At 48.0% G+C, this 143778-nt stretch overlaps 4 protein-coding genes and 1 long non-coding RNA gene across 5 annotated transcripts; 3 read left to right on the top strand and 2 right to left on the bottom strand.

Moving 5' to 3' along the window:
- Nucleotides 1–48745: 48745 nt before the first annotated feature.
- Nucleotides 48746–49369, top strand: LOC147647198 (uncharacterized). The gene is made up of 2 exons (XR_015281659.1): nucleotides 48746–48869; nucleotides 49156–49369. It is a non-coding gene; the product is annotated as an uncharacterized LOC147647198 (long non-coding RNA).
- A 2247-nt stretch (nucleotides 49370–51616) lies between these two features.
- LOC147647197 (serine/threonine-protein kinase pim-1-like) lies at nucleotides 51617–52873 on the bottom strand. The gene is made up of 3 exons (XM_086872433.1): nucleotides 52781–52873; nucleotides 52018–52384; nucleotides 51617–51681 (listed from the first exon to the last, which is right to left on the bottom strand). The coding sequence occupies exons 1-3, from the start codon at nucleotides 52871–52873 to the stop codon at nucleotides 51617–51619; spliced, it is 525 nt and encodes a 174-aa protein (XP_086728559.1).
- Nucleotides 52874–59831: 6958 nt separating this feature from the next.
- On the bottom strand, nucleotides 59832–143256 carry LOC147647194 (uncharacterized). The gene is made up of 5 exons (XM_086872432.1): nucleotides 143227–143256; nucleotides 141023–141786; nucleotides 112539–112545; nucleotides 75260–75670; nucleotides 59832–60722 (listed from the first exon to the last, which is right to left on the bottom strand). Exons 1-5 carry the CDS (start codon nucleotides 143254–143256, stop codon nucleotides 59877–59879), a joined length of 2058 nt encoding a protein of 685 aa, XP_086728558.1. The 3' UTR covers nucleotides 59832–59876.
- LOC147647196 (uncharacterized) lies at nucleotides 70259–72386 on the top strand. The gene is made up of 3 exons (XM_086872389.1): nucleotides 70259–70394; nucleotides 71418–71583; nucleotides 72114–72386. The coding sequence occupies exons 1-3, from the start codon at nucleotides 70259–70261 to the stop codon at nucleotides 72232–72234; spliced, it is 423 nt and encodes a 140-aa protein (XP_086728515.1). The 3' UTR covers nucleotides 72235–72386.
- On the top strand, nucleotides 89721–90653 carry LOC147647195 (olfactory receptor 14J1-like). The gene has a single exon (XM_086872602.1). The coding sequence runs from the start codon at nucleotides 89721–89723 to the stop codon at nucleotides 90651–90653; it is 933 nt and encodes a 310-aa protein (XP_086728728.1).
- Nucleotides 143257–143778: the final 522 nt, after the last annotated feature.

Below are 143778 nucleotides of genomic sequence, written 5' to 3'. Positions count from 1 at the left end.
TTCAGGCCAGGCTGGGGGATGCTGGGTCCCTTTGGGTGATTTGAGGCAAAACCAGCGACTTTCAGGGTGGATCTTGCACCCATTTGGGAGATCCAAGGGTGATTTTAGGCCATTTGGAGTGGGTTTTACACCAGTTTGGGCATTTTTATGCCCTTCTGGTTGCATTTGGACCCCTTGGGATGATTTTAACCCCATTTGGCTGATGTTAGGCCAAACCATGCGCATTTAGCGCGGAATTCAGGTCCCTTTGGATGGTTTTGTTTTTCACATTTGTTTACCGAAATTTCAGCAGTTTCACCCTTTTTTTTCTATTTGATTCATCAAAATCATCATACAAATTGCCCCAAATGTTCTCAAAATCTTACAAAATTCCAGAAAAAATCCACAATATTCAAAAAAAATCTCAAAGAATTCCCTAAATCTTCACAAAACCCTATCAAATTCCAGAAACATCCCACAAAATACCCACAAATTTCAACAAAATCTAAGACAAATCCCACAAAATCCTTCAAGTCTTCACAAAACCCCACAAAATTCAAGAAAAATTCCAGAAAATTCCAAAGCAATCCCATAAATTCAAGAAAAAACCCAGAAAATTATTTAAATTTTCTCAAAATCCCATAAAATTCTAGAAAAATCCCCACAAAATTGTAGAAAAATCCCAAAAAATTCCCTAAATCATCTCAAAACTTTACCAAATTCCAGAAACATCCCACAAAATCCCCACTAATTTCCACAAAATTTCAGAAAAATCCCACAAAATTCTTCAAGTCTCCTCAAAATCCCTCAAGATTCCAGAAAAAAATCTCACAAAATTCCCTAAATCTTCCCAAAACCCTACCAAATTCCAGAAACATCCCACCAAATCTCCACAAAATTCCAAAGAAGCTAAGAAAAATCCCTCATAATTCTTCAAATCTCCACAAAATGCCACCAACTTCAAGAAAAATTCCACAAAATTGCAGAAATCTTCCCAAAAGACCACCAAATTCCAGAAACATCCCACAAAATCTAAACAAATTTCCACAAAATCTAAGAAAATAACTCAAACTCCTTCATGTCTCCTCAAAATCCCACAAAATTCCACAAAAATCTCCCACAAAATCTCCTCAATAGCCTGCAAAATTCAAGAAAAATCCCACAAAATTGCAGAAAAATCCCACAGAATTCTTTCAATTTTCTCAAAATTACAGAAAATTCCAGGGAAATCGTACAAAATCTCCAAAGAATTCCACAAATTCTTAGAAAAATCCCTCACCAAATTCTTCTAGTCTCATCAAAATCCCTGAAAATTCCAGAAACATTTTAGAAATCTTCTCAATATCCCACAAAAACCAAGAAAGATCCCACAAAATTCCAGAAAAATTTCCCAAAATTGCCTAAATCTTCTAAAAACCCAAACTAATGCCAGAAACGTCTCTCCTAATCTCCATAAATTCCCACAAAATCTAAGAAAAATCTCAGAAAATCTAAGAAAAATCCCACAAAATTCCCGAAATCTTCTCAAAACACCACTAAATTCTAGAAACATCCCACCAAATCTCCTCAGATTTCCACTAAATTCCACAAAAATTGGATACAATTAAAGAAAATACCACCAAAGTCCAAAAAAATCTTACAAAGTTATTGAAATTTTTGAAAAATCCCACAAAATTCCAGCAACATCCCACAAAATTGCAGAAATGTTCTCAAAACCCTGCCAAATTCCACTCCCATCTCACCAAATCGCCATAAATTTCCACAAAATCGAAGAAAAATCCCACAAAATTCTACAAGTCTCCTCAAAATCCCACAAAATCCCAGAAAATTTCACAACATTCAGGAAAAATACCACAAAAATCTTGAAAAATACCACAAAATTATTTAAATTTTCACAAAGTACCACAAAATTGCAGAAAAAACCCACACAATTCCCTAAATGTTTTGAAATCACTACCAAATTTCAGAAACATCCCACAAAATCGTCACAAATTTCCACAAAATCTAAGAAAAATCCCACAAAATTCTTCATGTCTCCTCAAAACACTACAAAATACCAAAACATTGGGAAAAAATCACACAAAATTGCAGAAACAACCCACCAAATCGCCACACATTTCCACAAAATCTAAGAAAAATCCCACCATATTCTTCAAGTCTCCTCAAAATCCCACAATATTCCAGAAAAAAATACCACAACATTGCAGAAATCTTCTCAAAACTGTACCACATTCCTGAAACTTCTCAAAAAATCACCTGAATATCCCCAAAAAATCAAAGAAAAATCCCACACAATTCCACAAAATGCCACAAAATTGCAAAAATCTTCTCAAAACCCCAACAAATTCCAGAAACATCCCAACAAATCACCACAAATTTCTACAAAATCTAAGAAAATACCACAAAATTCTTCAACTCTCTTAAAAATCCCTCTAAATTCCACAAAACTACCAGAAAATCTTTTCAATATCCTACAAAATTCAGGAAAAAACCCACCAAACTCCAGAAATTTCCTAAATTTCCTCAAAACTTCACCAAATTCTAGAAACATCCCACCAAATCGCCACAAAATTCCACAAAATCTATGAAAAGTCCCACAAATTCTTCAAGTCTCCTCAAAATCCCACAAAATACCAGAACACTGAAAAAATATCCCACAAAGTTCCTGTCACATCCCACCAAATCCCCAAAATTTCCACCATCTAAAAAAAAATCCCACCAAATTCTTCAAGTCTCCACAAAATCCCACAAAATACCACAACATTGCAAAAAAATCCCACAAAATTGCAGAAAAACCCCACAAAATCACCACAAACTTCCACAAAGTCTCCTCAAAATCCCACAAAATTCTTCAAGTCTTCTCAAAATCCCACAACATTCCAGAAAAAAATACCACCAAATTTCAGAAATCTTCTCAAAATCCTATCAAATTCCAGTCACATTCCAGAAAAAAGTACCACACAATTAGCTAAATTTTCTGAAAACCCTGCCAAATTCCAGAAACATCTCAAAAAATTCCCTGAATATCCCACCATAATCTAAGAAAAATCCCACCAAATTCCACAGAATTGCAGAAATCTTCTCAAAACCCCACCAAATTCCAGTCACATCCCACCAAATACCCACACATTTCCACAAAATCGAAGAAAATACCTCAAAATTCTTCATGTCTCCTCAAAATCCCTCCAAATCCTGCAAAACTCCCACAAAATCTTTTCAATATCCTATGAAATTCAAGAAAAACCCCACCAAACTGCAGACAAATCCCACACAATTTCATAAATTTCCTCAAAACCCCACCAAATTCCAGAAACATCCCAACAAATCGCCACAAATTTCCACAAAATCTAAGAAAATCCAACCAAATTCTTCAAGTCTCCTCAAACTCCCACAACATTCCAGAAAATAATACCACAACATTGCAGAAATCTTCTCAAAACACTACCAAATTCCAGATACATGTCAAAAAATCCAATGAATATCCCACAATAATCTAAGAAAAATCCCACACAATACCACAAAATTGCAGAAATCTTCTCAAAACCACACCCAATTCCCGTCACATCCCACCAAATCCCCACACATTTCCACAAAATCTAAGAAAATACCTCAAAATTCTTCAAGTCTCCTCAAAATCCCACAACATTCCAGAAAAAAGTACCACACAATTAGCTAAATTTCCTGAAAACCCTGCCAAATTCCAGAAACATCTCAAAAACTCCCCTGAATATCCCACAAAATGTATGAAAAATCCCACACAATTGCACAAAATGCCACAAAATTGCAGAAATCTTCTCAAAACCCTGCCAAATTCCAGTCACATATCCACCAAATCCCCACACATATCCACAAAATCTAAGAAAATAACTCAAAATTCTTCATGTCTCCTCAAAATCCCTCAAAATTCCACAAAACTCCCACAAAATCTTTTCAATATCCTAAGAAATTCAAGAAAAAACCAACTAAACTGCAGAAATTTCCTAAATTTCCTCGAAACTCCACCAAATCCCAGAAACATCCCATCAATTAACCACAAATTTCCACAAAATCTAAGAAAAATCCCACAAATTCTTCAAGTCTCCTCAAAAGCCCACAAAATACAAGAACACTGAAAAAATATCCCACAAAGTTCCTGTCACATCCCACCAAATCGCCACAAATTTCCACAACATCTATGAAAAATCCCACAAAATTCTTCAAGTCTCCTCAAAATCCCAAAAAATTCCAGAAAACTGAAAAAATATCCTACAAAGTTCCTGTCACATCCCACCAAATCGCCACAAATTTCCACAACATGTATGAAAAATCCCACAAAATTCTTCAAGTCCCCACAAAATCCCACAAAATTGCAGAATTCTTCTCAAAACCCCACCAAATTCCAATCACATCCCACCAAATCCCCATGCATTTCCACAAAATCTGAGAAAATACCTCAAAATTCTTCATGTCTCCTCAAAATCCAACAACATTCCAGAAAAAAATACCACACAATTACATAAATTTTCTGAAAACCCTGCCAAATTCCAGAATCATCTCAAAAAATCCCCTGAATATCCCACAATAATCTAAGAAAAATCCCAAATCATTCCACAAAATCACACAAAATTGCAAAAATCTTCTCAAAACCCCAACAAATTCCAATCACATCCCACCAAATCCCTACACATTTCCACAAAATCAAAGAAAATACCTCAAAATTCTTCATGTCGCCTAAAAATCCCTCAAAATTCTCCAAAACTCCTACCAAAATCTTCTCAATATCCTATGAAATTCAAGAAAAACCCCACCAAAATGCAGAAAAATCCCACATAATTTCCTAAATTTCCTCAAAACCACACCAAATTCCAGAAACATCCCAACAAATCGCCACACATTTCCACAAAATCTAAGAAAAATCCCACAGAATTCTTCAAGACTCCACAATATCCCACAACATTCCAGAAAAAAGTACCACACAATTACCTAAATTTTCTCAAAACCCTGCCAAATTCCAGAAACATCTCAAAAAATCCCCGAAATATCCCACAAAATCTAAGAAAAATTCCACAAAATTCTTCATGTCTCCTCAAAATCCCACAACATTCCAGAAAAAAATCACACAATATTGCAGAAATCTTCTCAAAACCCTACCAAATTCCAGAAACTTCTCAAAAAATCCCCTGAATATCCCACAATAATCTAAGAAAAATCCCAACAAATTCCACAAAATTGCAGAAATCTTCTCAAAACCCCAACAAATTCCAGTCACATCCCACCAAATACCCACACATTTCCACAAAATCGAAGAAAATAACTCAAAATTCTTCATGTCTCCTCAAAATCCCTCCAAATCCTGCAAAACTCCCACAAAATCTTTTCAATATCCTATGAAATTCAAGAAAAACCCCACCAAACTGCAGACAAATCCCACACAATTTCATAAATTTCCTCAAAACCCCACCAAATTCCAGAAACATCCCAACAAATCGCCACAAATTTCCACAAAATCTAAGAAAATCCAACCAAATTCTTCAAGTCTCCTCAAACTCCCACAACATTCCAGAAAATAATACCACAACATTGCAGAAATCTTCTCAAAACACTACCAAATTCCAGATACATGTCAAAAAATCCAATGAATATCCCACAATAATCTAAGAAAAATCCCACACAATTCCACAAAATTGCAGAAATCTTCTCAAAACCCCACCCAATTCCCGTCACATCCCACCAAATCCCCACACATTTCCACAAAATCTAAGAAAATACCTCAAAATTCTTCATGTCTCCTCAAAATCCCAAAAAAATTCCACAAAACTCCCAGAAAATCTTCTCAATATCCTATGAAATTCCGGAAAAATCCCACCAAATTGCAGAAAAATCCCACACAAATCTGAAATATTCCCAAAACCCCACCAAATTCCAGAAACATCCTACCAAATCGCCACAAATTTCCGCAACATCTAGAGAAAAATCCCACAAAATTCTTCAAGTCTCCTCAAAATCCCACAACATTTCCGACAAAAATCCCACAACATTGCAGAAACCTTCTCAAAATCCCACCCAATTCCCGACACATCCCACTAAATCCCCAAACATTTCCACGAAATCTAAGAAAATACCTCAAAATTCTTCATGTCTCCTCAAAATCCTTCAAAATTCTACAAAACTCCCAGAAAATCTTTTCAATATCCTATGAAATTCAAGAAAAATCCCACCAAACTGCAGACAAATCCCACACAATTTCATAAATTTCCTCAAAACCCCACCAAATCCCAGAAACATCCCAACAAATCACCACAAATTTCCACCAACTAAAAAAAAATCCCACCAAATTCTTCAAGTCTCCACAAAATCCCACAAAATACCACAACATTGCAAAAAAATCCCACAAAATTGCAGAAAAACCCCACCAAATCACCACAAACTTCCACAAAGTCTCCTCAAAATCCCACAAAATTCTTCAAGTCTCCTCAAAATCCCACAACATTCCAGAAAAAAATACCACCAAATTGCAGAAATTTTCTCAAAACCCCAACAAATTCCAGTCACATTCCTCCAAATCCCCACACATTTCCACAAAATCTAAGAAAATTCCACAAAATACTTCAAGTCTCCTCAAAATCCCACAACATTCCAGAAAAAAGTACCACACAATTAGCTAAATTTCCTGAAAACCCTGCCAAATTCCAGAAACATCTCAAAAACTCCCTTGAATATCCCACAAAATGTATGAAAAATCCCACACAATTGCACAAAATGCCACAAAATTGCAGAAATCTTCTCAAAACCCCAACAAATTCCAGTCACATATCCACCAAATCCCCACACATATCCACAAAATCTAAGAAAATAACTCAAAATTCTTCATGTCTCCTCAAAATCCCACAAAATTCCACAAAAATCTCCCACAAAATCTCCTCAATAGCCTGCAAAATTCAAGAAAAATCCCACAAAATTGCAGAAAAATCCCACAGAATTCTTTCAATTTTCTCAAAATTACAGAAAATTCCAGGGAAATCGTACAAAATCTCCAAAGAATTCCACAAATTCTTAGAAAAATCCCTCACCAAATTCTTCTAGTCTCATCAAAATCCCTGAAAATTCCAGAAACATTTTAGAAATCTTCTCAATATCCCACAAAAACCAAGAAAGATCCCACAAAATTCCAGAAAAATTTCCCAAAATTGCCTAAATCTTCTAAAAACCCAAACTAATGCCAGAAACGTCTCTCCTAATCTCCATAAATTCCCACAAAATCTAAGAAAAATCTCAGAAAATCTAAGAAAAATCCCACAAAATTCCCGAAATCTTCTCAAAACACCACTAAATTCTAGAAACATCCCACCAAATCTCCTCAGATTTCCACTAAATTCCACAAAAATTGGATACAATTAAAGAAAATACCACCAAAGTCCAAAAAAATCTTACAAAGTTATTGAAATTTTCGAAAAATCCCACAAAATTCCAGCAACATCCCACAAAATTGCAGAAATGTTCTCAAAACCCTGCCAAATTCCACTCCCATCTCACCAAATCGCCATAAATTTCCACAAAATCGAAGAAAAATCCCACAAAATTCTACAAGTCTCCTCAAAATCCCACAAAATCCCAGAAAATTTCACAACATTCAGGAAAAATACCACAAAAATCTTGAAAAATACCACAAAATTATTTAAATTTTCACAAAGTACCACAAAATTGCAGAAAAAACCCACACAATTCCCTAAATGTTTTGAAATCACTACCAAATTCAGAAACATCCCACAAAATCGTCACAAATTTCCACAAAATCTAAGAAAAATCCCACAAAATTCTTCATGTCTCCTCAAAACACTACAAAATACCAAAACATTGGGAAAAAATCACACAAAATTGCAGAAACAACCCACCAAATCGCCACACATTTCCACAAAATCTAAGAAAAATCCCACCATATTCTTCAAGTCTCCTCAAAATCCCACAATATTCCAGAAAAAAATACCACAACATTGCAGAAATCTTCTCAAAACTGTACCACATTCCTGAAACTTCTCAAAAAAATCACCTGAATATCCCCAAAAAATCAAAGAAAAATCCCACACAATTCCACAAAATGCCACAAAATTGCAAAAATCTTCTCAAAACCCCAACAAATTCCAGAAACATCCCAACAAATCACCACAAATTTCTACAAAATCTAAGAAAATACCACAAAATTCTTCAACTCTCTTAAAAATCCCTCTAAATTCCACAAAACTACCAGAAAATCTTTTCAATATCCTACAAAATTCAGGAAAAAACCCACCAAACTCCAGAAATTTCCTAAATTTCCTCAAAACTTCACCAAATTCTAGAAACATCCCACCAAATCGCCACAAAATTCCACAAAATCTATGAAAAGTCCCACAAATTCTTCAAGTCTCCTCAAAATCCCACAAAATACCAGAACACTGAAAAAATATCCCACAAAGTTCCTGTCACATCCCACCAAATCCCCAAAATTTCCACCATCTAAAAAAAAATCCCACCAAATTCTTCAAGTCTCCACAAAATCCCACAAAATACCACAACATTGCAAAAAAATCCCACAAAATTGCAGAAAAACCCCACAAAATCACCACAAACTTCCACAAAGTCTCCTCAAAATCCCACAAAATTCTTCAAGTCTTCTCAAAATCCCACAACATTCCAGAAAAAAATACCACCAAATTTCAGAAATCTTCTCAAAATCCTATCAAATTCCAGTCACATTCCAGAAAAAAGTACCACACAATTAGCTAAATTTTCTGAAAACCCTGCCAAATTCCAGAAACATCTCAAAAAATTCCCTGAATATCCCACCATAATCTAAGAAAAATCCCACCAAATTCCACAGAATTGCAGAAATCTTCTCAAAACCCCACCAAATTCCAGTCACATCCCACCAAATACCCACACATTTCCACAAAATCGAAGAAAATACCTCAAAATTCTTCATGTCTCCTCAAAATCCCTCCAAATCCTGCAAAACTCCCACAAAATCTTTTCAATATCCTATGAAATTCAAGAAAAACCCCACCAAACTGCAGACAAATCCCACACAATTTCATAAATTTCCTCAAAACCCCACCAAATTCCAGAAACATCCCAACAAATCGCCACAAATTTCCACAAAATCTAAGAAAATCCAACCAAATTCTTCAAGTCTCCTCAAACTCCCACAACATTCCAGAAAATAATACCACAACATTGCAGAAATCTTCTCAAAACACTACCAAATTCCAGATACATGTCAAAAAATCCAATGAATATCCCACAATAATCTAAGAAAAATCCCACACAATACCACAAAATTGCAGAAATCTTCTCAAAACCACACCCAATTCCCGTCACATCCCACCAAATCCCCACACATTTCCACAAAATCTAAGAAAATACCTCAAAATTCTTCAAGTCTCCTCAAAATCCCACAACATTCCAGAAAAAAGTACCACACAATTAGCTAAATTTCCTGAAAACCCTGCCAAATTCCAGAAACATCTCAAAAACTCCCCTGAATATCCCACAAAATGTATGAAAAATCCCACACAATTGCACAAAATGCCACAAAATTGCAGAAATCTTCTCAAAACCCTGCCAAATTCCAGTCACATATCCACCAAATCCCCACACATATCCACAAAATCTAAGAAAATAACTCAAAATTCTTCATGTCTCCTCAAAATCCCTCAAAATTCCACAAAACTCCCACAAAATCTTTTCAATATCCTAAGAAATTCAAGAAAAAACCAACTAAACTGCAGAAATTTCCTAAATTTCCTCGAAACTCCACCAAATCCCAGAAACATCCCATCAATTAACCACAAATTTCCACAAAATCTAAGAAAAATCCCACAAATTCTTCAAGTCTCCTCAAAAGCCCACAAAATACAAGAACACTGAAAAAATATCCCACAAAGTTCCTGTCACATCCCACCAAATCCCCACAAATTTCCACAACATGTATGAAAAATCCCACAAAATTCTTCAAGTCCCCACAAAATCCCACAAAATTGCAGAATTCTTCTCAAAACCCCACCAAATTCCAATCACATCCCACCAAATCCCCATGCATTTCCACAAAATCTGAGAAAATACCTCAAAATTCTTCATGTCTCCTCAAAATCCAACAACATTCCAGAAAAAAATACCACACAATTACATAAATTTTCTGAAAACCCTGCCAAATTCCAGAATCATCTCAAAAAATCCCCTGAATATCCCACAATAATCTAAGAAAAATCCCAAATCATTCCACAAAATCACACAAAATTGCAAAAATCTTCTCAAAACCCCAACAAATTCCAATCACATCCCACCAAATCCCTACACATTTCCACAAAATCAAAGAAAATACCTCAAAATTCTTCATGTCGCCTAAAAATCCCTCAAAATTCTCCAAAACTCCTACCAAAATCTTCTCAATATCCTATGAAATTCAAGAAAAACCCCACCAAAATGCAGAAAAATCCCACATAATTTCCTAAATTTCCTCAAAACCACACCAAATTCCAGAAACATCCCAACAAATCGCCACACATTTCCACAAAATCTAAGAAAAATCCCACAGAATTCTTCAAGACTCCACAATATCCCACAACATTCCAGAAAAAAGTACCACACAATTACCTAAATTTTCTCAAAACCCTGCCAAATTCCAGAAACATCTCAAAAAATCCCCGAAATATCCCACAAAATCTAAGAAAAATTCCACAAAATTCTTCATGTCTCCTCAAAATCCCACAACATTCCAGAAAAAAATCACACAATATTGCAGAAATCTTCTCAAAACCCTACCAAATTCCAGAAACTTCTCAAAAAATCCCCTGAATATCCCACAATAATCTAAGAAAAATCCCAACAAATTCCACAAAATTGCAGAAATCTTCTCAAAACCCCAACAAATTCCAGTCACATCCCACCAAATACCCACACATTTCCACAAAATCGAAGAAAATAACTCAAAATTCTTCATGTCTCCTCAAAATCCCTCCAAATCCTGCAAAACTCCCACAAAATCTTTTCAATATCCTATGAAATTCAAGAAAAACCCCACCAAACTGCAGACAAATCCCACACAATTTCATAAATTTCCTCAAAACCCCACCAAATTCCAGAAACATCCCAACAAATCGCCACAAATTTCCACAAAATCTAAGAAAATCCAACCAAATTCTTCAAGTCTCCTCAAACTCCCACAACATTCCAGAAAATAATACCACAACATTGCAGAAATCTTCTCAAAACACTACCAAATTCCAGATACATGTCAAAAAATCCAATGAATATCCCACAATAATCTAAGAAAAATCCCACACAATTCCACAAAATTGCAGAAATCTTCTCAAAACCCCACCCAATTCCCGTCACATCCCACCAAATCCCCACACATTTCCACAAAATCTAAGAAAATACCTCAAAATTCTTCATGTCTCCTCAAAATCCCAAAAAAATTCCACAAAACTCCCAGAAAATCTTCTCAATATCCTATGAAATTCCGGAAAAATCCCACCAAATTGCAGAAAAATCCCACACAAATCTGAAATATTCCCAAAACCCCACCAAATTCCAGAAACATCCTACCAAATCGCCACAAATTTCCGCAACATCTAGAGAAAAATCCCACAAAATTCTTCAAGTCTCCTCAAAATCCCACAACATTTCCGACAAAAATCCCACAACATTGCAGAAACCTTCTCAAAATCCCACCCAATTCCCGACACATCCCACTAAATCCCCAAACATTTCCACAAAATCTAAGAAAATACCTCAAAATTCTTCATGTCTCCTCAAAATCCTTCAAAATTCTACAAAACTCCCAGAAAATCTTTTCAATATCCTATGAAATTCAAGAAAAATCCCACCAAACTGCAGACAAATCCCACACAATTTCATAAATTTCCTCAAAACCCCACCAAATCCCAGAAACATCCCAACAAATCACCACAAATTTCCACCAACTAAAAAAAAATCCCACCAAATTCTTCAAGTCTCCACAAAATCCCACAAAATACCACAACATTGCAAAAAAATCCCACAAAATTGCAGAAAAACCCCACCAAATCACCACAAACTTCCACAAAGTCTCCTCAAAATCCCACAAAATTCTTCAAGTCTCCTCAAAATCCCACAACATTCCAGAAAAAAATACCACCAAATTGCAGAAATTTTCTCAAAACCCCAACAAATTCCAGTCACATTCCTCCAAATCCCCACACATTTCCACAAAATCTAAGAAAATTCCACAAAATACTTCAAGTCTCCTCAAAATCCCACAACATTCCAGAAAAAAGTACCACACAATTAGCTAAATTTCCTGAAAACCCTGCCAAATTCCAGAAACATCTCAAAAACTCCCTTGAATATCCCACAAAATGTATGAAAAATCCCACACAATTGCACAAAATGCCACAAAATTGCAGAAATCTTCTCAAAACCCCAACAAATTCCAGTCACATATCCACCAAATCCCCACACATATCCACAAAATCTAAGAAAATAACTCAAAATTCTTCATGTCTCCTCAAAATCCCACAAAATTCCACAAAAATCTCCCACAAAATCTCCTCAATAGCCTGCAAAATTCAAGAAAAATCCCACAAAATTGCAGAAAAATCCCACAGAATTCTTTCAATTTTCTCAAAATTACAGAAAATTCCAGGGAAATCGTACAAAATCTCCAAAGAATTCCACAAATTCTTAGAAAAATCCCTCACCAAATTCTTCTAGTCTCATCAAAATCCCTGAAAATTCCAGAAACATTTTAGAAATCTTCTCAATATCCCACAAAAACCAAGAAAGATCCCACAAAATTCCAGAAAAATTTCCCAAAATTGCCTAAATCTTCTAAAAACCCAAACTAATGCCAGAAACGTCTCTCCTAATCTCCATAAATTCCCACAAAATCTAAGAAAAATCTCAGAAAATCTAAGAAAAATCCCACAAAATTCCCGAAATCTTCTCAAAACACCACTAAATTCTAGAAACATCCCACCAAATCTCCTCAGATTTCCACTAAATTCCACAAAAATTGGATACAATTAAAGAAAATACCACCAAAGTCCAAAAAAATCTTACAAAGTTATTGAAATTTTCGAAAAATCCCACAAAATTCCAGCAACATCCCACAAAATTGCAGAAATGTTCTCAAAACCCTGCCAAATTCCACTCCCATCTCACCAAATCGCCATAAATTTCCACAAAATCGAAGAAAAATCCCACAAAATTCTACAAGTCTCCTCAAAATCCCACAAAATCCCAGAAAATTTCACAACATTCAGGAAAAATACCACAAAAATCTTGAAAAATACCACAAAATTATTTAAATTTTCACAAAGTACCACAAAATTGCAGAAAAAACCCACACAATTCCCTAAATGTTTTGAAATCACTACCAAATTTCAGAAACATCCCACAAAATCGTCACAAATTTCCACAAAATCTAAGAAAAATCCCACAAAATTCTTCATGTCTCCTCAAAACACTACAAAATACCAAAACATTGGGAAAAAATCACACAAAATTGCAGAAACAACCCACCAAATCGCCACACATTTCCACAAAATCTAAGAAAAATCCCACCATATTCTTCAAGTCTCCTCAAAATCCCACAATATTCCAGAAAAAAATACCACAACATTGCAGAAATCTTCTCAAAACTGTACCACATTCCTGAAACTTCTCAAAAAATCACCTGAATATCCCCAAAAAATCAAAGAAAAATCCCACACAATTCCACAAAATGCCACAAAATTGCAAAAATCTTCTCAAAACCCCAACAAATTCCAGAAACATCCCAACAAATCACCACAAATTTCTACAAAATCTAAGAAAATACCACAAAATTCTTCAACTCTCTTAAAAATCCCTCTAAATTCCACAAAACTACCAGAAAATCTTTTCAATATCCTACAAAATTCAGGAAAAAACCCACCAAACTCCAGAAATTTCCTAAATTTCCTCAAAACTTCACCAAATTCTAGAAACATCCCACCAAATCGCCACAAAATTCCACAAAATCTATGAAAAGTCCCACAAATTCTTCAAGTCTCCCCAAAATCCCACAAAATACCAGAACACTGAAAAAATATCCCACAAAGTTCCTGTCACATCCCACCAAATCCCCAAAATTTCCACCATCTAAAAAAAAATCCCACCAAATTCTTCAAGTCTCCACAAAATCCCACAAAATACCACAACATTGCAAAAAAATCCCACAAAATTGCAGAAAAACCCCACAAAATCACCACAAACTTCCACAAAGTCTCCTCAAAATCCCACAAAATTCTTCAAGTCTTCTCAAAATCCCACAACATTCCAGAAAAAAATACCACCAAATTTCAGAAATCTTCTCAAAATCCTATCAAATTCCAGTCACATTCCAGAAAAAAGTACCACACAATTAGCTAAATTTTCTGAAAACCCTGCCAAATTCCAGAAACATCTCAAAAAATTCCCTGAATATCCCACCATAATCTAAGAAAAATCCCACCAAATTCCACAGAATTGCAGAAATCTTCTCAAAACCCCACCAAATTCCAGTCACATCCCACCAAATACCCACACATTTCCACAAAATCGAAGAAAATACCTCAAAATTCTTCATGTCTCCTCAAAATCCCTCCAAATCCTGCAAAACTCCCACAAAATCTTTTCAATATCCTATGAAATTCAAGAAAAACCCCACCAAACTGCAGACAAATCCCACACAATTTCATAAATTTCCTCAAAACCCCACCAAATTCCAGAAACATCCCAACAAATCGCCACAAATTTCCACAAAATCTAAGAAAATCCAACCAAATTCTTCAAGTCTCCTCAAACTCCCACAACATTCCAGAAAATAATACCACAACATTGCAGAAATCTTCTCAAAACACTACCAAATTCCAGATACATGTCAAAAAATCCAATGAATATCCCACAATAATCTAAGAAAAATCCCACACAATTCCACAAAATTGCAGAAATCTTCTCAAAACCCCACCCAATTCCCGTCACATCCCACCAAATCCCCACACATTTCCACAAAATCTAAGAAAATACCTCAAAATTCTTCAAGTCTCCTCAAAATCCCACAACATTCCAGAAAAAAGTACCACACAATTAGCTAAATTTCCTGAAAACCCTGCCAAATTCCAGAAACATCTCAAAAACTCCCCTGAATATCCCACAAAATGTATGAAAAATCCCACACAATTGCACAAAATGCCACAAAATTGCAGAAATCTTCTCAAAACCCTGCCAAATTCCAGTCACATATCCACCAAATACCCACACATATCCACAAAATCTAAGAAAATACCACAAAATTCTTCATGACTCCTCAGAATCCCAAAAAAATTCCACAAAACTCCCACAAAATCTTTTCAATATCCTAAGAAATTCAAGAAAAAACCCACTAAACTGCAGAAATTTCCTAAATTTCCTCGAAACTCCACCAAATCCCAGAAACATCCCACCAAATCACCACAAATTTCCACAAAATCTAAGAAAAATCCCACAAATTCTTCAAGTCTCCTCAAAATCCCACAATATTCCAGAACACTGAAAAAATATCCCACAAAGTTCCTGTCACATCCCACCAAATCGCCACAAATTTCCACAACATGTATGAAAAATCCCACTAAATTCTTCAAGTCCCCACAAAATCCCACAAAATTGCAGAATTCTTCTCAAAACCCCAACAAATTCCAGAAACATCCTACCAAATCCCCATGCATTTCCACAAAATCTGAGAAAATACCTCAAAATTCTTCATGTCTCCTCAAAATCCAACAACATTCCAGAAAAAAATACCACACAATTACATAAATTTTCTGAAAACCCTGCCAAATTCCAGAATCATCTCAAAAAATCCCCTGAATATCCCACAATAATCTAAGAAAAATCCCACACCATTCCACAAAATCACACAAAATTGCAAAAATCTTCTCACAACCCCAACAAATTCCAATCACATCCCACCAAATCCCTACACATTTCCACAAAATCAAAGAAAATAACTCAAAATTCTTCATGTCGCCTAAAAATCCTTCAAAATTCTACAAAACTCCTACCAAAATCTTCTCAATATCCTATGAAATTCAAGAAAAACCCCACCAAACTGCAGACAAATCCCACATAATTTCCTAAATTTCCTCAAAACCACACCAAATTCCAGAAACATCCCATCAAATCGCCACACATTTCCACAAAATCTAAGAAAAATCCCACAGAATTCTTCAAGACTCCAAAATATCCCACAACATTCCAGAAAAAAGTACCACACAATTACCTAAATTTTCTCAAAACCCTGCCAAATTCCAGAAATATCTCAAAAAATACCCGAAATATCCCACAAAATCTAAGAAAAATTACACAAAATTCTTCAAGTCTCCTCAAAATCCCACAACATTCCAGAAAAAAATCACACAATATTGCAGAAATCTTCTCAAAACCCTACCAAATTCCAGAAACTTCTCAAAAAATCCCCTGAATATCCCACAATAATCTAAGAAAAATCCCACACAATTCCACAAAATTGCAGAAATCTTCTCAAATCCCCACAAAATTCCAGTCACATCCCACCAAATACCCACACATTTCCACAAAATCTAAGAAAATACCTCAAAATTTTTCATGTCTCCACAAAATCCCAAAAAAATTCCACAAAACTCCCAGAAAATCTTCTCAATATCCTATGAAATTCAAGAAAAATCCCACCAAACTGCAGACAAATCCCACACAATTTCATAAATTTCCTCAAAACCCCACCAAATTCCAGAAACATCCCACCAAATCGCCACAAATTTCCACCAACTAAAAAAAAATCCCACCAAATTCTTCAAGTCTCCACAAAATCCCACAAAATACCACAACATTGCAAAAAAATCCCAAAAAATTGCAGAAAAAACCCACCAAATCACCACAAACTTCCACAAAGTCTCCTCAAAATCCCACAAAATTCTTCAAGTCTCCTCAAAATCCCACAACATTCCAGAAAAAAATACCACCAAATTGCAGAAATTTTCTCAAAACCCCAACAAATTCCAGTCACATTCCTCCAAATCCCCACACATTTCCACAAAATCTAAGAAAATTCCACAAAATACTTCAAGTCTCCTCAAAATCCCACAACATTCCAGAAAAAAGTACCACACAATTAGCTAAATTTCCTGAAAACCCTGCCAAATTCCAGAAACATCTCAAAAACTCCCTTGAATATCCCACAAAATGTATGAAAAATCCCACACCATTGCACAAAATGCCACAAAATTGCAGAAATCTTCTCAAAACCCCAACAAATTCCAGTCACATATCCACCAAATCCCCACACATATCCACAAAATCTAAGAAAATAACTCAAAATTCTTCATGTCTCCTCAAAATCCCTCAAAATTCCACAAAACTCCCACAAAATCTTTTCAATATCCTAAGAAATTCAAGAAAAAACCCACTAAACTGCAGAAATTTCCTAAATTTCCTCTAAACTCCACCAAATCCCAGAAACATCCCATCAATTAACCACAAATTTCCACAACATGTATGAAAAATCCCACAAAATTCTTCAAGTCCCCACAAAATCCCACAAAATTCCAGAACACTGAAAAAATATCCCACAAAGTTCCTGTCACATCCCACCAAATCGCCACAAATTTCCACAACATCTATGAAAAATCCCACAAAATTCTTCAAGTCCCCACAAAATCCCACAAAATTGCAGAATTCTTCTCAAAACCCCACCGAATTACAGAAACATCCCACCAAATCCCCATGCATTTCCACAAAATCTGAGAAAATACCTCAAAATTCTTCATGTCTCCTCAAAATCCAACAACATTCCAGAAAAAAATACCACACAATTACATAAATTTTCTGAAAACCCTGCCAAATTCCAGAATCATCTCAAAAAATCCCCTGAATATCCCACAATAATCTAAGAAAAATCCCAAATCATTCCACAAAATCACATAAAATTGCAAAAATCTTCTCAAAACCCCAACAAATTCCAATCACATCCCACCAAATCCCTACACACTTCCACAAAATCTAAGAAAATAACTCAAAATTCTTCATGTCGCCTAAAAATCCCTCAAAATTCCACAAAACTCCTAGAAAATCTTCTCAATATCCGACAAAATTCAAGAAAAATCCCACCAAACTGCAGACAAATCCCACACAATTTCATAAATTTCCTCAAAACCTCACTAAATTCCCGAAACATCCCACCAAATCCCCACACATTTCCACAAAATCTAAGAAAATCCAACCAAATTCTTCAAGTCTCCTCAAAATCCCACAACATTCCAGAAAATAATACCACAACATTGAAGAAATCTTCTCAAAACACTACCAAATTCCAGATACATGTCAAAAAATCCAATGAATATCCCACAATAATCTAAGAAAAATCCCACACAATTCCACAAAATTGCAGAAATCTTCTCAAAACCCCACAAAATTCCAGTCACATCCCACCAAATCCCCACACATTTCCACAAAATCTAAGAAAACACCTCAATATTCCTCATGTCTCTTTAAAATCTCTCAAAATTCCACAAAACACCCAGAAAATCTTCACAATATCCTATGAAATTCAGGAAAAATCCCACCAAATTGCAGAAAAATCCCACACAATTCTGAAATATTACCACAACCCCACCAAATTCCAGAAACATCCCACCAAATCGCCGCAAATTTCCACAAAATCTAAGAAAAATTACACAAAATTTTTCAAGTCTCTTCAAAGACCAAAAAATACTAAACTCAAAAAAATCTATTCATTATCCTATGAAATTAAAGAAAAATTAAAAAAAATGCAGAAAATTCCCACATAATATCCTACAGATTTTCTGAAAACCGCACTAAATTCCAGAAACATCCCACCAAATCGCCACACATTTCCACAAAATCTAAGAAAATCCCACAAAAGTCTTCATTTCTCCTGAAAACCCCACAAAATTCCAGAAAACTCCCAAAAAATCTTTTCAATATCCTACCAAATTCAAGAAAAATCCCACACAATTTCATAAATTTCCTCAAAACCCCACCAAATTCCACAATCATCCCACCAAATCCCCACAAATTTCCACAAAATCTAAGAAAAATTCCACAAAATTCTTCAAGTCACCTCAAAATCCCACAAAATACCAGAACATAGAAAAAATATCCCACAAAGTTCCTGTCACATCCCACCAAATCCCCACAAATTTCTACCATGTAAAAAAAAATCCCACCAAATTCTTCAAGTCTCCACAAAATCCCACAAAATACCACAACATTGCAAAAAAATCCCACAAAATTGCAGAAAAACCCCACCAAATCACCACAAACTTCCACAAAGTCTCCTCAAAATCCCACAAAATTCTTCAAGTCTCCTCAAAATCCCACAACATTCCAGAAAAAAATACCACCAAATTGCAGAAATCTTCTCAAAACCCCAACAAATTCCAGTCACATTCCTCCAAATCACCACACATTTCCACAAAATCTAAGAAAATTCCACAAAATACTTCAAGTCTCCTCAAAATCCCACAACATTCCAGAAAAAAATCCCACACAATTACCTAAATTTCCTGAAAACCCTGCCAAATTCCAGAAACATCTCAAAAACTCCCCTGAATATCCCACAATAATCTAAGAAAAATCCCACACCATTCCACAAAATGCCACAAAATTGCAGAAATTCTTCTCAAAACCCCACCAAATTCCAGTCACATCCCACCAAATGCCCACACATATCCACAAAATCTAAGAAAATAACTCAAAATTTTTCATGTCTCCTCAAAATCCCAAAAAAATTCCACAAAACTCCCACAAAATCTTCTCAATATCCTATGAAATTCAAGAAAAATCCCACCAAACTGCAGACAAATCCCACACAATTTCATAAATTTCCTCAAAACCCCACCAAATTCCAGAAACATCCCAACAAATCGCCACAAATTTCCACAACATCTAAGAAAATCCAACCAAATTCTTCAAGTCTCCTCAAACTCCCACAACATTCCAGAAAATAATACCACAACATTGCAGAAATCTTCTCAAAACACTACCAAATTCCAGTCACATCCCACCAAATACCCACACATATCCACAAAATCTAAGAAAATAACTCAAAATTCTTCATGTCTCCTCAAAATCCCTCAAAATACAACAAAACTCCCACAAAATCTTTTCAATATCCTAAGAAATTCAAGAAAAAACCCACTAAACTGCAGAAATTTCCTAAATTTCCTCGAAACTCCACCAAATCCCAGAAACATCCCACCAAATCACCACAAATTTCCACAAAATCTAAGAAAAATCCCACAAATTCTTCAAGTCTCCTCAAAAGCCCACAAAATACCAGAACACTGAAAAAATATCCCACAAAGTTCCTGTCACATTCCACCAAATCGCCACAAATTTCCACAACATCTATGAAAAATCCCACAAAATTCTTCAAGTCCCCACAAAATCCCACAAAATTGCAGAATTCTTCTCAAAACCCCACCAAATTCCAGAAACATCCTACCAAATCCCCATGCATTTCCACAAAATCTGAGAAAATACCTCAAAATTCTTCATGTCTCCTCAAAATCCAACAACATTCCAGAAAAAAGTACCACACAATTACATAAATTTTCTGAAAACCCTGCCAAATTCCAGAATCATCTCAAAAAATCCCCTGAATATCCCACAATAATCTAAGAAAAATCCCACACCATTCCAGAAAATCACACAAAATTGCAAAAATCTTCTCAAAACCCCAACAAATTCCAATCACATCCCACCAAATCCCTACACACTTCCACAAAATCTAAGAAAATAACTCAAAATTCTTCATGTCGCCTAAAAATCCCTCAAAATTCCACAAAACTCCTAGAAAATCTTCTCAATATCCGACAAAATTCAAGAAAAATCCCACCAAACTGCAGACAAATCCCACACAATTTCATAAATTTCCTCAAAACCTCACTAAATTCCAGAAACATCCCACCAAATCCCCACACATTTCCACAAAATCTAAGAAAATCCAACCAAATTCTTCAAGTCTCCTCAAAATCCCACAACATTCCAGAAAATAATACCACAACGTTGCAGAAATCTTCTCAAAACACTACCAAATTCCAGATACATGTCAAAAAATCCAATGAATATCCCACAATAATCTAAGAAAAATCCCACACAATTCCACAAAATTGCAGAAATCTTCTCAAAACCCCACAAAATTCCAGTCACATCCCACCAAATCCCCACACATTTCCACAAAATCTAAGAAAACACCTCAATATTCCTCATGTCTCTTTAAAATCTCTCAAAATTCCACAAAACACCCAGAAAATCTTCACAATATCCTATGAAATTCAGGAAAAATCCCACCAAATTGCAGAAAAATCCCACACAATTCTGAAATATTACCACAACCCCACCAAATTCCAGAAACATCCCACCAAATCGCCGCAAATTTCCACAAAATCTAAGAAAAATTACACAAAATTTTTCAAGTCTCTTCAAAGACCAAAAAATACTAAACTCAAAAAAATCTATTCATTATCCTATGAAATTAAAGAAAAATTCAAAAAAATGCAGAAAATTCCCACATAATATCCTACAGATTTTCTGAAAACCGCACTAAATTCCAGAAACATCCCACCAAATCGCCACACATTTCCACAAAATCTAAGAAAATCCCACAAAAGTCTTCATTTCTCCTGAAAACCCCACAAAATTCCAGAAAACTCCCAAAAAATCTTTTCAATATCCTACCAAATTCAAGAAAAATCCCACACAATTTCATAAATTTCCTCAAAACCCCACCAAATTCCACAATCATCCCACCAAATCCCCACAAATTTCCACAAAATCTAAGAAAAATTCCACAAAATTCTTCAAGTCACCTCAAAATCCCACAAAATACCAGAACATAGAAAAAATATCCCACAAAGTTCCTGTCACATCCCACCAAATCCCCACAAATTTCTACCATGTAAAAAAAAATCCCACCAAATTCTTCAAGTCTCCACAAAATCCCACAAAATACCACAACATTGCAAAAAAATCCCACAAAATTGCAGAAAAACCCCACCAAATCACCACAAACTTCCACAAAGTCTCCTCAAAATCCCACAAAATTCTTCAAGTCTCCTCAAAATCCCACAACATTCCAGAAAAAAATACCACCAAATTGCAGAAATCTTCTCAAAACCCCAACAAATTCCAGTCACATTCCTCCAAATCACCACACATTTCCACAAAATCTAAGAAAATTCCACAAAATACTTCAAGTCTCCTCAAAATCCCACAACATTCCAGAAAAAAATCCCACACAATTACCTAAATTTCCTGAAAACCCTGCCAAATTCCAGAAACATCTCAAAAACTCCCCTGAATATCCCACAATAATCTAAGAAAAATCCCACACCATTCCACAAAATGCCACAAAATTGCAGAAATTCTTCTCAAAACCCCACCAAATTCCAGTCACATCCCACCAAATACCCACACATATCCACAAAATCTAAGAAAATAACTCAAAATTTTTCATGTCTCCTCAAAATCCCAAAAAAATTCCACAAAACTCCCACAAAATCTTCTCAATATCCTATGAAATTCAAGAAAAATCCCACCAAACTGCAGACAAATCCCACACAATTTCATAAATTTCCTCAAAACCCCACCAAATTCCAGAAACATCCCAACAAATCGCCACAAATTTCCACAACATCTAAGAAAATCCAACCAAATTCTTCAAGTCTCCTCAAACTCCCACAACATTCCAGAAAATAATACCACAACATTGCAGAAATCTTCTCAAAACACTACCAAATTCCAGTCACATCCCACCAAATACCCACACATATCCACAAAATCTAAGAAAATAACTCAAAATTCTTCATGTCTCCTCAAAATCCCTCAAAATACAACAAAACTCCCACAAAATCTTTTCAATATCCTAAGAAATTCAAGAAAAAACCCACTAAACTGCAGAAATTTCCTAAATTTCCTCGAAACTCCACCAAATCCCAGAAACATCCCACCAAATCACCACAAATTTCCACAAAATCTAAGAAAAATCCCACAAATTCTTCAAGTCTCCTCAAAAGCCCACAAAATACCAGAACACTGAAAAAATATCCCACAAAGTTCCTGTCACATTCCACCAAATCGCCACAAATTTCCACAACATCTATGAAAAATCCCACAAAATTCTTCAAGTCCCCACAAAATCCCACAAAATGGCAGAATTCTTCTCAAAACCCCACCAAATTCCAGAAACATCCTACCAAATCCCCATGCATTTCCACAAAATCTGAGAAAATACCTCAAAATTCTTCATGTCTCCTCAAAATCCAACAACATTCCAGAAAAAAGTACCACACAATTACATAAATTTTCTGAAAACCCTGCCAAATTCCAGAATCATCTCAAAAAATCCCCTGAATATCCCACAATAATCTAAGAAAAATCCCACACCATTCCACAAAATCACACAAAATTGCAAAAATCTTCTCAAAACCCCAACAAATTCCAATCACATCCCACCAAATCCCTACACACTTCCACAAAATCTAAGAAAATAACTCAAAATTCTTCATGTCGCCTAAAAATCCCTCAAAATTCCACAAAACTCCTAGAAAATCTTCTCAATATCCGACAAAATTCAAGAAAAATCCCACCAAACTGCAGACAAATCCCACACAATTTCATAAATTTCCTCAAAACCTCACTAAATTCCCGAAACATCCCACCAAATCCCCACACATTTGCACAAAATCTAAGAAAATCCAACCAAATTCTTCAAGTCTCCTCAAAATCCCACAACATTCCAGAAAATAATACCACAACGTTGCAGAAATCTTCTCAAAACACTACCAAATTCCAGATACATGTCAAAAAATCCAATGAATATCCCACAATAATCTAAGAAAAATCCCACACAATTCCACAAAATTGCAGAAATCTTCTCAAAACCCCACAAAATTCCAGTCACATCCCACCAAATCCCCACACATTTCCACAAAATCTAAGAAAACACCTCAATATTCCTCATGTCTCTTTAAAATCTCTCAAAATTCCACAAAACACCCAGAAAATCTTCACAATATCCTATGAAATTCAGGAAAAATCCCACCAAATTGCAGAAAAATCCCACACAATTCTGAAATATTACCACAACCCCACCAAATTCCAGAAACATCCCACCAAATCGCCGCAAATTTCCACAAAATCTAAGAAAAATTACACAAAATTTTTCAAGTCTCTTCAAAGACCAAAAAATACTAAACTCAAAAAAATCTATTCATTATCCTATGAAATTAAAGAAAAATTCAAAAAAATGCAGAAAATTCCCACATAATATCCTACAGATTTTCTGAAAACCGCACTAAATTCCAGAAACATCCCACCAAATCGCCACACATTTCCACAAAATCTAAGAAAATCCCACAAAAGTCTTCATTTCTCCTGAAAACCCCACAAAATTCCAGAAAACTCCCAAAAAATCTTTTCAATATCCTACCAAATTCAAGAAAAATCCCACACAATTTCATAAATTTCCTCAAAACCCCACCAAATTCCACAATCATCCCACCAAATCCCCACAAATTTCCACAAAATCTAAGAAAAATTCCACAAAATTCTTCAAGTCACCTCAAAATCCCACAAAATACCAGAACATAGAAAAAATATCCCACAAAGTTCCTGTCACATCCCACCAAATCCCCACAAATTTCTACCATGTAAAAAAAAATCCCACCAAATTCTTCAAGTCTCCACAAAATCCCACAAAATACCACAACATTGCAAAAAAATCCCACAAAATTGCAGAAAAACCCCACCAAATCACCACAAACTTCCACAAAGTCTCCTCAAAATCCCACAAAATTCTTCAAGTCTCCTCAAAATCCCACAACATTCCAGAAAAAAATACCACCAAATTGCAGAAATCTTCTCAAAACCCCAACAAATTCCAGTCACATTCCTCCAAATCACCACACATTTCCACAAAATCTAAGAAAATTCCACAAAATACTTCAAGTCTCCTCAAAATCCCACAACATTCCAGAAAAAAATCCCACACAATTACCTAAATTTCCTGAAAACCCTGCCAAATTCCAGAAACATCTCAAAAACTCCCCTGAATATCCCACAATAATCTAAGAAAAATCCCACACCATTCCACAAAATGCCACAAAATTGCAGAAATTCTTCTCAAAACACTACCAAATTCCAGTCACATCCCACCAAATACCCACACATATCCACAAAATCTAAGAAAATAACTCAAAATTCTTCATGTCTCCTCAAAATCCCTCAAAATACAACAAAACTCCCACAAAATCTTTTCAATATCCTAAGAAATTCAAGAAAAAACCCACTAAACTGCAGAAATTTCCTAAATTTCCTCGAAACTCCACCAAATCCCAGAAACATCCCACCAAATCACCACAAATTTCCACAAAATCTAAGAAAAATCCCACAAATTCTTCAAGTCTCCTCAAAAGCCCACAAAATACCAGAACACTGAAAAAATATCCCACAAAGTTCCTGTCACATTCCACCAAATCGCCACAAATTTCCACAACATCTATGAAAAATCCCACAAAATTCTTCAAGTCCCCACAAAATCCCACAAAATTGCAGAATTCTTCTCAAAACCCCACCAAATTCCAGAAACATCCTACCAAATCCCCATGCATTTCCACAAAATCTGAGAAAATACCTCAAAATTCTTCATGTCTCCTCAAAATCCAACAACATTCCAGAAAAAAGTACCACACAATTACATAAATTTTCTGAAAACCCTGCCAAATTCCAGAATCATCTCAAAAAATCCCCTGAATATCCCACAATAATCTAAGAAAAATCCCACACCATTCCAGAAAATCACACAAAATTGCAAAAATCTTCTCAAAACCCCAACAAATTCCAATCACATCCCACCAAATCCCTACACACTTCCACAAAATCTAAGAAAATAACTCAAAATTCTTCATGTCGCCTAAAAATCCCTCAAAATTCCACAAAACTCCTAGAAAATCTTCTCAATATCCGACAAAATTCAAGAAAAATCCCACCAAACTGCAGACAAATCCCACACAATTTCATAAATTTCCTCAAAACCTCACTAAATTCCCGAAACATCCCACCAAATCCCCACACATTTCCACAAAATCTAAGAAAATCCAACCAAATTCTTCAAGTCTCCTCAAAATCCCACAACATTCCAGAAAATAATACCACAACATTGCAGAAATCTTCTCAAAACACTACCAAATTCCAGATACATGTCAAAAAATCCAATGAATATCCCACAATAATCTAAGAAAAATCCCACACAATTCCACAAAATTGCAGAAATCTTCTCAAAACCCCACAAAATTCCAGTCACATCCCACCAAATCCCCACACATTTCCACAAAATCTAAGAAAACACCTCAATATTCCTCATGTCTCTTTAAAATCTCTCAAAATTCCACAAAACACCCAGAAAATCTTCACAATATCCTATGAAATTCAGGAAAAATCCCACCAAATTGCAGAAAAATCCCACACAATTCTGAAATATTACCACAACCCCACCAAATTCCAGAAACATCCCACCAAATCGCCGCAAATTTCCACAAAATCTAAGAAAAATTACACAAAATTTTTCAAGTCTCTTCAAAGACCAAAAAATACTAAACTCAAAAAAATCTATTCATTATCCTATGAAATTAAAGAAAAATTCAAAAAAATGCAGAAAATTCCCACATAATATCCTACAGATTTTCTGAAAACCGCACTAAATTCCAGAAACATCCCACCAAATCGCCACACATTTCCACAAAATCTAAGAAAATCCCACAAAAGTCTTCATTTCTCCTGAAAACCCCACAAAATTCCAGAAAACTCCCAAAAAATCTTTTCAATATCCTACCAAATTCAAGAAAAATCCCACACAATTTCATAAATTTCCTCAAAACCCCACCAAATTCCACAATCATCCCACCAAATCCCCACAAATTTCCACAAAATCTAAGAAAAATTCCACAAAATTCTTCAAGTCACCTCAAAATCCCACAAAATACCAGAACATAGAAAAAATATCCCACAAAGTTCCTGTCACATCCCACCAAATCCCCACAAATTTCTACCATGTAAAAAAAAATCCCACCAAATTCTTCAAGTCTCCACAAAATCCCACAAAATACCACAACATTGCAAAAAAATCCCACAAAATTGCAGAAAAACCCCACCAAATCACCACAAACTTCCACAAAGTCTCCTCAAAATCCCACAAAATTCTTCAAGTCTCCTCAAAATCCCACAACATTCCAGAAAAAAATACCACCAAATTGCAGAAATCTTCTCAAAACCCCAACAAATTCCAGTCACATTCCTCCAAATCACCACACATTTCCACAAAATCTAAGAAAATTCCACAAAATACTTCAAGTCTCCTCAAAATCCCACAACATTCCAGAAAAAAATCCCACACAATTACCTAAATTTCCTGAAAACCCTGCCAAATTCCAGAAACATCTCAAAAACTCCCCTGAATATCCCACAATAATCTAAGAAAAATCCCACACCATTCCACAAAATGCCACAAAATTGCAGAAATTCTTCTCAAAACCCCACCAAATTCCAGTCACATCCCACCAAATACCCACACATATCCACAAAATCTAAGAAAATAACTCAAAATTTTTCATGTCTCCTCAAAATCCCAAAAAAATTCCACAAAACTCCCACAAAATCTTCTCAATATCCTATGAAATTCAAGAAAAATCCCACCAAACTGCAGACAAATCCCACACAATTTCATAAATTTCCTCAAAACCCCACCAAATTCCAGAAACATCCCAACAAATCGCCACAAATTTCCACAACATCTAAGAAAATCCAACCAAATTCTTCAAGTCTCCTCAAACTCCCACAACATTCCAGAAAATAATACCACAACATTGCAGAAATCTTCTCAAAACACTACCAAATTCCAGTCACATCCCACCAAATACCCACACATATCCACAAAATCTAAGAAAATAACTCAAAATTCTTCATGTCTCCTCAAAATCCCTCAAAATACAACAAAACTCCCACAAAATCTTTTCAATATCCTAAGAAATTCAAGAAAAAACCCACTAAACTGCAGAAATTTCCTAAATTTCCTCGAAACTCCACCAAATCCCAGAAACATCCCACCAAATCACCACAAATTTCCACAAAATCTAAGAAAAATCCCACAAATTCTTCAAGTCTCCTCAAAAGCCCACAAAATACCAGAACACTGAAAAAATATCCCACAAAGTTCCTGTCACATTCCACCAAATCGCCACAAATTTCCACAACATCTATGAAAAATCCCACAAAATTCTTCAAGTCCCCACAAAATCCCACAAAATGGCAGAATTCTTCTCAAAACCCCACCAAATTCCAGAAACATCCTACCAAATCCCCATGCATTTCCACAAAATCTGAGAAAATACCTCAAAATTCTTCATGTCTCCTCAAAATCCAACAACATTCCAGAAAAAAGTACCACACAATTACATAAATTTTCTGAAAACCCTGCCAAATTCCAGAATCATCTCAAAAAATCCCCTGAATATCCCACAATAATCTAAGAAAAATCCCACACCATTCCACAAAATCACACAAAATTGCAAAAATCTTCTCAAAACCCCAACAAATTCCAATCACATCCCACCAAATCCCTACACACTTCCACAAAATCTAAGAAAATAACTCAAAATTCTTCATGTCGCCTAAAAATCCCTCAAAATTCCACAAAACTCCTAGAAAATCTTCTCAATATCCGACAAAATTCAAGAAAAATCCCACCAAACTGCAGACAAATCCCACACAATTTCATAAATTTCCTCAAAACCTCACTAAATTCCCGAAACATCCCACCAAATCCCCACACATTTCCACAAAATCTAAGAAAATCCAACCAAATTCTTCAAGTCTCCTCAAAATCCCACAACATTCCAGAAAATAATACCACAACGTTGCAGAAATCTTCTCAAAACACTACCAAATTCCAGATACATGTCAAAAAATCCAATGAATATCCCACAATAATCTAAGAAAAATCCCACACAATTCCACAAAATTGCAGAAATCTTCTCAAAACCCCACAAAATTCCAGTCACATCCCACCAAATCCCCACACATTTCCACAAAATCTAAGAAAACACCTCAATATTCCTCATGTCTCTTTAAAATCTCTCAAAATTCCACAAAACACCCAGAAAATCTTCACAATATCCTATGAAATTCAGGAAAAATCCCACCAAATTGCAGAAAAATCCCACACAATTCTGAAATATTACCACAACCCCACCAAATTCCAGAAACATCCCACCAAATCGCCGCAAATTTCCACAAAATCTAAGAAAAATTACACAAAATTTTTCAAGTCTCTTCAAAGACCAAAAAATACTAAACTCAAAAAAATCTATTCATTATCCTATGAAATTAAAGAAAAATTCAAAAAAATGCAGAAAATTCCCACATAATATCCTACAGATTTTCTGAAAACCGCACTAAATTCCAGAAACATCCCACCAAATCGCCACACATTTCCACAAAATCTAAGAAAATCCCACAAAAGTCTTCATTTCTCCTGAAAACCCCACAAAATTCCAGAAAACTCCCAAAAAATCTTTTCAATATCCTACCAAATTCAAGAAAAATCCCACACAATTTCATAAATTTCCTCAAAACCCCACCAAATTCCACAATCATCCCACCAAATCCCCACAAATTTCCACAAAATCTAAGAAAAATTCCACAAAATTCTTCAAGTCACCTCAAAATCCCACAAAATACCAGAACATAGAAAAAATATCCCACAAAGTTCCTGTCACATCCCACCAAATCCCCACAAATTTCTACCATGTAAAAAAAAATCCCACCAAATTCTTCAAGTCTCCACAAAATCCCACAAAATACCACAACATTGCAAAAAAATCCCACAAAATTGCAGAAAAACCCCACCAAATCACCACAAACTTCCACAAAGTCTCCTCAAAATCCCACAAAATTCTTCAAGTCTCCTCAAAATCCCACAACATTCCAGAAAAAAATACCACCAAATTGCAGAAATCTTCTCAAAACCCCAACAAATTCCAGTCACATTCCTCCAAATCACCACACATTTCCACAAAATCTAAGAAAATTCCACAAAATACTTCAAGTCTCCTCAAAATCCCACAACATTCCAGAAAAAAATCCCACACAATTACCTAAATTTCCTGAAAACCCTGCCAAATTCCAGAAACATCTCAAAAACTCCCCTGAATATCCCACAATAATCTAAGAAAAATCCCACACCATTCCACAAAATGCCACAAAATTGCAGAAATTCTTCTCAAAACCCCACCAAATTCCAGTCACATCCCACCAAATACCCACACATATCCACAAAATCTAAGAAAATAACTCAAAATTTTTCATGTCTCCTCAAAATCCCAAAAAAATTCCACAAAACTCCCACAAAATCTTCTCAATATCCTATGAAATTCAAGAAAAATCCCACCAAACTGCAGACAAATCCCACACAATTTCATAAATTTCCTCAAAACCCCACCAAATTCCAGAAACATCCCAACAAATCGCCACAAATTTCCACAACATCTAAGAAAATCCAACCAAATTCTTCAAGTCTCCTCAAACTCCCACAACATTCCAGAAAATAATACCACAACATTGCAGAAATCTTCTCAAAACACTACCAAATTCCAGTCACATCCCACCAAATACCCACACATATCCACAAAATCTAAGAAAATAACTCAAAATTCTTCATGTCTCCTCAAAATCCCTCAAAATACAACAAAACTCCCACAAAATCTTTTCAATATCCTAAGAAATTCAAGAAAAAACCCACTAAACTGCAGAAATTTCCTAAATTTCCTCGAAACTCCACCAAATCCCAGAAACATCCCACCAAATCACCACAAATTTCCACAAAATCTAAGAAAAATCCCACAAATTCTTCAAGTCTCCTCAAAAGCCCACAAAATACCAGAACACTGAAAAAATATCCCACAAAGTTCCTGTCACATTCCACCAAATCGCCACAAATTTCCACAACATCTATGAAAAATCCCACAAAATTCTTCAAGTCCCCACAAAATCCCACAAAATTGCAGAATTCTTCTCAAAACCCCACCAAATTCCAGAAACATCCTACCAAATCCCCATGCATTTCCACAAAATCTGAGAAAATACCTCAAAATTCTTCATGTCTCCTCAAAATCCAACAACATTCCAGAAAAAAGTACCACACAATTACATAAATTTTCTGAAAACCCTGCCAAATTCCAGAATCATCTCAAAAAATCCCCTGAATATCCCACAATAATCTAAGAAAAATCCCACACCATTCCAGAAAATCACACAAAATTGCAAAAATCTTCTCAAAACCCCAACAAATTCCAATCACATCCCACCAAATCCCTACACACTTCCACAAAATCTAAGAAAATAACTCAAAATTCTTCATGTCGCCTAAAAATCCCTCAAAATTCCACAAAACTCCTAGAAAATCTTCTCAATATCCGACAAAATTCAAGAAAAATCCCACCAAACTGCAGACAAATCCCACACAATTTCATAAATTTCCTCAAAACTTCACTAAATTCCCGAAACATCCCACCAAATCCCCACACATTTCCACAAAATCTAAGAAAATCCAACCAAATTCTTCAAGTCTCCTCAAAATCCCACAACATTCCAGAAAATAATACCACAACATTGCAGAAATCTTCTCAAAACACTACCAAATTCCAGATACATGTCAAAAAATCCAATGAATATCCCACAATAATCTAAGAAAAATCCCACACAATTCCACAAAATTGCAGAAATCTTCTCAAAACCCCACAAAATTCCAGTCACATCCCACCAAATCCCCACACATTTCCACAAAATCTAAGAAAACACCTCAATATTCCTCATGTGTCTTTAAAATCTCTCAAAATTCCACAAAACACCCAGAAAATCTTCACAATATCCTATGAAATTCAGGAAAAATCCCACCAAATTGCAGAAAAATCCCACACAATTCTGAAATATTACCACAACCCCACCAAATTCCAGAAACATCCCACCAAATCGCCGCAAATTTCCACAAAATCTAAGAAAAATTACACAAAATTTTTCAAGTCTCTTCAAAGACCAAAAAATACTAAACTCAAAAAAATCTATTCATTATCCTATGAAATTAAAGAAAAATTCAAAAAAATGCAGAAAATTCCCACATAATATCCTACAGATTTTCTGAAAACCGCACTAAATTCCAGAAACATCCCACCAAATCGCCACACATTTCCACAAAATCTAAGAAAATCCCACAAAAGTCTTCATTTCTCCTGAAAACCCCACAAAATTCCAGAAAACTCCCAAAAAATCTTTTCAATATCCTACCAAATTCAAGAAAAATCCCACACAATTTCATAAATTTCCTCAAAACCCCACCAAATTCCACAATCATCCCACCAAATCCCCACAAATTTCCACAAAATCTAAGAAAAATTCCACAAAATTCTTCAAGTCACCTCAAAATCCCACAAAATACCAGAACATAGAAAAAATATCCCACAAAGTTCCTGTCACATCCCACCAAATCGCCACAAATTTCCACAACATCTATGAAAAATCCCACAAAATTCTTCAAGTCCCCACAAAATCCCACAAAATGGCAGAATTCTTCTCAAAACCCCACCAAATTCCAGAAACATCCTACCAAATCCCCATGCATTTCCACAAAATCTGAGAAAATACCTCAAAATTCTTCATGTCTCCTCAAAATCCAACAACATTCCAGAAAAAAGTACCACACAATTACATAAATTTTCTGAAAACCCTGCCAAATTCCAGAATCATCTCAAAAAATCCCCTGAATATCCCACAATAATCTAAGAAAAATCCCACACCATTCCACAAAATCACACAAAATTGCAAAAATCTTCTCAAAACCCCAACAAATTCCAATCACATCCCACCAAATCCCTACACACTTCCACAAAATCTAAGAAAATAACTCAAAATTCTTCATGTCGCCTAAAAATCCCTCAAAATTCCACAAAACTCCTAGAAAATCTTCTCAATATCCGACAAAATTCAAGAAAAATCCCACCAAACTGCAGACAAATCCGACACAATTTCATAAATTTCCTCAAAACCTCACTAAATTCCCGAAACATCCCACCAAATCCCCACACATTTGCACAAAATCTAAGAAAATCCAACCAAATTCTTCAAGTCTCCTCAAAATCCCACAACATTCCAGAAAATAATACCACAACGTTGCAGAAATCTTCTCAAAACACTACCAAATTCCAGATACATGTCAAAAAATCCAATGAATATCCCACAATAATCTAAGAAAAATCCCACACAATTCCACAAAATTGCAGAAATCTTCTCAAAACCCCACAAAATTCCAGTCACATCCCACCAAATCCCCACACATTTCCACAAAATCTAAGAAAACACCTCAATATTCCTCATGTCTCTTTAAAATCTCTCAAAATTCCACAAAACACCCAGAAAATCTTCACAATATCCTATGAAATTCAGGAAAAATCCCACCAAATTGCAGAAAAATCCCACACAATTCTGAAATATTACCACAACCCCACCAAATTCCAGAAACATCCCACCAAATCGCCGCAAATTTCCACAAAATCTAAGAAAAATTACACAAAATTTTTCAAGTCTCTTCAAAGACCAAAAAATACTAAACTCAAAAAAATCTATTCATTATCCTATGAAATTAAAGAAAAATTCAAAAAAATGCAGAAAATTCCCACATAATATCCTACAGATTTTCTGAAAACCGCACTAAATTCCAGAAACATCCCACCAAATCGCCACACATTTCCACAAAATCTAAGAAAATCCCACAAAAGTCTTCATTTCTCCTGAAAACCCCACAAAATTCCAGAAAACTCCCAAAAAATCTTTTCAATATCCTACCAAATTCAAGAAAAATCCCACACAATTTCATAAATTTCCTCAAAACCCCACCAAATTCCACAATCATCCCACCAAATCCCCACAAATTTCCACAAAATCTAAGAAAAATTCCACAAAATTCTTCAAGTCACCTCAAAATCCCACAAAATACCAGAACATAGAAAAAATATCCCACAAAGTTCCTGTCACATCCCACCAAATCCCCACAAATTTCTACCATGTAAAAAAAAATCCCACCAAATTCTTCAAGTCTCCACAAAATCCCACAAAATACCACAACATTGCAAAAAAATCCCACAAAATTGCAGAAAAACCCCACCAAATCACCACAAACTTCCACAAAGTCTCCTCAAAATCCCACAAAATTCTTCAAGTCTCCTCAAAATCCCACAACATTCCAGAAAAAAATACCACCAAATTGCAGAAATCTTCTCAAAACCCCAACAAATTCCAGTCACATTCCTCCAAATCACCACACATTTCCACAAAATCTAAGAAAATTCCACAAAATACTTCAAGTCTCCTCAAAATCCCACAACATTCCAGAAAAAAATCCCACACAATTACCTAAATTTCCTGAAAACCCTGCCAAATTCCAGAAACATCTCAAAAACTCCCCTGAATATCCCACAATAATCTAAGAAAAATCCCACACCATTCCACAAAATGCCACAAAATTGCAGAAATTCTTCTCAAAACCCCACCAAATTCCAGTCACATCCCACCAAATACCCACACATATCCACAAAATCTAAGAAAATAACTCAAAATTTTTCATGTCTCCTCAAAATCCCAAAAAAATTCCACAAAACTCCCACAAAATCTTCTCAATATCCTATGAAATTCAAGAAAAATCCCACCAAACTGCAGACAAATCCCACACAATTTCATAAATTTCCTCAAAACCCCACCAAATTCCAGAAACATCCCAACAAATCGCCACAAATTTCCACAACATCTAAGAAAATCCAACCAAATTCTTCAAGTCTCCTCAAACTCCCACAACATTCCAGAAAATAATACCACAACATTGCAGAAATCTTCTCAAAACACTACCAAATTCCAGTCACATCCCACCAAATACCCACACATATCCACAAAATCTAAGAAAATAACTCAAAATTCTTCATGTCTCCTCAAAATCCCTCAAAATACAACAAAACTCCCACAAAATCTTTTCAATATCCTAAGAAATTCAAGAAAAAACCCACTAAACTGCAGAAATTTCCTAAATTTCCTCGAAACTCCACCAAATCCCAGAAACATCCCACCAAATCACCACAAATTTCCACAAAATCTAAGAAAAATCCCACAAATTCTTCAAGTCTCCTCAAAAGCCCACAAAATACCAGAACACTGAAAAAATATCCCACAAAGTTCCTGTCACATTCCACCAAATCGCCACAAATTTCCACAACATCTATGAAAAATCCCACAAAATTCTTCAAGTCCCCACAAAATCCCACAAAATTGCAGAATTCTTCTCAAAACCCCACCAAATTCCAGAAACATCCTACCAAATCCCCATGCATTTCCACAAAATCTGAGAAAATACCTCAAAATTCTTCATGTCTCCTCAAAATCCAACAACATTCCAGAAAAAAGTACCACACAATTACATAAATTTTCTGAAAACCCTGCCAAATTCCAGAATCATCTCAAAAAATCCCCTGAATATCCCACAATAATCTAAGAAAAATCCCACACCATTCCAGAAAATCACACAAAATTGCAAAAATCTTCTCAAAACCCCAACAAATTCCAATCACATCCCACCAAATCCCTACACACTTCCACAAAATCTAAGAAAATAACTCAAAATTCTTCATGTCGCCTAAAAATCCCTCAAAATTCCACAAAACTCCTAGAAAATCTTCTCAATATCCGACAAAATTCAAGAAAAATCCCACCAAACTGCAGACAAATCCCACACAATTTCATAAATTTCCTCAAAACTTCACTAAATTCCCGAAACATCCCACCAAATCCCCACACATTTCCACAAAATCTAAGAAAATCCAACCAAATTCTTCAAGTCTCCTCAAAATCCCACAACATTCCAGAAAATAATACCACAACATTGCAGAAATCTTCTCAAAACACTACCAAATTCCAGATACATGTCAAAAAATCCAATGAATATCCCACAATAATCTAAGAAAAATCCCACACAATTCCACAAAATTGCAGAAATCTTCTCAAAACCCCACAAAATTCCAGTCACATCCCACCAAATCCCCACACATTTCCACAAAATCTAAGAAAACACCTCAATATTCCTCATGTGTCTTTAAAATCTCTCAAAATTCCACAAAACACCCAGAAAATCTTCACAATATCCTATGAAATTCAGGAAAAATCCCACCAAATTGCAGAAAAATCCCACACAATTCTGAAATATTACCACAACCCCACCAAATTCCAGAAACATCCCACCAAATCGCCGCAAATTTCCACAAAATCTAAGAAAAATTACACAAAATTTTTCAAGTCTCTTCAAAGACCAAAAAATACTAAACTCAAAAAAATCTATTCATTATCCTATGAAATTAAAGAAAAATTCAAAAAAATGCAGAAAATTCCCACATAATATCCTACAGATTTTCTGAAAACCGCACTAAATTCCAGAAACATCCCACCAAATCGCCACACATTTCCACAAAATCTAAGAAAATCCCACAAAAGTCTTCATTTCTCCTGAAAACCCCACAAAATTCCAGAAAACTCCCAAAAAATCTTTTCAATATCCTACCAAATTCAAGAAAAATCCCACACAATTTCATAAATTTCCTCAAAACCCCACCAAATTCCACAATCATCCCACCAAATCCCCACAAATTTCCACAAAATCTAAGAAAAATTCCACAAAATTCTTCAAGTCACCTCAAAATCCCACAAAATACCAGAACATAGAAAAAATATCCCACAAAGTTCCTGTCACATCCCACCAAATCCCCACAAATTTCTACCATGTAAAAAAAAATCCCACCAAATTCTTCAAGTCTCCACAAAATCCCACAAAATACCACAACATTGCAAAAAAATCCCACAAAATTGCAGAAAAACCCCACCAAATCACCACAAACTTCCACAAAGTCTCCTCAAAATCCCACAAAATTCTTCAAGTCTCCTCAAAATCCCACAACATTCCAGAAAAAAATACCACCAAATTGCAGAAATCTTCTCAAAACCCCAACAAATTCCAGTCACATTCCTCCAAATCACCACACATTTCCACAAAATCTAAGAAAATTCCACAAAATACTTCAAGTCTCCTCAAAATCCCACAACATTCCAGAAAAAAATCCCACACAATTACCTAAATTTCCTGAAAACCCTGCCAAATTCCAGAAACATCTCAAAAACTCCCCTGAATATCCCACAATAATCTAAGAAAAATCCCACACCATTCCACAAAATGCCACAAAATTGCAGAAATTCTTCTCAAAACCCCACCAAATTCCAGTCACATCCCACCAAATACCCACACATATCCACAAAATCTAAGAAAATAACTCAAAATTTTTCATGTCTCCTCAAAATCCCAAAAAAATTCCACAAAACTCCCACAAAATCTTCTCAATATCCTATGAAATTCAAGAAAAATCCCACCAAACTGCAGACAAATCCCACACAATTTCATAAATTTCCTCAAAACCCCACCAAATTCCAGAAACATCCCAACAAATCGCCACAAATTTCCACAACATCTAAGAAAATCCAACCAAATTCTTCAAGTCTCCTCAAACTCCCACAACATTCCAGAAAATAATACCACAACATTGCAGAAATCTTCTCAAAACACTACCAAATTCCAGTCACATCCCACCAAATACCCACACATATCCACAAAATCTAAGAAAATAACTCAAAATTCTTCATGTCTCCTCAAAATCCCTAAAAATACAACAAAACTCCCACAAAATCTTTTCAATATCCTAAGAAATTCAAGAAAAAACCCACTAAACTGCAGAAATTTCCTAAATTTCCTCGAAACTCCACCAAATCCCAGAAACATCCCACCAAATCACCACAAATTTCCACAAAATCTAAGAAAAATCCCACAAATTCTTCAAGTCTCCTCAAAAGCCCACAAAATACCAGAACACTGAAAAAATATCCCACAAAGTTCCTGTCACATTCCACCAAATCGCCACAAATTTCCACAACATCTATGAAAAATCCCACAAAATTCTTCAAGTCTCCTCAAAATCCCACAATATTCCAGAACACTGAAAAAATATCCCGCAAAGTTCCTGTCACATCCCACCAAATCGCCACAAATTTCCACAACATCTAGAGAAAAATACCACAAAATTCTTCAAGTCCCCACAAAATCCCACAAAATTGCAGAATTCTTCTCAAAACCCCACCAAATTCCAGAAACATCCTACCAAATCCCCATGCATTTCCACAAAATCTGAGAAAATACCTCAAAATTCTTCATGCCTCCTCAAAATCCAACAACATTCCAGAAAAAAGTACCACACAATTACATAAATTTTCTGAAAACCCTGCCAAATTCCAGAATGATCTCAAAAAATCCCCTGAATATCCCACAATAATCTAAGAAAAATCCCACACCATTCCACAAAATCACACAAAATTGCAAAAATCTTCCCAAAACCCCACCAAATTCCAATCACATCCCACCAAATCCCTACACATTTCCACAAAATCTAAGAAAATCCAACCAAATTCTTCAAGTCTCCTCAAACTCCCACAACATTCCAGAAAATAATACCACAACATTGCAGAAATCTTCTCAAAACACTACCAAATTCCAGATACATGTCAAAAAATCCAATGAATATCCCACAATAATCTAAGAAAAATCCCACATAATTCCACAAAATTGCAGAAATCTTCTCAAAACCCCACAAAATTCCCGTCACATCCCACCAAATCCCCACACATTTCCACAAAATCTAAGAAAATCCCACAAAAGTCTTCATTTCTCCTGAAAACCCCACAAAATTCCAGAAAACTCCCAAAAAATCTTTTCAATATCCTACCAAATTCAAGAAAAATCCCACACAATTTCATAAATTTCCTCAAAACCCCACCAAATTCCACAATCATCCCACCAAATCCCCACAAATTTCCACAAAATCTAAGAAAAATTCCACAAAATTCTTCAAGTCACCTCAAAATCCCACAAAATACCAGAACATAGAAAAAATATCCCACAAAGTTCCTGTCACATCCCACCAAATCCCCACAAATTTCTACCATGTAAAAAAAAATCCCACCAAATTCTTCAAGTCTCCACAAAATCCCACAAAATACCACAACATTGCAAAAAAATCCCACAAAATTGCAGAAAAACCCCACCAAATCACCACAAACTTCCACAAAGTCTCCTCAAAATCCCACAAAATTCTTCAAGTCTCCTCAAAATCCCACAACATTCCAGAAAAAAATACCACCAAATTGCAGAAATCTTCTCAAAACCCCAACAAATTCCAGTCACATTCCTCCAAATCACCACACATTTCCACAAAATCTAAGAAAATTCCACAAAATACTTCAAGTCTCCTCAAAATCCCACAACATTCCAGAAAAAAATCCCACACAATTACCTAAATTTCCTGAAAACCCTGCCAAATTCCAGAAACATCTCAAAAACTCCCCTGAATATCCCACAATAATCTAAGAAAAATCCCACACCATTCCACAAAATGCCACAAAATTGCAGAAATTCTTCTCAAAACCCCACCAAATTCCAGTCACATCCCACCAAATACCCACACATATCCACAAAATCTAAGAAAACACCTCAATATTCCTCATGTGTCTTTAAAATCTCTCAAAATTCCACAAAACACCCAGAAAATCTTCACAATATCCTATGAAATTCAGGAAAAATCCCACCAAATTGCAGAAAAATCCCACACAATTCTGAAATATTACCACAACCCCACCAAATTCCAGAAACATCCCACCAAATCGCCGCAAATTTCCACAAAATCTAAGAAAAATTACACAAAATTTTTCAAGTCTCTTCAAAGACCAAAAAATACTAAACTCAAAAAAATCTATTCATTATCCTATGAAATTAAAGAAAAATTCAAAAAAATGCAGAAAATTCCCACATAATATCCTACAGATTTTCTGAAAACCGCACTAAATTCCAGAAACATCCCACCAAATCGCCACACATTTCCACAAAATCTAAGAAAATCCCACAAAAGTCTTCATTTCTCCTGAAAACCCCACAAAATTCCAGAAAACTCCCAAAAAATCTTTTCAATATCCTACCAAATTCAAGAAAAATCCCACACAATTTCATAAATTTCCTCAAAACCCCACCAAATTCCACAATCATCCCACCAAATCCCCACAAATTTCCACAAAATCTAAGAAAAATTCCACAAAATTCTTCAAGTCACCTCAAAATCCCACAAAATACCAGAACATAGAAAAAATATCCCACAAAGTTCCTGTCACATCCCACCAAATCCCCACAAATTTCTACCATGTAAAAAAAAATCCCACCAAATTCTTCAAGTCTCCACAAAATCCCACAAAATACCACAACATTGCAAAAAAATCCCACAAAATTGCAGAAAAACCCCACCAAATCACCACAAACTTCCACAAAGTCTCCTCAAAATCCCACAAAATTCTTCAAGTCTCCTCAAAATCCCACAACATTCCAGAAAAAAATACCACCAAATTGCAGAAATCTTCTCAAAACCCCAACAAATTCCAGTCACATTCCTCCAAATCACCACACATTTCCACAAAATCTAAGAAAATTCCACAAAATACTTCAAGTCTCCTCAAAATCCCACAACATTCCAGAAAAAAATCCCACACAATTACCTAAATTTCCTGAAAACCCTGCCAAATTCCAGAAACATCTCAAAAACTCCCCTGAATATCCCACAATAATCTAAGAAAAATCCCACACCATTCCACAAAATGCCACAAAATTGCAGAAATTCTTCTCAAAACCCCACCAAATTCCAGTCACATCCCACCAAATACCCACACATATCCACAAAATCTAAGAAAATAACTCAAAATTTTTCATGTCTCCTCAAAATCCCAAAAAAATTCCACAAAACTCCCACAAAATCTTCTCAATATCCTATGAAATTCAAGAAAAATCCCACCAAACTGCAGACAAATCCCACACAATTTCATAAATTTCCTCAAAACCCCACCAAATTCCAGAAACATCCCAACAAATCGCCACAAATTTCCACAACATCTAAGAAAATCCAACCAAATTCTTCAAGTCTCCTCAAACTCCCACAACATTCCAGAAAATAATACCACAACATTGCAGAAATCTTCTCAAAACACTACCAAATTCCAGTCACATCCCACCAAATACCCACACATATCCACAAAATCTAAGAAAATAACTCAAAATTCTTCATGTCTCCTCAAAATCCCTCAAAATACAACAAAACTCCCACAAAATCTTTTCAATATCCTAAGAAATTCAAGAAAAAACCCACTAAACTGCAGAAATTTCCTAAATTTCCTCGAAACTCCACCAAATCCCAGAAACATCCCACCAAATCACCACAAATTTCCACAAAATCTAAGAAAAATCCCACAAATTCTTCAAGTCTCCTCAAAAGCCCACAAAATACCAGAACACTGAAAAAATATCCCACAAAGTTCCTGTCACATTCCACCAAATCGCCACAAATTTCCACAACATCTATGAAAAATCCCACAAAATTCTTCAAGTCTCCTCAAAATCCCACAATATTCCAGAACACTGAAAAAATATCCCGCAAAGTTCCTGTCACATCCCACCAAATCGCCACAAATTTCCACAACATCTAGAGAAAAATACCACAAAATTCTTCAAGTCCCCACAAAATCCCACAAAATTGCAGAATTCTTCTCAAAACCCCACCAAATTCCAGAAACATCCTACCAAATCCCCATGCATTTCCACAAAATCTGAGAAAATACCTCAAAATTCTTCATGCCTCCTCAAAATCCAACAACATTCCAGAAAAAAGTACCACACAATTACATAAATTTTCTGAAAACCCTGCCAAATTCCAGAATGATCTCAAAAAATCCCCTGAATATCCCACAATAATCTAAGAAAAATCCCACACCATTCCACAAAATCACACAAAATTGCAAAAATCTTCCCAAAACCCCACCAAATTCCAATCACATCCCACCAAATCCCTACACATTTCCACAAAATCTAAGAAAATCCAACCAAATTCTTCAAGTCTCCTCAAACTCCCACAACATTCCAGAAAATAATACCACAACATTGCAGAAATCTTCTCAAAACACTACCAAATTCCAGATACATGTCAAAAAATCCAATGAATATCCCACAATAATCTAAGAAAAATCCCACATAATTCCACAAAATTGCAGAAATCTTCTCAAAACCCCACAAAATTCCCGTCACATCCCACCAAATCCCCACACATTTCCACAAAATCTAAGAAAATCCCACAAAAGTCTTCATTTCTCCTGAAAACCCCACAAAATTCCAGAAAACTCCCAAAAAATCTTTTCAATATCCTACCAAATTCAAGAAAAATCCCACACAATTTCATAAATTTCCTCAAAACCCCACCAAATTCCACAATCATCCCACCAAATCCCCACAAATTTCCACAAAATCTAAGAAAAATTCCACAAAATTCTTCAAGTCACCTCAAAATCCCACAAAATACCAGAACATAGAAAAAATATCCCACAAAGTTCCTGTCACATCCCACCAAATCCCCACAAATTTCTACCATGTAAAAAAAAATCCCACCAAATTCTTCAAGTCTCCACAAAATCCCACAAAATACCACAACATTGCAAAAAAATCCCACAAAATTGCAGAAAAACCCCACCAAATCACCACAAACTTCCACAAAGTCTCCTCAAAATCCCACAAAATTCTTCAAGTCTCCTCAAAATCCCACAACATTCCAGAAAAAAATACCACCAAATTGCAGAAATCTTCTCAAAACCCCAACAAATTCCAGTCACATTCCTCCAAATCACCACACATTTCCACAAAATCTAAGAAAATTCCACAAAATACTTCAAGTCTCCTCAAAATCCCACAACATTCCAGAAAAAAATCCCACACAATTACCTAAATTTCCTGAAAACCCTGCCAAATTCCAGAAACATCTCAAAAACTCCCCTGAATATCCCACAATAATCTAAGAAAAATCCCACACCATTCCACAAAATGCCACAAAATTGCAGAAATTCTTCTCAAAACCCCACCAAATTCCAGTCACATCCCACCAAATACCCACACATATCCACAAAATCTAAGAAAATAACTCAAAATTTTTCATGTCTCCTCAAAATCCCAAAAAAATTCCACAAAACTCCCACAAAATCTTCTCAATATCCTATGAAATTCAAGAAAAATCCCACCAAACTGCAGACAAATCCCACACAATTTCATAAATTTCCTCAAAACCCCACCAAATTCCAGAAACATCCCAACAAATCGCCACAAATTTCCACAACATCTAAGAAAATCCAACCAAATTCTTCAAGTCTCCTCAAACTCCCACAACATTCCAGAAAATAATACCACAACATTGCAGAAATCTTCTCAAAACACTACCAAATTCCAGTCACATCCCACCAAATACCCACACATATCCACAAAATCTAAGAAAATAACTCAAAATTTTTCATGTCTCCTCAAAATCCCAAAAAAATTCCACAAAACTCCCACAAAATCTTCTCAATATCCTATGAAATTCAAGAAAAATCCCACCAAACTGCAGACAAATCCCACACAATTTCATAAATTTCCTCAAAACCCCACCAAATTCCAGAAACATCCCAACAAATCGCCACAAATTTCCACAACATCTAAGAAAATCCAACCAAATTCTTCAAGTCTCCTCAAACTCCCACAACATTCCAGAAAATAATACCACAACATTGCAGAAATCTTCTCAAAACACTACCAAATTCCAGTCACATCCCACCAAATACCCACACATATCCACAAAATCTAAGAAAATAACTCAAAATTCTTCATGTCTCCTCAAAATCCCTCAAAATACAACAAAACTCCCACAAAATCTTTTCAATATCCTAAGAAATTCAAGAAAAAACCCACTAAACTGCAGAAATTTCCTAAATTTCCTCGAAACTCCACCAAATCCCAGAAACATCCCACCAAATCACCACAAATTTCCACAAAATCTAAGAAAAATCCCACAAATTCTTCAAGTCTCCTCAAAAGCCCACAAAATACCAGAACACTGAAAAAATATCCCACAAAGTTCCTGTCACATTCCACCAAATCGCCACAAATTTCCACAACATCTATGAAAAATCCCACAAAATTCTTCAAGTCTCCACAAAATCCCACAATATTCCAGAACACTGAAAAAATATCCCGCAAAGTTCCTGTCACATCCCACCAAATCGCCACAAATTTCCACAACATCTAGAGAAAAATACCACAAAATTCTTCAAGTCCCCACAAAATCCCACAAAATTGCAGAATTCTTCTCAAAACCCCACCAAATTCCAGAAACATCCTACCAAATCCCCATGCATTTCCACAAAATCTGAGAAAATACCTCAAAATTCTTCATGCCTCCTCAAAATCCAACAACATTCCAGAAAAAAGTACCACACAATTACATAAATTTTCTGAAAACCCTGCCAAATTCCAGAATGATCTCAAAAAATCCCCTGAATATCCCACAATAATCTAAGAAAAATCCCACACCATTCCACAAAATCACACAAAATTGCAAAAATCTTCCCAAAACCCCACCAAATTCCAATCACATCCCACCAAATCCCTACACACTTCCACAAAATCTAAGAAAATAACTCAAAATTCTTCATGTCGCCTAAAAATCCCTCAAAATTCCACAAAACTCCTAGAAAATCTTCTCAATATCCGACAAAATTCAAGAAAAATCCCACCAAACTGCAGACAAATCCCACACAATTTCATAAATTTCCTCAAAACCTCACTAAATTCCCGAAACATCCCACCAAATCCCCACACATTTCCACAAAATCTAAGAAAATCCAACCAAATTCTTCAAGTCTCCTCAAAATCCCACAACATTCCAGAAAATAATACCACAACATTGCAGAAATCTTCTCAAAACACTACCAAATTCCAGATACATGTCAAAAAATCCAATGAATATCCCACAATAATCTAAGAAAAATCCCACACAATTCCACAAAATTGCAGAAATCTTCTCAAAACCCCACAAAATTCCAGTCACATCCCACCAAATCCCCACACATTTCCACAAAATCTAAGAAAACACCTCAATATTCCTCATGTCTCTTTAAAATCTCTCAAAATTCCACAAAACACCCAGAAAATCTTCACAATATCCTATGAAATTCAGGAAAAATCCCACCAAATTGCAGAAAAATCCCACACAATTCTGAAATATTACCACAACCCCACCAAATTCCAGAAACATCCCACCAAATCGCCGCAAATTTCCACAAAATCTAAGAAAAATTACACAAAATTTTTCAAGTCTCTTCAAAGACCAAAAAATACTAAACTCAAAAAAATCTATTCATTATCCTATGAAATTAAAGAAAAATTCAAAAAAATGCAGAAAATTCCCACATAATATCCTACAGATTTTCTGAAAACCGCACTAAATTCCAGAAACATCCCACCAAATCGCCACACATTTCCACAAAATCTAAGAAAATCCCACAAAAGTCTTCATTTCTCCTGAAAACCCCACAAAATTCCAGAAAACTCCCAAAAAATCTTTTCAATATCCTACCAAATTCAAGAAAAATCCCACACAATTTCATAAATTTCCTCAAAACCCCACCAAATTCCACAATCATCCCACCAAATCCCCACAAATTTCCACAAAATCTAAGAAAAATTCCACAAAATTCTTCAAGTCACCTCAAAATCCCACAACATTCAAGAAAAAAATACCACACCATGACCTAAATTTTCTGAAAATCCTGGCAAATTCCAGAAACATCTCAAAATATCCCCTGAATATCCCACAAAATCTAAGAAAAATCCCACAAAATTTTTCACGTCTCCTCAAAATACTACAAAATACCACAACATTGGGAAAAAATCACACAAAATTCCAGAAACATCCCACCAAATCACCACACATTACCACAACATCTAAGAAAAATCCCACAATATTCTTCAAGTCTACTCAAAATCCCACTTCATTCCAGAAAAAAATACCACAACATTGCAGAAATGTTCTAAAAACCCTACCAAATTCCAGAAACATCTCAAAAAATCCCCTGAATATCCCACAATAATCTAAGAAAAATCCCACACCATTCCACAAAATTGCAGAAACCTTCTCAAAACCCCAACAAATTCCAGTCACATCCCACCAAATCCCCACAAATTTCCACAAAATCTACGAAAAAACCTCAAAATTCTTCATGTCTCCTCAAAATCCCACAACATTCCACTAAACTCCCAGAAAATCTTCTCAACAGGCTATGAAATTCAGGAAAAATCCCACCAAATTGCAGAAAAATCCCACGCAATATCCTACAAATCACTTCAAAACCCCAACAAATTCCAGTCACATCCCTCCATATTCCCACACATTTCAACAAAATCTAAGAAAAATTCCACAAAATTTTTCAAGTCTTCTCAAAGTCCCACAAAATACCACAAACCTCCACAAAATATTCTCATTATCCTATGAAATTCAAGAAAAATTCAAAAAAATTGCAGAAAAATCCCACATAATATCTTATAAATTTTCTGATAACCGCACCAAATTCCTGAAACATCCCACCAAATCACCACACATTTCCACAAAATCTAAGAGAAATCTCACAAAATTCTTCAAGTCTCCTCAAAATCCCACAACATTCCAGAAAAAAATCCCACACAATTGCAGAAATCTTCCCAAAACCCCACCAAATTCCAGTCACATCCCACCAAATCCCCACACATTTACACAAAATCTAAGAAAAATCCCACCAAATTCTTCAAGTTTCCTCAAAATTCCACAAAATACCACAACATTGGGCAAAAAAATCCCACAAAATTGCAGAAACATCCCACCAAATCACCACAAATTTCCACAACATCTAGAGAAAAATACCACAAAATTCTTCAAGACTCCTCAAAATCCCACAACATTCCAGAAAAAAATACCACCAAATTGCAGAAATATTCTCAAAACCCCAACAAATTCCAGTCACATTCCTCCAAATCACCACACATTTCCACAAAATCTAAGAAAATACCTCAAAATTCTTCATGTCGCCTAAAAATCCCTCAAAATTCCACTAAACTCCCAGAAAATCTTCACAATATCCTATGAAATTCAGGAAAAATCCCACCAAATTGCAGACAAATCCCACAACAATATCCTACAAATTTTCTCAAAACCTCAACAAATTCCTGTCACATCCCACCAAATCCCCACACATATCCACAAAATCTAAGAAAATACCTCAAAATTCTTCATGTCTTCTCAAAATCCCTTAAAATTCCACAAAACTCCTAGAAAATCTTCTCAATATCCTATGAAATTCAAGAAAAATCCCACCAAACTGCAGAAAAATCCCACACAATTTCATAAATTTCCTGAAAACCACAACAAAGTCCAGAAACATCCCACCAAATCTTCACAAAATTCCAAGATAGGTAAGAAAAATCCCTCATAATTCTTCAAGTCCCCACAAAATCCTACCAATCTGCAGAAAAATCCCACACAATTCCCTAAAATCCCTCAAAACCCCCCCAAATTCCAGAAACATCCCATAAAATCTCCACAAATTTACCCAAAATTGCAGAAAATCCCACAAAATTGCTGAAATCTTCTCAAAACCCTACCAAATTTGAGAAACATTTCCAAAAATCCCCTGAATATCCAAAAAATTTAAGAAAAATCCCCTAAAATTTTCAGAAAATCCCACAAAATTGCAGAAATCTTCTCAAAACCCCAACAAATTCCAGTCATCATCCCACCAAATCCCCACACATTTCCACAAACTCTAAGAAAAATACCTCAAAATTCTTCATGTCTCCTCAAAATCCCTCAAAATTCCAAAAAACTACTACAAAATCTCCCCAATATCCTGCAAAATTCAAGAAAAATCCTACAAAATTGCAGAAAAATCCCACACAAATCATTAAATGTTCTCAAAACCCTACCAAATTTCAGAAATATCCCACCAAATCTCCACAAAATTCCATAGAATCGAAGAAAAATCCCTCACAATTCTCTAAGTTACCACAAAATCCCACAAAATTCCAGGAAAAAAATCCAATAAAATTGCAGAAATTTTCCCCAAAGCCAAACAAATTCCAGAAACATCCCACAAAACCCCCACAAATTTCCACAAAACCTAAGAAATTACCTCAAAATCCTTCATGTCTGCTAAAAATCCCTCAAAATCCCAGAAAACTCCCACAAAATCTCCTCAATATCCTATAAAATTCAAGAAAAATCCCACAAAATTCCAGAAATATCTACAACAGTACAAATAAATCCCAAAAATTCCAGAAACATCCCACCAAATCTCCACAAAATACCAGAAAATCTAAGAAAAATCCCACAATTTGGAGCACAGGGACTCTAGAACCTGAGCATGGCTGCTTTGCTGTGCAGGCAAGGAAGGGCTTGGGCTGCTCCACTCCCCTGCTTTGCTTTGGGATCACCGTGATTTTGGGGGACAGTGCAGGGGGAAAGGGAGAAAGCATGGGCTTCCCTCACCCATGGGTGGGTTTTTCCCTAGAATGTAGGGGTTGGGCCTTCCTCAAGCTCCTGACAGACATAAGATTTTTTACCAGTTTTCTTGTTTCCCCTTTTTGTCTGTAACCTATTTTCATTAATTTGTTGTTTGTTTTTCTAAAGGAAGTGTTCTAGGTGGGGTCCAGTCTGGATCAGGAAGTGCTTGGGACCAGCTGTGGCGTGGATGGGCCGTGCCCTTGGAGAAGACTGAGGACATGGTTTGGGACCAGCTTTTCTTGTGGCAGCGGATGGTGTGAGGTGGGTCCTCATCTCCTTGGCATGGGTGGGACAAGAGCTTTTGGGAGATGGCAGCGGGCACAGGAGCATCCTGCTCTGGGCAGCTGCTGAGGGGCTGGATCTGCCGTGGCTGGCTGCAGGCTGGGCACATGTCCTGCCCTCCTGCTCTGCTCCCCAAGGCAGCAGTGATGGGCAGCTTTGGGCCCAGCTCTGAGCACGGCCAGCATGGCCTGGGCACCGCGGCTGGCTGGGACAAGGGGACAGGAGCCTTCAGCTGACGGGCGGTTTCTGCTTTCTCTCCTTGCAGCCGGGCTCTGCGGATGCTGAGGCTGCTCTGAGCTCTGCCAGGGCTCTGCTGGGCTCAGCACCGGGCCGGGATCAGCCAAAGAAGAAACGCTGTGACCTGCAGCAGAGACTTGAGCATTTTGGCAATGCAGCTCAAGTCTGCAGAGTGTCCACCTCCAAGGGAAAACACAACACCCCCCAAAAATTAAACTTGTTCCATGACTTCTGAAATGAAATTCATCTGGGGTGACCCCAAATGACATTTTTCAGCTTGCTCAAGCTGTAGCTCAGCCCTTCTCTGAACAGTTGTGTCCCACACCTGCCTTTTACTTCACAACTGCTCCGTCCTTTCCCCCAGTGAGTTCCCAGCCCATCACAGTCTCCATCACACTGCAGCCTTCCTTGATGCCCCTCACCACGAGGAAGGCCAAGCCCCAGTCTCAGGGACTGTTGGGGGTTAGGTGTCCTTTTTTTTTTTAGTTCTGGCTTGCCTGTGGAATTTTTACCCATTAGTTGGGGGGAAAACCTAACTGTGGGTACTTGGTGGGTGATTGACAAAAGACAAAGAGTTTGGCCAGTCCCAGGGGGTTGGAAGGGGACAGGAAAAAAAGGAGGGTGGGGACAGTTTGGGGGGCTTTCTTCAGCTTCAGAGAACACTTTGGGCGCAGAGCTGCTGCGGTGGGCACAAGAGAATTTCACCATCACTCACATGGAGCTGCTGCTGCTTCTCCTTCTCCCCTCTTTGTTGGTGGCCTCGCACCCCCTGTCCTGCTGGGACGTGTGGCAGTGCCAGGCACCGCCACGGAGCTGCTGATCCACCTCAGCCACCGGCCCAGGATCTCAGCTCATCCCTGCTGTTCCAGCTGAGTGTTCCTCAGAGCCCTGCAGGAGCACCGGGACTGCCCGCCCGAGGGGGTTTGTGAAACAAAGCCTCTCCTCCATCCCATCTCAGCCGAGAAAGCTGTCACGGGGTCCTGGTTCTGTTTTCTTGTTAATGCTGAAGTTATTATTGTTTGTTTGCCTGGTTATAAATACTAATAAAGAACTGTTATTCCTATCCCCAGATCTCTGCCTGAAAGTCCCTTGATTTCAAAATTATAATAATTCAGAGGGAGGGGGTCTACATTTTCATTCCAGGGGAGGCCCCTGCCCTCCCTAGCAGACACCTGTCTTCCAAAACAAAGACAGATGGGGAGTTTCTCCATCCTCCTTACCCATGTGGGGCCAGCAGTGCTCTTGGTTCCTCATGCTCTTTTTGTGTGGCCTTTTGTGTCTGTGCCCCTCCGACTTAGGGGGACAGGGGATATTTGCTGCCCCCTTTCTCCTTCTGGGAAGCTTGTGTGGGCTCTTTGTCCCACTCTGATTTGGGGGGTGCCAGTGTTGTCAACATCCCGCCAGCCCCCAGCTGCTCTTTGCCCTCTGCCAGGCCAGGGGTGTTCTCTGTCCCCTTGCAATTTGTGGGGCTGGCACAGGCACAATTCCCCTCCTCTTTGGGGGGGCTGGCAGTCTCCCCTTCCCCCTCTGACTTGGGGGATGCTCTGGGCTACATCCATCTCTTAGTTTGGGGGGGGCAGGTATTTATCTCCCTTCAGTTTGGGGGCCCGGGGATCGCCTCCATCCTCCTCCAGTTTTGAGGGGCCTGGGAGAAGTCTCTGTCTCCCACCGATTTGGGGGGACTGGTGCAGGCTCCACACCCCTTTGATTTTGAGGGACAACCTGGAGGAAAGGCACCAAAAGCTTGGCAAAGGCTGAAGGGAATGCTCTGATTACCCCTTTTGCCAAGAGGTTCCCTTAGCTGAAGTTGCTAACAAGGACCAGACTCGCCAGCCCGCCGTGGGTTTTGGGTTGTTTTATTTCCTGGGCCCTGCGTGGGACACGGGAACTGGGTGCTGCAGAGGCTGCACCAAGGCATCAGAAATGCCCGCCCAGCACCCAAGGGTGGTAGAAGATCTGCTCCAGCACTGGCCGGTCCATGGGGTGCTTGGACAAACACCAGCGGATCAGATGTTGGCACTCTGGGGAGAGAAGGCAGAAAGCGGCGCTCACTTGCAGAAGGCTCCTGCCCAGCTGCTCCCGGCGCCTGCAGAAGCCGGGCCACGCTGCGTGTGCTGGGAGCTGCCCTTGGCGGGAGAGCGGCACAGCAGGACAAGCGTCCCCTCCTTCAGCCAAGCGTGCCACACCCAGCCTGCCACGGGCCACCTGCTGCAGCCAGCCCTTGAGGGCACATGGACGTCCCGAGGAGCTGCGGGAGGGCCGGGCTGGGCTGTGCGGTGCCACCTGCCAAAGCCTGCCTGCTTCAGGCCGCGTACCAACCTGGAGAGACCTCCTGCGGGAAGAAGAGCTGCCCCAACACGGTGTCACGCTCGTTCTCGAAGGGCAGGAACCTGCACACGGCAGCAGCACACCCAGGGACCAGATGGTCGCCCCATCACCGTGGTAGCAGCGCAGGCCGATCCACTCGGGCAGGCAGTACGTGCATGTTCCTAGGGGAAACGGGCGGCGCTGCTCAGGCGCAGGCTGCTGCCTTCCAGAACCTGGCACCAGCCTCCTGCCAGAGGCAGGGGCTGCAGCCGTGGCCACAACTTCCCCCAAGGCCTGCCCGCCTCCCCCTGACAATGGGCCAAAGCCAAGAATCCATTCTGCAAGGCTGAGAACGCCAGCGGAGCAGCCCAAGGCCTTGTGGGCCTGCCAAGCCGAGGAGCCGGGGCCCGGCTTTTGCAGCCCCTTTCTGTCGGCAGGGCCAGCAGCTGGCTCCTGGGGCACAGCACCTGCCCCGTGCCACAGGGCAGCCGGCAGCCGGCTGATTGCTGCACCCTGCGGCCCAGGAGGGAATGGGGCTGTGCAGTGCCTGGCACTGGGAGCAGGGCCCGCGCTCTGGGCTCACCGGCAAACTGTGTGAAGGCCCACTCCTGGAGGAAGGTGCCGCAACCGAAGTCCATCAGCTTCATCTTCCCAGTCTCCGGGTTGACGAGGAGGTTCTCTGGCTTGATGTCCCGGTGCAGGACACCGCAGGCGGTGCAGTGCCACACGGCCTCCAGCACCTGCCAGAAAAGCCAGCGTGCCACCTCCTCGCTCAGGAACTCTTGCTCCAGCAGGATGTGCAAGAGATCCCAAGGTTGCTCTGGACGCTCTATCACCAGAACGAAGCTGTCAGGCAGCTCAAACCAGTCGAGGAGCTGGATGATTCTGTGGCAGCCAAAGCCCACCTTCTCCATCAGCACGATCTCCAGTGGAACACAGGTGCCGTCGGGCTGTGAGGAGGAGACAATGCCTCCATCACAGGGCCTGATGATCCCAGGAACCCCCCAAGTGCCCGCCAGTGCAGTGGCCACAGCCAGCACCGGCCACCTTGCTCTGACCTGCTTCTAGGCTGCTCTCAGAAGCCCTGGCCTGGCCTGGGAATGTCCCTCCAGAGCCCCATGGGAGCCTCAGACAGCTCCTCAGGTCTCACCTGCCGGTACAGAAGCCTCGTTGGTATTTGGTGGCTCTATGGGAGCAGCTTCCTGGAGATGGAGGAAACTCCCTGGTCCCTCAGGAATTGTCTCCTCTACCAGGCACGGGCTGTTGCCAGCTGGCACATCCAGCACCATCACCTGGGAGCTGTGGTCCTGCAGCTGCTGGCTCCAGGACACTTGCTGCTCCTCCACCTGCTCCTGAGATGGCTCCCCTGGATCGGGCTGGGCTCCCACTTGGACCTGTGGGCTTTCCCTGGCCATGTCAGTGCTCAGGGTCACGCCCATGTTGTTGAAGTCCAAGGGTCCAAGAAAGCTGGGAGACCTGTCCCTGGGCTCTGCACCTTCTGCAGGCTGACAGGTCTGGCTGAGCCTCTCCGAGGGATGGAGGCTGTCAGAGATAGCGAAGGCTCCTGGCACCATGGACGTTCTCTGACAGCCTGAGCTCCTTGCATGGATGGCGGGTCTTCTCTGCTGTGCCATCCTTGCAAGGCTTGAGGCTCTCCCAAGGATGGTCAATCTTGCTGGGAGCAGCCTCCTGAAGGGATGGTGGCTTCTGGAGAATCTGGGCGAGCCACAGCAGGGCAGGTGGCCTCACCTCATCAGCTTCTCCAGTTCTTTCCACAACGCCAGACACATCCCAAAGAAGAGCGGCACAAATGTCCCATTGCGTGCCCAGTGCCGGATCATCACTTCCTGCAGCTCTTGGGCCACTGCCATGCAGGGACTGCAGCTGCTGGAGCTCTCCAGAGGGCTTGCGGGAGCACCTGGCCGCCGGCGAGGGGTGGCCCGAGGCCTGGAGAACCTGGGAGCCTCAGGGGCTGCTCGGTTCCTCCATGGGCCTCTGGGCCTAACCCTGGGGCGCTTCCTCGTCTGCCGCCTCTGTGGTTGCCAGTGGCCACCGGCCCAGCAGACAGCCACAGCGGCCAGCAGCAGGACAAGGGCAGGCATCAGGACGCCACCGTCACACATGGCTACGGCACGTCCCATGGCGACTGCACTGGCAGCTGCGGGGGCTGGCCTGGTTTATATAGGGCTGGCGCAGTGATGTCACAGTGCTGTGGGCAGGACAGCTGTGTGACATCACGGCCCTGCAGCACACCAGAGCTTAACCCCTTTGTGACATCACGGCCCCACCCAATTCAGGGATCACAGCCCTGGCTCATCCCTGAAGATGAACATGGCCTGGAAAAGCCTGGAAATCAGAACTGGAGCTCAGCCCCTTGCAATGAATCCTTCCCTGGAGCAAGTGGCAGCACATCAGGAAGAGTGCTGCTGCCACCTGTGTCAAGCCCCGGCTCCCAGGACGCCACAGTGGCACCAACTTCAAACAACCACTACCCTGTGCCAGAGAAGATCCCCCAGAGACAAAGGGAGGAGAAGTTCCTCTGTCTCTGGGCAGCTCTCCTGAAATGGCTGGCGAGGACTGCAAAAGTTTTCTCATAGCAGCTCACCAACTTCTGCAGAGCCTCCACTCTAAATAAATCCAGATATTCCAAAGAGCGCTCATGGTTGTCCCACTGCTCTGGTTTTGACTGCCATGGGGTTCCTCTCTTCCCAAGAGCTGGCACGTGCTGGGTTTGGATTCAAGATGGGAATGCTGTGATTCAGTCTGGGGTGGTTTGGTTTCTGCTGAGCAGGGCTTGCCCTCTTCAAGGACTTTGCAGTGTCCCTTGGTACAATGCGTGTTTTCCTCTGGGAAGGGAGGGGTGAGTGTTGAAGACAGAGGCAATAAATGCATTAGAAAACCTGCAATGTGTCTGTGTCCATGTTTGTCAGGGGATCATCCACATCCTGGAAGGGGATGATGTAATCTCTATTTTTTAATTTTTTTTTATTAATGGATTTAACAAGTCAATTTTTATTGTGCCTCACATTTTTGGCCACCTTCATCTCCAGCTGAGCTTTCAGTGCACCAGATTTCTTGCTGCAGTGGCAAGAAGCATCTCTGTACTCTTCTCCTGACCTTCATTCCTTGTCCTCTACCCATCCCATCCCGCCCCAGGGAGCAGGGACCTTCCTGGGGCAGATCCAGGAGGATATCCAGGACCATCCCTGCCTGGGACGGGTGCCAAGGAGATCCAGGAGGGTTCAGTGTCCAGCTCTAAGTCCTGGGACACCCTGTGCCGTGTTCCCAACAGCCCTGATTTTCAGGAAGGAGCCACAGCAGCCTCCTGGCCATCCATGGATTTTTCTTCCTGGAATTCACTGTGGAGCTTGTTTCTGTTTTCCTGCTCTTTCTGAGCTCCTGTCAACATGGCATGGAGGTGGAAGAGGTGGAGAGGAGAAACGTCGGTAATGGGAAGACAGAGGGAAATTGCTGGGAAAAGGAAGACACACACCCCTAACGGTGGCTGCAGAAAGCTCCACACGATCCAGCCTGCCCCAAAACCAGGGAAGCCCTGGCTAAAATCCAAGGAAAACACTGCTGAGGAACCAAGGAATCTGAGCCATGATCTGTGTGGAGAGTGTCCCTGACAGGAGGAATGTGAATGGAACCAAGCGAGGCTGGGGCAGGAGGGTCAGAGCGAGCAGAGAAGGGGGGCCCATCAACATCCTAATTTACTGCTCCAGAGAAAGAAAAATTCCCAGCTTTAATTCCAAGGAGGATAATTTAATATCTCCTTGGCATCTGCAGATCTATGACCTGAATCCAGTCATGAGTTTCCTTCAGGTCTCCACCCTCGGGACCAGTTAAACAGATAGTGGGGTTAAACTCTTTCCCACTTCTTAAATCTGGATCCTCTTGTTCCATGAGAGACTTTTAATTGTGTCCCTCACAGAATCCTTCTGGAGCAGAAATCCCAGTGTGAAATGAACGGGGACAGGGAGTGTTGGGTGAAGAACTGATTAATGTGATATGGGAATGTGCCTCGCTGGGGATCCAAGCCAGCTGAATTTCACCCAGAAAAAAAAGAGGGATTAAGTTCAAGCCTTGGGAAGCATTTGATTAAGATGTGGCAAAGAGAAAGGGCTTATGGCAGTTAATATGTTAATTGACTCACCCCTTATAAGGTTATGTTTCTAGAATGTTCCTGGTTCTCTCCCCTGATTGGTTGTTATTTGTTGCAGTATTTTGCATATTTCTAACTCCAGTTTGTGGTTGGACCCATGCCCTCAGGCTCTGCCCTCAGACCTACCCTATATATTTTTGTGTCTGCCCGTAGTCCTGGTCTTTGCAGTTTGTCCCTATACTGCGCACAGTTTATGGGCGTTGTGCTTATTTTATTTCTCATAAAAAGTGTTAATTTTAGGTGGACACAAACTCCATCATACCCTTTCATTTTATTTGCACCTCAATTCCCTGAAGTCAGAGATCCCTAAAGTATTAAAGGTACTGGTTTTCAATAGGATAACATCCATTTAATTCCCAGAAAGAGGCACAGAACTGGATTTGAATCCAAGTTCGGATTCAGCATGGGAATGTAGTGGACAGCACACCGATGGTTTCCATGTTGCTGAGCAGGGCTTGTCCTGTCCATGGACTTTGCAATCCCCGACTGGACAATCCATGTCCCATGCTCAGCCAGCAAGGAGGTGACACCATCACCGTTCCCCTCCTCATCCCCGTGTCCTATTTAGACAAGAATCTTCCTTCTCCTCTGCTCCAGAGGGTGCTCGAGTGCCCACAGGGAGCCCCTTCCTCGCTCCCGTGGAACTGGTGAGGGTTGGGGTGACGCAGGGCCGTGATGTCACAAAGGGGTTAAGCTCTGGTGTGATGCAGGGCTGTGATGTCACACAGCTGTCCTGCCCACAGCACTGTGACATCACCATGCCAGCCCTATATAAACCGGGCCAGCCCCCGCAGCTGCCAGTGCAGTCGCCATGGGACGTGCCGTAGCCATGGGTGACGGTGGCGTCCTGATGGCTGCCCTTGTCCTGCTGCTGGCCGCTGTGGCTGTCTGCTGGGCCGGTGGCCACTGGAAACCACGGAGGCGGCAGACGAGGAAGCGCCCCAGGGTTAGGCCCAGAGGCCCACGGAGGAACCGAGCAGCCCCTGAGGCTCCCAGGTTCTCCAGGCTTCGGGTGACCCCTCGCCGGCGGCCAGGTGCTCCCACAAGCCCTCTGGAGAGCTCCAGCAGCTGCAGTCCCTGCATGGCAGTGGCCCAAGAGCTGCAGGAAGTGATGATCCGGCACTGGGCATGCAATGGGACATCTGTGCCACTCTTCTTTGGGATGTGGCTGGCGTTGTGGAAAGAACTGGAGAAGCTGATGAGGTGAGGCCACCTGCCCTGCTGTGGCTTGCCTAGCTTCTCCAGAAGCCGCCATCCCTTCAGGAGGATGCTCCCAGCAAGATTGGCTATCCTTGGGAGAGCCTCAAGCCTTGCAAGGATGGCACAGCAGAGAAGACCCGCCATCCATGCAAGAAGCTCAGGCGGTCAGAGAACGTCCATGGTGCCAGGAGCCTCCGCTATCTCTGACAGCCTCCATCCCTCAGAGAGGCCGTATGGCACTGCACGGCTTGCGGCGTCCTGCACCGGGACATCAAGCCAGAGAACCTCCTTGTCAACCCAGACACTGGCGAGCTGAAGCTGATTGACTTCGGTTGCGGCACCTTCCTCCAGGAGTGGGCATTTGCACAGTTTGCCGGTGAGCCCAGAGCGCAGGCCCTGCTCCCAGTGCCAGGCACTGCACAGCCCCATTCCCTCCTGGGCCGTGGGGTGCGGCATTCAGCCGGCTGCCGGCTGCCCTGTGGCACGGGGCAGGTGCTGTGCCCCAGGAGCCGGCTGCCGGCCCTGCCCACAGAAAGGGGCTGCAAAAGCCGGGCCCCGGCTCCTCGGCTTGGCAGGCCCGCACGGCCTTGGGCTGCTCCGCTGGCGTTCTCAGCCTTGCAGAATGGATTCTTGGCTTTGGCCCATTGTCAGAGGGAGGCGGGCAGGCCTTGGGGGGAAGTTGTGGCCATGGCTGCAGCCCCTGCCTCTGGCAGGAGGCTGGCGCCAGGTTCTGGAAGCCAGCAGCCTGCGCCTGAGCAGCGCCGCCCGTCTCCCCTAGGAACACGCACGTACTGCCCGCCCGAGTGGATCGGCCTGCGCTGCTACCACGGCGATGGGGCGACCATCTGGTCCCTGGGTGTGCTGCTGTTGGAGATGGTGTGCGGGTTCCTGCCCTTCGAGAACGAGTGTGACACCGTGTTGGGGCAGCTCTTCTTCCCGCAGGAGGTCTCTCCAGGTTGGTACGCGGCCTGAAGAAGGCAGGCTTTGGCAGGTGGCACCGCACAGCCCAGCCCGGCCCTCCCGCAGCTGCGCGGGACGTCCATGTGCCCTCAAGGGCCGGCTGCAGCAGGTGGCCCGTGGCAGGCTGGGTGTGGCACGCTTGGCTGAAGGAGGGGACGCTTGTCCTGCCGTGCTGCTCTCCCGCCAAGGGCAGCTCCCAGCACACGCAGCGTGGCCCGGCTTCTGCAGGCGCCGGGAGCAGCTGGGCAGGAGCCTTCTGCAAGTGAGCGCCGCTTTCTGCCTTCTCTCCCCAGAGTGCCAACATCTGATCCGCTGGTGTTTGTCCAAGCACCCCATGGACCGGCCAGTGCTAGAGCAGATCTTCTACCACCCTTGGGTGTTGGGTGGCCATTTCTGATGCCTTGGTGCAGCCTCTGCAGCACCCAGTTCCCGTGTCCCACGCAGGACTGAGGGCCCAGGAAATAAAACAACCCAAAACCCACTGCGGGCCTGGAACTTTTGTCCTGGTTAGCAACTTCAGCTAAGGGAACCTCTTAGCAAAAGGGGTAATCAGAGTGTTCTCTTCAGCCTTTGTCAAGATTTTGGTGCCTTTCCTCCAGGTTGTCCCTCAAAATCAGAGGGGGGTGGAGCCTGCACCTGTCCCCCCAAATCGGTGGGAGACAGAGACTTCTCCCAGGCCCCTCAAAACTGGAGGAGGATGGAAACTATCCCCGGGCCTCCCAAACTGAAGGGAGATAAATACCTGCCCCCCCCAAACTAAGAGAAGGATGTAGCCCAGAGCATCCCCCAAGTCAGAGGGGGAAGGGGAGACTGCCAGCCCCCCCAAAGAGGAGGGGAATTGTGCCTGTGCCAGCCCCACAAATTGCAAGGGGACAGAGAACACCCCTGGCCTGGCAAAGGGCAAAGAGCAGACGGGGGCTGCCGGGATGGTGACAACACTGGCACCCCCCAAATCAGAGAGGGACAAAGATCCCGCACAGGCTTCCCAGAAGGAGAAAGGGGGCAGCAAATATCCCCTGTCCCCCTAAGTTGGAGGGGCACAGACACAAAAGGCCCCACAAAAAGAGCATGAGGAACCAAGAGCACTGCTGGCCCCACAAGGGTAAGGAGGATGGAGAAACTCCCCATCTGTCTTTGTTTTGGAGGACAGGTGTCTGCTAGGGAGGGCAGGGGCCTCCCCTGGAATGAAAACTTAGACCCCCTCCCTCTATATTATTACAATTCTGAAATCAAGGGGCTTTCAGGCAGAGATCTGGGGATAGGAATGACAGTTCTTTATTAGAATTTATAACCAGGCAAACAAACAACAATAACTTCAGCATTAGCAAGAAAACTGAACCAGGGGGCCCATGACAGCTTTCTCAGCTGAGACGGGATGGAGGAGAGGCTTTGTTTCACAAACCCCCTCGGGCGGGCAGTCCCGGTGCTCCTGCAGGGCTCTGAGGAACACTCAGCTGGAACAGCAGGGATGAGCTGAGATCCTGGGCCGGTGGCTGAGGTGGATCAGCAGCTCCGCGGCGGTGCCTGGCACTGCCACACGTCCCGGCAGGACAGGGGGTGCGAGGCCACCAACAAAGAGGGGAGAAGGAGAAGCAGCAGCAGCTCCGTGTGAGTGATGGTGAAATTCTCTTGTGCCCACCGCAGCATCTCTGCACCCAACGTGTCCTTCTCCGAAGCTGAAGAAAGCCCCCCAAACTGTCCCCACCCTCTATTTTTCCTGCCCCCTTCCCCCCCTGGGCCCGGCCAAACTCTTTGCCTTTTGTCAAGCACCCACCAAGTACCCACAGTTAGGCTGTCCCCACAACTAATGGGTAAAAATTCCACAGGCAATCCAGAATTTAAAAAAAAAAAAGACACCTAACCCCCAACACCTGCCCCTGGTAATGACCTGAGATGAAATTGAATATAAGAACAGGGCCATGGCCAGACCCTCACGTTCTTTGATCCCACATCATGTCATTGCCATAGGCAGGAAAAGGTACAGGTGTCTCCCCAGCATGGATCACAGGGAACATGGATCACCAGGTCTCTGCCAAACTTGAATTTTCCAAGGGGGGATGAAGCTGGAGCAGTGCACAAAGCTCTTCCTGTACTTCGGGGCATTTGCAGAGCTTCCCTTACTGGTGCTGCCGTTGGTGTTGGGTCAAGCTAGATCTCCAGGTGAAGCTCTTCCCACACAGGGGACACTCGTAGGGTGTCTCCCCAGTGTGGAGGCGTTTGTGGGTGTTGAGGCTGGAGCTGTGGCTGAAGCTCTTCCCACATTCCCCACACTCAAAGGGCCTCTCCCCAGTGTGGATGCGCCGGTGGGTGATGAGGTGGGAGTTGTGCTTGAAGCCCTTCCTGCAGTCGGGGCAACGGAAGGGCCTCTCATCCGTGTGAATCCGCTGGTGCTCGAGGAGATGGGAGCTGGTATGAAACCTCTTGCCACACTCGGAACACTCGTAGGGCCTCTCCCCAGTGTGGATCATCTGGTGGATGGTCAGATGGGACCTCCGGCTGAAGGTCATCCCACATTTCTCACACTCATAGGGCTGTTCCCCGGTGTGGATCCTCTGGTGGCTGATCAGGCTGGAGTTCCGGCTGAAGCTCTTCCCACATTCCCCACACCTGTAGGGCCTCTCCCCAGTGTGGATGCGCCGGTGGGTGATGAGGGTGTAGTTCTGCTTGAAGCCCTCCCCACAGTCGGGGCAGCGGAAGGGCCTCTCAACCGTGTGAATCCGCTGGTGCCTGAGGAGAGTGGAGCTGCTCTGAAACCTCTTTCCACACTGGGGACACTCGTAGGGCCTCTCCCCAGTGTGGATGCGCTGGTGGATGATGAGTTGGGAGCTCCAGCTGAAGCCCTTTCCACATTCCTCACACTCATAGGCCCATTCCCCAGTGTGGATCATCTGGTGGCAGATCAGGCTGTTGCTCTGGCTGAAGCTCTTCCCACACTCCAAGCACTTGTAGGGCTTCTCCCCATCCTGAAGCTGCTCATGGACCACCAGCTCAGAGCCCCGGCCGGATCTCCGGCCGCCTTCCCGGCACAGGGTGGGTCTTTCCTCCTCAGAGCACCCTGGGATGGGTTTGGAGCCCCTCCTCCTGCGGGATCTCTGAAGATTTTCCTCCCCATTGGATTCCTGTGCCATGGAGCTGCTCAAAACGGCCTCTTCCATGAGCTTCTCCTGTGGGGATTTGTCCTCCCTGGTCTCCATCCTCAGCTCCTTGTCTGGAGGAGGAAGGACAAGGAGAGGATGGGATTTGCCTCCGTGCCAGAGGGAAGGGGAAGGAGATCCCCCCAGTGCGTCCCCGGCAGGACGGCGTTGGCAGCGGGGTTGTCCTGCAGCCGGGGGCCATGCTGGGCTGGGAGATGGAGCAGGAGAGAGGGGGAAAGGGGCACTGACTTCCTCCTCACCTGCCTGGGTGTCCTGGGACATCTTCCTCTTCCTCACAGCCTCCTTCTCCATCCAGCCAAGGTTTGGGAATGGGAAATCCTGGTTTGGGGAAATACAAGGGATGAGGACATTGAGTTTGAAGGTCCCTCTGTCCAAGCTCATCTCTAGAAGTCACCGGACATCTGGGGTCCATAAAACCTCCAAAAAACACCAATATTCAGCCCTGAAAATGCCTCCCAGGAGTTCCCCATCTCTAGTCTCCCCTGTCTTCAAGGAGAGAAGGTTCAAGGGTTCCCGCCTGTCCCAGCTGCTGGGAGTCAAGCTTGTACTGGGGACAACCTGTCTGCTCGGTCCCTACCATCCCCAGGCTGCTGGGAGTGCCAGGAATCCGAAAAGTTTTCCATTTCCATTTCCCCACTTAGGGATGGTGAGACCCCCCCAATGTCCCCCCAAGTAGGATTTTCCGCTCAGCTTTGGAGTTCCACGTTCTCCAAACATTCCCCCCCCGCAAAAGAAACCCAACCCAGGGACCCCCCCAGGATATCCGGGCAAAGCTCCCACTCCCCCATCACCTGTGGGATGGTGGGTGATGATCCCACAGGAGGGGGCTATGAATTCAATGAGTGCTCAACCTTGTGGTTCCTTCTCCTTTCCCTGATCCTCCTTTGTCCCTCCTCTTCCTCCCTCTCCTCCCCTTCCATCCTTCCACCTCCTTCTCCTCCCTAATGCCAGCTTCTTCTCCTACTTCCATCCCTTCTCACTCTCCTTCTTCCTCCCTCCTCTTCCATCCCTCCTCCTCCTCCCCCAGGAGCAGCGACACCCTCGGTGCCCCGTTCCCAAACCCCTCACAGCCCACGGCAGGAGCGGGGATGGAGCCGGGACAGGTCGGGATGGGCAGCGCGGGGCTCTCCGCTGCTCCCACCCGCTGGGGACGGGGGGAACCCGGCCCGGGGAAAAGGAGAGGGAAACTGGGAAAATTGGGGGCTGCAGATCCAACCTGGGGCTGGCTGGGGACCCTGGCTGGGGACTGCCAGCCCTTGGGGCTCCTCTGGGGAGATGTGGGAGGGGGGAACACAGAGAGGGCTGGGGGATCCCAGGAGTGGCAGCACTGGCAGGGACTGGTTTGTACTGGGATCATCCTGGCAGTGGCTGAGATTGCACTGGCTGTGTACTGACATCATACTGGGATTATACTGGGATCAGACTGGCAGTGAGTAGGAGCCTCCAGGGGGCAACTGAGACCAGGTTGTGAGGAACTGGGAATATGCCCTGCGCTCCCCAGAACCCCGGGATCGCCCCCCATATGTCCCATGTGTCCCCCAGACCCTTCAGGATCCCCGAGTGCCCCCTCAGCGCCCGTTCGAGGCCCCCCAAAGTGTCCCTGGATCCCTGAATGCTCCCGACCCCACAGATTCCCCTTCCAGCCACTGCTGGGAATTCATCTCCCATCATCCCACAACACAGTTCCGCGCCCAAACCTCCTGCCGTGCCCCGCGCCCTAAAGAGCCCGGTCACAGCTCCGCAGGTTCCCCCCAAGTGCTCCCGAGCCGTGTACATTCGCCCCCAGGACCTGCAGCTCGGACGCAGAAGTGTTCTCCAAGCGCTTCCCCACACCGCCGAACGCGCCTTCCGAGCCACTTCCGGGACTACAGCTCCCATCATGCTCCGCGGCGCCCATAGAGCGCTATTCCGGGCGGGACTTCATCTCCCGTCATGCCCCGCGCCTTACCGGAACCTATTGGCGCTGAGCCTCCAACTCCCGTGATGCTCCGCGGCCCCTTTAAGCCTCATTATACCGGCGCCTACAACTCCCATCATCCCCCGCGGCCCAGAGATTCCCTGTTACAGCCCCCCAAGTGCCCGCCTGGACCCCAAAGGGCCCCCAGATTCCCCTCCATGACCTCCAAGTGCCCCCCTGGACCCCCAAGTGCTCCCCCGAACCCCGAATTGTCTCACAGAATCCCTAAATGCCGCTCCAAGTGCCCTCCCGGCTCCCCATGTGTCCTCCAGACCCCCAAGTTCTCTCTAAGTTCCGTCCCCCGACCCAAAACTGCCCCAAATGTTCCTCAGAAAAGTCCCCATGGACCCCAAAGTGGCCCCTTTCACCCTGTCTGAGAAAATGATAAAAATGATGATCAAAGGACTAAAAATATGTGTAATTAGCATAAAGAGGGAGAAATAGTGGTCAATTAATTAATGAACGGAAATGTGCTACTTTGAACCAAGGACCGATAATGTTTTTAGTTGCGCAAAATGTATCAATTCTTTTATATAAATATAAAAATTAGGTTATAAAAATTCAGAATAATAGTATTATAAACTTAAAAATTTATTTTTATTAATTAATTAGATTTTAATTATAAAGAAAAATTATAAAGAGAAATATTTTCAATGTTTTGGGATGTCAGTCCCAGGTGGGCGATGTCAGACATGCTGAGGCTCGGGGTGAGGAGCAGGTTGTCCAAACAGGGGCAGCCCACAAGGGGCTCATTCTTCTCTGTGACCAGACCTCCTCAGGAGACATTCAGCATCAGGATTGTAAAGAGTAAATCGTGACCTCCTGATCAGTACACAAAGATGTTTTACAGTTTGAGCAGTAGAATGTTGTCACCATAAGGGGCCTTCTTTGTTAATATAGCTCATGTTGTGTCATGTTTGGTAAATACCAATGTTGTTGTAACAGCCTTCTTTGTTAAAATATTGTTATAAATGAAATTAGAATTTTGACAACTAGGTCCCTTGGGTTAATGGCAGTTTAATTAAAAATGAATACAATTTACTAAATTGAATAGTAATGTGGTATAAAAGAATACAGTTTAGTAAAATACTACAGTCTAATAAAAATTAAAATGTATATATATAATCTGCTAGTAATTAAGTATGATTAAAGCATAAGCAAAACTGACCAGGGTACAGAGGCTTCCCACCCTGCCTCACCTTCAAAACAAAGCACTTCAAGCTAAACTTATATACTGTATCCTTATACATATTCCTTAATGTTTCCTCTAAGTTCCCTCCTATTTCAAGTTTTTCAGACTTTACTTCACTTTTCTTCACGGAACATGCCTCACTTGTTGTTAGGGGGTCTTCAGTCTTCTTTTGGTGGTCTTTTGGCGAAGGCTTCTCCTCTTCCTCATTGTCCTTTGGATAACCTTACAGGTTTGTGCATACATACTGAGCATTGTGTTATGTAAGTCTATTAATTAGCCTTATGTTTACTAATCTTTAGGCCCAATGCCTAAATTTGTTCTAATTTTGGTCCATCTCAAGGTGATTTTGGTCTTGAGACACCATTTATCTTCTAAACTACATCCTGTACTTTAATTTTGACATGTAACATCTGCAAAGGGGTACATCTGCTTTGTAACACTGATTCTTGATTGTTTCTAATAAGAACTTTTAATAACAGTTACAATTTAGTTAGCACGAACCAATTCCATTTATTACAACTGCAAATACCCCTTATGTCCCTTTTTATTGGTTTCCATGCTAACTGCCTTGCTTTCTTCCTTGCTATGGATAAACTTGTATTTTCTCAACTTCTCCTTTTGCTAACTCAATTGTTTGGTCTGCAGATCAGCTGCTAAGCTCATCCACATTCAGCTCTTAGTCTTCAGAGGGAAACTTTGAGCACAGTGAGAATCTCCCAGTGTGCAGGAGGGTCCCTGTGTGCCAGCTGCAGCTGGGGCCTCAGCCATCTCCTCTCTCAACAGGTTCCCCTCTGCAGCTTCACAGGAAAGGCCAAACACCTCCCTCAGGGACACCTGCACCACACATTTCACATCTCCATGCCCATACGTGATGTCCCTGTCACAGCTGCATTACCAGCTTGCTGCTGTGCAGATGCTGCCACCACCCAAAGCAAGGCCCTGTGTCCCTGAAGGGACCCGCCCTGCTCTGTGGCCTGGACTGAAGGTGGGTCCCTCCTGCCAGGGCAGGGCCCAGCACAGCTCTTCTGTTCCAATAAAGAGATGGAGCTCTCACCCCAGTGTCTGGCTGGTACCACCAGCAAAGCCCACACAGCACCAGCCCTGGCTGAGCTCCATGTCCAGGAGCAGGCAGGGCTGACCCTGGTGTGGGCAGGCAGGAGCCAGGCAGGGGCTGCTGTGACCAGAGGCAGGGCCCCAAGGGGCTGGGGGAGTCTGTGTTGAGCATCCCTGGGCTGAGGGCACATTTCCTTCAGTGGCATCACCTGGGCCTGGACCTCCTCCAGTGCCATGCCCAGGAAAAGAGGCAACCATCAAGAGCATCTCCTGGGACAGCGCCTGACCAGCAATGTCAGCAGGCAAAACCAAGGTTTTGTTTAGCAATGACCCTTTGATGAAGTCAAAGATTCACAGTCAGAGCAGTCCTCTAGTACAGATGGGAGTACACTTGGGGCAGACATCTAAGGCCATGAGGTCACAGAAGGCTCTGGGGTGACAGCAGGCTGAGGTGACAGCAGGCTCTGAGGTCACAGAGGTCCCAGAGCCCCGTGGTTGCCCAGCACCACAAGGACCGAGCAGTCAGTCCTTGACCACGACTGTTGTGGCAGCAGCGGCGGCGGCAGCAGCGGTGCTGACATTGGGACAGCGGTGTCAGGACAGTGGTGGCAGCAAGAGCTGCAGGACTGGCAGTGGGCAAGGCACCATGGCTTTTGCTCTGCGCCTCCTCCTCCTGCTCCTCCTGGCAGTGGCCCTGCCTGACAGGGCTGCCCAGGCTGCTCCGTGGCGAGCAGGGCGAGCAGGTGAGCCGGCGGCCTCAGCCCCCTTTCCCAGGACAGTGCTCCCTTCTCCCTGGGAAGTGTTGGGGATGGTTTTCCCCAGGGCTTTAGGGAGGGTTTTCTCTGTGGGAGGGACAGAGGCCTCAGGGGCCCTGGGCTGGCCCCACTGCCCCTCCAAGGATGTTGCACAGGGCCTGCAAAGAGGGTGGAGAGTGACCAGAGCCAGCCCAGAGCTCCCCAGGCCCCTCTGCAGCTTTGGCCATGTCCATTGACATCTGGCTCCCACGGCCTTACCTGACCCCTTTGCAGTGCCCAGTTCCCTAAGGCAGAAGGGGGTCCCAGCACACCATGGAATGGTTCTGATCTGTGCTCCCTTCTAGACAAGGGTGGTAGGAAGGCTTCTCCAGCAGCTTGGCTTCATGAAGATTTTCTGCCTCTGGAGCCCCATGCAGGTATGTTCTCACTGTCCCAACAAGGAATAAGCACTGACACCCTGGCAGGAAGCAGGTGACAGAAGCTGCTGTGGCTGTTGAGTTACAGGTGTGTCTGCAGTGAGGATGTTTCAAGCTCCTTTTCTGGTTGCTGCACGCAAGCCCAGCTCCCATCACAGGGGTGAGTGGTGTGTCCCTGCTGATCCCACAGGCTGAGCCCTGGTTCTGTGGGATCCATTCATCTGAAATGGAAACGCTTTCTGTTAAGGTTCTCCTATAGGGAGGAACAAACCTACAGGAGACAAGATGCTGAGTGATTTGGAGAGACGCCGTGGTGGGTCCATGTCCCTCAGCCTTCTCCTGAGACTCAGCAGCCGGGGGCTTTCTCTGCACATCTGGACACGCCATGCCCGGCGCAGCGGGAAGGGATCCATGGCAGCCTCACTGCCCCTCTGCTGCCTTCCCAGCCTGCAGGGCTGTTTCTCAGCCTGGCCTGGCTGCAGCTTCTCCCCAGCCTCTGCAGGAAGGCATTTGGCATCAGCTGTCAGGGTGCCCAAACTGCAGCACGGGCCATGCACACCCTGAAATCCCCTGCAATTTCCCAGTCTTGTGGTAGATGTGGCTGGCCTGGCTCCAAAGTTTGGATGCCTTCCTGAAACTTATCCATATCTTTGACAACTGTTGCCTCCTGAAGATGCCACCTTCATGTTGGGGAACAAACAGCCCCACCTGATGCATGTATCCCTCTTCCTTTCTCCAGAGACGGAAGGAGAGGCTGCGCTGAAGGCAGCGTTTCCCGGAGGAAGCAGTGGCCCATGGGCAGCCTCTGCTGCAGGAAGGGAGGCCATGCCAGGCACAGTCACAGCCCCAGGAGGTAATTGCTGTGCCCCTGGGCCTGAGCCCTGCTGAGGCTTGAGCTGCCATCTCTGCTGCTGGGCAGTGCAGGCACAGCCCAGACAAGACCAGCACAGCCCAGTGGAATTATCCCCAGCAGGCTCAGGGCACTTGGCTACTGAGCAGTCCTGCTGGGGTGCCTCCATGGGAGACAGGTCCCAAAACCTGGCAGCAGCTGCAAAGGGATGCCCATGGTGGGGAATAGGCAGAGGGGGAGGGCAAGGCTCCACTGTAACCTGAAAGAGCCTGGCCCAGTCCCTATGGGATGGGAGAGCTGTCCCAGCAGAACGTGGGCAGGAGGGAGGGAGGGCCTGAGGGACAGTTGTGGCACTGCCTGCTGTAGTTCTTCCCCATTGCTTTTACAATTCTTTCAGCTGTGGCAGAGAGAGGGCCCCAGTGGGGCCTGGGCTGCTCCAGCCACCTCTCCCAGGGATGCTGCACAGGGCCTGCAAAGAGGGTGGAGAGTGACCAGGAGCCAGCCCAGAGCCCCCAGGCCCCTCTGCAGCTGTGGCCATGTCCACTGACATCTGGCACCCACAGCCTTAGTGCGACTCCCTTGCACTGCCCCGTTCCCTAAGGTAGAAGGGGATCTCGGAACACCATGGAAACAGTTCTGATCTGTGCTCCCTTCTAGATTTGGAACTCAACCTCAATGATTTGGAAGTGCTACTGAATGATACTTTGAATATCTTGGAGAATGCTGGAGGCAAGTTCTTCTATTCCCTTTACTGACAGAACAAGCAATGACAAGGTGGCAAGAGCATTTGCCATATCTCTTAACATAATCTCAGGCTTGTTGGGTTCTGGAAATCTCGCCCTGCTCCCTTCTAGAACCCTGAGGGATCCCACAGGTCACTACCAGTGGGAAGAAGGAGCATTTAGCTGTCAATCTTCTTCCCGTGTGCAATGCCAGTATCTCCTTCCATGTGCTCTGTGCAGCCACGGAGAAGAGCAGAGAGGGAAGGGGCCGGGCCCAGGGCTGTGCCCCGGGGCTGTGCCTTGCATGGCTCCTTTGCCAGCCCCAGGGAGCCTGAGGGTCTCCTACAGAGCCACGAGAGCTGTTCTGTCCTACCTCTTTTTCAGCCAAGCCTCTTGCTGAAGGTGATCTGGCTTCCCAACCCACATCCAGGACTGAGGCTCTGGAAGATGGTGAGGGTAGGTGAAGGCCTTTCCCCCTGGGAGAGCTGCCAGCTCAGAGCCCAAGGCTTGGCCAGGAGAGCATCGCTGCAGGTGCCAGGACAGAGCCATGCACATGTGTGCCCTCGCCCTGTGTGATCCTCTCACCGCTCCTGAGGCTCAGTGCTGCCTGTGCAGATCAGAAGAGATGACAGAAGCTTCTGTGGCTGTTGAGTTACAGGTGTGTCTGCAGGGAGGACTTTCCCAGCTCCTGGGTTGGTTGCTGCACACAAGCTTGGCTCCCATCACAGGGGTGAGTGGTGTGTCCCTGCTGACCCCACAGGCTGAGCACTGGTTTTCTGGGATCCATTCCTATGAAATGGAATTATTTTGCTCTAAGGTCCTCCAAGAGGAAATACCAAAGCTACAGGAGTTATGAAACCCCATGAGCCATCCAAACCCATGAGGCAAATGCTGAAGAAAATTCTGCAAGAAGGACAAGGTGGGTCCATGTCCCTCAGCCTTCTCCTGAGACTCAGCAGCCAGGGGCTTTCTCTGCACATCTGGACACGCAGTGCCCAACACAGCAGGAAGGGATCCATGGCAGCCTTGCTGCCCTGCTGCTGCTTTCATGGCCTGCAGGGCTGTTTACCAGCCTGGCCTGGCTGCAGCTTCTCCCCAGCCTCTGCAGGAAGGCATTTGGCATCAGCTGACAGGGTTTCCAAACTGCACCATGGGCCATGCACACCCTGAGATCCCCTGCAATTTCCTGGTCTCAGGCTGGATCAGGTGTAGGGGCTGTTTGGAGGAGGGAGGACCCTGGCCAGCCCCAATAACCTGGGTGTTTTCCTTGTCCTTATCCATGACTTTGACAAATACTGCCTTTTGAACATGCCACCTCCTCAATGGGGAATGGTTCCATCTGATCCAGCTGTGGCTCTTCCTTTCTCCAGAGATGAACCCAAAGGCTGTGCTGAAGGCGGCGTTTCCCGGAGGAAGCAGTGGCTCATGGGCAGCCTCTGCTGCAGGAAGGGAGGCCATGCCAGGCACAGTCACAGGAGGTAATTGCTGTGGCTCTGGGCCTGAGCCCTGCTGAGGCTTGAGCTGCCATCTCTGCTGCTTGGCAGTGCCTGCCTTTCAGGGATTTTGCACAGAGCATGGAAAAGGTGTTGAGAATGTCCAGAGCCAGTCCAGAGCTTTCCCCAGGCCACTCTGCAGCTTTGGCCACATCCATTGACATCTGGCTCCCACGGCCTTACCTGACCCCCTTGCAGTGCCCAGTTCCATAAGGCAGAAGGGGATCCCAGCACACCATGGAATGGTTCTGATCTGTGCTCCCTTCTAGATTTGGATCGTGACATGGAACATCTGGAAGTGGTGGTAGATGGTGGTTTGAAGACCTTGCCAGATGCTGGAGGCAAGTTCTCAATGTCCCTTTCTGCACAGAACAATCAGTGTCAAGGTGGCAAGAGCTCACTCACGTGCCATTTCCCTTGAGAGTCTGAAGGTTGATGGATTCTGGAAACTTCGCCCTGCTCCCTTCTGGAGCCCTGAGTGATCCCACAGCATTGCTGTCAGTGGGAGGAAGGAGCATTTAGCTGTCAATCCTCTTCCCATGTGCAATGCCAGTGTCACCTTCCGTGTGCCCTGTGCAGCCATGGAAAAGAGCAGAGAGGGAAGGGCCAGGCCCAGGGCTGTGCCCCAGGGCTGTGCCTTGTGTGGCTCATTTCTGGCCCCAGGGAACCTGAGATGCTCCAGCTGCCGCTGCCAAGCTCTGGCCCTGCCTGGGGCTCAGTTCAGAGCTGCTGGCAGCTCCAGGGAGTCCTTTCTCCCCTGACTTCCATTCAAGGGGCTCCTTCCATCCCAGTGTGGGGCCACTGCAGGCACATGGTCCCCCTGCTCCTGCTCCTGAGTGGAAGGTGGAGATGAGGGAGTGCCTTGGAGGGCACCAATCACCCAGGTGCACTCACTGCCACTCCAGCATGAAGAAGAATCTTCAGCAGTGTCACAGGAGCTGTTCTGTCCTGCCTTTCTTTGCAGATGAACCTGATGATGAGGATGATCTGGATTCCCCGTCCATATCACTTACTGAGCCTGATGATGAGGAAGATTATGAGGGTAAGTGAAGGCCTTTCCCCCTGGGAGAGCTGCCAGCTCAAGGCTCGGCCAGGGCGGCATCGCTGCAGGTGCCAGGACAGAGCCGTGCACGTGTGTGCCCTCGTCCTGTGTGATCCTCTCACTGCTCCTGTGGCACAGTGCTGCCTGTACAGAAGAGATGAAAGAAGCTTCTGTGGCTGTTGAGTCACAGTGTGTCTGCAGCAAGGACTTTCCCAGCTCCTGATCTGGATTCTGCAAGCAAGCCCAGCTCCCATCACAGGGGTGTGGTGTGTCCCTGCCGATCCCACAGGCTGAGCACTGGTTGTGTGGGATCCATTCCTGGGAAATGGAAATACTTTATATTATGTTCCCCTGAGGAAGAAGAACAAACCTATAGGAGATAGTAATGTAGCAGTGGGGGAACTCAAATATCTGGACATAATTCTGAATGATCTGGAGGGACACTGTGGTGGGTCCATGTCCCTCAGCCTTCTCCTGAGACTCAGCAGCCAGGGGCTTTCTCTGCACATCTACACACGCAGTGCCCAACACAGCAGGAAGGGATCCATGTCAGCCTCACTGCCCCACTGCTGCTTTCATGCCCTGCAGGGCTGTTTCCCAGCCTGGCCTGGATGCAGCTTCTCCCCAGCCTCTGCAGGAAGGCATTTGGCATCAGCTGACAGGAGCCCAAACTGCAGCACAGGCCATGCACACCCTGAGATCCCCTGAAAATTTCCAGTCTTGGGCTAGTTCAGGTTTAGGGTCTGTTTGGAAGAGGGAGGGCCCTGGAGCATTTCCAAAACCCTGGGCATTTTCCTGATCCTTATCCATGTCTTTGACAAGTATTGCCTGGAGAAGACCAGCACAGCACAGAGAAATTGTGCCATTCAAGCTCAGGGGGTTGAGCAGTCTTGTGCCAAGGGGTGGCAAGGTGCCTGCAGGCCCCAGCTCTGGGGGAAACAGAGAATGTCCTGGCCTTATCCAGCGTGCTGCCAGATCAGCCGTGGAGCACAGCACGGCTCACGCTGCCCATTGCTCCCACAGATGCAGCCGGCACCACAGCACGTGCTCAGAACATCTGGGAAAGCATGAGAAGAGTTTTCTACCAGGGAACACATGGTTTGATTAAGTTAATGGCCATTGTGGCTGGTGGAGCACTTTTCATGATGGTGTGCTGTGCCGGAATCTGGTATTGCTGGAAGACAAAACGGTGAGTGTTTTCCTGATCTCGGCCTCCAACAGCTTCTTGAAAGGCTGCTCATAGTCAGGAGACATTCCCAGTGAGGCTGCTGTGGACTTGTGGCTAGTCCTTGGCTGCCCAAATAACTCTGCTGAGAATTCTGCTGCTGCCCAGGCCTTTCACTGGCCTCTTAATTGCTGGGCCTTGTCCTGGGGAGCCCGCTGGGGCTGCAGCCAGTGCTGGCTGCCACTGAGGCTGCCTGGCCAAGAGCAGCCCCAGGAGCAGCGGGCAGAGGCAAAGCAAGGTGGGCAGGAGAAAGAGCGGGGACGAGACTGTCCTTGACAGGCAGAGGTGCTCTGGGGCCCGCTCCTGGCCAGGGACCCTGCCCAGAGCCATCCCCTGCTCGCCAGGGCCTTGAGGGGCAGCTGTCCAGCTGGGCCAAGCTGTGCCAGCAGCTCCAGCCGTGCTGGGGAGCCTTGGCAGCTCTGGGCCCTGCTGTGCAGGAGGGTCCCTGTGTGCCAGCGGCAGCTGGGGGCCTCAGCCACCTCTTCTCTCCACAGGAGCACCTCTGCATCTTCAGAAGACTGGCGAAAGACTTTGGTCACTGAGAAGCTGCATCTGTCATCCCCGCTCTTCACATCTGTCCCCATGTGCCAAGCTACATCTGCATCCCCATCTTGAGGGCATCCCAAGACCCCCACCTCCCATGTGAGACCCTCTTCCCCTGAGCCCCCTGGCTCTGGTCCCTGCCAGGACTGAAACTGGGCAGCCCCTGTGCAGCAGAGCAGGGGTTGGCCCATGCTTTTTGTTCTAATAAAGAGATGGAGCTGTCACCCCAGTGTCCGGCTGGTACCACCAGCACAGCCCACACAGCACCAGCCCTGGCTGAGCTCCATGTCCAGGAACAGCTGGGGGTGCCCACGGTGTGGGCAGGCAGGAGCCAGGCAGGGGCTGCTGTGACCAGCGGTGGGGCCCTGAGGGGCTGGGGGAGCCCATGCTGAGCGTCCCTGGGCTGTGAGGGCACATTTCCTTCAGTGGCATCACCTGGGCCTGCACCTCATGAGGCACACAGGGAAAATTTGGGCTCTCTCCTGAGGTGTGCAGGGATCCCCCATGAGGAGTGCAGCAGGGTTAAATTGAGAGGGTTTTTTACTCTTTTCAGCACAGCAAATGGGACAGTCTTGGCCGAGGTTTTGCAAAGCTGGGAGGAAGCCTCTTGTGAGCCCTGGGGCCCGGCCTGTGGGCACAGCGGGCAGGCAGAGCCCATCCCTTGAGGCCAGTCCGGGCTGCTCGGGCCGGGCCGGGCCGGGCCAGGTGAGGGCCACAGCAGGGAAGGGCCACGGCCGTGGGCTCTGATGAGGCTGCCGAGCTTCACCCTGGCCCTGTGCTGCAGCCAAACACACATTTACAACCACAGCCATTCTCTGGGGCACAGGAGGCACCCAGGGCTATAACTGAGGCCGTGGCTTCTCACCCTGAAGGGAGGCTGGCTCTGTTGGTTCAGAGGGCACAGCTTAGATCCCAGTTCCCTTTGTAAACCTGCTGGCAAAGTGTCTCCGTTCTAGAAGACAGGTGTCTGCTAGGGAGGGCAGGGGCCTCCCCTGGAATGAAAGTGTAGACCCCCTCCCTCTGAATTATTATAATTCTGAAATCAAGGGGCCTTTAGGCAGAGATCTGGGGATAGGAATGACAGTTCTTTATTAGTATTTATAACCAGGCAAACAAACAACATTAACTACAGCATTAACAAGAAAACAGAACCAGGGGCCCTGTGACAGCTTTCTTGGCTGAGACGGGATGGAGGAGAGGCTTTGTTTCACAAACCCCCTCGGGCGGGCAGTCCCGGTGCTCCTGCAGGGCTCTGAGGAACACTCAGCTGGAACAGCAGGGATGAGCTGAGATCCTGGGCCAGTGGCTGAGGTGGATCAGCAGCTCCACGGCGGTGCCTGGCACTGCCACACGTCCCGGCAGGACAGGGGGTGCGAGGACACCAACAAAGAGGGGAGAAGGAGAAGCAGCAGCAGCTCCATCTGGGTGAAGGCGAAATTCCCTTCTCTCCACCGCAGCAGCTCTGTGCCCAAATATGTCTTTCCCCAAAGCTGAAGAAAGCCAGCCAAACTGTCCTCACCCTCCTTTTTTTCCTGTCCCCTTCCCTCCCTGGGCCCGGCCACTGTTTGTCTTTTGTCGACCACCCACCAAGTATCCACAGTTAGATTGTCCCCGCAACTAATGGGTAAAAATTCCACGGGCAAGCCAGAACTAAAAAAAAAGGACACCTAACCCCCAACACCATGACAGGAAGCCCTGGGAGCGTCGGTGACATCCCAGCTCTTTGGCAGCCTGGGGACTCCTGGGATGTCACCGCGGAGCCCCCGGGAGTGCCTGTGACAGAGCGGTGCTTTTGCAGCCCAGGGTCCCCTGGGATGTCACCATGGAATTACTGTGACTCTGTGTGACCACACGGCTCTTCAGCATCCCCAGAAACACCTGGGAGGTCTCTGTGGAGCCCCTGTCTCTGCCTGTGACATTCCAGCTCTTGAACAGCCTGGAGTCTATTGGAATGTCTCCATGGAGCCCCTCTGAGGGTCTGTAACAAATCTGATCCTTAGCAGGCAACCATCACCAGCCCCCTGTTGCTATGGTCAGTCCCTTGGCAGCTCCATGGAGACCCCATGCCAGGGGTGGTTGCCATGGACACCAGCTCAGACCTGGAGCCAGAGCCCGTTGCCATGGCAACCATTTGCAGTCCCATCCCCAGGCTCATGGGATCCCAGAGCCACAGAATTGGCTGAGTTGGGAGGGAGCCATGGGGATCCTCCAGTCCAACTGCTGGCCCTGCACAGGACACCCCAACAATCCCAGCCTGGGCCTGGCAGCGCTGGCCAAACGCTGCTGGAGCTCAGCCAGCCCTGGAGCTGGGAGCCTTCCCTGGGGAGCCTGTTCAGTGCCCCAGCAGCCTCGCGGGAAAAACCTTTTCCTCACATCCAGCCTAAACCTGCCCGCCTCAGCTCCAGCCGCTCCCTCCACTCCTGTCCCTGGGCACCAGAGGGAAGAGGTTCCCGCAGCCCCCAGCCAGGGACCCGCTCCCAAGGCTGCTGCCATGGCAACCAGGCCTGGCACCAGCTGGGATGCTCGGTTTCCACAGGCTGGGCTTCAGGAATGGCATTCCCCAATTTCCTGCTCCTGTTAAAACCGCGCTGCCACTCGCTTCCCTCCCACCTCCCATGGAAAGCACAAAAGGCAAAGATCCCAGGCTGGGATAAGAACAATTTATTGAGAACAGCAATGAGATGATGAATTAACACCATCAGAAATAATTCTGGTAACAGAAGGGATAAGACAAATTATTTACAGGGAAAACTAAAATGCCACCGACTGGTTCTTCCTGGCCATGTATTTCCTCCTGCCAAGAAAGGACACTCTTCTCCTCTGGTGAGTGAGAGGGAGTCCTTTTCCTGCCCCTGGCAATGACATGAGATGGGATTGAATATACTGACAGGGCCGTGGACAGACCCTCATGTTCTTTAATCCCACATCATGACATTGCCATGGGCGGGAAAAGGTACAGGTGTCTTCCCAGCATGGATAACAGGGAACATGGATCACCAAGTCTCTTACCAATGTCGGTCCTCCAAGGTGGGATGAAGCTGGAGCTGTGGAGAAAGCTCTTCCTGCACTTGGGGCACTCGCAGAGCTTCCCTTAGTGGTGCCTCCGTTGGTGTTGGGCCAAGTTAGACCTGTCTGAGAAACTCTTCCCACACAGGGGACACTTGTAGGGCCTCTCCCCAGTGTGGATGCGCCGGTGGGTGATGAGGTGGGAGTTTCGCTTGAAGCCCTTCCTGCAGTCGGGGCAACGGAAGGGCCTCTCATCCGTGTGAATCTGCTGGTGCCTGAGGAGATGGGAGCTGCTCTGAAACCTCTTCTCACACTCAGGACACTCGTAGGGCCTCTCCCCAGTGTGGATGCGCTGGTGGATGATGAGTTGGGAGCTCCAGCTGAAGCCCTTCCCACATTCCCCACACTCGTAGGCCCATTCCCCAGTGTGGATCATCCTGTGGCGGATCAGGCTGTTGCTCTTGCTGAAGCTCTTCCCACACTCCAAGCACTTGTAGGGCTTCTCCCCATCCTGAAGCTGCTCATGGACCACCAGCTCAGAGCCCCGGCTGGATCTCCGGCCGCCTTCCCGGCACAGGGTGGGTCTTTCCTCCTCAGAGCACCCTGGGATGGGTTTGGAGCCCCTCCTCCTGCGGGATCTCTGGGGATTTTCCTCCCTGTTGGATTCCTGTGCTGTGGAGCTGCTCAAATCAGCCTCTTCCATGAGGTTCTGCTGAGGGAATTTGTCCTCCCTGGTCTCCATCCTCAGCTCCTTGTCTGGGGGAGGAAGGACAAGGAGAGGATGGGATTTGCCTCCGTGCCAGAGGGAAGGGGAAGGAGATCCCCCCAGTGCGTCCCCGGCAGGACGGCGTCGGCAGCGGGGTTGTCCTGCAGCCGGGGGCCCTGCTGGGCTGGGAGATGGAGCAGGAGAGAGGGGGAAAGGGGCACTGACTTCCTCCTCACCTGCCTCGGTGTCCTGGGACATCTTCCTCTTCCTCACAGCCTCCTTCTCCATCCAGCCAAGGTTTGGGATTGGAAAATCCTGGTTTAGGAGAAAACTAGGAATGAGCACATGGACTCTGATGGTACTTCTTACCAAGTCCATATTTAGAAATCATCGGGTCATCTGCGGTGTCTTGGTTTGAAAGGAAAGATGTTTGCTAAGGAAAGCAGAAACCACCATTGAAATTGATAAAAACGTAAACATGCCATCTCCTCCGAATTCTTTTAATCTTGAAATCAAAGTGCTCTCAGGTAATGATTTGGGAATAGGAATAATAGTTCTTTACTAAAGAAAGGAAAATGAAAATGCAGCAGTACAAAAAAAAAACCCAACAAATAAACAACCCACCAACAGAGTCAGAATACAACCTGACACCCTGTTGGTCAGAGTGCTGGTAGCAGTCTGATTAAATGATGGCTGCAGTCCTCCTGGAGTATCAGATGTGGTTCTAATGAAGCAATGATCCCATAGAAGATTGTAGCTTACCTCAGAAGTTCTGGTGCTGTAGATGGGTCTGGTCTCTCCTCTGGGAATCCAGTGGAGAAAGACTGCCTCTGGTGTTCTGATTATCAGATTATATCCATGCAGGAATGCTTGGCTCCTCCCCCTGGCTGGAGCATCTCACAATGGGATGATGTCATTTTATCATTCCTGCAGTGAGACTCAATGGCCCATTAACAGAAAATATCCCCCTGGAGGAAGGATGGGTGGTGGAAGAGATAAAGAACACTGCCCCACCTGGTTTTAACAGCTGGCCCATTAACAGAAGATATCCCCCAGTTATGAGGGATGGGTCATGGAGGAGATAAAGAAAACTGCTCTACCAGGTTTTAACAGATGGTGATAGAATACATACTTTTGGTTACATCTTGCATTGCAACCCAAGACATGGGGTCCATAAAAATTGTACACCACCAAAATTCAGCACTGAAAATGCTTTCCAGAAGTTCCCCATTTCTGGTCTCTCCCTTTTGGTGTTCAGGCTTTCACCCCTGTCCCAGCTGCTGGGGGTCACGCTTGTACTGGTGGTCCCCAGTCTACTCAGTCCCTGACCTCTTCAGGCTGCTGGGAGTGCCAGGAATATGAAAAGTTCCCCCTGTTTCCATCTCCTCACGTAGGGATGCTGAGACACCCCAGTATCCCCCCAAGGGGCATTTTCCATTCAGCTTTCAAGTTCTTCATTCTCCAAACATCCCCCCTCAAAAAGCACAACCCAAGAAGGACCCCCCACGATATCTGGGCCACATTCCCCCTCCCCGGTCACCTGTGGGATGGGGAGTGATGATCCCATAGGTGGGGGGGCTGTGAATTCAGGGAGTGCTTGACCTCGTGGTTCCTTCTCCTTTTCCTGATCCTCCTTTGTCCCTCCTTCAAACTGATGAAGCTGCTCAAGGCGTCAGAAGCAAAACTCCAAGTCCCTTGGAGCATCAATCAGCCCCACTGAGGGCAGGGACTGCCAAAGGCTCCCCAGGGACTGGTGAGAACAGATCCTGGAGGCCAGGATTGCCGGGAACCAAAGGCTCTGAGCAGGGATCTGCAATGCTGAGCAAGCCCTGGCTGGGTTGGAGGAAGCAGAAAGGCCAAGCCCTGAGCCCAGGCCTGGCCCAGCAGGGCCTGTCCCTCACGGGTGGCTCGGGGCTCTTTGTGGGGCAGTGGGATGTGAGGGGCAGCAAGGACAAATGCCATAAACCTGTGTGACACTCCAGATCCTTATGGAACCAAGGGGCCAGTGTGACACCATGGGAAGTTGTGGAACCAAGGGGATCGTTGTGGCACTCTTGGGCCCATGGAACCAAGGGACCAGTGGGACACTCTGGGGCCTTATGGAAACAAGAGGCCACTGTGAGCCTGCAGGGCTGTAACACCCCAGAACACTTCAATGCTGGTGGTAACCAAAGGTTCCTGTGCTTGAATTTGGTGCACAGGAGAAACAACAACCAGATCTTCTCAGCATGGACAGATGCAAAGAATATTCTTGGTAGGAAGGGACCCACAAGGACCATCAAGTCCAACTCTTAATATAATGGCCCACACAAGGATTGAACCCACAACCTCGGTGATGCTGGCACCATGCTCTGACCAACTGAGCTAAGAGGTCAAAATGACACAAAATTTAACTGACGAAATACAGGCATTCAAGGAACTATGGCAAAGGGTTTAATACAACATCCAACTGCACAAAGAACTCTTACCATAGCCTTAACTTTGCAAACTTAGCTCATTTAACCTAAAAAGTGTTAACCCTTAAGATTTTGGGTAACATTAAGATATCCAAAAATATTCCAGGTACGTAGGATAGGAAGGAGAATAAAAAGAGACCAGAAAGACAGAAGATCTACAGAAAAGCACTTCCAGAATGATCCCAGTCACTCCCACTACAATCTCAGTCACCCCCAGTATGAGCTGTTGCACCCAGCCACCCCCAGTATGGTTCCAGTCACACCCAGGCCCTCCCAGTATGATGCCAGTCATGGCCAGAGTGACTCCCTGTCACTCCCAGGATGGGCCCAGTTGCTCCCAGTCACCTCCAGTATGGTTCCAGTCCCAGCCAGCCCCTTTGCAGTCACTCCCAGTATGATCCCAGCTAGTTCCAGTAGGATCCCAGTATGACCCAGCATGGGCACAGCTGCTCCCACAATTATCCAGCATGGTTCCAGTTGTTCCCATTTACCTGCACTGTGGTTTCAGTCTCTTCCAGTATATCCCAGTTGCTCTCAATCACTCCTCAGGTGTTTCCAGCCTGATCCCAGTTGCTCCCAGCCACTCCCAGTCACGCTGAGTGCAGTCCCAGTTGCTGCCAATATGGTCCCAGTCTTGCCCAGCATGGCCCAACTGCTCCCACTGTGATCCCAGTAGGATGCCAGTTACCCTCAGGATGGTTCCAGTTGCTTCCTGTTCCTCCCAGTGTGATTCCAGTTGCACCCAGTTGGCCCCAGTATAGTTCCAGTTGCTCCCCAGATGATCCCAGCTGCTCCCTGCAAAGTCCCAGTCATGCCCAGCTGGAGTTGCCCCCAGTGTAGACCCTGTCACTCCCAGTTGTTCCCAGTTGTCCCCAGCATGGTTCCCATTGTTCCCAGTGTGTTTTCAGTCATCCCCAGTATGATCACAGACACTCCCAGTATATCCCAGCTGCTCCCAACATGTCCATAGCCATTCCCAGACACTCCTAGTAATCCCAGTTAGGTGCTTGTTATCCCAGTATGATCTCAGGCCCAGTATATCCCAGTCAAGCTGGGATTCACTCCCTGAATTCACAGCCCCCTCCCAGCCGTGGGATCATCACCCCCCCATCCCACAGGTGACGAGGGAGGGGGAGCCCGGCCCAGATATCCTGGGGGGGTCCCTGGGTTGGGTTTTTGGGGGTGATGATTAGAGAATGAAGAAAACCAAAGCTGAAAAGAAAATGCCCTTTAGGGTGACATTTGGGGTTCCCAGTGGCAGCTGCTGGCAGAGGCAGCCTGGAGGAGCAGAGCCCTGTGTCCCCCAGGACCCCAAAGTGGGGAGCCCAGAGAGGGGGAGCGCCATGATTCGAGAAACCATCAATTAAATAGAGAGGGGCAGGGGGGTCTCCTTGGTCCCCCTGCACGCCCAAGAAGGGAATAAGGGGAGCAGGGACCCTGGGACCCCAAAAACTTCCTGCATCCCTAAGTGGGGAGATGGAAATGGGGGGAACTTTTCAAATTCCTGGCACTCACAGCATCCAGAAGAGGTCAGGGACCAAGTAGACAGGGGACCGCCAGTACAAGCGTGACCCCCAGCAGCTGGGACAGGGGTGAAACCCTGAACACCAAAAGGGAGAGAACATAAATGGAAAACTTCTGGAAAGCATTTTCAGGGCCAAATTTTGGTGGTGTAAAATTTTTATGTACCCCATGTCTTGGGTTGCAATGCAAGATGTAACCAAAAGTATGTATTCTATCACCATGTTAAAAACTAGAGGAGCATTTTTCTTTATCTCTTTCATGACCCATCCCTCATAACTGGGGGGATATCTTCTGTTAATGGGCCAGCTGTTAAAACCAGGTGGGGCAGTGTTCTTTATCTCTTCCACCACCCATCCTTCCTCCAGGGGGATATCTTCTGTTAATGGGCCATTGAGTCTCAGTACAGGACTGATAAAATGACATCATCCCATTGTGAGATGCTCCACCCAGGGGGAGGAACCAAGCATCCCAGTGACTCCCAGTCACTCCCACTACAATCTCAGTCACTTCCAGTATTTGCTGTTACACCCAGCCACCCCTAGTATGGTTCCAATCACTCCCATATCCTTCCAGCATGATTCCAGTCATGGCCAGAGTGACTCCCTGTCACTCCCAGGATGGGCCCAGTTGCTCCCAGTCACCTCCAGCATGGTTCCAGTCCCAGCCAGCACCTTCGCAGTCACCCCCAGTATGATCCCAGCTAGTTCCAGTAGGATCCCAGTATGACCCCAGCATGGGCACAGCTGCTCCCAGGATTATCCAGTGTGCTTCCAGTTGCTCCCATTTACCTGCACTGTGGTTTCAGTCTCTCCCAGTCTATCCCAGTTGCTCCTAGTCACTCCTCAGGTGCTTCCAGGCTGATCCCAGTTGCTCCCAGCCACTCCCAGTCACGCTGAGTGCAGTCCCAGTTGCTGCCAGTACGGTAGCAGTCTCACTCAGCATGGCCCAGCTGCTCCCACTGTGATCCCAGTAGGATGCCAGTTACCCTCAGGATGGTTACAGTTGCTCCCCGTTCCTCCCAGTGTGATTCCAGTTGCACCCAGTTGGCCCCAGTATAGTTCCAGTTGCTCCCCAGATGATCCCAGCTGCTCCCAGCAAGGTTGCAGTCATTCCCAGCTGCCCCCAGTGCAGACCCTGTCACTCCCAGTTGTTCCCAGTTGTCCCCAGCATGGTTCCCATTGTTCCCAGTGTGTTCCCAGTCATCCCCAGTATGATCACAGACACTCCCAGTATATGCCAGCTGCCCTCAGCATGTCCATAGCCATTCCCAGACACTCCTAGTAATCCCAGTTAGGTGCTTGTTATCCCAGTATGATCTCAGGCCCAGTATATCCCAGTCAAGCTGGGATTCACTCCCTGAATTCACAGCCCCCCCATCCATGGGATCAACACCCCCCCTATCCCACAGGTTACCAGGGAGGGGGAGCTCGGCCCAGATATCCTGGGGGCTTCCTGGGTTGGTTTTTTGGGGGTGATTGTTGGAGAATGAAGAACACCAAGGCTGAGAAGAAAATGCCCCTTGGGGGGACATTTGGGGTTCCCAGTGGCAGCTGCTGGCAGCGGCAGCCTGGAGGAGCAGAGCCCTGTGTCCCCCAGGACCCCAAAGTGGGGAGCCCAGAGAGGAGGAGTGCCATGATTCGTGGGACCCTCAATTGCATAGAGAGGGGCAGGGGGGTCTCCTTGGACCCCCTGCACCCCCAAGAAGGGAATAAGGGGAGCAGGGACCATGGGACCCCAAAAACTTCCAGCATCCCTAAGTGGGGAGATGGAAATGGGAGGAAGTTTTCAAATTCCTGGCACTCCAAGCAAGAGGTCAGGGACCGAGTAGACAGGGGACCCACAGTACAAGTGTGACCCCCAGCAGCTGGGACAGGGGTGAAAGCCTGAACACCAAAAGGGAGAGAACAGAGATGGAACTAGAACTCCTGGGAGGCATTTTCAGGGCCAGATTTTGGTGGTGTAAAATTTTTATGTACCCCATGTCTTGGGTTGCAATGCAAGATGTAACCAAAAGTATGTATTCTATCACTATCTGTTAAAACCTTGTAGGGCAGTTTTCTTTATCTCTTTCATGACCCATCCCTCATAACTGGGGGATGTCTCCTGTTAATGGGCCAGCTGTTAAAACCAGGTGGGGCAGTGTTATTTATCTCTTCCACCACCCATCCTCCCTCCAGGGGGATATCTTCTGTTAATGGGCCATTGAGTCTCACTGGAGGAATGATAAAATGACATCATCCCATTGTGAGATGCTCCAGCCAGGGGGAGGAACCAAGCATTCCTGCATGAATATAATCAGAGCATCAAAGCACCACAGGCAGTCTTTCTCCACTGGATCCCAGAGGAGAGACCAGACCCATCTACAGCACCGGAACTTCAGAGGTAAGCTACAATATTCTACAGGATCACTGCTTCAACAGAACCACATCAGTCACTCCAGGAGGAATGCAGCCACCATTTAATCAGACTGCTACCAGCACCCTGACCAACAGGGTGTCAGGTTGTATTCTGACTCTCTCAGAGTGCTGTTTTTTTGTTGTTTTTTTTCTTTTGTATTGCTGCATTTTCATTTTTCTTCCTTTAGTAAAGAACTATTATTTCTATTCCTATATCTTTATCTGAGAGCACTTTGATATCAAGATTATAATAATTTGGAGAGGGTTGTTGCTTACATTTTTATCAATTTCAATGGTGGTTTCTGCCTTCCTTAGCAAACACCTTTCCTTTCAAACCAAGACCCCCCAGATACCCAGGGACTTCTAGAGAGGGACTTGGACAGAGGGACCTTCAAATTCAACGTGCTCATTCATTGTTCTCTCCCGAACCAGAATTTCCCATTCCCAAACCTTGGCTGGATGGAGAAGCAGGCTGTGAGGAAGAGGAAGATGCCCCAGGACACCCAGGCAGGTGAGGAGGAAGTCAGTGCCCCTTTCCCCCTCTCTCCTGCTCCATCTCCCAGCCCAGCCTGGCCCCCGGCTGCAGGACAACCCCGCTGCCGACGCCGTCCTGCCGGGGACGCACTGGGGGGATCTCCTTCCCCTTCCCTCTGGCACGGAGGCAAATCCCATCCTCTCCTTGTCCTTCCTCCCCCAGACAAGGAGCTGAGGATGGAGACCAGGGAGGAGAAATCCCCGCAGCAGAACCTCGTGGAAGAGGCCGTTTTCAGCGGTACCACAGTGCAGGAATCCAACAGGGAGGAAAAGCCCCAGAGATCCCGCAGGAGGAGGGGCTCCAAACCCATCCCAGGGTGCTCTGAGGAGGAAAGACCCACCCTGTGCCGGGAAGGCGGCCGGAGATCCAGCCGGGGCTCTGAGCTGGTGGTCCAGGAGCAGCTTCAGGATGGGGAGAAGCCCTACAAGTGCTTAGAGTGTGGGAAGAGCTTCAGACAGAGGAAAACCCTGATCCGCCACCAGATGATTCACACTGGGGAATGGGCCTACGAGTGTGAGGAATGTGGGAAGGGCTTCAGCTGCAGCTCCCAACTCATCATCCGCCAGCGCATCCACACTGGGGAGAGACCCTACAAGTGTTCTGAGTGTGGGAAGAGGTTTCAGAGCAGCTCCAATCTTGTCCTGCACCAGCGAATTCACACGGATGAGAGGCCTTTCCGCTGCCCCGACTGTGGGGAGGGCTTCAAGCAAAACTCCAACCTCATCACCCACCGGCGCATCCACACTAGGGAGAGGCCCTACGAGTGTGGGGAATGTGGGAAGAGCTTCAGCCACAGATCCAACCTCAATACCCACAAACCTATCCACACTGGGGAGAGGCCTTACAAGTGTCCCCAGTGTGGGAAGAGCTTCTCAGACAGGTCTAACTTTGGCAGACACCAACGGAGGCACCGGTAAGGGAAGCCCTGCAGGTGCCTCAAAATACAGGAAGAGCTTTGTGCACTGCTCCAGCTTCATCCGCCCATGGAGAATCCACATTGGGAAGAGACCTGGTGATCCATGTTCCCTGGGATCCATGCTGGGAAGACACCTGTACCTTTTCCTGCCCATGGCAATGTCATGATGTGGGATCAAGGAATGTGAGACTGTGATCATGGTCCATTATATTCAATCCCATCTCAGGTCATTGCCAGGGGCAGGAAAAGGACTCCCTCTCTCTCACCAGAGGAGAAGAGTGTCCTTTCTTGGCAGGAGGAAATACGTGGCCAGGAAGAGTCAGTTGGTGGTATTTTAGTTTTCCCTGTGAATGGTTTGTCTTATCCTTTCTGTTACCAAAATTGTTTCTGTGTCTGTTTGTTCCTTATCCCGTTGCTGTTATTCATAAATTGTTCTTATCCCAGCCTGGGATCTTTGCCTTTTGTGCTTTCCATGGGAGGTGGGAGGGAAGCGAGCGGCAGCGCGGTTTCAGCAGGAGCAGGAAATTGGGGAATGCCATTCCTGAAGCCCAGCCCATGGAAACCGAGCATCCCAGCTGGTGCCAGGCCTGATTGCCATGGCAGCAGCCTTGGGAGCGGGTCCCTGGCTGGGGGCTGCGGGAACCTCTTCCCTCTGGTGCCCAGGGCCAGGAGTGGAGGGAGCGGCTGGAGCTGAGGCGGGCAGGTTTAGGCTGGATGTGAGGAAAAGGTTTTTCCCGCGAGGCTGCTGGGGCACTGAACAGGCTCCCCAGGGAAGGCTCCCAGCTCCAGGGCTGGCTGAGCTCCAGCAGCGTTTGGCCAGCGCTGCCAGGCCCAGGCTGGGATGGTTGGGGTGTCCTGTGCAGGGCCAGCAGTTGGACTGGAGGATCCCCATGGCTCCCTCCCAACTCAGCCAATTCTGTGGCTCTGGGATCCCATGAGCCTGGGGATGGGACTGCAAATGGTTGCCATGGCAATGGACTCTGGCTCCAGGCCTGAGCTGGTGTCCATGGCAACCACCCCTGTCATGGGGTCTCCATGGAGCTGCCAAGGGACTGACCATAGCAACAGGGGCTGTGATGGTTGGCATGGAAACAGACCATAACAATGGGTCAGATGTTGCCATGGGAACAGACCACAGCAGGGAGACAGCTCTGGCCAGGAGCAGCTCCTGAGCACAGCCCAGCAGGGCTGGGGCCCTGCCAGGGCAGCTCAGGGGCACAGAGAGCAGGCCCAGACAGAGCTGCCAAGGGCTCAGCACTGGCAGGGGCTGTGGGATGTGCCAGAGGGGGCTGTGTCCCAGCAGCACCTCTGTGGCTGTGTCCTGGAGCCCCAGAGCAGCTGTGATGTCAGAAAGGGGCTGTGTGACAGCTCCGAGTGGGCTGTGTGAGGTCACAGATGGGACTGTGACATCCCAGAGTTTGTTGTGTGAGGTCACTGAGCAGCTACGGTATCATAGAGGAGATCTGTGACATCACAGTGCAGGTTGTGACATTGTAGTGTGGCTGCATGACATCACAGTGTGGCCTGGGTGATATCACTTAGTGGGTTGTGACATCACAGAGAGGACTATGACACCAGAGGTTAGATAGAGAATATCACAGAGAGGGTTGTGACATCACTGAGCAGACTGTGACACCACATGGTGGTGATATGAAATCCTAAAGTGGGCAGTGACATCATAGAAGAGCCATGTAACATCTCAGGACAGGTTGTATGACATCACAATACTGACTGTGACATCACAGAGTGAACTATGACATCAAATGTTGCTGTGTGATATCACAGGAGGATATGTGATATCACGAGGTGGTTTTGTGGCATATAGGAAGAGATGTGACATCACAGAAATGTGGTGTGACATCCCAGAGCAGGTTGTGTGACACCACTGAGTGGGCTGTGACATCCCAGGTGGCTGTGTGACATCTCGAGGTCACTGGGGAGGTCACTCTGCCCCAACCTCCCTCACAGTTTCCCCCAGAGAAGTCCAACGCTGCCCTTGGAGCAGCCTGTCTGCACAGAAACACTTCCAGGGCTCTCTGCATTTCCCTTCCCTCACTCTTCCCTCACTCACACACCTCCCAACAACCCACTTGGTGCTTTCAGCTGCAAGGAGTTCAAAGCTTGTCTGTCCTTCAGCAGCTGCTCTAATTCTGCCTTCAGCCACCTCTGGGGTTGTGTTTATTGTAGAACTCCCTGTGTGTCTGAAACATTCCTTGTGTGGTTCTGCCTTGGGGAAGGGGAACCTCCTTGGTGGCACCTTGGGCTTGGCACACACTTGAGGAGGGTGTCTGTTTTCCATGGGGAAACTCAGCAGTTTTAGATTGCTAAAATCAAAGAAGGAAAACCCCTCTTTGCCTGAGTGCAGCCAGTTCTGTGAGCAAAGCAGGTCCCAGGAGAGTGAGGAGAGACAGGATGGGGCTGGGGAATGTGGAGCAAGGTTGTCCCCACTGGGTCAGACCTCAAGGCACAGCTTCTCTGACCTGGCCAGACCTCCTTAGGAGAGACCCTGGATCAATATCCATCACTGAGTGCTGCAATCATCTCTGCTCTAAAGAGATCATTAATAAAATACACCTTTTAAAATAGGAATACGTATTTCTTAGAAGCTCTTTGAACTATTTCTCCATAAGTATTGTAGGAAACTTTCCTGAGAACTGCACCAGACCAGAGGGAAATCAAGGCACAGCCATGGTTTGTTAGGATTTGCTTGATCCTAATGAGCCCCGTGGTGCATTTGGAGCTGAGCCCTTGAACCTCAGGGCCTGAGAGGAGATTGCACAAACCTTTCCAAGAGTCAAGGTCAGAGGAAAAACCCAAAGTGTCTCCAAGCATTAATGGGTGCCACTGAGGTCCATCCCCAACACAGGCTCCTCATGGACTCCTTGGAGGAGAGAACTGGAGACCAGGATTGCACAAAAACCTCCCAGAGACTCAGTGTGAAAAGGAAAATCCAAAGTAGCTGAAAAAGCCCTGAGTATCTCAAAGTATTGATGAGCCCCACTGAGTGTCAATGCAAAGCTCCCAAGGGACTCGTTAAAGCAGATAATTGGGGCCATGATTGCACAAACTTCTCAGAGACTCAGGGTGGGAAGGAAAAAGGAAAGTGCCTTAAGAACCTGAAGTGCCTTAAAGTATTAATGAGCCCCACTGAGTGTTGTTACTGACAAAGCCTCTCAAGGGACTAATTACAGCAGATAATTGGAGGCCAGGATTGCACAAAGCTCTCAGAGACTCCAAGGCAAAAGCCAAAGTCCTTTGAAAAAGCTGCAGTCCCTGGGAGCATGAAGGAGCCCCCAGGGCCATTCCTGAGCAAGGCTCCCCAGGGACTCCTTCCAGCAGATCCCTGAGGCCACTGGCATGTGGGCTAGGGGGGATGCTGAGGGCAGGCCAAGGGGGTGACAGTGGCCAGCCTTGCTGGGGCTGTGCCAGGAGGCCCCAGGGCCTCAGGACAAGGTGTCTCCTCACAGCCCTTGCTGGCACAGCATTGGCTGCTGTGGCCCAGGGCACCAAGCCTTGGCTTCTCTTTGTCCCCAGCTGTCATCAGTGCCTCCAGTTCTCTGCTCTGCCTGGGGCCTGGGGACACTTTCTCAGTCATGTGCCTCAGTGGGACCCATTAAAAGGAAAAGAAACTTTGGAGTTGGATTCTGACTTGGAGTTCTTGAGAGCTTTCTTCCCCTCCCTGTCAGGGACTGATGTTCAGGGCCTCAGCACAAAGCCCCAAGAGGCTCATTAAAGTCCTGCTGCTGTGTCTGTGCTGCTGAGCTGGGCCGGGCTCCTGGCACAGAGGCAGCTCCTGGAAACCAAGAAGAGCTTCAAAAGCACATTTCTCTTGCTGAGCAGCTCTTCTGCCAGCCCAGCAGGGCTGGGGCACTGCCTGCAGCCACCCTGGGCACAGCCCAGAGGCACAGAGAGCTTCAATCAGTCAGGGCTGGGAAGGTGCTGAGAAGTGCCTGGGGCAGAATCCCTGCCAGCCCTTGGCACAGGAAGCCTCTGGCTGCAGGACAATGCAGCTGCAGCTCCTGGAGGCATCTCCTCAAGCTGGAACACCCCAGTGCCTACAGACTCTGTGAGTACATCTCTGAGTATTTCTGGTGGAGGGGAGGTGAATGCTCCTGAAGCTCTGATATGCTGAGTGTTTCTGATCAGTCATGGAATATTTCCAAGGCAAGGATTTTGATAAAAATGAGGAAATTTCCTAAGACTTTGTATTCAGTTTCCTACTATTTCAGAATGGCAGGGAGGAGGAGGATAAATATTAAATTATTTTATAATAATTTATTATTATTGTTTCTTTTTATTTCTTAATTTTAAAATATTAAAGGTATTCTGAATTATAAAGGTAATACAAATTTTGACAAGTCCCTGAGACACTTTTAGTGATCAGTAGGTTCACAGGAGATTGCTAATGTGCTTTCAGCCATTCTGCCCATGGACTACACCAAGTAAATTATACAGGGGCTGCATAAAAGAGAAGTTTGTGCTTTTTTAATCTAGTGCTCTGGGTTGCCTGGATGGGAAATTGCACATTGATATTCAGCTCTCATTTCATTTCTCTATTCAACATCTTGTGACAGGTTGTGATAAATTAAAAAAAATAAATTCTCAAATCTTAACCAGGCAGTGACAGAAATCAGCACAGGGTCCCTCACAGGCAGCATCAGTGTCCTTTTCCAGCCTCCTCAGGGTTGCTCTGCCATTGCCATCAGAGCCTGCAGAGCCAGAGCTGCCCCTGGGCAGTGCCCTGAGCTGGGAGGGCTCTGCAGGGCAGAGCTGAGCCCCCAGGGCTGGGCTGGGCTGGGGCAGTGCTGGCAGGGTCCAGCCCTGGGCACAGGGCAGCAGCTGCTGGCAGGGACAGCTCCAGGCAGCAGAGCCCTGGGCAGGCAGTGGGGGGAAAGTGCCACCAAGCTGTGCTGGGATATTTAAAGTCTTCTCCCAACCTAACTATTCCATGATTACTCTTTTACAGATCCCCATGCCAAGACACATGTCTCAATGCAAATGTCTCAATGCAAATGCCTGAGGGTGATTGTCCTGCACTGGTGCTGCCTGGCAGGGGCTGGGCAGGGCTGGGCAAGGAAAGGCTTTTCCTCAGGGCCTGGCTCTCTCTCCTTGCCTTGCCCAGGTGCTCATGGCATTGCTGACAGCTCTCTGGGAATGGCAGCTCCAGCTGCAGGGCAGGCCCAGCCCTTGGGCTCCTCCTGTGCAGGCTGGGCACAGCAATGGGATGTCCCAGCTCCCTCTGCCCCAGGAGCTCTGGGCAGGGCAGGCTGGGAGGCTGGGAATGACCCGACTCTCCTCCAGCAGTGCCATGGACAGGACCCTTGGTGTGTCCTTGGGATGCCACCCAAGCTGTCAGCTGTCTCCAGGGGACACTGAGGACAGAAGTGTCCTTGGCCAGGAGTGGGGCTGAGACTCTGAGAAAGACTGAACCAGTTTGCTCTGCTGTGTGTCCCTCTGCTCTCAGCTGTGTCAGGCTGATTTTCAGGGGAACACAGTGCCTGCCTTCAGTCTCAGAAAGGGCAGCTGGGGACAGATGGAGTGACAGAGCAGCTCCCTGCACCCTTCACTGAGTTACAGCCAATGCTCCTGCATTGCACATTTCTCTCTGATCTCTCTGGGCACAGCAGGAAACCCTCTCAAACTGCCTTTGGCCATCACCATTCCTGACCCCTGGGACAGGAGATGCTGCCAGGCTCCTCTGCCTCAGGAGCAGTTTGGGATGATGCAGTCCAACCCCAGGACTGGCCCCTGACCCCGTTCCCATGACCCCACTGCTGCAGAGCAGAGCTGACTCCTCACTGTCCATGGGCAGAGCCCCTGCTCATCACAGCAACAAGGCCAGATCCCAGCAGAGCTCCAGGCACGGGGCTGAAGGAAGGGCTCTGAGAAAAGGAAAATTGGGTGGCACAGAGCAGCAGGAGCCGGGCTGGGAGAAAGGACTTGGACATTGCTCAGTAAAGTCTCCCCTGACTTGTCACTTTCCCTTCTTTCAACAGGACTCCATGGCCAGAGTGAAGAAATGTCCAACAGCAGCTCCATCAGCCACTTCCTCCTGCTGGCATTGGCAGACACGCGGCAGCTGCAGCTCCTGCACTTCTGCCTCTTCCTGGGCATCTCCCTGGCTGCCCTCCTGGGCAACGGCCTCATCGTCAGCGCCGTAGCCTGCAGCCACCACCTGCACAGCCCCATGTTCTTCTTCCTGCTCAACCTGGCCCTCACTGACCTGGGCTCCATCTGCACCACTGTGCCCAAAGCCATGCACAATTCCCTCTGGGACACCAGAGACATCTCCTATGCAGGATGCGCAGTCCAACTATTTTTTTTTTTGTTTTTCGTCTCAGCAGAGTTTTATCTCCTGACCATCATGTGCTACGACCGCTACGTGTCCATCTGCAAACCCCTGCACTACGGGACCCTCCTGGGCAGCAGAGCTTGTGCCCACATGGCAGCAGCTGCCTGGGCCAGTGGCTTTCTCACTGCTCTGCTGCACACAGCCAGTACATTTTCCCTGCCCCTGTGCCAGGGCAATGCCCTGGGCCAGTTCTTCTGTGAAATCCCACAGATCCTCAAGCTCTCCTGCTCCAATTCCTACACTAGAGAACTTGGGCTCATTGCAGTCAGTGCCTGTGTGGTACTTGGCTGTTTTGTGTTCATTGTTTTCTCCTATGTGCAGATCTTCAGGGCTGTGCTGAGGATCCCCTCTGAGCAGGGACGGCACAAAGCCTTTTCCACCTGCCTCCTTCACCTGGCTGTGCTCTCCCTGTTTATCAGCACTCTCCTGTTTGCTCACCTGAAGCCCCCCTCCATCTCCTCCCCATCCCTGGATCTGGCAGTGTCAGTTCTGTACTCAGTGGTGCCTCCAGTCCTGAACCCCCTCATCTACAGCCTGAGGAACCAGGAGCTCAAGGCTGCAGTGTGGAGAATGATCACTGGATCATTTCAGGAACATTAAACTGCTGGCCAATTCCTGCAAATAACTTGTAATAAAACTTATCTTTGATACTTCTTGGTGGTTTCATTTAGGAGGTTCATTTACTTAGTTTTGTGTTTTAAAATTGTCTTCAATAAAATGTCATTGTTTTGTGCCATTTCTCATTTTGTTTCTCTCCACCTTCCCTGAGGCCACAGACTGTGTCAATGAGGGGCTGTGCTCTTGGTGGCTTTAAATGAACGAAAGGATCTCCCAGCAAAGTTTTCTCCAGAGATTCCCCTTTTGTTCCCTTCTCTGGAGCTGCAGCAGCAGTGTCTGTGTGCAGAGCTGGGGGCAGATCAGTGCTGGCACAGCAGCTGTGGCCAGGAGCAGCAGCACTTGGTGTTGCCAGTGCTGCTCCCGTGCCACTGCCCCGCTGCCCTCCTGGCCCTGGTGTTGCTGCAGGGCCTGAGTGCTCTCGGGGCCGGGCACAGCTCTGGGGGTGGCAGTGCCGGGGCTGCAGCAGGGACAGGCCATGGGCACTGCTGGGGCAGTGCTGACGCCTCAGGGCAGGGCCTGGGGGCTCCAGGCTCCTTGCCCAGGCTCTCTCAAGAACACGGCCAGGCCAAAGCTCAGCACAGAAAACCCCCGTGAGCAGCCCCAGGCTGGCCGTGGGCAGGCTGGGGGCAAACAGCATGGCTGGGGCTCTGCAAGGTCCCTGGGGGAGATGGGAAGGAGCAGCAGAGCAGGGGCTGATCCATCCCCACTGCGCTGGACACCCCAGGGCAGCATCCCAGAGCGTCCTCATGGAGCTGCCAACAACATCCCCCCTGTGCAGCCCTGGCCTCTCCCCCAGCTCAGAGAGGTGCTGCATCCTTGCAGGCACATGTCATGAATAAAATCTCTCAAGAAATCCACCCCAGATCAAATACTGTGTTTAGTTAGGTACAGTTAATGTTCTTATCCCATTTGTGAACCTTGTACCCCTTGTTTGCTCTGATGGTTATTAGTAATGTTAATTACTTACCACTTTTTGAAGTGTTTTAAAGGTTCTTATGAGACATTCCTGTACCCTTTCCCCTTACTTCCCTGCTACCTTGTAACAGAGCTGCTCCCATGGGGGCTAAATCCAACTAACAAAAGCAACCCATTAGAAAGGTGTGCCACAGAACGAGGCAACTCCCATGGTCACTGTGCCACACTAGAACAAAGAAACTCCCAGGAAGCTGTGTAACCGAGTAAAATGCAAACTAAGGCATGCAGGACACCAAAACAATGAGCTAACAGAAGAATAAAAGGACAAGGAAACATATTTGAGCAAGCTATGATGCAAGATCATCTCCCAGCATCACCTAAACCTGCTTAGAAACCATCTTCCGGCATCACCATGACCTAAAGAGGACTGGAAAGGACTGACAACCCTAGACAGCAAACCAGGACAACAGGTCCCTGGCTACTCTCATGAGGACAGAAGCCCCAGCTCTGCAGTGTGTGCTGCAAAGCTGAATTGTGTCTCCTCTTTGGAGCTGACAGCGTGGGAACAGCTGTGATGCAAGCAATCCCTTGGGCCCCCCCCACCCCAAGAGCTGAATCCTAATAAAGGCATCAAACAGGAGTCTTGTCTCCTGGCCAATTTCTTTCAATTACCATGTGCCACACAGGCCATGGCCGAGGGGGCCTGGAGCCACCCGGAGCTCCTCCCGGAGCCCAGCGGACTCCAGCTCAGCGGGGGCCGGCAGCGGGGCACGGCTTAGGCTCGGCAAGGTGTGAGCAGCCGTGGTCCGGCCCAGCCTCAGCCGGGGTCCCGCAGCCTCCCGTCCCCACCCGGTCACTGCTGGGGCCAGCCCGGCCCCGCCAGGCCGAGCCTGTGCGATTCAGCCCTTCTGGGACACAGGGCCAGAAAGACTTCAGCCCTGAAGCAGCAGGCTTTGAGTTCAAGCCTTGGGAAGCACTTGCCAAAGGCTTGATGGCAATTCATACGTTCATCAAGTCACCCCACTGAAAGTTATGTTTCTAGAATCTTCCCGTCTCTCTCCCCCGATTGGTTGCAATTTGTCGCAGTATTTTGCATCTTTCTAACCCCAGTCTGTGTCTGGACCCATGCCCTCAGACTGCGCCCTCACACCTCCCCTAGATATTGTTGTGTCTGCCCCTAGGCCTGGTCTTTGCACTTTGCTCCTGTGCTGCGCAAGCTTCATGGGCCTCATCCCTATTTGATTTTCCTATTCCAGTTGGTTTTGGGGACTCCAGCGAACCCACTCCTTTAATTTCCTCCTCGGTTGCCCGGATGTCAGGGGACCCTGAAGCTTTAAGGATTGTTGCGGCCACTGTCAGCACGACTGCAAGGGCCGCAGTGCAGCGGGGCCCGGCCCAACCGGCAGCCGGGTACCTCCTCAAAGGTGGAAGCAGGAGAGAGATTTCCCGGGCTTGCCTGTCTGCAAAATGTCAGTCTCACAGAGGTGGATGCAGCTTTTTAAATGCTTTAATAGGTAGTCAGTTCCCACAGCTAGCCAGCTCTTGGATTTTGCTTGGCACAGGGGCAGCTCTCGCTTAGCAGCTCCTCTCAGTAAAATCATTTCCATGGGGGGCTTCTTCCCTGCTCACCAAATAGCAATTCATGCAAAAGCAGCACAAACTGTTCTTCCTGTCCTCCTATCTTTGCCAGAGAGTGCCTTTCAAAGGGATAATAATTGGGAGGGAGGGGGTTTACATTTTCCATTGCAAAGGAGCCTCCTGCCTCCCTTAGCAGGCCCCTGTCTTTCAAACGAAGACACACACGGTCTCCTTTTGCACCTTCACTTGGCCCCAGCCACTCCTGATCATTTGAAGGAGCGGCTCAGAAGAAGGGGCTGCAATCCCCCAAGGCCTGGGCTGCTCCAGGCCGCTCCTGGTGCCTTGGGCTGTTGAAGGGGTGCCGGGGTGGCCTTTGTGACACAGGCACGGGGTGACAGGGTGGCGTTTGTGACACAGGCACGGGGTGCTGGGGTGGCCTTTGTGACACAGGCACGGGGTGCCGGGGTGGCCTTTGTGACACAGGCACGGTGCGTCAGGGCCCGTGGTGACGCGGGACCTTGCGGTGCCCAAAGTCCATTGTGACATGGCAGAGCCCCGCCCCGGCTGGGGGGTATATAAAGGGCTTGTGGGGACTGGGTCAGTCCTAGGACAGTGGCTGTGTCCAGGTACCTGTGTGCGCCAGAGGACTGCAGGCAGAGAGGAGGAGAAGGCGAAGCCCAAGTCCCAGGCCCCCAGGCCCTGGCCCGGCTCACAGAGAGCCCAGGCCTTGAGGGAGCAGCAGGAGGAGGCTGAGAGGGCGAGCAGAGGGAGGAGAGGAGCCGTGGAGTCCTGCGCTGAGGAAGAGACAGAGCTCTGCCGAGGAGAAATGAACAAGTTCCAGCAAGGGACTCCAGGGGAAGCCTGCACTGAGCCACAGCTGTCCCCAGGAGAAGCCCAGAGCTGCCAGGAGCTCTCTGAGTGGGATGAAGGCCTTGAGCAAGAGCTGGTCCAAGTATGGGGGAGTTACTGGCATTTCTGGGACTGGGATGAGGGCAGGGAGCAAGAGCCCTCCCCAGTTGTCTCCGAGTGGGGCGAGTGCAGGGAGCAGGAGCCGTGGCAGGCGGACAGAGATCACTGTCAGGAATTCTCAGATTGGGAAGAATCTCCTGAGCAGCGGTTGTCCCCAGGAGAAGGCACGAGCCGCCGAGCACTCTTGGACTGGGAAGCTTGCCGCAAGCAAGAGCTGTGCCAGGATGGCCAGGAGGTGACTGGAGGCAAAGCAAAGAGAAAATCCTCCAGGTGCAGCTGGGATGATGACAGTGATGGAGAGCTGGCTCAGGACAGCAGGGAATACTGCGACATCCTGTGCAGCCAGCTCAAGGCCTGGCAGCGGGAGGACGATGACTGGGATGAGGTGAGCGTCCTGGAGCTGCACGAGGAAGGAGAAGAGGCCAGGCAGCAGAGACTGGCAGATTTAGCCCAAGAGGGAATCCTGCTGCCTGTCCCTCGAGAAGCTTGGGTGGAGTGCCAGGAACCTGAGCTGTGCCCGCAAGAGCAACTCTGTGCCGGGCCTGGCCCTCTGGCAGCCCAAGCCATGGTGGAAAATGTCTCTTCTCCTGGGCAGCCGCTTCCCCACAGGAAAGGCCACTCGCTCTTGAGGCGGGCGCTGCGGGCGCTGCGGGCACTGCGGGCGCTGCAGGGGCTGCAGGGGCTGTTCCGCTGCCCCTGCCTGGTGGCACAGCCGCAGGATCAGCGCCCGCTGCCAGCAGCGCCGGGCTGCAGATGGCGGCTGCCCCGCGGCCTGCCCGGTGCCCTGAGGGCACACGGCAGCCCAAAGCGGCACCCAAAGGGGGACCCTCGCTTCCGGGGCTCAGCGCCGCATCCCGGCCCATCGTCCGGCCGGGAAGGCACCTGGAAAGTCATCGGCTCCCAGCGGCAGCCTGGCACCGCCAGCGGCACCCCTGCACCGGGTCCCCGAGGGCCACAGCCACACGGCTCTTGGCCCTTTGCAGGGACACTGGCTCCAGCTCCTCCCTGCTGCACTCCAAGGCCATTTCCTCTCCTCAGGAAAGGACTCCATGCTGATCCTGGGGCACTTTGGCCATGAAGAATGGACACAGACAGAAGGTGTTGCTCCCAGGACACGACGGCGGCCTGCTGGACTGCAACACACACAATTCTAACAAAAGAAAAGAAAGTTGTGTTTAGAAAGTAGTAATAGGAAAGAAAAAAACCCAACACCCCTCCCCCCCCACTAAAACCTGCATAAGACCCTCCAGAAACCAAAAAATGATAAAGAATAAGAATAGGAATATTAGGAAGAAGAGGTAGAAGCTGAAGTAGATGAAGACGTAGTAGTACTTAAAACATGGAAAATTAAGAATAAGAATAAAATGTTGGAGTCTGGAATACAGAGTGTGTGCCCTTGTTTCTGATACTTAGTTATAAGATCCAGGTATAAGTTCCCCCAGGCAGGGCAGGTCCCTGGGTGCTGCCCCTGGCCCAGATAGTTTTCAGATGGAAAAACTATCAGAAGTAAGGTTTTAGAAGACAAAATGTCTTCCCTGCTGACAGCACCGTAAGGAATAGCTGCAGGGCAGAGTTTTAAAAACAGAGGTTGTCTTGACCTCTCTACAGCCTTGCATGGTGCTCAGCATGATAGATCAGGGGAAAAAATATTATTGTGGTGTGGTAGCAGCTTCAGGGAGACAAAGAGTTAACATTGTCCCACCCCAAACCCCTTGAGAAGGGCGGCCCAGGAGTTCTGATTGGGTTTGAGTCCCTGAGGGACTCTCCCTTGCTGTGCTTCTACTGGTCCCTGACCCTGAACTCCACCCTCAAAGGTGGAAACCCTCGGGGGTTCTGCCCCTCAGAAACCCTGCTGTGCCTCTGTTCAGGGCTCTCTGTTCTGGACCTGACTTTGTTCCCATGCTGAATAAATGGTTTCATGAACGGGAGCCCGTCTCGGTTGGTGTTTGATGCTGGTCCCCAGAATCCTGCTGCTTCTCTGGACGAGATCCTGGAGTTGCGGACTGCAACAGCAGGGTATTGGATGAAATACACAAATTGACACATTGGGGGACGCAGGGTCTATGTGACCATTTCTTGAGGGAGAACATCTGCATAGGGGTTTATGATATAGCAACGGCCATCACTCAGGGCTGTGTAATGTGTCAAAGGGTAAACCAACGAGTGATGACGAAACCCGTACAAGGGGGGAGGGAACTAGCGGAGAGACCCTTCCAAAATGTGTAAATTGATTTCACAGAAATGCCTCTAGGACAGGGATACAAACACCTGCTAGTGATCATAGATCACCTGACCCATTGGCCAGAGGCTTTTCCCACTTGGAATGAAAGAGCGAGAGTAGTAGTCAAAATACTTTTGGAACATATTGTCCCCAGGTATGGGTTAATCAATAACATAGACTCGGACCAAGGCCCCCATTTCACTGCCCGTGTCCTCCAGGAAACCACTGAAGCCCTGGGGATAAAGTGGAGGTTACACACCCCATGGCATCCCCAGAGCTCCGGTTGGGTAGAATGCATGAATAAGACCATAAAAACGACCTTAACCAAGCTGACTCTGGAGACTAAATTAGATTGGATAAAATGTTTCCCTTTGGCTTTATTACAGATAAGAACCCGACCTCGAGCAGATTTAGGGGTATCCCCCTATGAAATGTTATTTGGACTCCCCTTCCTAATTACTCCTTACAGCACTGCCCAGTATACTGAAGGGGAAGAAACCTCAAGGAGGTATTTGGAAACTGTTGTTAAAACTTTAGAAAACCTCAGGAAAAAAGGGTATCTCCCTCAAACTCCTCCCTTAGAGGTAGACACACACCATATTAACCCTGGGGACTGGGTATTGGTAAAATCTTGGGCTAACTCTCCTCTCACTCCAAAGTTTGAAGGACCCTACCAATTTCAACTCACCACACATACGGCTGTGAGAACCCGGGAAAAAGGGTGGACACACGTGACTCGAGTTAAAGGACCAGTGGCACCACCAGATGGGGAAGTAAACTCCGAAAAAGATCTCTCTAACTGGACTGTTGTCCCCAACGCCAAGGACTTGAAAATAACCTTAAGAAGGAAACCCAGAGACTAAAGTCCCCAATCAGGAACTGGAGTTACAACAGTTGTTGTTAAGTGTTCTCTTGGCTGCTACATTTGTGGTTAAGTGTTTCTTTAAAGTCTGTGAACTAATGTTAAGGTGTTTTCCAGTTGTGGTTAACTTGTAACTATTATTATTATTATTATTATTATTATTATTATTAGTTGAAAAAGTAAAAGAACCCCTCCCCCCCCGAATAAGGCTCCAATTTCCTAGCCAAGACTATATCCCTCCCTGGGCAGCTTTTCCCAAGACCAAAACCGACAACAGTAAAAAGGAGAAGGACAAAAAAAATAATAAAGCTGTAAGCCTCGGACTCAGACCCCCAAAAAAGTGTGAGGAAACCCCAAGAGGCAAGACCAGGGGAGATCAAACATGGTTCCTGCTGGACTCTTGGGAGTCACGGACAGGAGGGAGCCTAAAAGGATCATCACAAGGCTCATGGTAGGTCTGGTGATAGCAATGCACCTCACCAATGCCATGGGGACAGACTCTTGCATGAAATGTTATTATCCCTTGTATGATGGGGAAAATCTAGGGTCCCTGGTAAGGGTCCACACAAATTTGAGTCCTTCTTGTTATAACAAATCACAATTAGAAGAATGCCAAGAAAACGGAAAAACATATTGGATTACCAGAAATACAGCCACTTTTAGAGAACGTCTTTTGGGAGACTGTCCCATGAGGGATGCTTGGCTGTGCTTTGAAAAGAACGAACCAGTAAAAGGTGAACCTGATGTGGTAAAGGAGAAAAGAGTGGACATGAGCGTGGGAAATGAAGAATAGGAAAATTTGAGCGGGAAGAACTTGTTCATTGATTCAGCTGAAAACATCAGCAAGGAATTAAATATAACTGATTGTTGGGTGTGTGGGAGTACTAAAATGTCTGATATTTGGCCCTGGAAGGGAATTAGTTTAAAACCTCGAGAAATTTTAAGCATAAAATGAACTGGGGAAGGCCAAAGCACACCAGGGTATAGGAGAAGGGAAAAATGGGAGTTAAAGGCTAAGGTAATTGGGGAAGACTGTATTCTACAAACCGGAAAAAGATATGGGACCCTGGTGGGGCAGATGGCATGCAAAAGATATCTTATAACAAAGAATCTAGGAACTAAATGGGTTCCCCCAGGAGCCCAACCTAAGATATTGATCCTTAGAGAAGAGGGAAAAAGGGTGCATTCATCACAAAGGATATAACCTTTACGAATATGCAGAAAAAGGGATCAATCCCTTCTGGGGAATTAGAAGCCTGTCAAAGCATAGGGAGTACCCCTATGAAGACAGGGAGGGTTTTTGGGAAGCCCCAGATGATTTCTTTTGGATCTGCGGGGATGCAGCTTATACACATCTACCAGGAGACTGGTCAGGTAGCTGCACGATTGGGGTGATAAAGCCAGCTTTCTTCCTGCTCCCAAAAGAGATTGGCTCAGAGCTTGGAGTACCACTATATGACAACCTAAAGAGGCCCCTAAAAAGGAAGAGGAGAAGTGTAATAAGCACAGGAGGGACCCAGAACTGGAAAGGAACAGTCTGGACCCTGGAGGAAATAATAAGAACTTATGGGCCAGCAACCTGGGCCCAGGATGGGTCCTGGGGATATAGGACCCCAATATACATGTTAAACAGAATAATCAGGCTCCAAGCTGTAATTGAAATAACATGGAACAAAACAGCCCCAGCCTTGATCATATAAGTGACCACCTCTCCCAGACCTGATGTACCTGGTGTACCAACTCCGACTGGCAGTAGATTACCTTCTCGCTGATGAGGGGGGAATCTGTGGGAAGTTCAACACCTCTGAATGCCGCCTGGAAATAGATGATAAAAGTGAAGTAATCTGGAACATTTCTAAAGAGATCAGAAAAATCTCCTACTTAGGGAACCAAGAATGGATACCGATCCTGAATACTGATTGGTGGGATAGTTTCTGGTCCTTTAAGGGCTGGTGGAAAAAGGTGGCATTCATTGGTATAGCGGGACTAGCAGAACTGTTATTTCTTCCCTGCGTCATCCCGTGTTTGATCAGAGTAATTACCTCAGTAATACAGTCTAGCAGCACGATCTACAACTCATTAGAAATAACCCAAGAGAAGGGAAAAACTAAGATCCTAATGTTAGAAAGTTCAGAGCTGAAAGAAGCAAAAAGGGTATATGACCAATACCAAAGACTAAAGAAGTTTCACTACCAGGAGCCTGAAACAACAAGTTGACGCAGGCTGATGCCTGGTCAAATTAAAAGAGGGGGGATATTGTTATAAATAAAAATCCCAATGTTCAAATTATATGTTCCTGTTTCAATCCCAGTTTAGGTCCCTGGATAAGGGGTTTTGGTGTTGTAAGTCCCAAAAGGGTTCACTGTTAAGAAGTTCGTACTTGTTTTATCCTTGCATTTGTATCCCCATCCTTTACCCCCTCCCAGCCCATCAGGCAATTTAGCAGCTGCTGCCCAGGATGAACTTCCCCATTTCCCATAAAGACTTGCACACGGGTGCATATTAAAATCATATTACCACCTGGGAGCAAAGACAGCCCTGGACAACGAGCCACGCTCAGGGAACATCTGGAGGACCCCACTGTGGAGGCAGTGGGGACCTGGGGAGACTGGGTGCGCCAATCTCAGTCCAGCAAGCTGGTTGCCATGACCTGGGCAGGACTTGAGAGGGAAGACACCCCTGGACTTTCGAGCCTGAGACAGAGTCTCTGGGCAATTCTGGTGAGGATAGAGGCTCCAGTTCTGCTGACAGTGGATGACGACAGGCCTGCGTGATCCTCCTCCTCGATGTCAACCATGGGGAGCAGCGGTGGCAGCGCGCACCCCCGAGCCCCCACCTCTAGGCCCAGTTGTCTCTAATAAAGGCTTGTTAATGGGAGAAGAAGGTCTCCTGGCCCTTTAATTCACCGCACCTGCACTGCCGGGGTAGGAGGCACAGCTGGGAGGAGGAAGGGGTGGGGGGAAGCTGGTTTTAGGGGTATTAATTTACTTCTCACAATCCTTCTCTGAGTTTTTGGAATTTTCTGCCAGAAATCTCTCTCCTCCCCCACTCATCCACAGGTATTTGGGGCAGTTTTCCCTTTTTGGGAGAAATCCGAGCGATGCACTGAGGCACGTAATTAGAGGTGGGAGAAGTGAGGCTCCAGGGCTTCCCGCTGAGCCGGAGCCACCGAACACCCAGGGCTGGGCAAGGCGAGCCGGGAGCTGCGGAGAACTTTGTTTGTGTTGGGAGCTCAATGGCGGCTCGGGCCGGGCCCGTTCCAGGCCTGTTCCTCATCTCCGCCCTTCCCCTCACACAGCCCGGGGGGACCCTGAGAGCGCGGGGCGGGGCTGTGCCGTGTGCAGAGCCCGCCGCTGGCTGCGATTGGCTGCTGCTGCCGTCACTCGTGGCTCTGGCGCGCGCTGATTGGGCAGAGCGGGGACAAGCCCGGCCCCGCCGGCGCCCCCAGGGCGGCCGTGGGGCAGGAGAGCCGCCATTGCCGGAGCGTCTGTGCGGGCCCGGCAGCGGCGGCAGCGGCCGGAGCCCGGTGAGGCGGCGGCGGAGCTCGGAGGCGGCCCCAGCCATCGCAGGTGGGAGCCGCGCTCGGTTCTGCGGGGGCTCGGGGCTCGCTGCGGGCCCGGGAGGGGGCGGCGGGGGGCTGTGGCGGGTGGCTTGTGCCGTGGCCGGCCCGTGTTGGCCCTGGCGTGAGGGCGCTGCGGGAGCGGCTGCCCGCGGTCTCCTTCCCGCTGGGGCCTCGGCAGGAGCCGGTGCCGGAGCAGCGCTGGCTCGTCCCGCTTCGTGTCGGTAGCCCGGAGGTGGCTGCGCTGTGCCCGGGGCTGGGCGGGAAAATTCCCGGCGCCAGAGGTTTGTGTGGCCAAAGGAGGCAGAGGAGCGGTGTGAGAGTGACTTTATTGCTGCCCAAAGGGAGAGGCCGTGGGGCATTTGCCGTGCGCTCTCTCCAGCTGCTGGAGGACGCGGCCTCGTTTTTGTCCTGATTTTCCCGGCCGCGTGTCCCTGTCCCTTTCCCCACTGGCGGAGGTGCTTGGAAGGTTCAGACTTCCCCATCTGCCTCCTGCATGTCCCGGTTAATATGTACCCACCACTTTTGTAGAACATCCGATATTGATGGTTAAGTCTTTGTTCTTCTGGAAGTTCAGGAATTTAGCGGGACATTGTCAGAGCAGCGGTCCTTGTCAATTAGTAACATTTTCTGAAACTGATGCTTTCTCCCATTGCTTCCTTATGTACAAGTCCCTGGCCCTATCTGCAAGCAGATTCACTCATTGGCTCTGTTTTTTCTTCCTGGGTGTTCTTTGATTTTGGGATTGCTCTCAGTGCCCTCATTCTCTGTCCTTTTGTAGCCGTTTGTGGCTCAGGAGGCCTGGCTGCCCCCTGCATCCCCTTGCTCAGCTGCTGAATGAGCTGCACTCAGCAAGGTGTGTGCATGGTGAAAAGATGAGAGTTGCTGTAGAATGTAAGAAGCTGCACTCAGCAAGGTGTGTGCATGGTGAAAAGATGAGAGTTGCTGTAGAACATAAGAGGAGAAACAGCTTTCGTTTAACCCATGGTCTGCCAGGGAACCACAGAAATGTTGCCCATTCCCATCCTTTCCACGTTTGGACCAGTACATGAGCTCTTTTCTTATATCCTTTGTTATCTGTTTCTCCACTTTTCCTTTGTGATCTATTTGCCAGCAGCAGTTTGAGTCATTTAACTTTCCACAAACTCTGCCTCCTTTTCCTGCTAAAAGATAATTGACCCCATCCCATGGTGAAATGTGTTCCTCATCTGGGTGGATTGGTTGGGAAGAAAGTCAGGAACTGGAGCTGTCTGGTTGGGGATTATTTTGAGGACATCATGTAATCTAATTATACCATGGAAATGATAAATGGGTTCTCTGGTACCTGATATGAATTTGTTAGGGTTCCCAGGGGCTGGTCCATGGTGTTGCAGGATTTGTTCTGGTGGCCATTCATCTTTTCCCCAGTTTTGGGTGCTCCCTCCAGCCAGGGTTGCATCAATTTTTGGCTTTTCTCTAATTAATTCAGCACATACTTGGATTCCCAACGAATTTCCCTTAACTTGGAGCAAAAAAACCCCCAGTGCTCTAATTCACCCTAGATAACATAGAAAGTGAGAGCACAAGTTAAGGTGGGGACTGGGATGACTTCCCCCCATTTTTTATAGTGAAATTTTCACAACATTGTCCATTTGCAGTTTTCCTTTTTAGCTTAACCAATTTCTGCTGCAGAGTCAGATATCCTCACCATGGGATCTGTCTTCAGCTGTGCAAATTCCATCTGTGCCAGCAGGCAGAGCTTGGGGTGAGGGGCAGAGGAATTCAGGTCAATTCCTCCCCCAGGCAGGAACACCCTGGTACATTGTCCAGGCTTTGCCCCAGGGGTGTTAATTTGCATTTCTAAAGCTCCTCTCCTGGCTGCCTGGAATGAAGCTTCTCTTCCAGGGCAGCCATGGGATGACTCACATGGAGAGCTCCCTCCCCCATCTGCTTTTTTTTTTTTTTTTTTTTTTTTTTAACAATTTTCTACTAACTCTTTACATTTTAAAGGGCCACCTTTCAAACTCTTCTACTTTTCAAAATGCAGCTTAAAGGTGAACATGGAAAAACCCATATCATAATGTTGCCATCACTACGAGCCACGCACAATCATAAAAACAAAAATTAGAAAGAAATCAAGTGTTTTCTTCTCCTCTGACTAAAAACTGATTCTCACACCCCTGTCCCAAACAGAACTGACAATAGAAAAGTAGAATTATTACGAAAAATTCTTCTAATGGTGTAATCCTTTCACTGAAACTGAAAAGCAAAAACTCTCCAACAATGTTATTAGAGAAATAAGGCATGACTTGATTCTGAACAGAATCATTTCAACCACACATAGTCTGCATGTGCAGAGAAAATCATTCCATGACATGTGAGTTTTACTAGATCTTTCCTAAACTTTATTCAGTCTGAACCCATAGAAATCCATTGGTTTAGTGTTCATTGTTTCCAAGGTGTGGAGTCCTTAGTGTTTGGTTTCCTGTTGCACCTGGATTTCTGTGTCTCTGATGTGAATTAGGTCTGCACTCCTGGATTTCCTGCTCAGCCTTTTCCAGACCAGGTGTCTCCAGCTGTGCCAGGGCAGTGTCTGGGGTAGATGTTGGTTGATGTTTGCTGCTGGGCCTTGATGTTTTGTTGATGGTCGTTGTCTTTGTGGGAATCTTTTGGGCTCTTCCCAGTCTGTTGAGACGTTAAGCTCATCTCTGCTGAGTGGTGGAACATCCCTTTAAAAAATCCTTGAAAATTCCTTTCCTCAAGGTAAATGCAAACCAAGCCTGACTGGAGAAATCAAATAAAAAATAATTTTACACTTGGTATATTTTCCAGTACTCTAATCCCAGCCAGCCCAGAGTGTGAGTGTAATTGAGAGCCAGAGTGGAATTCTCCCGGTGCCTTCCCCAGCAGCTGTGGCGAGGGCAGGCACAGAAAGCCCTGAAGCTCCAGCAGTGCCAGCCAGGATTGTCCCGCAGGGGCTGGAGATGGCAAAGGAGGGTGCCCAGGCCGAGGATTTCAGCAGAGGATCTGTGGGCAGGCCCAGGGGCTTCCCCCGCTGGGGAGCCCTGGCTGCTGCTGCCTTGCCTTCAGTGCAGGCTCAGGGGCGGCTCCCATCCTCCTGCTGCAGCCAGGAAATCCAAATCTGCGGGGCTGCAGAGCCCTTGAGCCGAGGCTGAGGGGTCCCCCCGTGTTCAGCTGTGCTGGGGCTGTTTCTGTGCTCAGGGACACTTGGAATGGGCCGTGCCACTTGGCCACCAGAGCTGCTTCTTTCCTCTGCTTCGGCAGGACCCGATGTCCTGCTTGGATGTGTCGCAGTAGAGATGGACAATGACACCTGTTTCTTCTTCCATCACAGCCAAAGCTTTATTGCACACAGCTTATATTTACATGGTTATCAGAAGGCTCCGTGCTTAATTCCAGTTGGTTGGGAACTCAGTTCACTGGTTGGTAATGGTGAGTGTACACGTCAGTTCAAACTTTTCTCTCTAACAATGTTTTCATACTTTTTCTATTGATTCCCATGGGACAGATCCCTTGTTACTACAGGTGCACTTGTTTTTCTCCCCAGGAATAGTTTGTTATGTTAACAAACTTTTCATCTTCAAGATGTTTTTGCCTGGGAACTTATCAGGCCAGCTGCTAGCTACACTAAGCTCACATAACAAGTCCTAAACCATGATTTTCCAAGTCCTTTCTTTTGTAAGGTTTTACCTTTATGTGACAGGGTGTTGTGGACAGCAAAGTCCAAAGGTGGGTGTGTCTCAAATCTCTCCCAGTCCGGGTCTGGATCTCTCTCAATTCAATGCAGGCATGGGTTTCTCCCCAGCCCCCTCTCCAGGCTGTTCAAACAGGAGGCTGGGTTAAACCCTTCCCCTGTCCTCAATTCTAAATCCTCCTGTGCCACTGAACAAGTTTCATACTGCAGTCACCGAGCTCTGCTCATCCATTTAGGGGCTCTGTTGGGGTACGTGGGAGAAGGTGAGGAGGGGTCCCCGGGGGTCGTGTCCCCCCCCAGGAGTGCCTGTGACTCCCCCATGTCCCCCCCATGCCGGGCTCACCCCCTTTTGTCTCTGCCAGAGCTCCTGACCCAGCTCCTGCTGTGCCCTGGGAGGGGCTTTGGGGAGCCCCCCTGGGACCCCCTTGGATCCCCATTCCTGGGCCCTGGGACCCCCCCGCATCTCCTTCCCCAGCTCCGGGACCCCCTGCACCCCCTTCTCCTGCACCAACAGCGCCCTGCATCCCCTTTCCCGGGGATCCTCCCCTGCCAGCCCCTGGATCCCCCGGTTCCGTCAGCCCGGGGACCCCCGGAGCCCCATTCCCGGCCATCCCGGGGCACCGCACCCCCAGGCCTCCCTTTCCAGGGAAAGCCGAGCTGGGCACGGGGCTCTCCAGCCGCTCTGGCATTTCTGATCACCCAAAGGAGAGGGAGAGAGCAGCAGAGAGAGAGGGAAGGAGATTGGGAATCGGGGCTCGGGCTCCCAGCGCCCGCTCCTGCTCCGCCGGGGCTGGGGAGCCGCAGCCGCAGGAAAAATGGGATCCGCGGATCCCGGGGCTTCCCCCGCTTTGGGCCGAAGCCGGCGGGTTGCAGGCAGAGTTTGGGCGCAGGGCCCGGGAGTTCAGCCCAGTTTGTCCCGGGGGTCCCGCAGTGCGCGGCCGAGGAGGGTCCCGGGGGATCCCGGGAGGGGATCCAGGGGAATTCCCTGGAATTGCCCCGTCCCCTCCCCCCGCGCTCCCTCGGGCACTTTCGCTTCCGCCTTGGCCGCCCTGCGCCGCCGGGATCTGCCCGGCGACCGGTGACGTCACTGCAGCCTCGGGCTGCCACTGGCGGGCAGCAAAGAGCGGCGCCAATGGCGGGGCCAGCGGGGAGCTGCAGATGCTGCAGCAGCGGCACAGCCAGAGCGGGGCTGAGCGGGGGGAGCCGGGGCTGGGGGATCTGTGGGGCTGCGATGGCAACTGTGGCACCGCCATGGGGATCCCTGAGATCCAGGCTGAGGGATTAATGAATTCCCTGGCTCACAGCTGCAGGGAATGTCTCCGGAAATATGTCAGATATGGGCGGGAGGCGCTGGAGTGTAAAGGTGGGGAGGGCAGAATTCCCATGGGAATATGGGAATGGGAATGTGGGATTTCGGTAGGCAAAATTTGTGAATGTGGGAATTCTCATGCAAATTCCATGGATGGATCTCAGACATCATCCCATTCCCACGGGACCTCCATGGATGGATCCCGCTGCTGTCCCATTCCCATGGGAATTCTGTGGATGGATCTCACTGCCATGCCATTCCCATAGAATTCCATGGGCAGATCTCCCCATCCCACTGCCATGAGAGCCCCAATCCGGTTCCCCTCCAAACCCATCCTGGGGGTTGCCCTGTTCCTTGCCCTCCCCACCCCCCACAAGACTCCTGGGGGTCTCCCCCAGGACCCATCCAGCCCCCCTAAACTCTTCCTGGGTCCCCTCTCATCCCCCGATAACTGGAATTCCTGGAAGTCCCCCCGTATCCCCTCCCCCAGGACTTTGGGGGTCCCACCCGACCTGTCCGTGCACCCCCAGATTTCTTCCACAGCCCCCCTGTGATGGTGGAGGGTGGGGGCCGAGTGCTGGTGCCCTCCTGCCTGCAGCAGATCCAGCGGTGAGGGCAGTTCGGGGGGTCCCTCAGCATTTGGGGTCCCTGGGATTTAGGGTGACCCCCCGGGCCCCCCAGGATCTCCCTGAACACGCTCACGCTGCCTGTGCGCTGTGAGAAGGTTCAAACTCAGCACGGGGTCCCCAGCACTGCCACTCGCATTGCCCAGGTACCCCCAAACCTGCTGAGAACCCCCAAAGCCCCCGGGACACCCCAACCTCTTTTGGATCTTAAACACAGACCAGGATGCTCCAAAAACTCCCAAAAAACCGCAAAACTCCATACAGACATTGAGAAGGTTCATACCTGGCATGGGGTCCCCATGTCCATCACCAGCATGTTCCCCAAAACAGCCTTGAGATCCCAAATTTCATCCCCGGGATCGCCCAAATTCCCCCATCAGGACCCCTGTAAACCCCCTTGAGAACCCCCCAAAAACCACCATGGCACCAAAACCACCCAGAACTTCTGAAAATCCCCAGGAACCCCTCACGAAGGTTTATACCCAGCATGAGGACCCCATCACCTTCATCGGCATCACCCAGGTACCCCCAAACCCCTCCCGGGACCCCCAACCCCTCCCGGGCTCCACTGCCGGAACCAACGGGAGCGGTGTTGCCCTTTTAAGAGGAGTTACAGTGGGACCCGACAACACCGGGGGCCCTTAAAGCGGCCATGGTAGAGAGAACCCCCAAAATCCACCCTGGGGGACAAAACATCCCCTACAGGGGCTTGGGGTGGGGACACCCCTAAAAATGTCACTTAAAGCCGTCATGATCCCCCCTCAAAAGGGGCTTGTGGGGCTGCAGCCGCACAAACATCCTAAAATGGGGAGGAAAAAACACCCCTATAGTGGTGGGATCCCTCCGAAAAAACCTGAAAAAGAGAAAAACTCCTCTTGAGAGGGGCCTGAAGACCCTGAAGGGCCCTGGAAGAGGGACAAGATCCCCTCCTGTGCTGGGGCCTCCCCGAGCCGGGAACTCTCCCGTTCCTGCACTCGGGGGAGCCCCGAACGACGGCGGCTCCTGGGCTGAGCCCCCCTCAGCCGGGGCTGCGGGGGGAACTGGGGGGGCTGGGACGGGGCTTGGGGCTCCTGGGGTGAACTGGGGGACCCTCAGTGCTCCCACCTCCCCCTGTTCCCCTGTCCCGCCCCGTTCCCATTGTTCCCCCAAAGCTCCGCTGCCCCCAGCTCGGTTTGGGGGGGACCCAGCCCTTTCCCATCGTGTCCCGGCCCGGCCCCGCTCACCCGAGGGCTCCGAACCACGCCCAGGGACAGAGGAGGGACAGAGGAGGAGGAAGAGGAGGGGCAGAGGAGGAGGAAGAGGAGGAGCAGCAGGAGGAAGAGCTGGAGCAGGCAGAGGAGGCTCCACCTGCGCTCCCCGCTCTCTGCATCTGCAGCTCCTTCGGGACCATCGCCCCCCATCCCGCAGGTGCCCGGGGAGGGGGAGCTCGCCCCAAATCCCCCGGGGCTCCCTGGCTTTGGGGTTTTTGGGGGGGGTGTTTGGGGATGGCAGGGCTCCAGAGCCGAGCCGCAGATGCCCCTCGGGGGCACCCCGGGGGTCCCCGGGAGGTGTTTTTGGGGGGTCCCGGTGGCGGTGGCGGCAGAGCCCCGGCAAAGGGGCCGGGGGGATGCGGGTCCGGCATGGCCGGGAAAGGGGTTCGGGGCTCCCGGTGCCGGCAGTGGCTGCTCCCAGCATTGCCCAGTTGCTCCCCCCGTGTGGCTCCAGTTTCCTCTGCGCCCCACGATAAGCCAAATCACTCCCAGGCATTCCCTATTAGAGTACAATTTGTCTCCATTTTATCCCATTTTTCCACATTTTTATCCAATTTTCCCCCATTTTTATCCCATTTCTTTCCCATTTTTGCTCTATTTTTTCTAATTTTTATCCCATTTTCATATAATTTTCCCCTATTTTAATCCTATTTCTTATTTTCCCCAATTTTTTCCCCATGTTTTTTCTTTTCCTCTCAATTTTCCCCTTTTTTATCTCATTTGTCCTCATTTTTTCCCATTTTTTTTCCCTATTTTTCCTCCACTTTTACTCAAATCGTCCCCCATGTTTTCCTATTTTTCCCATTTTTTCCATTTTCAATCTATTATTTCCCCATTTTATGCTATTTTTGCTCCATTTTCTCCCAGTTTTTCCCCATTTTTACTCCTATTTTCCCTGATTTCTTCCAATTTTCCCCCATTTTTGCCTCATCTTTACCTTTTTTTTCCTATTTTTGTCCCAGTTTTCCCCATTTCCCCCCTCTCCCATTTTTATCCTGGTTTTATCTTACTTTTCCACAATTTTATCCCAATTTTCTTCCATTCCTTTCTCCCATTTTTCCCAATTTTTCCTCAATTTCCATCCCATTATCCCAAAATTTTCCCTATTTTTATCCCATTTTCTCCCATTTTTTCCCCCCATTTTGGCTCCATTTCTCCCCATTTTCCTCCATTTTTCCTGATATTTTTCTCACTTTTCCTCTATATTTTTGTAGTTTTCCCTAACTTTTCCCCATTCTTCCTCAATTTTTATCCTATTTTTTCCCCATTTCCCCCTATCTTCCCCATTTAATTATCCCAAAAATTGAAATTTGGGGTAAAAAAAAATAGAAATTTTGGTGGGAAAAAAGGGTGCTTTGGTGGCAAAATTTCATGAATTTAAATCACAGCTTTCCCATGATTTTTCCATGATTTCCAGCCAGAAGGAGGCGTGGGATTCATCCCAATGTTCTGGAAGCTGGAAGAGGACCAAGCCATCAGTCTTCCAAAAAACCTTGAGCAGCTCATCCGCAATTCCACCTTTCCCCAGTCCCTGGATTCTCAGGTCTGGAAATTCTTCTACGATCTCCCAGGTAGGCAATTCCTAAAATTCCATGGAAAAATGGGATAGGGGGATTTAATCCTGTTTTTTTCCTGATTTTTCCCATTTTTTATCCCCATTTTATCCTGATTCTTCCAGATTATTTTCCTCTTTCTTTTCCTCGTTTTGTCCCAGATTTTTCCAGTTTTTTTCCCAATATTTTTTCCAATTTTTTCACTCTTTTTTTCCCCCATTTTTTTCTGTTTTTTCCCATTTTTTCCTAATTTTCCCTTGCTTTTTCTCTGATTTTTCCCCTCCTTTTTCTCCCAAATTTTCCCATTTTTTTCCAGTTTTTTATCAAATTTTCCTGATTTTCCCCTGATATTTCTCTCTTCTTTTCCCAAATTTTTTTATCTTTTCCCCAACTTTTTCTCAAATTTTTCCCTGATTTTTCTGTTTTTTCCCATTTTTTCCCTGATTTTTCCCAATTTTTTCCCTGATTTTCCCCCAATTTTTTCAATTTTTTTCTGATTTTTTTCAGGTTTTATTCCCTTTTTCTTTTCCTGATTTTTCTCTCATTTTTCACATTTTTTTTCCCTGATTTTTCCCTCTGATCTGTCCCAATATTTCCCCATTTTTTCCATATTTTTCCTAAATTATGCTTGTTCATTTCCTAAATATTTCCTGGCTTTTTCCCAATTTTTTAAACATTTTCCCAGGTTTTGTCCCCCAGGTTTTTTTCCTCATTTTTCCCTTGATTTTTTTTTTCTCTGATTTTTCCCAATTTTTTCCACTGTTTCTTTTCCTGATTTCCCCCCATTTTTCCCTGATTTTTCCCTGTATTTCCTAATTTTTTTACTGATTTTTCCTGGTTTTTTCCCAGGTTTCTTTTTTCTCTCTTTTCTTGATTTTACCCATTTTTTCCCAGTTCTTTTCCAATTTTTTTCCCGATTTATCCCTTTTCCTTTCCCAATTTTTTCTGGCTTTCCCCATTTTCTTCCTGAAATTTTTCATTATTTTTTTCTGATTTTTTACAGCTTTTTTAACCCTTTTCCTGTTTTTTTTCCCTGATTTTCCCCTGATCTTTCTTTTTTTTCACATTTTTTTTCTGATTTTTTTGCAAGCTTTCTCAAACATTTTTGTTTTTTCCTTGATTTTTCAATTTTTTTTCCGAATTTTTTCTTGATTTCGCCCGATTTTTCCCAGGGTCTTTTTGGCTTTCTTTTCCTGATATTTCCCTGATTTTTCCCATTTTTTCACTTTTTTTTTTTTTCCATGCCTTTCCTATTTTTTCCTGATTTTTCTATCTTCCTTTCCCATTTTTTTTCTAGCTTTTTTCCAATTTCTTCTCAAATTTCCCTGAGTTTTCCCTGATTTTTTCCGAATTTTTTTCCCATTATTTTTCTAATATTTTTAGATTTTATGCCTCTTTATTTTCCTGGTTTTTCCAAGTTCTTTCCCAGTTTTTCTCCTGATTTTCTCAGGTTTTTTTCCAATTCTTCCTGATTTTTCCTTCTTTTCCTATTTTGTCCTGTTTTTTTTCCCCATTTTTCCTGATTTTTTTCAAGATTTTTTCCACTTTCTTTTCCTGATTTTTTCCCCATTTTTTCCCATTTATTCCTTGACTTTTCTCTTTTTTTCCCAAATTTTTCCTGATTTTCCCTTTTTTTTTTTTTATTTCATCCTGGTTTTTTCTATTTTTTTCCCCTGATTTTTCCCTTCTATTTTCCTTTTATTTATCCTGCTTTTTTTCCCATTTTTTCCCCAATTTTCCAGTTTCCTTCACACTCCCAGTATCATCCCAGTAACTCCCAGTCTGATCCCAGCTCCTCCCAGTTGCTCTCAGCATGATCCCAGTTGTTCCCAGCCACTCCCAGTCAATCCCAGTATGATTCCAGTCACCCTCAGTGGGATCCCAGTCTCAGCCAGCATGGACCCAGCTGCTCCCACTGTGATCCCAGTATGATCCCAGTTGAGTATGATCCCAGAATAGTTGCAATTCTTCCCAGTTCCTCCTGGTATGATCCCAGTTGTCCCTGGAATAGTCCCAGTCCATCTCAGCAGGGTCCCACTCACTCCCAGTTGCCCCCAGTGTTGTTCGAGCTGTTCCCAGTTGCTCCCAGCCACTCCCAGTCACTCTGAGTGCAGTCCCAGTTGCTGCCAGTATGGTCCCAGTCTTGCCCAGCATGGCCCAGCTGCTTCCACTGTGATCCCAGTTAGATCCCAGTTGCCCTCAGCGTGGTTCCAGTTGCTCCCTGTTTCTCCCAGTGTGATCCCAGTTGCACCCAGTAGCCCCAAGTATAGTCCCATCCCCTCCCAGCATGGTCCCAGTCACGCCCAGTTGCTTTCAGTTGTCCCCAGCATGGTTCCCGTTGTTCCCAGTGTGTTCCCAGTATATCCCAGTTGTTCTCAGCATGTCCATAGCCATTCCCAGACACTCCCAGTAACCCCAGTCAGGTGCTTGTTATCCCAGTATTATCTCAGTCACACCCAGTATATCCCAGTCCAGCATTCCCCAAATTCACAGTCCCCCACCCGTGGGATCATCACCCCCCCCTATCCCAGCAATGACCAGGGAGGGGGAGCTCGGCCCAGATATCCTGGGGGGTCCCTGGGTTGGGTTTTTGGGGAGAATGTTCGGTGAATGAAGAACTCCAAAGCTGAGCAGAAAATGCCCCTTGGGGGGTCCTGGTGGCAGCTGCTGGCAGAGGAGCCTGGAGGAGCAGAGCCCTGTGTCCCCCAGGACACCCAGAGAAGGGGAGCGCCACAATTCACAAGACCCTCAACAGCCTGGAGAGGGGTCAGGGGGGTCTCCATGGACCACCTGCACCCCCAAGAAGAGAATAAGGGGAGAAGGGACCCTGGCACCCCAAAAACCTCCAACATCCCTAAATGTTGAGATAGAAATGAGAGGAATTTTTTGGATTCCTGGCACTCTAAGAAGCAAGGGGAGGGCAGGGACTGAGTAGATGGGGGACCCACAGTACAAGCGTGACCCCCAGCAGCTGGAACAGGGGGGAACCCATGAACAGCAAAGGGGAGAGACCAGAAATGGGGAACACCTGGGAGGCATTTTCAGGGCTGAATCTTGGTGTTTGGGAGGTTTATATGGGCACAAGGTGCCCTGTGACTTCTAGAGAGGGTCTCCTTGGGCAGGAGGAACCCCCTATTCCAATGTGCTCATGAATTGTATTTTTCCCCAAACCAGGATTTCCTATTCCCAAACCTTGGCCAGATGGAGAAGGAGGCTGTGAGGAAGAGGAAGATGCCCCAGGACACCCAGGCAGGTGAGGAGGAAGTCAGTGCCCCTTTCCCCCTCTCTCCTGCTCCATCTCCCAGCCCAGCCTGGCCCCCGGCTGCAGGACAACCCCGCTGCCGACGCCGTCCTGCCGGGGACGCCCTGGGGGGATCTCCTTCCCCTTCCCTCTGGCACGGAGGCAAATCCCATCCTCTCCTTGTCCTTCCTCCCCCAGACAAGGAACTGAGGATGGAGACCAGGGAGGACAAATCCCCACGGCAGAACCTCATGGAAGAGGCCGTTTTGAGCGGCTCCATGGCTCACGAATCCAACAGGGAGGAAAATCCCCAGAGATCCCACAGGAGGAGGGGCTCCAAACCCATCCCAGGGTGCTCTGAGGAGGAAAGACCCACCCTGTGCCGGGAAGGCGGCCGGAGATCCAGCCAGGGCTCTGAGCTGGTGGTCCATGAGCAGCTTCAGGATGGGGAGAAGCCCTACATGTGCTTGGAGTGTGGGAAGAGCTTCAGCCAGAGGAAAACCCTCGTCAGCCACCAGAGGATCCACACTGGGGAATGGCTCTACAAGTGTGGGGACTGTGGGAAGGGCTTCAGCTGGAGATCCCAACTCATCATCCACCAGCGCATCCACACTGGGGAGAGGCCCTACGAGTGTCCTGAGTGTGGGAAGAGGTTTCAGACCAGCTTCACTCTCCTCGTGCACCAGCGAATTCACACAGATGAGAGGCCTTTCCGCTGCCCTGACTGTGAGGAGGGCTTCAAGCAAAACTCCAACCTCATCAGGCACCAGCGCATCCACACTGGGGAGAGGCCCTATGAGTGTGGAGAATGTGGCAAGAGCTTCAGCCAGAAGTCCCACCTGACCATCCACCAGATGATCCACACTGGGGAGAGGCCCTACGAGTGTCCTGAGTGTGGGAAGAGGTTTCAGAGGAGCTCCAATCTCGTCCTGCACCAGCGGATTCACACGGATGAGAGGCCCTTCCGCTGCCCTGACTGTGGGGAGGGCTTCAATCGAAACTCCACCCTCATCATCCACCGGCGTATCCACACTGGGGAGAGGCCCTATGAGTGTCCCCAGTGTGGGAAGAGCTTCACCCAGAGCTCTCACTTGACCAGACACCAACGGAGGCACCAGTAAGGGAAGCTCTGCGAGTGCCCCAAGTTCAGGAAGAGCTTTGTTCACTGCTCCAGCTTCATCCCCCCTTGGAGGACCAACTTTGGGAAGAGACCTGGTGATCCATGTTCCCTGGGATCCATGCTGGGAAGACACCTGTACCTTTTCCTGCCCGTGGCAATGTCATGATGTGGGATCAAAGAATGTGAGACTGTGATCATGGTCCATTATATTCAGTCCCATCTCAGGTCATTGCCAGGGGCAGGAAAAGGACTTCCCCTCTCTCACCAGAGAAGGGTGTCCTTTCTTGGCAGGAGGAAATACGTGGCCAGGAAGAGTCAGTTGGTGGTATTTTAGTTTTCCCTGTGAATGGTTTGTCTTATCCTTTCTGTTACCAAAATTGTTTCTGTGTCTGTTTGTTCCTTATCCTGTTGCTGTTCCAAATAAATTGTTCTTTTCCCAGCCTGGGATCTTTGCCTTTTGTGCTTTCCATGGCAGGCGGGAGGGAAGCGAGCAGCAGCGCGGTTTCAGCAGGAGCAGGAAATTGGGGAATGCCATTCCTGAAGCCCAGCCCGTGGAAACCGAGCATCCCAGCTGGTGCCAGGCCTGGTTGCCATGGCAGCAGCCTTGGGAGCGGGTCCCTGGCTGGGGGCTGCGGGAACCTCTTCCCTCTGGTGCCCAGGGCCAGGAGTGGAGGGAGCGGCTGGAGCTGAGGCGGGCAGGTTTAGGCTGGATGTGAGGAAAAGGTTTTTCCCGCGAGGCTGCTGGGGCACTGAACAGGCTCCCCAGGGAAGGCTCCCAGCTCCAGGGCTGGCTGAGCTCCAGCAGCGTTTGGCCAGCGCTGCCAGGCCCAGGCTGGGATTGTTGGGGTGTCCTGTGCAGGGCCAGCAGTTGGACTGGAGGATCCCCATGGCTCCCTCCCAACTCAGCCAATTCTGTGGCTCTGTGATCCCATGAGCCTGGGGATGGGACTGCAAATGGTTGCCATGGCAACGGGCTCTGGCTCCAGGTCTGAGTCAGGCAGAGACAGGGGCTCCACAGAGACCTCCCAGGGGTTTCTGGGGATGCTGAAGAGCTGTGTTGTCAGACGCAGTCACAGCAATTCCGTGGTGACATCCCAGGGGTCCCTGGGCTGCAAAGGCACCGCTCTGTCACAGGCATTCCCGGGGGCTCCACGGCGACATCCCAGGAGTCCCCAGGCTGCCAAAGAGCCGGGATGTCACAGACACTCCCTGGGCTTCCTGTCATGGGCAGAGTGGGAGCTTCAGGCAAAAGCTTTATTTCTTTATTGGAGAAACCCCTGCTGTGTCATGAGGTGGAGAAATGACACTCAACAGCCACCAGGGATCCTCACCCCCCTTCCAGGAATGCCTAGGCTTTTAAATTCCTTCTAAGAGAGGAGATTGGGAGTGGCAGGATCCAATCCCAGCCCCCAGACTTTGTCAAAGTGTTATAGGTAAAGATTGGACAGGTGGAATTGAAACATAATGCAATTTGTCCCACAGGATTAACAAGGGAATATCATCCATCTTTTCTGATGTCCATTGCCAAAACTGGTACTCTCCCTAAAACATTTCCTGTATCCGAGGCTATCTCCCAGAAAAAAACTGCAAACTCTGGCTGGCCTTGGCCTCTGGTGGTCCCGACACATCTTCCCCTGAAACAGTGGGGCTCTGTTCCTTCCTTCCTGGGAAAAGCACCAGCCTTCTTGTCCAAGGACCATTTTTAATTTGGCTGCCCAAATTTCATATATCCAAGGATTGCTCCCAGAAAGAAGCTGCTGAGACAGAGAGGTCGGGTTGGCCCTGTCCTCTGGTGATGTTCTTACACTATGAGAAGATGGTTTTAATTCGGAAACACTTTGCAGAAATCTCAGAGATCTCCCAAGGAGGGGTTTTGAGGCCTCAGGCACATGACCATTCTATAGGGACAAAGGAGTTCTGTGCTCCATGGGGTGGAGACTGAGGACAGTGGAGGATAGCCATGAGAGTATTTAAATAGTGGTTTCAGAGATGGTGAATCCTTCTGACATACACAGAGTTGTCAGCAAAGGAAAGGGCCAGCGATGTGGGGCAGCCAGGGAATGACGACAGCCTGCAGGGACAGAGGCACAGGGCATGGACACCACAGGGCAGCCTGGGCTGGAGAGGGCACAGGGATGGGCAGCAGCTGCAAGGCCCTGCCAGAGGCAACTTGTGCAGCCCTTTGGCCATGGCTGCTGGCCCTGGGCCTGAGGCCAGCAGGGGACAAGTGACCCTGGCAGCCCTGGGGCCTCATTGCCTCCTTGTCCCTGCTCAGCAGCCTGGCAGGGGCCGCCCCATGGTGCTGCCCTTGGCATTGCACATCCCCACATGCCAGTGGCCCGGGAAGAGCCCTGAGCAATGAGGGAGGGACAGCATCTGCCTTGCCAGGGGCTGGGGCTCAGCCCTTGGCCCTTGCCATTCCTGAAACACATCCAGCTTTGCTCAGCACCACAGACACCTTTCCCTTGCTTGTCCCCAGCTGCCATCAGGGCCTCCAGTCTTCTGCTCTGCCTGGAACCTGGGGACGCTTTCTCACTCGTGTCTCTCATTTCAACTACAAGAAACTTCAGTGTTTCCATCTGACTTGGAGCTCTTGAGGAGTTTCTGGAGCACACTCTGAGGGACTGAGTGTGATGCCAAGAGCCCCAAAGGCCCGAGAGGGTGATGAAAGTGCTGGTGCTGTGTCTGTGCTGCTGAGCTGGGCCGGGCTCCTGGCCCAGAGGCAGCTCCTGGCAAGGGCAGCGCTGCAGAGAGACAGCTCTGGCCAGGAGCAGCTCCTGAGCACAGCCCAGCAGGGCTGGGGCCCTGCCAGGGCAGCTCAGGGACACAGAGAGCAGGCCCAGACAGAGCTGCCAGGGGCTCAGCACTGGCAGGGGCTGTGGGATGTGCCAGAGGGGGCTGTGTCCCAGCAGCACCTCTGTGGCTGTGTCCTGGAGCCCCAGAGCAGCTGTGATGTCAGAAAGGGGCTGTGTGACAGCTCTGAGTGGGTTGTGTGAGGTCACAGATGGGGCTGTGACATCCCAGAGTTTGTTGTGTGAGGTCACTGAGCAGCTACAGCGTCTAGAGGGGACTGTGTGACATCACAGAGAAGGCTGTGTGTCACCCTGAAAACTCAGATTCTGAGCTTGCTAACATAGTTTTCTAAAGACTTTCCCAGGACAGTAACTGTAAACATAGATATGTGTACATTCTTTCTGTTACACGTCTTGTGATGAGCATCTCTCATGGCCAGTGCAGGGGGAAAGTGTTATCCTGACCATCCAATCCCTGGCCATGGTCAGAAGCCTATAAATCCTGGGAGGAAAAATAAACTCTGCTCTTTCTTGCACCACACCTCAACCTGTGTCCGTGTGATCTATTGATCTTTAGCAGCAACAGCTGTGACATCACAGAGAGGACTGTGACATTAGACATTAGATATATGACACCACAGAGCAGGCTGTGCCATCACTGATTGATTGCATGACATCACAGACCAGGCTGTGAAGCCACATGGTTGTGATATGAAATCCTAGAGTGGGCAGTGACATCACAGAAAAGCAATGTGACATCTCAGGACAGGTTGTATGACATGAAAGTGCCAACTGTGAGATCATCGAGTGAACTGTGAAATCAAACATGGCTGTGTGACATTACGGGAGGACATGTGATATCACTAGGTGGTTTTGTGACATGTAAGAGACGGTGTGACATCACAGAGCAGGATGTGACATCACAGAATGGTGGTGTGACAACCAGGGGCAGGTTGTGTGACATCAGCAAGTGGGCTGTGACATCACAAGTGGCTGTGCGACATCACAGGGTGTACTGTGAGGTCACTGGGGAGGTCTCTTCGCACCGACCCCCCCTCACAGTTCCCCCCAGAGAAGTCCAACCCTGCCCTTGCAGCAGCCTGTCTGCACAGAAACACTTCCAGGGCTCTCTGCATTTCCCTTCCCTCACTCTTGCCTCACTCACACACCTCCCAACAACCCACTTGGTGCTTTCAGCTGCAAGGAGTTCAAAGCTTGTCTGTCCTTCAGCAGCTGCTCTAATTCTGCCTTCAGACAACTCTGGGGTTGTGTTTATTGTAGAACTCCCTGTGTGTCTGAAACATTCCTTGTGTGGCTCTGCCTTGGGGAAGGGGAACCTCCTTGGTGGCACCTTGGGCTTGGCACACACCTGAGGAGGGTGTCTGTTTTCCATGGGGAAACTCAGCAGTTTTGGATTGCTAAAATCAAAGAAGGAAAACCCCTCTTTGCCTGAGTGCAGCCAGTTCTGTGAGCAAAGCAGGTCCCAGGGGAGTGAGGAGAGAGAGGATGGGGCTGGGGAATGTGGAGCAAGGTTGTCCCCACTGGGTCAGACCTCAAGGCACAGCTTCTCTGACCTGGCCAGACCTCCTTAGGAGAGACCCTGGATCAATATCCATCACTGAATGCTGCAATCACCTCTGCTCTAAAGAGAACAGGAATAAAAGACACCCTTTAAAATAGGAATACATATTTCTTAGAAGCTCTTAGAACTATTTCTCCATAACCATTGTAGGAAACTTTCCTAAGAACGGAACAAGACCAGAGGGAAATCAAGGCACAGCCATGATTTGTTAGGATTTGCTTGATCCTAATGAGCCCCATGGTGCATTTGGAGCTGAGCCCTTGAACCTCAGGGCCTGAGAGGAGATTGCACAAACCTTTCCAGGAGTCCAAGTCAGAGGAAACACCCAAAGTGTCTCCAGGCATTAATGGGTCCCACTGAGGTCCATCCCAAACACAGGCTCCTCATGGACTCCTTGGAGGAGAGAACTGGAGGCCAGGATTGCACAAAAACCTCCCAGAGACTCAGTGTGGGAAGGAAAATCCAAAGTAGCTGAAAAACCCCTGAGTATCTCAAAGTATTGATGAGCCCCACTGAGTGTCAATGCAAAGCTCCCAAGGGACTCGTTAAAGCAGATAATTGGGGCCAGGATTGCACAAACTTCTCAGAGACTCAAGGTGGGAAGGAAAAAGGAAAGTACCTTAAGAACCTGAAGTTCCTTGAAGCATTAATGAGCCCCACTGAGTGTTGTTACTGACAAAGCCTCTCAAGGGACTAATTACAGCAGATAATTGGAGGCCAGGATTGCACAAAGCTCTCAGAGACTCCAAAGCAAAAGCCAAAGTCCTTTGAAAAAGCTGCAGTCCTTGGGAGCATGAAGGAGCCCCCAGGGCCATTCCTGAGCAAGGCTCCCCAGGGACTCCTTCCAGCAGATCCCTGAGGCCACTGGCATGTGGGCTAGGGGGGATGCTGAGGGCAGGCCAAGGGGGTGACAGTGGCCAGCCTTGCTGGGGCTGTGCCAGGAGGCCCCAGGGCCTCAGGACAAGGTGTCTCCTCACAGCCCTTGCTGGCACAGCTTTGGCTGCTGTGGCCCAGGGCACCAAGCCTTGGCTTCTCTTTGTCCCCAGCTGTCATCAGTGCCTCCAGTTCTCTGCTCTGCCTGGGGCCTGGGGACACTTTCTCAGTCATGTCCCTCAGTGGGACCCATTAAAAGTGAAAGAAACTTTGGAGTTGGATTCTGACTTGGAGTTCTTGAGAGCTTTCTTCCCCTCCCTGTCAGGGACTGATGTTCAGGGCCTCAGCACAAAGCCCCAAGAGGCTCATTAAAGTCCTGCTGCTGTGTCTGTGCTGCTGAGCTGGGCCGGGCTCCTGGCACAGAGGCAGCTCCTGGAAACCAAGAAGAGCTTCAAAAGCACATTTCTCTTGCTGAGCAGCTCTTCTGCCAGCCCAGCAGGGCTGGGGCACTGCCTGCAGCCACCCTGGGCACAGCCCAGAGGCACAGAGAGCTTCAATCAGTCACGGCTGGGAAGGTGCTGAGAAGTGCCTGGGGCAGAATCCCTGCCAGCCCTTGACACAGGAAGCCTCTGGCTGCAGGACAATGCAGCTGCAGCTCCTGGAGCCATCTCCTAAAGCTGGAACATGCCAGTGCCTACAGACTCTGTGAGTACATTCTCTGCCTGTCCCTTGTGCAGAGCAGCCAGGGGTGCCCAGGGCTGTCCTGCAGAGCAGGGTCCTGCAGCCCAGGGCGCTGTGCTGGGGCAGGGACTCTGCTGCCTGCCAGGGACAGCTCTCAGCCGGCCCGGGGAGCTGCTCCCAGCGCTGGGGAGAAGCTGTGGGGGGAAGGAGCCACCCTGAGCAGGGCAGGGGCTGCTGCTGAGAGGGGCTGTGTGGGGCAGGGCTGCTCCCAGCTCCAGTCCTGCCTGGGCACAGCTCCAGAGGACACTTCCCAAAAGAAGGTGAGCCTGGGATTGATGTAAAGATCAGGAGCTTCCCTGAGACTGTGCTCAATTTCTTGCTTTAAGCAGGGTGGGAAAATTGAGATGATGACGAAAAGATTTTTGCTTTTTATGCATTTTTAATATATTTTTAGATCTGTAGACTAATATTATATAGTTACAAAATTTTAATCCTTTATTAACTCTATAAAATTACTAGTACATACTTATATAACTATTATCCTTAATTAACTCTAGCATGTTTCCTAACTTTTCTCTTAGATTTTAGAACAATAATCTGATCTTCTAAATACATTTCTGAAATACTGTATTGTCTTATCATCAGGGACAGAAGCTACAGGAAGAGCATTTTGTTTTCTAACCAGAATGTGAGCAGTCATAACAAAAAGTGGGGCAAAGAAATCCTTGGACCTACTCCAATGGGTTGACTCAAGGGTGTGTAACTGGGGCAGCTGAATCTCCTATTGAATGTTTCTGTTAAATATCCTAATTAATCAACCTTAATAAATTGTTGAAATAAGCGGCCGGGTGCACCCCATCCCCACTGGAAAACCTGGAAGCTTCCAATAAAGGTCTGGTTTTTACTTTACTTTACAACAGTTCTAACACTGTTGCAAAGGTTTGGGGCTTTTTTCTCTTTTGATTATAGACAAAAGCAGGATGAGAGAAGCAGAAGAGGAATTGTAATCCCAGAATCACAGAACATTCTGAGTTGAAGGGGACACACCAGGAACAGCAAAGTAATGTTTGAACATTTACAGAGATGCCAGAATTGTAAGTTTGGGTGCTCAGTCTCTCTGCTGGGAGCCTCCTAAACAGGCTAAATGCACTGCTCTGATATTGTCATTGGTATCTGGGGCTCTCAGGGAGGCTCTGGCATCTGCAGCAGCTGAGTCAGGCCCTGCCCTTGGGATTGCTGCCAGGCAGGTGTGTCCATGGGAATGGGGTGTCCCAGCTTCCCTGTGACCTGTGGGGCTGTGGGCAAAGCAGTCCATGGCAAAGGGGAATGAGCTGAGCCCCTCCCTGAGATCCCATCATGGGCACACCTGGGGATCTCCTTGCTGTGTCCTTCCAAGCTCTGAGCTGCCCTCCTGGCTGCAAATCTGTGCCAGAGCCTCTCAGAGTTCCCTGAATGTCCCACGGGGAAGGGCAGAGATGCCACAGCTGAGGAAATGCTGTTGGCTCTGCCAAGGGAGCCGTGAGTGTCCTTGGCAGAGATGGGTGCTGAGACCTTGCCCAGAGACCTTTAGAGAGGGTGAGACATTCAGGGATCCCTCTGCTCTGGGCAGGGTCTGGTTTATGCCAGGGTGACACAGGAGTGAGATTGTGCTCTGATTCCAGCCAAAGGTGCAAACCCAGGGCAGCTGGGAACAAGCCCATCCAGCCCCTCACCTTCCCTAAGCCACAGGGAATCCTTTGCCTCTCACATCTCTCAGTGGGAAATTCTGAGTGCAGCAGAAATGCTGAGGATTTCTGACCTCAGAGAACCAGGAATGATTTGTGGGTAGGAAAACAATTTGTAAAACCAACTCCTGCTATACTTTAGAAGTGTGTGTGCAGATGGCAACAAGCCTTCCTGCATTAGGAGTGATTCCCCTGACAAATCCTGAATTTCCAGCCTAGTCCCTCTCCTGCATGGCCACAAACCCAGGGCAGCAGGGCAGGGATGGCTCCTGGAGAGCCTCCAGACACAGGCCTGGCTGCTCCTGGAACACACAGACAGCACAGCTGGAGATCAGTCAGGGACCTGGGTGAAGTTTTCCCAGAGCAGGAACAAGGGCGGGTGAGTCCCAGCCTCTCCCGATTTGTCACTGCTTTTTTTCTTCATCAACAGGTCCCCATGTGCAGCCACAGCAAATGTCCAACAGCAGCTCCATCAGCCACTTCCTCCTGCTGGCATTGGCAGACACGCGGCAGCTGCAGCTCCTGCACTTCTGCCTCTTCCTGGGCATCTCCCTGGCTGCCCTCCTGGGCAACGGCCTCATCATCAGCGCCGTAGCCTGCAGCCACCACCTGCACAGCCCCATGTTCTTCTTCCTGCTCAACCTGGCCCTCAGCGACCTGGGCTGCATCTGCACCACTGTGCCCAAAGCCATGCACAATTCCCTCTGGGACACCAGACACATCTCCTACACAGGATGTGCTGCACAAGTATTTTTTTTTGCTTTTTTCATCTCAGCAGAGTTTTCCCTCCTGACCATCATGTGCTACGACCGCTACGTGTCCATCTGCAAACCCCTGCACTACGGGACCCTCCTGGGCAGCAGAGCTTGTGCCCACATGGCAGCAGCTGCCTGGGCCAGTGCCTTTCTCTATTCACTGCTGCACACAGCCAATACATTTTCCCTGCCTCTGTGCCAGGGCAATGCCCTGGGGCAGTTCTTCTGTGAAATCCCACACATCCTCAAGCTCTCCTGCTCCAAATCCTACCTCAGGGAACTTGGGCTCATTGCTGTTAGTGCATGTTTAGCACTTGGCTGTTTTGTGTTCATTGTTTTCTCCTATGTGCAGATCTTCAGGGCTGTGCTGAGGATCCCCTCTGAGCAGGGAAGGTACAAAGCCTTTTCCACCTGCCTCCCTCACCTGGCTGTGGTCTCCCTGTTCCTCAGCACTGCAGGATTTGCTAACCTGAAGCCCCTCTCGATCTCCTCCCTATCCCTGGATCTGGCACTGTCAGTTCTGTACTCAGTGGTGCCTCCAGCCCTGAACCCCCTCATCTACAGCCTGAGGAACCAGGAGCTCAAGACTGCAGTGTGGACACTGATGACTGGATGGTTTAAAAAAACATTAAACTGCTGGCCAATTTCTGCAAATCACTTATAATAAAAATCACCTTTGATACTTCCTGTTGGTTTCATTTTGGAGGTTTTCTGTGTTTTCCTTTTTTAATTTTGTCCACAAAGAAATGTCATTGTTTGTGCCATTTCTCATTTTGTTTCTCTCCACCTGCCCTGTGGCCACACACTGTGCCAATGAGGGGCTGTGCTCTTGATGGCTTTCAATGAAGTAAAGGACCTCCCAGGAAAGTTTTCTCCAGAGATGCCCCTTTTGTTCCCTTCTCTGGAGCTGCAGCAGCAGTGTCTGGGTGCAGAGCTGGGGGCAGATCAGTGCTGGCACAGCAGCTGTGCCCAGGAGCAGCAGCACTTGGTGTTGCCAGTGCTGCTCCCGTGCCACTGCCCCGCTGCCCTCCTGGCCCTGGTGTTGCTGCAGGGCCTGAGTGCTCTCGGGGCCGGGCACAGCCCTGGGGTGGCAGTGCCGGGGCTGCAGCAGGGACAGGCCATTGGCACTGCTGGGGCAGCGCTGACGCCTCAGGGCAGGGCCTGGGGGCTCCAGGCTCCTTGCCCAGGCTCTCTCAAGAACACGGCCAGGCCAAAGCTCAGCACAGAAAACCCCCGTGAGCAGCCCCAGGCTGGCCGTGGGCAGGCTGGGGGCAAACAGCATGGCTGGGGCTCTGCAAGGTCCCTGGGGGAGATGGGAAGGAGCAGCAGAGCAGGGGCTGATCCATCCCCACTGCGCTGGACACCCCAGGGCAGCATCCCAGAGCGTCCTCATGGAGCTGCCAACAACATCCCCCCTGTGCAGCCCTGGCCTCTCCCCCAGCTCAGAGAGGTGCCGCATCCTTGCAGGCACAGACACGGCAGCACTGGCTCAGGAGCCCCTGTTTGCACTGCCCAGAGCAGGTGTCAGCACCGCCATGGTGCTGCTGTGGGGAGATGAACCTGAGGGAGCACAAATGCCATCAGCCCCTGGGGCCAGGCAGGGCTGGGTGACAGGAGGGAAACCACTCAGGTTTGTCATGGCCTCTGAAGTCACACAGAAAATTTGTTCCCATGAGCTGTGAGTTTCCTGTGCCACTGGAGACCTTGCTGCTCAGAGCCAGGGCTGCCTGGCAGCCACCCCCAAATGGCCCTGAGCATTTCCTCTGCTTCCCCTTTGCTTTCTTTACTCCTCCTGATCCAGATTTCTTCCTATTCCTTTTGATTAATAACCCCAGCTCCTTCAGCCACTCCGGAAAGACTTGTGCTCCAGACCCCTCACCAGCCTTGTTGCCCTTCTCTGGACATGCTCCAGCCCATCCATGCTGCCCAACCAGTGCCAAGCACAGGGGAAGAATCCGTGCCCTGGTCCTCCTTGCCACACCGTTCCTGATCCAGGCCAGGAGCCATTGGCCTCCTTGGCCACCTGGGCACACTGCTGGCTCATGCCCAGCCTCCTGTCCATCAGTGCCCCAGCTCCCTTTCTGCCTGGCTGCTGTCCAGCCACTCTGTCCCCAGCCTGGAGCACTGCAGGGGTTGTTGGGACCAAAGTGCAGGACCTGGAACTTGGACTTGTTAAACCTCACCTTGTTGGGTTTGGGCCCTGGATCCAGCCTGTCCAGCTCCCTGTGCAGAGCCCTCCTACCCTGCAGCACATCAACACTCCCAGCCAACCTGGTGTCACCACAGTTCCATGGGGCCCTGGAGTGTCACAATGGTCTCCAGGATTCCATGAAGCCTCCCAGCAATCCAATTTTGGATCATACTGGGAGTAGCTGGACTCATACTGGGAGTATCTGAGAATGACTGGGAACACACCATGCACATCATCCCCCATACTGGGGGTGACTGGGAGCAACTGGGAGCATGCTGGGAGCCAATGGCATCATACTGGGACTGACTGGGTTGATCTAGCCAGAGGCAACTGGGACCATCCTGGGAGTGCTGCCATGTGACAAGGATCATACTGGAGCTTACTGGGCTCATGATGGTGTTGAAAGGGAACAACTGGGATCTCTGAACACCAAAGGTTCCTTTCCTGCTCACTGAAGAAGGAGCTTCCCAGTATCCATGTGTGAGGGGACCTTCACCTGAACCAGATGCTGTTAGGAGAAAAAGCTGCCTCTGCTGGAAAATCCCACACAACAAGTCAATGCCAAGAGAGCATTTTGCTTTCACAACTTCCCTCCTGGAGCCACAGTCCTTTTGGATCACACAGCAAGCAAGAGAACAGCACAAAATACAAGGCTGTGTCCAGTTTTTGGCTGGACCAGCAAACAGAGGGAGGAATGCCAGGGTTCACTGCCACAGACTCTTCTCCTCTGGGGAACAGAACCCCCCAGGCTCCATTCCAAATGCTGTGCACACCCTGCTGGCTACAAACAACCCCTTTTTTAAGAAGTTGTTGGCAAGAGCTCTCCCAAATAAATGGCATCTTAATGGCAATTTTGTTTCAAAATCACCTCTGTTCCAAAGGAAGAACACAAAGCCCACAGCAATCCAAAAGGCACATATGGTGCACCTGGGGAAATCCTCGACTTAGGGGCCCAGTGGGTTAAAAAATACCCATCAGAAGCCCCAGAGTGCAGAGTGCAAACTGCAGCAACCACTTGCTGGATCATTTTGGCTGTGCTGCACACATCTGCAGACTGTCTGTCCCCCTGCCAGGACAGAAGGACACCCGTCAGGGGCTGGGCTGGCTGCTGAGAATGCCTCGGGCAGGAGGATCCTCAGGCAATGAGCAGGTGCCCAGAGCCGCTCTGACACTGAGGCCTCTGTGCCCCACAGCAACGGGAACACCACAAGGACACGGCAACGTTCCTGTGACATCACAGCAGCAGCTCCCCCAAAAACTGCCTGGAAGGTTCTCCTGGGTCACCAAGGAGCACAAAGGATCCTCAGAGGGCACAACCTATTGCTCAAGGGATGCAAGAGGAGCTCAGAAAATGCAGCAAATGAGGACACCCCACAGCCCAGCCTGAACAGTGAGAAGGAACAAAGATGTGAGCAAAAAAAGGAAATTCAACTTTTGGTCACTGATGCTTCTGACTAAAACCAGCAAGTTTTGTTTCCTCTGGGACCTTTGTTCTAGTTCTAGAAACAAGCAAGGTTCTCTGCTGTCAATGTACAGAAAGCAGGAACTTGGGGGAAAGAAGGCTGAGAGTGCCAAGCCTTGTGTGACTCCTTGGACATCTTGTGGCTGAGGGTGTCCAAGGCAATGGACTCACAAGCGGGGTCCCTGCCCTCCCCACTGACAGCTGCCATCTCTCCTTCAGCCCCACACGTGTCTCCAACAACCTCCTGTCAAGGGCCTCCATCCACACATTCCATCACCAGCCACAGATCCTCATCCACGAGGTCACCCAGCATCCCTGAGGCCACAGCAGGGAGTGCTCCTGGCATCTGGTAGAGCACTGTGGCTTTCCTGGGATCCTTCTGGTGCCTGTGGCTGAGAGGAGTGGGGTGGATGGAACCAGGACGGGTCACAGATCAGCAGCCCCACTGCAAGCAGTGCTTTCTCCTGCTGTGTGGGGACCGTGGGGTGACTGATATTGGGACTCCTCTGGCTTTGGTCCTGCAGAGCACACAGTGGCTCAGACACTGGGCTGAGGGAAGGGGTGCCATGGAAACCCAGCACAGGCATTTCTCTTTGGAGAGGGGGTTCTGCAGGGAGAAGGGAGAAGAAGAGACCTTCCTGTCTGCTGAGATTCCCCCTCCTCTTTCAGCAGCCATTCCACAATCCATCAGTACCAGAGTTCATAGGATCACTTCCATGCCAGGGAGCACAAGGCACTCAAAACTGAACCCTGCCAGAGCCCAGCCCTGCCTGCCCATTTGGAGAGTGTGGGGGAATGGAATTTCAGCAGGAGCTGACCCACAATGATACTTTGCCACTGGTGGGTTTCTCACAGCCTTAGAAGGAGTTTGAGATCTCTGTCCCCAACACCCGCTCACCCTTCAAGTGCACACACGAGCCTGGGGGCAATTCAGGTTCCCTGGAGTGGTGGCTGCTTCCCTTGGAAACAGGAGCTGTTGTCTTTTCCAGTGTGCTTAACTCCCTTCTACCTATTAGAAAGTGGGTGAGTAAAGGAAATGACCCTGGAGAAAGGGGACCAGAGCCTTTGAAAAGGATGAAACATGTCTGAATTGCAAATAAAATCTCTTTCATTTATTTCTTTAGTACTAATCTATTACTAGAAACAAAAACTTGTTTCTGAGGTGATTATTAGGATTCGGGGCTTTATTTCTTTTTCTTGTTGTTATTGATATTTATTAGTATTACTTTTCATTGTTAAGACTTTTAAATCTTAGACATTAATAACAATGACTGGATGTCACTCATTGGGAAACTTCCCTTGCTTTTCTCACTGGGATTAAACTCTACAATCAACTCCAAGTTGCCAGTGGATTCAAAAGACAGGAAATCTTTTTAATGGTGGGTTTAGTGTGGTTTGGAGCTGGGGAAATGCCTCATCCTTTCCCAGAGGGGCCCCAAGCCCACTCTGCTGCCACATCTGCACTCATGGCCCCTCACGGCTGCTCTGCCCTGGGGACATGGTGGGACCCCTCCTGCCAGGGCTGAGGCCCCTCATGGCCCCTCACAGCCCCTCATGGCCCCATAGAACCTCTCATGGCCCCATAGAACATCTCTTGGCCCCTCACAGCCCCTCATGGCCCCTCACTACCCCTCATGGCCCCACAGAACCTCTCATGGCCTCATAGAACCTCTCACAGCCCCTCATGTCCCTTCATGGCCCCTCATTTCCCCTCACAGCCCCTCATGGCCCCACAGAACCTCTCATGGCCCCATAGAACATCTCTTGGCCCCTCACAGCTCCTCATGGCCCCTCACTACCCCTCATGGCCCCATAGAACCTCTCATGGCCCCACAGAACCTCTCATAGCCTCATAGAACCCTTCATGGCCCCTCATTTCCCCTCACAGCCCCTCATGGCCCCATAGAACCTCTCATGGCCCCATAGAACCTCTCATTTCCCCTCACAGCCCCTCATGGCCCCATAGAACCTCTCATGGCCCCATAGAACCTCTCATTTCCCCTCACGGCCCCTCACAGCCCCAGGGGCTCCTCCCAAAGGAGAAGGGGTCGGGCCCTGCTCTTTCTCCTTTTATTTCGGTCCCTTCACAGCGCCGAGTAAAGAAAGGCTGAATGGAGCCTTTCCCCAGCGTTTCCCTCGGGGTTCATTGCGGGCTGAAGCTCTGTGCTGGCGCTGGCCCCAGCACCAACATCCCTGCAGCCCCCAAGGCCTTTGCTGTCCCCCCATGTCCATTCCCTGTCCCCGAGTCCCGCCCGGCTCTGGCAGCAGCAGCAGCCGCAGCGCAGCGGGCGCAGGCCCGGCCCGGCCGGGGCTCCCGGCCAGGAGCAGCAGCAGCGCCGGCCCTTCCCACCTGCTCCTGCCTCGGCTTCCCAGGGCTTTTGCCAGGGCAATGCTGGACTACAGCAACAATCCCCCACAAACAGCCCTGATTCCTCAGGGCCCGCCTCTGCTGCCCTCAGCCAGCCCTCAGAGGAAGAAAGGATCGGGATCCAGCGCTGTTTTCAGCCCTGTTTTACTCACCCTGAGGTGACAGCAGGAGGCTGTTGGTGCCTTGGCCTTGGCAATTGTAGATCCCGGCTGCTCTTGCCCCTCTTCTGCTTGCCACTTGAATTTTAGCAGTACAGCTGCAATTGCCTCTTTCAATCAGTGCTACCCACTGTGCTTTTGTCACGGGGAACTCAGGATTTTTGTTTCAGGCATCATGATCAGTACAGATCAAAATGCTCCCAAGTCCCTCAGCACTAAGTCGAGGGGAATTAAAGCCACACAGGTCACATTTGCAGTGCTCAAACACAGCCCTGTTGCTGCTGCTGCTGCTGAAATAGAATCAGCTGACAGAGGCCATCACAGAAATTGCCTCTGCAGTGGCAAATCAAATGAAAAAATCCACCAGGAGAAAGAAAAACCAGAACTTCCCAACTCGCTTCATTGTTTCTTCTGAGCAGCAGAAGAAAAAGGAACAGGGCACCTTTCAGGCAGCTCCACAAGCTCAGGGTTCTCATTTCCTGGGGAATCTGAGATGCAATTTGCCTTGTTAAAAGGATAAAAGCAAAGGGAATGAATTGGGAATTATTAGGAAAAAATGACCCTTCTTACACACAAAGTTCACCAAGTCATTCCCTGCATTTCTCCTTTTCACATTCTTTCTCTCATCCACTGAGAGCTCCAGCTTATCATGTTCTGCTGCCTATCATCACCTGATTGTGCTCTTGATTTCTCCCACTGCAAGAGATGTAGAATCATCTCAACTGAACACAGAAACAAACTCCCTCTGTCAGCCCATCTTCATGTTCCAGATCACTTTCCAGATGTCCATGGGGCTGTTGGAATGATGAGCTCTCCACTGCTGGCTGCAGGCTCTGGAGATTCTTTCTCCACATTCAGCCAGGCTTGTATTCCCCAACAATTCCTGGTAGCCCATCATGTTTTCTTTGGGTAGAAGAGGAACAATGAAAACCTCACCAATGGCACAACTCCCCAGTGCACAAGGAAAAGAAAGAACAAGTTGTCAAGTTCTTCAAACATTTGTCCTGCTTTGCTGCAAGAGTTGTGCTGCACTCACAGTGTGGGAAGCCAAGAGAAGCTGCAGCTGGGGGCACATCTTGTGACAGGAGCTGCGCCTTGTTCTCCAGGACAGGTTTTTGGGAAGAACAGACGGGACTGGGGAGAAGATTCTGGGAAAATTGAAACGGCTTTTTTAAGAAATGAAAATAAAATCCAAAGAAACAACCAATATGTTTTTCTCTATTTTTCTCTATTTTTTTTTTCTCTATTCTCTATTTTTATGTTCCCCTTTTCCATCTTGCGCTGTTTCTCCATCCCATTCATTCCAAATGGATCTCACCTCTAAGATCTGAGACTTGGCAAGTTTTAGACCCTGTAAAATACCCTGAGCTATAGCCAGTTTGCCTTGCCCTGTTTTCCTTGGAAAGCAGTGCTGGAGACACAAGTGCAGTGCTTGGCTCAGGTACAAATTCTGCATTCAGGGAATGTGCTCAGACGGTGTCTGACCCTCAGCAGGGACAAGGCACAGCAGCAGCCAAGGGCATTGCTGTGCCCCTGTGCAGGAGTCCAGACTCTGGCTCTTGGCTCAGCAGGGCAAAGTTGCCGTGTTTGGCCAGGCTCAGGGGCTGCCCGGGGAGCGCGGGGCTCGGGGCGGGGCCGAGCGGGCAACGGACAAACGGACACGGGGACAAACGGCCCCGGTGCTTCAGTTGCAGCAGCAGCGGCGGCAGCGGCAGCGAAAGCAGCGGCGGCAGCAGCGAAAGCAGCGGCGGCAGCAGCGAAAGCAGAGAATTAATCCATTTCTGTGTCTCCTCTCCCTCTCCCACTGTCCCGCATCCTCTCCTGATCTCCCTTTTCCTGTGTCCCCTTCTTTTCCAGTTTCCCTCTCCCCCTGCCCACCCGGGCCATGCCCCCAGCCCGCCCCCGGCCCCGGGCGGGGCTGCCCCGGCCCCGGCCCCGTTCCCGTCCCCGGCCGTCCCTCCGCGGTCTCGCCTCCGCCCAGCTCTGGCTGTGCTGGCGCTGGCGCTGCTGGGCGGGCATCAGTGCCAGGGGCTGGGGCGGCATCGCTGCCCTTTGGCTCCGCCTGGCCCGACCCCGACCCCGACTCCGACCCCGGCCCCGGCCCCGGCCCCGGCCCCGGCCCCGGCCCCGGCCCCGGCCCCGGCCCCGGCTCCTCCCGGGGCCCGCGGAGGACACAGGCGGTGCGGCCGCTGCCGCCGCCTCCGCTGCGGCTTCCCCGGCCCGAGCTCCGCCGCTGTCGCGTTCCAATGAGGGAACGCCTGCGGGTGCCCGGCCCGGGGAGCTCGGGGAGCGCTCGGGGGCCGTTCCTGGCCCCGGGCCGAGCACTGACGGCCGCGTCTCTTCCCCAGGGAAGGCGCAGCAGGCCCTGCAGCAGCGCTACCGAGTGGGGTCACTGCTGGGGCGCGGCGGCTTTGGCAGAGTTTTTGCGGCCACTCGGCTCTCGGACGGACTCCCGGTGAGCAGAGGGGCCGGCGGCGGGCGGAGGAGGAGGAGGGGGCGGAGGAGGAGGATGGGGCTGGACACGGTGGGCGGTGAGCTGAATCCGCTGTTCCCTTTGGCTTGCAGGTGGCCATCAAAAAGGTGCCACGGAACCGCGTCCGGCACTGGGGCGAGCTGGTGAGTGAGCGGGGCCAGCGGCAGAAGCCGGGCCGTGCCGGGCGGGGATGAGCCGGGGCCCGGCAGGGTGGGAGCCGCCAGGACACCTGGAGGGAGAGCGGGCGTGGGGCCAGCGGAGGGCACAGAGCATCCCGGGCTGGCTGAGGGCTTCCCGAGCCCTGGCACGGCCTCAGCCCCACTGACGGCACCGTGCTCCTCCCGCAGCCCGACGGCACCAGCGCACCCCTGGAGATAGTGCTGCTGGACAAGGTGTCCACAGGCTTCCCCGGTGTGGTGCAGCTGCTGGAATGGTTTGAGCTCCCCAACACCATCGTGATGGTGCTGGAGCGCCCGGAGCGCTGTCAGGACCTGCGACGTTTCATTCGGGCACGGAGGTTCCTGTCCGAGGAAGAGGCGCGGGGGCTGTTCCAGCAGGTGCTGGCGGCCGTGCGGCACTGCACCAGCTGCGGGGTCCTGCACCGAGATATCAAACCTGAGAACGTCTTGGTAGACCTGGACACCGGCCAGGCAAAACTGATTGACTTCGGCTGTGGCACCTACCTGCAGGACACAGCCTACACTCAATTTGCAGGTGAGCCCACACAGGGGTGGTGATCCTGGTCCTGGCATCTCCTGGCCCAACCTGGGTGTGGCAGCAGGGATTCTCCCAGGACTGGGGCTGGGGCTGGGGCAGCCAGCCTGACAAAATCCCCCGTGGGTGGGGATAGCAGAGAGGGGGAGGCAGAACCTGTGCACCTGCTGGTTTGGTGTGCAGGTGAGAATGGGCTTGGACTGCTCTGCTCACCTGGTTTGCCTTGGTTCAAGATATTTTTTGGGCAATGCCAGCAGGGAGGATGTGGGTGTGGTTTTTCCCCAGCACTGAGTGGGTATTTCCCTTTGTGTGTCATGGTCGGGCCTTGTCAGGGTTTCTGCTGCCCTCTTCCAGCACCAATGGCTTCTTTTCCAACCCCAAGTTTGTACCCAAGTCCCAGGTGCTGGGAGAGGGCAGCAGGTCACCCCATGGGCCACTGGGGCAGCCCCCACATGCCCAGGGATGCTGGGGCCAGGCTCTGGGAGCAGCAGCATCCCCCTGATGAGCTCCATCCGTATTCCATAGGAACACCGTCATACAGCCCCCCGGAATGGAACGACTTCGGCTGGTACCATGGCGAGGCAGCGACCGTCTGGTCCCTGGGCATCCTGCTGCACGAGATGGTCTGCGGGGAGCACCCTTTCAGGAGGGGCAGGAACATCAGATGGGGCCAGCTCCCGCTGCCACAACGGCTCTCCCAAGGTGGATCCTCATCTCTGGGCACGGGGGGAACACCAGTGTTGGGAGACAGCAGCGGGCTCGTGAGCATCCCGCTCTGGCAGCTGCTGAGGAGGTGGCACATGTCCTGCTCTCCTGCTCTCCTCCAAAACAAAGAATTGATGGGAAAGTTTAGGCCCAGCTCTGAGCACATCCAGCGTGGCCTGGGCACGGGAATAGTGGGGCAAAGCCGACAGGAGCCTTCTCCAACTGACCAGTGGTTTGTGGTTTCTCTCCCCAGATTGCCAAATTCTGATCAGGTGGTGTTTATCCCTGAACTCCTTGGACAGGCCCTCATTAGAAGACCTGTCCTGTGATCCCTGGATGCAGGATATTCATCAGCCCTAGAAGAAGGGAGAGAGCCACGGGCACAGTGATGCAGGGACCTGGTAAGTTACAGCTCCACACATGCCCTGGCAATCAGCAGCAAAGAAACCCAGACTTTTTTGTCCTGCCTGTGTCACTGCACTGGGGTCATCGAATGGGAACACACAGCCCTTGTGCTGGAGCTGAGCTGCTCTGCCCAGCACTGGTGGGCACCATCTGAGCTGGTTTTGCCTGTCCTGCTTCACTGACAGCCGGGCCCTGGGCAGAACCCTGACAGCCTGGTGTCACCCCAGGGAAGAAGGAGCCCCTGGAGAAGCTGTACCAGGTGGGGCTGCTGCTGCTGCTGCTGGAGACATGGAGGACAGCAGCAAGGATGACAACCTCTTCCTGCACCTGGCCAGCGGGAGCTGGCGATGATGGACTTTGATTCTGGCACCTTCTTCAAAGCCAGGCTCCACAGGGAATTTTCAGGTAAGTCCAGACCCAGGGGGATGCTCCCAGATTTGTGCATTGGCCAGGAACCAAAGGTTTCCCTTTCACTGGGGCAGATGCAGCTGATTCCTCAGTGGCTGCCCAGCTGGTTTTTGGCAGGGCTGGGGACGTGGGCTGGGGTGGTGACGAAATGGGAGTGGGATCCTGGCCCTGCCAACAGCCCCCAGCACCTGGGGCTGGGGCAGCCAGCCCGACACAAACAAACCCCCATGGCAGGAGCACAGGTGGGACTCCAGAACCTGAGCACGGCTGCTTTGCTGTGCAGGCAAGGAAGGGCTTGGGCTGCTCCACTCCCCTGCTTTGCTTTGGGATCACCGTGATTTTGGGGGACAGTGCAGGGGGAAAGGGAGAAAGCATGGGCTTCCCTCACCCATGGGTGGGTTTTTTCCCAGAATGTAGGGGTTGGGCCTTCCTCAAGCTCCTGACAGACATAAGATTTTTTACCATTTTTCGTTTCCCCTTTTTGTCTGTAACCTATTTTCATTAATTTGTTGTTTGTTTTTCTAAAGGAAGCGTTCTAGGTGGGATCCAGTCTGGATCAGGAAGTGCTTGGGACCAGCTGTGGCGTGGATGGGCCGTGCCCTTGGAGAAGACTGAGGACATCGTTTGGGACCAGCTTTTCTTCTGGCAGCAGATGGTGTGAGGTGGGTCCTCATCTCCTTGGCATGGCTGGGACAAGAGCTTTTGGGAGATGGCAGCGGGCACAGGAGCATCCCGCTCTGGGCAGCTGCTGAGGGGCTGGATCTGCCGTGGCTGGCTGCAGGCTGGGCACATGTCCTGCCCTCCTGCTCTGCTCCCCAAGGCAGCAGTGATGGGCAGCTTTGGGCCCAGCTCTGAGCACGGCCAGCATGGCCTGGGCACCGCGGCTGGCTGGGACAAGGGGACAGGAGCCTTCAGCTGACGGGCGGTTTCTGCTTTCTCTCCTTGCAGCCGGGCTCTGCGGATGCTGAGGCTGCTCTGGGCTCTGCCAGGGCTCTGCTGGGCTCAGCACCGGGCCGGGATCAGCCAAAGAAGAAACGCTGTGACCTGCAGCAGAGACTTGAGCATTTTGGCAATGCAGCTCAAGTCTGCAGAGTGTCCACCTCCAAGGGAAAACATGACACCCCCCAAAAATTAAACTTGTTCCATTACTTCTGAAATGAAATCCATCTGGGATGACCCCAAATGACATTTTTGATCTTGCTCAAGCTGTAGCTCAGCTCTTCTCTGAACAGTTCTCTCCCCCACCTGCCTTTTACTTCACAACTGCTCCCTCCTTTCCCCCAGTGAGTTCCCAGCCCATCACAGTCTCCATCACACTGCAGCCTTCCTTGATGCCCCTCACCACGAGGAAGGCCAAGCCCCATTCTCTGGGACTCATCCTGTCAGTGGCTGAAGAGCAGCAATGTCTGTCTGTGCCAGGGGCTCTTGGATGTCTCTGTATCCATGGACAGAAGGGTCTGTCTGTGCCAGGGGCTCTTGGATGTCTCTGTATCCATGGACAGAAGCTCTGTCCTTGCAAAGATTTCCATAATATCTTTGTACCCATGAGTATGGAATGAACACAGAGAGTGAAAGTGTCAGTCACGTTGTTTGCACACTCCTTCCTTTCCATACAAGACACATCCATTCACACCCCCACATACAGATATATTAAAAGGATAGGGATGGATAGAGATTTCCCACAGAGCTCTAACTTTGGCAGAACTCACCTTGTAAGCCATGGCCAGGGCATTTTTTCCCCAGCTCTGTGTCAGTAGGTGTCCAAGAGCTGAAGGGAACAGCATTTAGAAGCAGTTTCAGGATTTCTAGGCAGGAAAGGGAGCTGACAACCATCCACATAACTCACCATATTCGTCAGGATGGGCTGCTGGTTCTTTAGGAATATGGCACAATGGAGACACAAGACTTGGGATAATCCCAGCTCTCTGTGGATCTGTGCAAAGGTGGAGCAGCAGAAACACCTTGTGTCTTCTTTGGGGACACAAGGTCCAAGGAGCTGGGGTGGCAGAGCGTGACCTGGGCTGGTGGCAGGTGAAGTCCCATTTCATGACATCCCGGAGTGGCACAGGACAAAGCTCCAAGCAGCCACAGCCCCACTGAGGAAGTCCTTGGAGTGCTGCACATCCCATAGGAAAAGCTGCATTCACTCAGTCCATTGGCATTTATCACTTCCATTTGCAACACTTTAGGTCCAAGTTTCAAACTGCAAAATTTTGACACTCAAGACACAGTCATGAAGAACATGTATTTCAATTTCCTATTCCTTTAACTGCAGTGTAAAATATCTCGATATTGGAAATCATCCATCAAATCTGTCAAGGAAGGCAGCTAATGGATCCTTTCCACTAGCACGTGTACAAACTAAGGAACTAAAATCAAGGCTGAGTTCTCTTTTTCAAAAGATCAGTTACCTCTTTCTTACTCTAGTGTTATAGAAGATTATTCACTACACATTTGGGGGTAATTTTTATCTTTTTTTGTTTGTTTGTTTGTTTGTTTGTTTACAGAAAACATGTCCTAGAAAAGGCACGTCCTTTGCTCCTGGTTCCCGTGTGGAGCAGCTCCCTTCCCGCTGGCTGAGCTGCTCAGGCAGAGCCCGGCAGCTCCTGGCCCTGCAGGGCTGAGGCTTTTCCCCGTTGCTGGGCACAGACTGATGGAGCAGCACTGCTGAACACGGGCACACGCAGAGGGAGCAGAGCAGCTGCCTTTGCCCACCTGAAGCTCCAAGGCCAAACTCTGAGCAGGCACGGCTGCAAGAGACTCACAGGCTCCCTGTTGGCTCTGCTGCCCCACTTGTGCCCGGCCCAGCTCTGCGGGAGGCAGAGGGAGAACAAGGGGCAGCTCCCTCCCAGCCCCAGCCCAGGGACCCCTCCAGCCCCGGGCCTTGGGCCACTGTCAGCACCCGCTGCTCCAGCCACGGCTTCTGCTGGCACTGACAGCAACAACCAAACTGGGGCTGGTCCCCAGGGAGCAGCAGCAGTGCCTGCATCTGATCCCTCAGCCTGGGGCAGCCCCCTGGGGGAACAGAGGGCACAGCAAGAGGGACAAAACCAGGCAGGGGCAGAGACTGGGAAGAGCCAGAGCTGGGAGCAGCAACAGCTGCTTCATTGCACTCCTGGAGAAAGCTCTTGGCTGGCTCAAAGCACTGAAAGGTGTGAAAGGCAGAGAGGAGGCCACACCAAACAATGCTCCTGTTTTCACACCCTCCTGTAGTAAATGGAAATGATTTGTGTTAACTAAATTATAACTATTTGGAAAGTTATTATTAGAAGCAATCAAGGGAATTGGTGTTACAAGGCAGATGTACCCCTCTACAGATGTTACATGTTAAAATTAAGGTACAGGATGTAGTTTTGAGATAAGAAATGCCCTAAGACAAAATCAACCTTGAGATGGATAAAGTTGGAATGACTTTAGGCATTGGGCCTGAAAATTATAAAATATAAGATTAATTAGTAGAGCACAATGCTTACTCACATAACACAACGCTTAGTATGCACACACAGCCTGTGAGGTTATCCAGAGGACAACGAGGATGAGTGTAAGCCTTCATCCAAAAGACCACCAAAAGAAGACTGAAGACCCCCGAGCAACAAGTGAAGCATGCACCATGAAGAACAGTGATGTAAAATTAAAGAATTAGAAATTGGAGGAGACTTACTGGAAACATGAATGAATGTGTATAAGCATACAGTATATAAGTTTAGTCTGAATTGCTTTGTTTTGTACGTGAGGTGGGGTGAGAAGCCCTCTCTGTAATCCAGTCAGTTTTGCTTATGCTTTAATCATATTTACTGGCAAGCTATATTCATATATATATTCATACAAATATATACATATGTGTATATATATATATATGAATATATTCACTAAATTGTACTCTTTTACTAAATTGTATTCCTTCTATATCAAATTGCTATTTAATCCACTAAATTATATTCTTTTATTAAATTGTTTTCTTCTATTCAATTCACTAAATGGTATCAATTTTTTCTTGTTATTAAACTGCTGTTAACCCAATAGCCCTAGCTGTCCAAATTTCAATTTCATTTATGACATTGCCCTTGGGTGAGTTACAGCCACAGCGAGAGGGAGGAGGAGATGATCCCACCCATGGCTGCTGCTGGCTCCAGACATTTGCTGAGATAAAGCTGAGCCAGAGCTTCAGCATCTCCCCCAAAATCACAGAATCACAGAATGCCTTGGCTTGGAAGAGACCTTAAAGTTCATCTCGTTCCACCCCCTGCCATGGCAGGGACACCTTCCACTGTCCCAGGCTGCTCCAAGCCCCTTCCAACCTGGCCTTGGACACTTCCAGGGATCCAGGGGCAGCCACAGCTTCTCTGGGCAAGCTCTGATCTCTGCCCAGGTGAGCAGGGACAGGAGCCGAGGGAACGGCTGGAGCTGGGCCAGGGCAGGGCTGGGCTGGAGATGAGCAAAAGCTTCTTCCCCCCCAGGGGGCTGGGGCAGTGCCCAGGCTCCCCAGGGAATGGGCACGGCCCCGAGGCTGCCGCAGCTCCAGGATCCTTTGGCCAGCGCTGCCAGGGATGCACAGGCTGCGATTGTTGGGGTGTCTGTGCAGGGCCGGGGGCTGCACTCCATGATCCCAATGGGTCCCGGATGCCAGCTCAGCCCCTTGTGCAACTCTCACCCTTGGGCTCAGCCTTTGTGTCCCCTGGAGGCGCTGGCAGAGCTGATGGGGTGGGGCAGGAGCGGGGCAGCCCCAGCGTTCCCCTGGCAGTGCCAGCACAGCCGGGCCAGCAGCCCCAGCGTTCCCCTGGCAGTGACAGCACAGCCGGGCCAGCAGCCCCAGCGTTCCCCTGGCAGTGCCAGCACAGCCGGGCCAGCAGCCCCAGCGTTCCCCTGGCAGTGACAGCACAGCCGGGCCAGCAGCCCCAGCGTTCCCCTGGCAGTGACAGCACAGCCGGGCCAGCAGCCCCAGCGTTCCCCTGGCAGTGACAGCACAGCCGGGCCAGCAGCCCCAGCGTTCCCCTGGCAGTGACAGCACAGCCGGGCCAGCAGCCCCAGCGTTCCCCTGGCAGTGACAGCACAGCCGGGCCAGCAGCCCCAGCGTTCCCTCCCTGGAGACGCTCCAAGGGAAGCGGCCAGAGCCGCGTCCAGTCAGCGGAACTGAGCGGCCACTGAGCACCCCCGGCCTGGGCTGCTGTGGATTCCTCTGCACACAGCTCGGGGAAGGTGCCCTTGGCCACCCCCACAGTGCCACAGACAAGTGTCACACACAGTTACCCAGCTCTGCCCAGATCTGCCAGCAGGAATCAATTAAAAAAAAATAAAATTAAAACCACCAAAGAAACAAGATACAGGGGACTCCTCCCAGCAGATCCTTTCCATCCTTCAGTTGTCACACCTGCATGCACACAAGACCTGGGGCTGCAAAAAATCAGGCTTCATTGGCACATTTGCAGAAAAATCAGGTTTAGGACAGGCTATCAGCAGAACTGTTCTCAGCTGGGTGAAAAAGGCCCCTTTGGCAGCTGCAGGGCCATTGAAAATGCAGACCCTCAGCCCATGGGGGAGAAAAGGGCTCTGAATTCCCCTCCCCTGACACACAAACCCTGCTCCCAGGCTGCTCCCCACACAGGATTCTACTGGAGGACTGTGGAAGGCTGAGAGTTGGCTCTGGCTTCTCCATGTTCCATGTCTTAAAGCTGCCTGGGAGAAGAAATTTAGGGTCAACTCCACTGGCACAATCCCTCCTGGCCCAGGGCACAGCCCCAGGAAGGTCTTTGCTCCTCCCTCGGCCCTCCCTGAGGAGGCTGGCAGGGCTCGCAGGTTGATGGCATTTGTCCTTGCTGCCCCTCACATCCCACTGCCCCACAAAGAGCCCCGAGCCACCCGTGAGGGACAGGCCCTGCTGGGCCAGGCCTGGGCTCAGGGCTTGGCCTTTCTGCTTCCTCCAACCCAGCCAGGCCTGGCTCAGCATTGCAGTTCCTGTGCTGTGCCCCAAGCTCGCTCGGGCCCTGCTGGAAAGGGACCTGAGGTACCTCCATCCCCTCGGGCAGTGCATGGGAGAAAGCAACAAACTTCTCAGGAGGATGGGAACAAACTTTCAGCTGCAGACTTTAGAGAATTAGGTACTTGGGAAATCATAAAGCTGCATACAATTAGAGGAAATCACTTCACTAAGCACTGACTGAGCCAACTAGTCCAACCCGTCCAACTTCAAGCTATCCAGATTTTGAAAACTGGAAGTCAGGAGAAAAGAGAGGGACAGAGATCCACAGTCAGCCTTGGATCCAGCGCCATCTCAGCTGCTGAGAGCTCCAGGGCTGTGGCACATGTCAGTGTCACACCCGTGTCACAGCCTCACCTGCTCTGCTCCCTCTCCCAGCTGGGGTTTTTGGGGTGCCAGGGGCTTGGCAGCCACTTTGGGGCTGGAGCAGAGGCTGCAGTGGCTGGGCTGGGGCAGTGACCGCCCCACACAGGCAGAACTTGCTCTGCCCCCAGACACACCCTGGAGATGTCTGGGGCCGTTCATCATTTCTCTGCTCTCCAGCGCTGAGGCAACGCACTCTGGCTACAGCTCTGAGCTCATGCCCATGGCAACCAGCCCTGGCAATGGGGCTCCATGGAGCTGCTCTCAGGAGCCCCCAAAGAGCTGGGGAGTGCCCCAAAACCAACTCAGACACACGAGATACACCGAAATTTCTTCAGGTATGTGGAATATCCAAAACTCACTCAGTAATGGACACGCCCTCCATTCATCATCCCCAAACTTTGGCTGTCTCATTGCAGACCCCACCCCACCTCCCCAATCCCAACCCCAACATATCCGATCCCTGCTGGACATCAAGACCCCATTCCCAAGCCAAATTTCCCTCATTTCACACCTCCCAAACTCCATCTCACCCATCCTGCCCCACCCAATGCCCATCTCACCCCTACTGATCTGCATCCCACTTCACCCAATCCCCTTCCAACCCCATTCCACCTGATGCCTTCAGAAGGCTGACCTAGAACAGAGGCTGGACAGAGTTAAGAATAAAGTTTATTAAAAGGCCTTAAAGGACAGACCTTGGGCAGTACAAGAGCCTGGACAGGGCTACACCCAAGATAGACCCAAAAATGGTCAAAAAAAAACCCCAAACCAACTCATCACGTGGTCTCACAGTTTTAGAAGTTCAGGTCCATCTGCATATTTGGGTTCATTGTCCAATTACAGCTTCAGATGATGAAGTCCCATCCTTCTTTTCTCTCTTCAGTCCATCCTTGTTCATGCTTTTGGGCATGGAACTTGTAACGACTGTCCTTGGTATCAAGCTAGAAAAGGAATTGTTTTGTCTACCTGTTGTAGTTTAAGGCCTGGCGATCTGAAGATTTCGGGATGTAACGGAAAGTTAGCAAAACCCCCTCTCTGTTAGGATAGTAAAACCTTCTGTAATTAGCAAATAGCACTCAAGTGTAAGCAGATGGGAGTAACACAATGACCCTAGGTTATAAAAGGTCAAATTCTCCTGCAATAAACGCCATTGCTTTGCCATCCATCACATTGATGTCTTGTGGGTAGATTGGCCAGGGTGGCCATGGGGGGGAGGCCACGGTGCTGGCTCCTGAATTGGGGTGTTTGCCTTGCTTGGAAAACCTACACTACCTACTCTGTGAAGAGAGCTCAGTGACACCTAATGTGAAGTTCAAAACTACAAAGCTAGGCAGTGCAGAACATGAAAGATATGAAAGCTAAAATTTAAGGCAACACACCCTGAGGGGCTGCGAAATCCAGTCATTTTGGGTGGGATTGAGTAGATTTCAGTGGGACTGAGCGGTTTTGAGGTGACAGATCGAACCCTCTCGTCTCCTTGAGTGCCAAGAAATGGAGACAACTCCACCAAATAACCCCACAACCCCTGAATACTCCGAAGTATCTCCCAGATTCCCTTGAAGCATTAATAAATGTGAGGTTTTAGATGCCTTTGATGAATTTGTAGACATTTATTCCAATTTTGTCTGTTTTAAAGAGATGAAGATGAATCAAAAGATAGAACCAAACCAGAATGACCACCAGCCCAGTGTGTTGCCAACACAGATCACTGGGAACGTGGGTCATCAGGGCTCTGCCCAACGTGGGTCCTCTGGTGGGGGATGGAGCCAGGGAAGCGCACGAAGCTCTTCCTGCACTTGGGGCACTCGCAGGGCTTCCCTTACCGGTGCCTCTGTTGGTGTCGGGTCAAGTGAGATCTCCTGGAGAAGCTCTTCCCACACTGGGGACACTCGTAGGGCCTCTCCCCAGTGTGGATGCGCCGGTGCCTGATGAGGTTGGACTTTTGATTGAAGCCCTTCCTGCAGTCGGGGCAGCGGAAGGGCCTCTCATCCGTGTGAATCAGCTGGTGCAGGAGGAGATTGGAGCTGGTCTGAAACCTCTTCCCACACTCCCCACACTCATAGGGCCTCTCCCCAGTGTGGATCATCTGGTGGATGGTCAGCTGGGACCTCTGGCTGAAGGTCATCCCACACTCCCCACACTCATAGGGCCGTTCCCCAGTGTGGATCCTCTGGTGGCAGATCAGGCTGGAGCTGTGGCTGAAGCTCTTCCCACATTCCCCACACTCGTAGGGCCTCTCCCCAGTGTGGATGCGCCGGTGGGTGATGAGGGTGAAGTTTTGCTTGAAGCCCTCCCCACAGTCAGGGCAGCGGAAGGGCCTCTCATCCGTGTGAATCCGCTGGTGCAGGAGGAGACTGGAGCTGATCCAAAACCTCTTCCCACACTCAGGACACTCATAGGGCCTCTCCCCAGAGTGGATGCGCTGGTGGATGATGAGATGGGAGCTGAAGCTGAAGCCCTTCCCACATTCCCCACACTGATAGGGCCATTCCTCAGTGTGGATCATCTGGTGGCAGATCAGTTTGGTGCTCTGGCTGAAGCTCTTCCCACACTCCAAGCACTTGTAGGGCTTCTCCCCATCCTGAAGCTGCTCATGGACCACCAGCTCAGAGCCCCGGCTGGATCTCCGGCCGCCTTCCCAGCACAGGGTGGGTCTTTCCTCCTCAGAGCACCCTGGGCTGGGTTTGGAGCCCCTCCTCCTGTGGGATCTCTGGGGATTTTCCTCCCTGTTGGATTCCTGCACCGTGGAGCTGCTCAGAACGACCTTGTCCACGAGGTTCTGCTGTGGGGATTTGTCCTCCCTGGTCTCCATCCTCAGCTCCTTGTCTGGGGGAGGAAGGACAAGGAGAGGATGGGATTTGCCTCCGTGCCAGAGGGAAGGGGAAGGAGATCCCCCCAGTGCGTCCCCGGCAGGACGGCGTCGGCAGCGGGGTTGTCCTGCAGCCGGGGGCCAGGCTGGGCTGGGAGATGGAGCAGGAGAGAGGGGGAAAGGGGCACTGACTTCCTCCTCACCTGCCTGGGTGTCCTGGGGCATCTTCCTCTTCCTCACAGCAGCCTCCTTCTCCATCTGGCCAAGATTTGGGAATGGGAAATCCTGGTTTGGGGAAAAATACAATTCATGAGCACATTGGATTAGGGGGCTCCTCCTGCCCAAGTCCATCTTTAGAAATCCCAAGCTATCCATAAAAACCTCCAAAACATCAAGATTCAACCCAGAAAATGCCTCCCAGGAGTTCCCCATCTCTGGTCTCTCCCCTGTGGTGTTCAGGGGTTCCTCCCTGTCCCAGCTGCTGGGGGTCACGCTTGTATTGGGGGTCCCCTGTCTGCTCAGTCCCTGCCCTACTCAGGCTGCTGGGAGTGCCAGGAATCTGAAAAGTTCCCCCACTTCCATCTCCCCACTTAGGGATGCTGGTACCCCCCAGTGTCTCCACAAGGGGCATTTTCCACTCAGCTTTGCAGTCCTTAAGTCGCAAATATCCCCTCCCAAAAAACCTAACCCAGGGACCCCCCAGGATATCTGGGCTGAGCTCCCCCTCTCAGGGCACCTGTGGCATGGGGGGTGATGATCCCACAGGTGGGGGACTGTAAATTCAGGGAGTTCTTGACCTCTTGGTTCCTTCTCCTTTCCCTGATCCTTCTTTGTCCCTCCTCTTCCTGTTGAAGTTCATTTAAACAATTATGGTGTGTCCCAGGGGAAGAACTCACCCTTGGTTTTTTATAAGATCAGTCCCTACCTACCCTCCCTTTTCTTTTCCCTATCCCACTGGCTGTAACCCCCCTGTATCCCCTGGCCACCCTCTCCCCCAAGTTTAAGAGACAGCACCCGAGGAATCTCAGCCTCTTTCTTGCCCCGGGCGATCCACATACAATGAACCCAGGACCACGTCTCTAAAGTCTGACCCTTCTTTGTCTAAAATACCTTAGGTCCATGTTGGATATATTTTGAGACCCCTTCCCGCCCGTGTTCTGTGAAGGGCAGACACATCCCCATGGGGGAAAAGAATGAAGGGGTTTGTGGAGTATTTACAACATCTTCCTTCCTCTCGTCCCCTTCCATCCCTCCTCCTCCTCCCTAATGCCACCTCCTGCTCCTACTTCCATCCCTTCTCACTCTCCTTCTTCATCCCTCCTCTTCCATCCCTCCTCCTCCTCCCCCAGGAGCAGTGACACCCTCGGTGCCCCGTTCCCAAACCCCTCACAGCCCACGGCAGGAGCGGGGATGGAGCCGGGACAGGTCGGGATGGGCAGCGCGGGGCTCTCCGCTGCTCCCACCCGCTGGGGACGGGGGGAACCCGGCCCGGGGAAAAGGAGAGGGAAACTGGGAAAATTGGGGGCTGCAGATCCAACCTGGGGCTGGCTGGGGACCCTGGCTGGGGACTGCCAGCCCTTGGGGCTCCTCTGGGGAGATGTGGGAGGGGGGAACACAGAGAGGGCTGGGGGATCCCAGGAGTGGCAGCACTGGCAGGGACTGGTTTGTACTGGGATCATCCTGGCAGTGGCTGAGATTGCACTGGCTGTGTACTGACATCAGACTGGGATCATACTGGGATCAGACTGGCAGTGAGTAGGAGCCTCCAGG

This window comes from Cyanistes caeruleus, unplaced genomic scaffold (assembly GCF_971803275.1).
Source record: "Cyanistes caeruleus unplaced genomic scaffold, bCyaCae1.hap1.1 HAP1_SCAFFOLD_65, whole genome shotgun sequence".
Classification (NCBI taxonomy): domain Eukaryota; kingdom Metazoa; phylum Chordata; class Aves; order Passeriformes; family Paridae; genus Cyanistes; species Cyanistes caeruleus.
This window is presented reverse-complemented; position numbering and strand designations above follow the sequence as displayed.

What these genes read in the sequence shown, in the direction of transcription:
- LOC147647197 (XM_086872433.1), bottom strand. Translation starts at nt 52,873, where the DNA reads ATGGGCGTGACCCTGAGCACTGACATGGCCAGGGAAAGCCCACAGGTC. An exon ending in GGGAGCCATCTCAGGAGCAG is followed by an intron (nt 52,385 to 52,780) that starts GTGGAGGAGCAG and finishes TCCTCCTCACAG; the next exon opens with CCCGACGGCACCTGTGTTCC. An exon ending in GGCCTTCACACAGTTTGCCG is followed by an intron (nt 51,682 to 52,017) that starts GTGAGCCCAGAG and finishes TGCCTCTGGCAG; the next exon opens with GAGGCTGGTGCCAGGTTCTG.
- LOC147647196 (XM_086872389.1), top strand. Translation starts at nt 70,259, where the DNA reads ATGAAGAAGAATCTTCAGCAGTGTCACAGGAGCTGTTCTGTCCTGCCT. An exon ending in TGATGAGGAAGATTATGAGG is followed by an intron (nt 70,395 to 71,417) that starts GTAAGTGAAGGC and finishes TTGCTCCCACAG; the next exon opens with ATGCAGCCGGCACCACAGCA. An exon ending in TATTGCTGGAAGACAAAACG is followed by an intron (nt 71,584 to 72,113) that starts GTGAGTGTTTTC and finishes TTCTCTCCACAG; the next exon opens with GAGCACCTCTGCATCTTCAG.
- LOC147647195 (XM_086872602.1), top strand. Translation starts at nt 89,721, where the DNA reads ATGTCCAACAGCAGCTCCATCAGCCACTTCCTCCTGCTGGCATTGGCA.
- LOC147647194 (XM_086872432.1), bottom strand. Translation starts at nt 143,256, where the DNA reads ATGGAAGGGGACGAGAGGAAGGAAGATGTT. An exon ending in ACGAGAGGAAGGAAGATGTT is followed by an intron (nt 141,787 to 143,226) that starts GTAAATACTCCA and finishes GTCCATGAGCAG; the next exon opens with CTTCAGGATGGGGAGAAGCC. An exon ending in CCCAACACCAACGGAGGCAC is followed by an intron (nt 60,723 to 75,259) that starts CACTAAGGGAAG and finishes GAGCAGCTTCAG; the next exon opens with GATGGGGAGAAGCCCTACAA.